Raw genomic sequence first — 106,477 nt, 5'->3', positions numbered from 1 at the left:
TGGGTCCAACCGCTTCCACAGGAACAGCAGCAGCCGCTGTGTCCCTATCTATCTAAATGGTACTAACGTGACAGGAACCCTAACCTAGGGCCTGTCCCTGTAGTACAGCAACCTGTAGTGGCTTGGGGAACTCCTATGGGCCTGCAGGGGTTATGGCCTGTCCCACTCCCCTAACTACCCAAGTCCCTTCAGCCTCACTACTTTCTAACTAGTCCCAGCGCCTACAGCAGCAAGCTGTAGCTCACTGGAGGCTGCAGCCAACGTGCTGCGCAACAAGGTGCCTGCCTGTCAGACCTCACAGCACTGCCCGCTGTGACTCTGACAAGGCAGCACTCTATGCTAAGGGCAGCGTCCCTATCTTGGGCCTCCCTCAGCACTTACCTACTAAACTAGTGGGGAGTTGGGGCCTACCTGGGGTGTACTGCTGCGACACACTTTATTCGAGCAAATACCCGGTATGTACCTGGCAGATACCTGGAATGCGCCGCTCCTCACCTCTGACAAGCCCCGTTGCATTTGCCTTCCCAGCCTGGGTTCATGCCTGGCTGATGGGCGGCTGATCTGTTAAATGATAATAATTAGGATTTAATAGGCTGCAATGCTTCGCGTGTCTACCAGATGGCATAAATTCATGAATTGTAATGCAGTATATATATATGTACTGTGCAGTATTGCAGCCAGCAGGAATAAAATGCTTCAATCCCTGCCTGGAAAATAACTCAATGCACTCGGGCAGAAAACAGTCACAAACCTCAATACACCCGGGTATACCCGAATTCGTGGGACTAGCCGAGCTCGAATAAAGTGTGTCGCCAGTGTAGGTACCTATATGGGGCAGGAGCTGCACTCGCTCCCCGCACCCTTCCTTCCCTACAGCTCCCTGACTCCAACTCTCGGTAACCTTCCTTTCCCAGCTCCCACTAATGTAAGTGGCAGGGTCCCTAACCTGAGGGCTGCCCCTGGCAACACTCATCTTACTGGGGAGCTGAGCTATCTCGGGCCCTGGGGGTGCTGGCCTAGTACAGGGAGTCCCTCTCTCCTGTACCCTACCTCCTTCCCTGGGCTGCTCCGGTCTCTGACTGACTAGTGTGCTCTTTTGCCCGCGAAATGTATCCACTTGCTCTCCTGGCAGTCCTGCAGCCCTATTGGCTCCTATGAAGCACCTGATGTGCTTGGCCCTAAGCCTCATGGGAATTGTAGTCCCGTGGAGGCTGTACTTACATTGGGGCCGCGTGCGCGCCCTCCCTCTGCCTATACTAACCCCTAATGGCCGCCACAACCTCTCACTAACTATCCCTACTCTCACGCGACTATCCTGCGCCTTCCCTGCCCTCACGCAACTGCTCCCTGGCGCTAGGGTTCTCCTTGCGCATGCACGAGCTATCGGGGCCGCCTGGGACCTACTGCGCATGCGCGAACCGGCGCAACATGGCGGCGCGCTCTCCACCCGGCTCAGAGAGCGCCGGGATCTCCGTGACGCAGCGTGCGGCCTTGGCAACCAGCCGCACGCATCCCCGGCAACCCCCGAGCCGGGGCCTGACCGCCTTCACCTTGGCGATCGCCGCGCGGGGCCGACAGTGTACTTGGCGGCGCCCGCGATCGGATACCAGGTGAGGGGGGAGACCTGGCTACACATATATATATATATATACACACACAGTGGCGTAACTACTTGTCACGGGGACGCGCTTAATAACACATTTATATTTCGTGGGTCCTGATTGAGCAGAACAGGTTGAGCAAAATAAACTGAGATTTATTCCCTTGATAGGCAAACACACGACAACTGCAGAATACACTTAATAATTACACTCACGGGTAGAGAAACAGAGGATAATGTCCAGAAAGGTGCCAAAGCACCAGAAGATTGTCCTTTAAAATTTAGTCCATTTGCAAATTGCCAAATACATAGCCCCAGTCCAATCCTTCTGTGAATGTGCAAAGTCCTTTCTGGTTCTCTGGGATTTGCTGGATACCCCGGGCTAACGAAATCCTGAAGCAGGGCAAGTTTCCTTGTTGCGATGTTTTTAACCCCTTGCGTTCTGGAATCGTAGCCGCTGTACTTAGGTCTTATCCACTTGAAGAAATCAGGTTACAGCAACAACACAGGAATGAGGGGTACAGGCCTTTTTAAGGATAAGGGCCTGTGGGGTTTACATTAGCCTCATCCCATTGGCAACGAATTATCTTGATCCTATCAGAACCTGCCATGTCACAGGGGCAAATCCTACAGCCAGCTCAGGTAACTCTGAGCATGCTCAGTGAGCAGCTTGGTAGCACTGCTAAGTAAAAAGGGCCCACTCATTTCTGGGACGCAATGTCTGAAGTTTGGGTCCCGAGGTGTGAAATATCCAGGAGGAGTAACAGGATCTGCTACTCAGAAACATCCTGATTAAGTGACACTTTACGAATCTGGGGTCTTTCATCCCAACAGGGGGCTCCTGTATGCATAACATTTGTTCCTACTGCTTCACAAAGGCAGGCAGACAAAAAAATAGCATCTGGCCGGTACATTTTAAAACAGTAACAGAAAGGCACTTCACTGCAGGTAGAGATTAGCCTGCAAAATGGGGACAGCCATGCATATAGAATTAACCCCTTCATCCCCAACGCGAAATAGGGGTAACCAGCTGAGCCCACTGCCTTTATTAATGCGCTGATTACCCCCATTTTCGCCACACTACTGTGCCGCTAAACCACGCAATGTGGTGGCGGGGAACGGGAGCACAGGGGTCGCTAATGGCTGGCGCTGGAAGTTGTACCCAAGATCGGGCTCAAGTGCTGTGCCGGCTACTGCTTCTCTGTGCTCTCTGCTTGCTGCAGGGGTGGGACCTTCCCCCCTTCTAACTCGCCTTGCAGGTGAAATAGTGTGCGACTTTTATGTGTTTGTGTGTGTGTGTTGTGATTGTGTGTGTTGTGATTAGAGTTGCCAGTTGGCTTCTCCGAAAATACTGGACTCAATGGTGAAAGGTGCGTCAGGTCGCTATGTCCAGGGAGGAAAATACCGGACACGTACATGTCCAGTATTACAGTAACTCTCATTTTTTACTGGACAGAGTATCCAAATACTGGACAGTCCGGTTCAATACCGGACACCTGGCAACCCTAGTTGTGATTGGGTGTTGTGATTGAGTGTGTGTGTGGGGGGAGGGGAAGGAAGTGTGTGTGTATGTGGGGGGGGGGGGGGAGAGTGTGTATGTGGGGGGGGAGTGTGTGTGGGGGGGGTGGAGTGTGTGTGTGTGTGTGTGTGTGTGTGTGTGTATGTGGGGGGGGAGTGTGTATATGGGGGGAGAGAGTGTTTGTGGGGGGGGGGTGGAGTGTGTGTGTGGGGAGGGTTGGAGTGTGTGTGGTGGAGGGGAAGAATTGAATGAGTGTGTGTGTGGGGGGGGGGGAGGAATGAGTGTGTGTGGGGGAGGGACTGAGAGTATGTGTCTGGTGGGGAATTGAGGGGGAGAGGAGAGGGAGAGTGAATGAGTGGGGGAGAGAGGGAGGAAGAATAAAATAGGGAGTGAGACATATTGGGGGGGTGAGAGGGTGACAATCAAGGGAGTGCATGCGAGAATGAGAGGGATGAGTATGAGAGGGGGGACAGTGAGGATCAGAGGGGGGCTGTGAGTTGCTGAGTTGAAGGTGAGTGAGAGTGGGGTTGCTCACAAAGCCGCTCACATGGGGACCTACATTTATTATGTGCAGTTTGATTGAGTCCCTTTCAAGATTTTTGTAGGGGGCCCAAATACATATTACAAAACAGGGAACACACGTTACAATATTCAAACCAGTTAATGCTGAAAAGACAAACTTACATTTATACACTATGAAGCTCTTCGTACAAATCTTACATCCATAAATGTTCACACACAAAAACAACTTCACAAACTGGGTCTAAAATAACATTTCTGTCAGTTTTGCTGTTTGTAACATTATTTGATATATTTGCATATCCTTCTGTCAAATTGACATTAACCCTTTCGTGCCAGAGCAAGGCATTGCAGACACCCCTCTGGCACTGAGTTATTAAAATCCTGGCACCTGGCTTTCTTTTCTTGGCTTAGCTTTGGGATATGAGAGGTTTATCACCTGCTTAATAAGGTGAATGAGACGCTTGTGCAGCGTCCCTGGCAAACACAGTCAGCTGGGTGGAGTAGGAGGAAGAAGTGGAAAAGAAGAACACACCGAGCCAGCCAGACACAGGTCTCAGGCACCTACGTAGCCGACCAGGCACCCTGTGTACTGAGCTCCTCATCCAGCCCCTGCTTGGAATAACATCCAGCTATGGTGTTCACTGACAACTGTGAGTATCTCTGCTGATTTCTATACAGAGGGAGGGGTTCACAGGGGTCAGAAAAATGTACTGCCAAGGGAAGGACGAAGAATGGACGTGGAGAAGGAGCGGCTCAGTGAGTAAAGACACTGACTGGCACTGAGATTGCTGCAGGGGAGCCTGGTTCAACTCCCAGTGTCAGGTCCTTGTGACCTTGCGCAAGTCACTTGATCTCCCTGTGCCTCTGGCACCAAAAACATCGATTGTAAGCTCTACGGGGCAGGGATCTGTGCCTGCAAAATGTCTCTGTAAAGCGCTACGTACAATTAGCAGCGCTATACAAGAACATATTATTATTATTATTATTATTAAGAGGAGGCAGGTCTGCAGAATTTAGGGAAAGACAATTACACACACATATATATATATAATTGTTCCTCATATATATATATATATATATTACAAATAGAAATTATGGGGATTTAGAAGGAAATATTTGTTGAACTTCAGATCAGTTAAATGTTTTTTGTAAGGACAAAAACGAATTGAATTAAACACAAAAGAGGTTCAGCAAGGAAAGGCACCAGATACATAGATCTATAATAAATAAACGTGTGTGTTTATATATGAGTGGTGGGTGGGTTGGTAGAAGGACTGATAGTCAAATATTTCAACTTATTTCTTGACATTTACAAGGAAAGAGAAAAACACAAAACAACACAAAACAAAAAAAACAACTCAAACAGGGAAAAGAAAGCTGTGTTTTTTTGCCCTACCTCATCAAATTCTACTGGGCATGTTTTTCTGTCTCCTGGTAAATATTACTAATTTGTATGCTATATATTATATGTTGTATTTGTAAAATATATATTACTTATTTCTAAGCAGCTGTCTCCCCAAGCAGCAATGTTGAGAGAGCATACGTTAAATATTAAGCCATCATACAGATATCCACTTATATTTACCATGATCAATATATATTGTATCAGCATTTACTGTAAAGTGTATTGATTTTTGGGACTTTTAACCACCACACTGCCAGAGAGATGAAAGTGTTAAATACAGCGCTGTGTACATATGTGTGTGTTTGTATGTACAGCTCAGCCCCGTTATAGCGCGGTCCTCGGGAGCCACCCGATCCGACCACGCTACAAATGGGGTCACGCTAATTAAATTAAATAAATACATTTTAAAAATTAAAAAATGGCCGCCGCGCCCGGGGTTCCGTGTCTACAGAGGGGGGAGAGTTGGGATCGCACTGTGCTGCACTGCTCCTCCCTCTCCCTCCTCCCTCCTCCCTCTCCCTCTCCCTCCTCCCTCTCCCTCCTTCCTCTCCCTCCTCCCTCTCCCTCTCCCTCCTCCCTCTCCCCCCTCCCCAGCAGGCAGTGCTTGGAGAGTGTGAGACTCAGGGCTGCAGCCTCCTCTCCATGCCAATTTTACTCACATGTCCACTGATCACCCGCACAGCAGCTTCTCCTGCTCTCACTGGCAAACTTTTCAGGGACGCCGGGGGAGCCTGCCCTGTCTAGGGAGAGAGGTGTGTGTGTGTGTGTGTGTGTGTGTGTCTCTGTCTGTCTGTGTGTGTGTTCTCTTGTTCCTGATAGCTTCTCCTGCTCTACACCACAGACATTCTATCCTACTGTGTGAAAGAGTGATTTAGGAGATAGCAGCTGACACCAGAGATGGGGGGGGGGGGAGTGTGTGAGTGTGTGCAGTGTCCTGTGTGTGTGCAGTGTCCTGTGAGTGTTTGCAGGGTGTGTGCAGTGAGTGTGTGCAGTGTCCTGTAAGTGTATGCAGTGTGCAGTGAGTGTGTGTAGTGTGCAGTGAGTGTGTGTAGTGTGCAGTGAGTGTGTGCTGTGTGTGCAGTGTCCTGTGAGTGTGTGCAGTGTCGTGTGTGCAGTGTGTGTGTGTTGTGAGTGTGCAGTGTCCTGTGAGTGTGTGCAATGTGCAGTGAGTGTGTGCAGTGTCCTGTGAGTGTGTGCAGTGAGTGTATGCAGTGTGCAGTGAGTGTATGCAGTGTGCTGTGTGTGTGCAGTGTATGCAGTGTGCAGTGTGCAGTGTGCAGTGTGCAATGTGCAATGTGCAATGTGCAATGTGCAATGTGCAAAAAATATGTAAAAAAAAATAGATTTTTTTTTAAAATTCGGAGTCCATGCTCAAACCGCGTTATAAGCAGATTTGCGTTATAGCGGATTGCGCTATAATGGGGTTGAGCTATATATATATATATATATATATATATATATATATATATATATATATATAATCAGTTCACAAGTAAGTAAAATAAATCCTCATATCTATATCCACAGATATGAAACATGAACGTTATTTCAACCACTATAAACTCTGGGAATAAGTCCCAATCTATGAAAAACAATGCGTTGAGCTGGACTAAACGTAGGTTTTACGAAAAAACGAACAAGCCGGATACCCTTCTTGCCAACAAATTTAGGAATAAGACACCAAATTACCATATCCAATCTATTCGCATGCAGGGGTGGGATCTTATCTCGAATCCTAGGTGAATTGTGGAGGAATTCAAATCCTACTATGAATCGCTCTACGATGGAGGTAAGGTCGTACACAATCAAAAAACGAGGGACAATCTAAGAGAATTTTTAAAAGAGGCACAACTGCCAGCATTGAGCAGGGAGGAGAGGGAGGCGTTACAAAAAGACTTCTCTTTAGAAGAACTAGCGGAGGTTATAAAGTCACTCAAACCAGCCAAGGCACCAGGTCCAGATGGCTTCTCAAACTTATACTATAAAAAATATCTGAAAATTCTAGCCCCATATCTGTTAAAACTATTCAATTTGATCCTGTTAGGGGCCTCATTGCCCGCACAAATGCTTCAGGCATCTATCTCCCTGATTCATAAACCTGGAAAGGACCCGGCAGACTGTAAGAGCTACCGGCCCATTTCTCTGATCAATACCTACATAAACATTTTCTCCAAACTCATAGCTAACAGAGTGGGTAACGTCCTCCCCAGGTTGATTCATCCAGATCAGGTAGGGTTCATCGGAGGAAGGCAAGCAGCGGGCAATACCAGACGAATAATAGATTGATTGATTTGGCCCAAAAAATAAATATTCCGTTGATGGTATTAAGTCTGGATGCGGAAAAAGCCTTTGATAGGATTGACTGGCCCTATTTGAAAGAGACGCTGAAAGTATTTGGCTTTGAAGGACGCCTCATGGGAGCCATCCTGGCACTGTACGAAGGGCCGACGGCAAGGGTGAGACATCAGGGCTTCCCATCAGAGCAATTTCAAATCCGTAGTGGCACGAGGCAGGGCACTCTCTTGATGAAACAGAGGTCATAATAATCATTTAAATCATTGACTCCAAAAAACAACAATATGTGGATTTGTCCAAAAGAGATATTTAACAGTAATACATTCCATACACCATAAATGATACAATAAGAGCATTTAGTTGACATTCCCATCATTAACTGTTACAAAAAATAAACCATAAACTCAGATACCATATAAAGTGTGTTATTTATACATATACCATATTTAATAGCTCAAGTACAGTAAAAGGATCAAACTCATTTGAGAAATCCAATTTATAAAGATTTTTATCCTTTAACTTATACAATCTCAAGTAATGACAATAATGCATGTCTCATATTGAATTAATAATGAGATTAATAAGTCCCTACAGGTGTCAAAGTCAAGTTATTCACAGGACCATTTACAGCCCACTGAGAGAGGAGATTCATGTCAAAAAATGATTGATATTCCACTCTATATTGATCCCATCTGGAAATCTAGTTTTTAACATGAAAATCCAATAGGATTCTCTACAATCCAAGATTTTAACCATATCGCCTCCTCTCTCCTTTTTGAAGATTTTTTCTACACCAATAAAAGAAAAATTATTGATGCCCCCCTCTCTACACTCTGTAAAGTGCTTAGATACAGGATGCTCCAAATCCTTTTTCCAAATGAGTCTGCAGTGCTCCTGCATCCGGATTTTCAGCGCCCTCATTGTCCTACCAACATATCTTTTCCCACAGCCACAATTAATGAGATAAATAACAAAAGAAGTATTGCAATTAATAAATCTATAGATGTTATAACGTTTATGTGGACTATGGGAAAAGACATGATTGGATGGTTTCATAAATTTACACATATTGCAATGATTACATCTAAAGGATCCCCTGGTTAAAAAGCGATCAGGATCACCAACAGGAGTGGAAATAACACTTGGAGAAATGAATGTGGCTAATGTTTTCGCTCTTCTTCTTCACGGAGTATGGGATCCATCCGCAATAATTCCCAATGCCTGTTGATGATCCTATTCACCTGACCACTTGACTTATTGTATTGAGAAATGAACAAGGGGCAAATTTTACCACTCTTGGTCCCCATATTAGAGTTCAAAAAGTTTTTCCCTTGACCGCCATCCCTCACCCTGGATTTTTTCAAGGGGAGCAAAGTTTTTCTGTCAATTTCCATTACCTCTTGTAATGTGGATTGGAGGGTCTCCCGATCATAGCCTCTTTCTACAAATCTATTTGTCAGTTCCTCAGACTGAGTGACGAAATCGCTAATAGTAGAGCAATTTCTCCTCAGCCTGAGGTACTGACCCTTTGGAATACCTGTAATCACTGATCTGGGGTGACAACTGTCCGCTCTCAAAAAAGAGTTCCTAGAATTTAATTTTTTAGAAACATCAGATTGTATTTTAAGAGTCAAGAGGAGGGGTTTCCGACTATGACGATTCCTGATGAAACTCCTTTGGAAGATCCCAGTGAACCCATGCCTGATATAGCTAATCCTCCCCCCCCCTTTTTGAGTCTCTGGAATCTTTTCGTGATCACTGTACGGATTTGGAAGATCTTCTTGAACAGGGTAACACTATGGATGATTTGCAAACCCATACATTTGGGGACTGGGGGTCTAAACTTAAGGAGAAATCAGTTTTTTATCCTACTTTTGTCAAAGGCCCTTATCTCACTATGTTTGAGAATTTGGTTGTTCTCGACCTTAGATTACGAGCTCAGGGCTTTTCCTTTTCTCACTTGGGTTATGACAATCTTAGTAAGGAGGAGCGTGTGGCCATCAAAACGCTGCAGGATAATCCCATGTTAGTCATTAAGAATGCCGACAAAGGGGGTGCTGTGGTGGTTCAGAGTAGGACTGATTACTTTAAGGAAGCCTTCCGCCAACTTGGGAATGTATCCTCCTACTCTGAGCTACCACGGGACCCTACAGATGATTTTTTGAAGGAGCTTCTTGAGCTGGTTGATCTGGGGTCAGCAACACACGTATTGAATAAGGATGAAATGGGCTTCATAGTCAATCCCCATCCGGTGATCCCCATATATCACCATCTCCCAAAGATCCATAAGACTTTGGTCGACCCTCCTGGTTGGCCAATAGTCTCTAGTATTGGATCTTTGGGAGATGGTTTGTCCCGTTATGTCAATTCTTATTTACAGCCTTTCGTTAGGGCCTTTCCGTCCTTCATTCTGGATTCAGGGGACTTACTAACACAACTACAGGATATTACATGGGATCAAGATTTTTTGTGGGTAACTATGGATGTGGTCTCCCTGTATTCGATCATACAACACGATCTGGGCGTGACGGCTGTCCGTCATTTTATAGAATGTCCAGGTAGCTCCATTCTTATGACTACATTTATTACGGAATCTATACTTTTTCTTCTCACGCACAATTATTTTCTTTTTGAGCACCAATTTTATTTACAACTTCGGGGGACGGCAATGGGGACGAGTTTCGCCCCCTCCTATGCCAATCTTTTTATGGGGTGGTGGGAGAATAACTTTATCTATAGTAGCACGAATATTTATAGACACAATATTATTTTTTATAAACGATTTATAGATGATCTGATTATTATTTGGCACGGGAGCACGGACACGTTACAAGCATTTTTTGATTATGTAAATGATAATACTTTAGATATTCACTTCACTACCAATCACAATGCACATCATATTAGCTACCTGGACATCCTATTTTATATAGACATGAATCTTAAAATACAATCTGATGTTTATAAAAAATTAAATTCTAGGAACTCTTTTTTGAGAGCGGACAGCTGTCACCCCAGATCAGTGATTACAGGTATTCCAAAGGGTCAGTACCTCAGGCTGAGGAGAAATTGCTCTACTATTAGCGATTTCGTCACTCAGTCTGAGGAACTGACAAATAGATTTGTAGAAAGAGGCTATGATCGGGAGACCCTCCAATCCACATTACAAGAGGTAATGGAAATTGACAGAAAAACTTTGCTCCCCTTGAAAAAATCCAGGGTGAGGGATGGCGGTCAAGGGAAGAACTTTTTGAACTCTAATATGGGGACCAAGAGTGGTAAAATTTGCCCCTTGTTCATTTCTCAATACAATAAGTCAAGTGGTCGGGTGAATAGGATCATCAACAGGCATTGGGAATTATTGCGGATGGATCCCATACTCCGTGAATACACCGAGAGAGGATCAAAATGTGTATACAGAAGAGCGAAAACATTAGCCACATTCATTTCTCCAAGTGTTATTTCCACTCCTGTTGGTGATCCTGATCGCTTTTTAACCAGGGGATCCTTTAGATGTAATCATTGCAATATGTGTAAATTTATGAAACCATCCAATCATGTCCTTTCCCATAGTCCACATAAACGTTATAACATCTATAGTTTTATTAATTGCAATACTTCTTTTGTTATTTATCTCATTAATTGTGGCTGTGGGAAAAGATATGTTGGTAGGACAATGAGGGCACTTAAAATCCGGATGCAGGAGCACTGCAGACTCATTTGGAAAAAGGATTTGGAGCATCCTGTATCTAAGCACTTTACAGAGTGTGGAGAGGGGGGCATCAATAATTTTTCTTTTATTGGTGTAGAAAGAATCTTCAGAAAGGAGAGAGGAGGCGATATGGTTAAAATCTTGGATTGTAGAGAATACTATTGGATTTTCATGTTAAAAACTAGATTTCCAGATGGGATCAATATAGAGTGGAATATCAATCATTTTTTGACATGAATCTCCTCTCTCAGTGGGCTGTAAATGGCCCTGTGAATAACTTGACTTTGACACCTGTAGGGACTTATTAATCTCATTATTAATTCAATATGAGACATGCATTATTGTCATTACTTGAGATTGTATAAGTTAAAGGATAAAAATCTTTATAAATTGGATTTCTCAAATGAGTTTGATCCTTTTACTCTACTTGAGCTATTAAATATGGTATATGTATAAATAACACACTTTATATGGTATCTGAGTTTATTGTTTATTTTTTGTAACAGTTAATGATGGGAATGTCAACTAAATGCTCTTATTGAATCATTTATGGTGTATGGAATGTATTACTGTTAAATATCTCTTTTGGACAAATCCACATATTGTTGTTTTTTGGAGTCAATGATTTAAATGATTATTATGACCTCTGTTTCATCAAGAGAGTGCACATATGTTTTTATACTGGTATAGGAATATACTTTTTAAATTGCTTTTTTAGCTAGATAACTGTTTAAATATCTGTATCTTTATACATTTTGTTACTGACTGCCTAATACTAGCTCTCCATCTGTTTTTGCATTATTAAATTATGTTTTTTTCTGGGCACAAGTATTTGACTCTGTGATTGTTGCCTCCACAGTTTGCCTAAGGCGTCATGCGGATGTGCGCGTGCATAGTGACAACACTGGAGCTTATGCTGCTGTTTATATCATCCACGCATTTGTGTATAGTAAGGACGGGGTGAATGGAATTTCATCTCTAACGTTGCTCGTCTGCGCATGCGCGGACCGACAGGACGGAGGAGTGTCTCTTATCGCAGGGCTGGGCTTGTCATAGTGTCCAGATGGGCGCAACCCCCTGGGTCTGTGGATTAGCTTGTGTATGTGGTAGTGGCTCCTCTTGGACCTAGTCGTGTGGCGCATGCGCTAGACGAGCAATGTGTATTGGTTAACTTGGATTCCTGTCGTCATTGGTTTGGCGCCAAAAACGGCAGTCAGCTGTATTTAAATGTCTTGTATATCGTGTATGGCACTTCTTGATAAAGTGCCCTAGCACGAAACGCGTAGAAGGGTTGCAGCCCTCTATTTTATGGCTTCTCATTAAAGGATTTCATTTTGCCAGACCTGCTATCCTCACTTATTGCTGTGCGCTGCACACACTTTGCACTATGGTTAGGATACCGCTGCAGGCCATCTCAAGCTCCTTGAAGGTATGGGAGGTGACCAAATGTACCTGTTCTCTCACAACAATAAACTCATTGATGACACCTCTAATGGGTAACTTTGCTCCAGGCTTGAATAGTTCTAATTTCTCAAGGTGGATTCAGTTAGGTTATTTGCGACTGAAAGATCTGGAGGGTAGAAAACATATCAAAACATTCGATCACATCAAAGAGGAAAAAGAAATGCCAAATGCAGAATTCTTTAGATACCTCCAGATCAGGGCATTTTATAATAAAGCCCCAATTCGGCCTGCCAGAACAAACTTTGAGCAGCTGTGTTCTAGAGGAACGGACACAAGTGGACTAACTTCTAGAATGTACAGGGAAGTGATCTGCCCTGAGACAGGGGACAAACCCAGACTTAGCTATATGAGACAGTGGGAAGCAGACCTGGGGGAGACATTAGAGGACGAAGATTGGGACAGGATCCTGCAGGCAGCAGCTAAAAGCTCTATCTGTACCACGTTAAAGGAGAACACATACAAAGTCCTGATGCATTGGTACCATACCCCAAATAATTGTCTAAATTTGTCAGAGGATACTCCCGCTCTGTCCCAAGCAGTGCGGGGAAAGAGCTGACTTGCATCACATGCTGTGGTCTTGCACGAGGGTGGACCCCGATTTGGGCAGAAATCAGAGCTTGGCTTCAACGGATGCTCGGCGTGGAGATCTCCCTGGACCCGTGGCTGTTCTTGTTGGGCAGACGGGTTCGGGGACTGTCGAACGCAACTCATAAATTGATAGCACATTTGTTAACCGCCACCAGGTGCGAGATCGCAGCATTGTGGAAGCTAACGGATTTACCAATTATACCCAAAATCAGGAACAGGATTTGGCATGTGTGCCGGATGGAGCAGTTAACGAGTATGGTTAACGATTCCGGCCCTAATTTTCTAAAAGTTTGATCGCCTTGGTTGGCCCAGACAGACATCCCAATTTTGCAATGATAGTCAGAAATGCGTTCTCCGGTAACCAACTGGGTCCACGACCACATAGAGACTGTACGGTCAGGGAGACAGGGGAGACGGGGAGAGAATAACTCCACGCGGAGCAGAGCCATGCACTTACAGATTTACAAACAGTAGGAGGCTGTTTGCAGATGAAGAAAAGAGAAATGCATCCGCCCACCTGCCCGGTCAACTCCAGGTACCACGTAGTTTCGTCCCCCCGTCAGTCCTGTCTGTCATGTTTGTCACGTTCGTCGTATTGGTATTTGACCATATTCATCATAAGGTGCATACGCTGTAGCCCATGGATTGTGTTACTATGTTTGTAATGTATCACCCAATAAAATCAAAGTTATAAAAAAAAAAATGTGTGCCGTTTATATATATAAAAAAAATCAGTTCTGTAGTATTGGGTAATACTAATTACTATTACTAATATTTTTGGGTTTTAATTCAAACTCTTAATGTCATTTTAATGAGCTTTAAAACATCCTTTTTATTTCTACAGCAAGATTTAAAGTGGCAGTCCAAGCTGCTGTTTTTTTATTCTTCTCTTTAATAAGCGCATAAATACAATCCACACAATGATAAGTAATTAGCTAAATTGCCGATCAATCCGTTCTCCTGTGATCGATTTGGTAAAGATTTGGCTCGGGCGTTCAGTAAATGGCTGTCAGTGCAGCAGAAGAGGATCAAAGATACAATGATCTGTGGGGAAGATCATGTGACCAGGCAGTCACTAGATACAATTGGTGCACTGCTAGAGAGAGGGGGCAGGGCTCAAAAAGGGGTGTGTCTGGGCATGTTTCAGAAGAGATGGGGTGTGACTATAAATGGTTGCTATAAAAACAAAAAATGCTTGTTACATTATAATACATTAAAAATGTAATTCAGGGTTGTTAAAAAAAATGCTACAAGTATTTTCTCATAGTACAGAACTGATTTATTAAAAAAACAAACACATGTAGGATATTGTTTGGTCTGCAGATTTAACACACTTCCTAGAAGTGCAAGATATTTGCAACACTTTCCTCTTTGTGATATTTTTTGCCAATGTTCCTAGTAGTTTGAGCTGCAAACTGTAACAATAGATGTTGTTAACTTAGTATGTATGTCTTTATATAGTGCCATTAATGTACATAGCGCTTCACAGCAGTAATACAGGTGACAATCAGATAAATAACAAATAATAAAAATAACACATAATGGGAATAAGTGCTTCAAACATAAAAGTAACATTTAGGAAAAGGAGTCCCTGCTGCGCAGAGCTTACAATCTAATTGGTAGGTAGAACATACAGAGACAGTAGAAGGGCGTTCTGGTAAGTGCGTCTGCAATGGGCCAAGCTTTTTGTATGCGGTCTATAGTATCAGCCACGGAGTTACTCACATGCTTCTTTAAGCAGATGTGTTAGAATGTGGGTCTTAAAGGTGGAGAGAGAGGGTGCTAGTCGGGTATTGAGGGGAAGGCATTCCAGAGGTGAGGGGCAGTCAGTGAGGAAGATTTAGAGTGTAAGGCTGCGGCCAGGGTGGCCGTGCATGCACTCATTCGTGGCGGCGCAAGCAAGCGGCAAATTCAAATGTGCTTGCTTGGCAAGCAGCTAAGCGCCGCACTTGCTCACGTTGGCCACACACATTGCCGCAATGAGTTTCATCGCAGCCAGCGTGAGCTCGCCCGTCCGCTCAGTGGCACCCTGGCCGCAGCCTAATCTATATATATACATTTGAAAAGTGTTTGATTGTTAGTAGATGTGGGGATTCTAATTGGTCCCTCGGTCCGCCCGCCCTCCCATGGCTCTCATTGGCCGGTGTGTCTGCCTCCCCCCCCCAACACGGCTATCATTGCCCAGTCATACTAACCCCCAGTGAGCCACCGCCGAGACACCCTCCCGCACGGACCCGGCGCACAGTTACCCGCCCGCCACAGGCCCTGGCTAGCAGCAGTTTTGGATGTCCCTCTCCTCTCCTGTACATTTAAGGTAAGGCCCCAAAGGGGGTCAATTCCTGGTGACTCCCCCCTCCCGTATTGCCGCGCTGTTTCTGTTGGCGGCAAAGGGGGAGGCTGGATTCAGGGAGGAGAGGGACTCCGTGGTGTGGTCCGGCCGCCCTCATCTGCTGCCAGAGTGCAGCATGGACTGATCGTCAGACGGCCAGGAGGGGTGCTGGGACTCCTGTTCCCGCGCTCCCTCCCGCGCGGCGCCGCTTCACGCCCACACCGCTGGCGGAGCAAGCGGCGGGGGTAGGGCTCCAGGGGAAGAGTGTACACGGGAGGAGCGGGGGTTCCAGCACGGGAGGCGGCCGCGCGGGTCTCCAGCGTCGCGCTGCCTCCCGCGTCACGCTGCCTCCCGCCCCCCCCACCGAGGGCTGCAAGCGGCGACGCCAGGAGGAGAGTGCGCTCAGTAGGAGCTTGGGGGGTAACAGCACAGGAGGCGGCTCCGCCTCCTCGGGATCAGGGTGCCAGGAGGAGAGTGTTATGCTGCCCCCTCCCTCCTCCCCCACCCACTGCCTCCCCTCCACCCACTGCCTCCCTCACCCCTCCCCACCCACTGCCTCCCTCACCCCCCACCCACTCCCTCCTTCACCCCCCACCCACTGCCTCCCTCACCCCCCCACCCACTGCCTCCCTCACCCCTTCCCACCCACTGCCTCCCTTACACCCCCCCACCCACTGCCTCCCTCACCCCCCCACCCACTGCCTCCCTCACCCCCCCAACTCACTGCCTCCCTCACCCACCCCCCCACTGCCTCCCTCACCCCACCCCCCCACTGCCTCCCTCACCCCACCCACTGCCTCCCTTACCCCCCCCCCCCCCCATCCACTGCCTCTTCTTTGTAATATTGCAGAGGGGAAAACGACAGGTTTTAGCTACCTTTTCAATGTGAGAGAATGTGAAAGAGGAGTCGAGTGTGACCCCTAAGCAGCGTGCTTGGGCTACTGGGTGTATGATTGTACTTCCAACAGTAATGTGGAAGGAGATAGTAGGGACATGTTTGGGAAGGAAATATGAGGAGCTCCGTTTTTGACATGTTAAGTTTAAGTCGGCGCAGGGCCATCCAGGATGATATAGCCGGGAGACATTTAGAAACGTTGGTCTGTACAGCAGGTGAAAGGTCAGGGGTTGAAAAGTAAATGTGTGTGTCCTCAGCATAGAAATGATATTTGAACCCACGAGATGTGATTAGGTCACCTAGAGAGTGTGTGAAGAGAGAAGAGGTCTCAGGACAGAACCTTGGGGTACCCCCAAAGAGAGATCGATGGAGGAGGAGTAGGTGTTGGCAAAAGAGCCACTGAAAGTACGATGGGAGGGGTAAGAGGAGATCCAAGGATAGAGCTTTGTTATGAATACCAAGAGTATGGAGAATGTGAAGTAATTAGTAGTATAATACATTGTAGTCGCTGAGTTACACTGACTGAAGGATTGATTGAAACCGAAAGGCAGCTATTTAGTGAAAAGAAAAAACAGTCTCCAGGGCACTCCTAAGCCAAACAGGATCCCAACTGAATGAATAATAAACGCTGGTCACAAGGATCACAATTTAACACATTCATATAAGTATAATATATATCCAGTCTTACATTTTATTGCATCCATTTTGTTGACCAATTATACAATATAAAATGTATGTAAGTGTATATGTATACATGCACACGTACAAATGTAATATAAAGAAAATAATTCATAACAAATCTAAAGTATAAACTTATTTGTCTATGCAGCATATTTAAACTCAACAAATATTAACTGTATGCAAAAAACACATACACACACACACACACACACACACATGACATTCCACATGAGACGTTAGAATGATATTTCTCACAAAATTGAAAAACATTAATTTGGAAACAGCGTTATGTAAAACAAAATTATAGAATAGTTGCAACATCCAATTCTTCTTTGAAACCTTCCACGGATAAATCATCTTGACTGCTGAATTACTCAATACACCTTAAAAGAATCCTCACCCAACCCCATAAGAACCAGTCAGACAAGTCTGTGTTATTGGTTGTAAACGGCAACCGCATTTTATTATTACCTACATTTTAACATATGCGAGCCACTGGCTTCAAGGCAAGAGGGCATGTATCAACATAACCTAAAGACTAGCGAAACCCGAGCTGCAAATCTAAAGGCGTTGTGCTACCTTCCCAAGGCCATATATGAGACAGTAGGGGAACCCCTGCTGCAGCCTAAGTGAGATGATACTGTGAACGGTGCTTAGGGTATAAACTGTAGTGAATATCGGAGAAAAAGGACCCAATGTAGCACTCGAGTTCACATTCTGGGGATAAGTGATTGACTTAAAAACATAATCTTTATTAAACAACATATATAAAATATTGGTCCAACGACATACTGAGGGTGAGTTGATCCTAAATATAGGAAGCCATATTGGCTCAGGATCAAAATAATAAATATGTGCCAGACGGTTTTAATAAACCACTGGTACTGTTGCAACACAGTACTCCTAATGCGAACCTGTGTTGTAGGTGATTGTAACAGGGGTGTCCGGGTAAGTACTGGGATTGCAGGTCACAGTGTCATAATGAATCTGTATTAGATGTAACCCAACTGATAAACATAAAAACAAATATACTATGTGTATCAGTGTTGGTATTGCTGAATCAGCTGCGCTTCTCTATGGTAGTATGCGTGCCCCTATCAGTGACACATGACCTGAGGTAACCCTCTGGATACTATACTCCTGGGGTGTATAGAGCTATGTAAACCAGCGTGGCTATAGTCAGGGAATAATGTCCTGACTAAGGTTGTGGCAGTGGGTCAGTATCCCAGTGTTGGAGACACTGATAGTAGGGGCAGGTAAATATCTTTAAAAACAGAGAGCTGCGTTATAGTAGAAGCTGAGGTATACCTCAGAGATGTACAGCAGCACACTAGCACGTCAGAGCAGCTGTGGTGTACTGCAGGAGAGGTAACTCAGTACTTTAATACCGGAACATTATCCCTTAAATCACCTTAAAGAGGCTAACAGTGACCGTCGGGGCACTTATAGCCTATGTGAAACTGCACTCGCAGACTACCGCATTAACTCGCGGTCACAAGGATACATGCGGAGGCAGTCCTGATCTGCGCGTGCATGTGTGTATAGAGAGCCGACGCGCGCGTTTCGCGAGGGGCACTCACACACACCCCTTTCTCTCTCCCTCCCCCCATATCCCTATATTCTCGTTCTCCCCACCCCTACATTCTCATTCCACCCTTCCCGGTCTCACTCTCCCCCATTCTCTCTCTCCCCCAATTCTCTCTCTCTCTCCCCCATTCGCTCTCTCTCCCATTCTCTCTCTCCCCCCATTCTCTCTCTCTCCCATTCTCTCTCCCTCCCCTCATTCTCATTCTCTCTCCCATTCTCTCCCCCCACATTCTCTCTCTCTCTCCCCCATTCGCTCTCTCTCCCATTCTCTCTCCCTCCTCTCATTCTCATTCTCTCTCCCATTCTCTCCCCCTACATTCTCTCGCTCTCTCCCAATTCTCTCTCCCCCATTCGCTCTCCCTCTCCCCTCCCTCTCTCCCTCTCATTCTGTGTCTCTCCTCCATTTCCTCTGTCTCTCTCCCTCCCCCATTCTCTGTCTCTCTCCCCATTATTTGTCTCTCTCTCCCCATTATTTGTCTCTCTCCTCATTCTTTGTCTCTCTCTCTCCCCCATTCTTTGTCTATCTCTCCCCCCCCCATTCTCTGTGTCTCTCCTCCATTTTCTGTTTCTCTCCCCCCCATTCTCTGTCTGTCTCTCTCTCACCTCCATTCTCTGTCTCTCTCACCCATTCTCTGTGTCTTCACCCATTTTCTCTCTCTCCCCCCCATTCTCTCTCCCCACATTCTCTCGCTCTCTCCCCACATTCTCTCGCTCTCTCTTCTCCCATTCTCTCCCTCCCTCTCCTTTCCCCCATTCTCTGTCTCTCCTCCATTTTCTGTCTCTCCCCCCCCCATTCTGTGTCTCTCTCTATCCCCCATTCTTTGTCTCTCTCTCTCACCCCGCCCCCATTCTCTCTCTCCCCCATTCTCTGTCTCTCTCTCTCCCCTCCCCATTCTCTCTCTCCTCCCTCATTCTCTCTATCTCCCGTCCATGCTCTCTCTTCCCCATTCTCTCTCTCTCCCCCCCCCATTCTGTCTCCCCTCCCTTCCCCCCATTCTCTCTCTCTCTCCCATTCTCTCTCCCCCCCATTCTCTTTCTCTGCCATTCTCTCTCTCCCCCCATTCTTGGCTCTCTCACCCCCTCCCCCCCATTCTCGGCTCTCTCACCCCCTACCCCCCATTCTCTCTCTCTACCCTCCATGCTCTCACCCCCATTCTCTGTCTCTCTCCCCCCACCCCCTATTCTCGTCTCTCTCTCCATTCTCTGTCTGTCTCTTTCTCCCCCACCCCTTTCTGTGTGTCTCTCTCTCCCCTATTTTCTGTCTGTCTCTCTCTCTCTCTCCCCCACCCAATTCTGTGTCTCTCTCTATCCACCATTCTTTGTCTCTCTCCCCCCCCCCATTCTGTCTCTCTCTCCCCTCCATTCTCTGTCTCTCTCTTCCCTCCATTCTGTCTCCTCTCCCCTCCATTCTGTCTCTCTCCCCCCCTTCTCTGTCTCTCCCCTCCATTCTCTGTCTCTCTCCGCCATTCTCTGTGTCTCCCCCCCATTCTGTCTCTCCCCCCATTCTTTGTCTCCCTCCCCCCTACTCTGTGCCCCTCTTCCCATGCTGTGCCTCTCTCCCCACACTGTCTCTCCCCACGCTGGGCCTGTGCCTCTCTCTGTGTCTCTCCCCATGCTGTGCCTGTGCCTCTCTCTGTGTCTCTCCCCATGCGGTGCCTGTGCCTTTCTGTGTCTCTCCCCATGCTGTGCCTGTGCCTCTCTCTGTCTCTCCCCATGCTGTGCCTGTGCCTCTCTCTGTGTCTCTCCCCATGCTGTGTCTCAACCCCATGCTGTGCCTGTGTTCTCTCTGGTTCTCTCCCCATGCTGTGCCTGTGTGTGTCTCTCTCTCTGTGTCTCTCCCCATGCTGTGCCTGTGCCTCTCTCTGTTTCTCCCCATGCTGTGTCTCTCCCCATGCTGTGCCTGTGTCTCTCTCTGTGTCTCTCTCCATGCTGTGCCTCTGTCTCTATCTGTGTCTCTCTCCATGCTGTGCCTGTGCCTCTCTCTGTGTCTCTCCCCATGCTGTGCCTGTGCCTCTCTCTGTGTCTCTCCCCATGCTGTGCCTGTGTCTCTCCCCATGCTGTGCCTGTGCCTCTCTCTCTGTCTCTCCCCATGCTGTGCCGGTGTTATCTCTGTGTCTCTCGCCATGCTGTGCCTGTGCCTCTCTCTGTGTCTCTCCCCATGCTGTGCCTGTGCCTCTCTCTGTGTCTCTCCCCATGCTGTGCCTGTATCTCTCTCTGTGTCTCTCCCCATGCTGTGCCTGTGCCTCTCTTTGTGTCTCTCCCCATGCTGTGCCTGTGCCTCTCTGTGTCTCTCCCCATGCTGTGCCTGTGCCTCTCTGTGTGCCTCTCTGTGTCTCTCCCCATGCTGTGCCTGTGTTCTCTCTGTGTCTCTCTCCATGCTGTGCCTGTGCCTCTCTCTCTGTCTCTCCCCATGCTGTGCCTGTGCCTCTCTCTGTGCCTCTCCCCATGCTGTGCCTGTGCCTCTCTCTGTGCCTCTCCCCATGCTGTGCCTGTGCCTCTCTGTGTCTCTCCCCATGCTGTGCCTCTCTGTGTGTCTCTCTCCATGCTGTGCCTGTATCTCTCTCTGTATCTCTCCCCATGCTGTGCCTGTGTCTCTCCCCATGCTGTGCCTGTGTTCTCTCTCTGTGTCTCTCCCCATGCTGTGCCTGTGTCTCTCCCCATGCTGTGCCTGTGTTCTCTCTGTGTCTCTCCCCATGCTGTGCCTGTGCCTCTCTGTGTCTCTCCCCATGCTGTGCCTCTCTGTGTGTCTCTCTCCATGCTGTGCCTGTATCTCTCTCTGTATCTCTCCCCATGCTGTGCCTGTGTCTCTCCCCATGCTGTGCCTGTGCCTCTCTCTGTGTCTCTCCCCATGCTGTGCCCGTGTCTCTCTTTGTGTCTCTCCCCATGCTGTGCCTGTGTGTGCCTCTCTCTCTGTGTCTCTCCCCATGCTGTGCCTGTGCCCCTCTGTGTCTCTCCCCATGCTGTGCCTGTGCCTCTCTCTGTGTCTCTCCCCATGCTGTGCCTGTGTGTCTCTCTCTGTCTCTCCCCATGCTGTGCCTGTGCCTCTCTCTGTGTCTCTCCCCATGCTGTGCCTGTGCCTCTCTCTGTGTCTCTCCCCATGCTGTGCCTGTGTCTCTCTCTGTGTCTCTCCCCATGCGGTGCCTGTGTCTCTCTGTGTCTCTCCCCATGCTGTGCCTGTGTTCTCTCTGTGTCTCTCCCCATGCTGTGTCTGTGCCTCTCTCTGTGTCTCTCCCCATGCTGTGCCTGTGCCTCTCTCTGTGTCTCTCCCCATGCTGTGCCTGTGCCTCTCTCTGTGTCTCTCCCCATGCTGTGCCTGTGCCTCTCTCTGTGTCTCTCCCCATGCTGTGCCTGTGTCTCTCTCTGTGTCTCTCCCCATGCTGTGCCTGTGCCTCTCTCTGTGTCTCTCCCCATGCTGTGCCTGTGCCTCTCTCTGTGTCTCTCCCCATGCTGTGCCTGTGCCTCTCTCTGTGTCTCTCCCCATGCTGTGCCTGTGTCTCTCTCTGTGTCTCTCCCCATGCTGTGCCTGTGTCTCTCTCTGTGTCTCTCCCCATGCTGTGCCTGTGTCTCTCCCCATGCTGTGCCTGTGCCTCTCTCTGTGTCTCTCCCCATGCTGTGCCTGTGTTCTCTCTGTGTCTCTCCCCATGCTGTGCCTGTGTCTCTCTCTGTGTCTCTCCCCATGCTGTGCCTGTGTCTCTCTCTGTGTCTCTCCCCATGCTGTGCCTCTCTCTGTGTCTCTCCCCACGCTGGGCCTGTGCCTCTCTGTGTCTCTCCCCATGCTGTGCCTGTGTCTCTCTCTGTGTCTCTCCCCATGCTGTGCCTGTGCCTCTCTCTGTGTCTCTCCCCATGCTGTGCCTGTGCCTCTCTCTGTGTCTCTCCCCATGCTGTGCCTGTGCCTCTCTGTGTCTCTCCCCATGCTGTGCCTGTGCCTCTCTCTGTATCTCTCCCCATGCTGTGCCTGTGCCTCTCTGTGTGTCTCTCCCATGCTGTGCCTGTGTCTCTCCCCATGCTGTGCCTGTGTTCTCTCTCTGTGTCTCTCCCCATGCTGTGCCTGTGCCTCTCTCTGTGTCTCTCCCCATGCTGTGCCCGTGTCTCTCTCTGTGTCTCTCCCCATGCTGTGCCTGTGTGTCTCTGTGTGTCTCTCCCCATGCTGTGCCTGTGTTCTCTCTCTGTCTCTCCCCATGCTGTGCCTGTGTTCTCTCTCTGTCTCTCCCCATGCTGTGCCTGTGTGTCTCTCCCCATGCTGTGCCTGTGTGTCTCTGTGTGTCTCTCTCCATGCTGTGCCTGTGCCTCTCTCTATGTCTCTCCCCATGCTGTGCCTGTGCCTCTCTCTGTGTCTCTCCCCATGCTGTGCCTGTGTCTCTCTCTGTGTCTCTCCCCATGCTGTGCCTGTGTTCTCTCTGTGTCTCTCCCCATGCTGTGCCTGTGTGTCTCTGTGTGTCTCTCTCCATGCTGTGCCTGTGCCTCTCTCTGTGTCTCTCCCCATACTGTGCCTGTGTTCTCTCTGTGTCTCTCCCCATGCTGTGCCTGTGCCTCTCTGTGTCTCTCCCCATGCTGTGCCTGTGTCTCTCTCTGTGTCTCTCCCCATGCTGTGCCTGTGCCTCTCTCTGTGTCTCTCCCCATGCTGTGCCCGTGTCTCTCTCTGTGTCTCTCCCCATGCTGTGCCTGTGTTCTCTCTCTGTATCTCTCCCCATGCTGTGCCTGTGCCTCTCTCTGTATCTCTCCCCATGCTGTGCCTGTGCCTCTCTGTGTGTCTCTCCCCATGCTGTGCCTGTGTCTCTCCCCATGCTGTGCCTGTGTTCTCTCTCTGTGTCTCTCCCCATGCTGTGCCTGTGCCTCTCTCTGTGTCTCTCCCCATGCTGTGCCCGTGTCTCTCTCTGTGTCTCTCCCCATGCTGTGCCTGTGTGTCTCTGTGTGTCTCTCCCCATGCTGTGCCTGTGTTCTCTCTCTGTCTCTCCCCATGCTGTGCCTGTGTGTCTCTCCCCATGCTGTGCCTGTGTGTCTCTGTGTGTCTCTCTCCATGCTGTGCCTGTGCCTCTCTCTGTGTCTCTCCCCATGCTGTGCCTGTGTTCTCTCTGTGTCTCTCCCCATGCTGTGCCTGTGTCTCTCTCTGTGTCTCTCCCCATGCTGTGCCTGTGTTCTCTCTGTGTCTCTCCCCATGCTGTGCCTGTGTTCTCTCTCTGTCTCTCCCCATGCTGTGCCTGTGTGTCTCTCCCCATGCTGTGCCTGTGTGTCTCTGTGTGTCTCTCTCCATGCTGTGCCTGTGCCTCTCTCTGTGTCTCTCCCCATACTGTGCCTGTGTTCTCTCTGTGTCTCTCCCCATGCTGTGCCTGTGTGTCTCTCCCCATGCTGTGCCTGTGTTCTCTCTGTGTCTCTCCCCATGCTGTGCCTGTGCCTCTCTCTGTGTCTCTCCCCATGCTGTGCCTGTGCCTCTCTCTGTGTCTCTCCCCATGCTTTGCCTGTGCCTCTCTCTGTGTCTCTCCCCATGCTGTGCCTGTGCCTCTCCCCATGCTGTGCCTGTGCCTCTCTCTGTGTCTCTCCCCATGCTGTGCCTGTTCCTCTCTCTGTGTCTCTCCCCATGCGGTGCCTGTGTCTCTCTCTGTGTCTCTCCCCATGCTGTGCCGGTGTCTCTCTCTGTGTCTCTCCCCTTGCGGTGCCTGTGCCTCTCTCTGTGTCTCTCCCCATGCTGTGCCTGTGTGTCTCTCCCCATGCTGTGTCTGTGTCTCTCTCTCCCTCACCCCATGCAGTGCCTGTGCCTCTCTCTGTGTCTCTCCCCATGCTGTGCCAGTGCCTCTCCCCATGCTGTGCCTGTGCCTCTCTGTGTCTCTCCCCATGCTGTGCCTGTGTCTCTCTCTGTGTCTCTCCCCATGCTGTGCCTGTGCCTCTCTCTGTGTCTCTCCCCATGCTGTGCCTGTGTCTCTCTCTGTGTCTCTCCCCATGCTGTGCCTGTGTCTCTCCCCATGCTGTGACTGTCTCTCCCCATGCTGTGCCTGTGCCTCTCTCTGTGTCTCTCCCCATGCTGTGCCTGTGTTCTCTCTGTGTCTCTCCCCATGCTGTGCCTGTGTCTCTCTCTGTGTATCTCCCCATGCTGTGCCTGTGCCTCTCTCTGTGTCTCTCCCCATGCTGTGCCCGTGTCTCTCTTTGTGTCTCTCCCTATGCTGTGCCTGTGTTCTCTCTCTGTATCTCTCCCCATGCTGTGCCTGTGCCTCTCTGTGTGTCTCTCCCCATGCTGTGCCTGTGTCTCTCCTCGTGCTGTGCCTGTGCCTCTCTCTGTCTCTCCCCATGCTGTGCCTGTGTTCTCTCTCTGTCTCTCCCCATGCTGTGCCTGTGTATCTCTGTGTGTCTCTCTCCATGCTGTGCCTGTGCCTCTCTCTGTGTCTCTCCCCATGCTGTGCCTGTGTTCTCTCTGTGTCTCTCCCCATGCTGTGCCTGTGTGTCTCTCCCCATGCTGTGCCTGTGTTCTCTCTGTGTCTCTCCCCATGTGTGCCTGTGCCTCTCTCTGTGTCTCTCCCCATGCTGTGCCTGTGCCTCTCTCTGTGTCTCTCCCCATGCTGTGCCTGTGCCTCTCTGTCTCTCCCCATGCTGTGCCTGTGTCTCTCTCTGTGTCTCTCCCCATGCTGTGCCTGTGCCTCTCTCTGTGTCTCTCCCCATGCTGTGCCTGTGCCTCTCTGTGTCTCTCCCCATGCTGTGCCTGTGTCTCTCTGTGTCTCTCCCCATGCTGTGCCTGTGTCTCTCTCTGTGTCTCTCCCCATGCTGTGCCTGTGCCTCTCTCAGTGTCTCTCCCCATACTGTGCCTCTCTGTGTCTCTCCCCATGCTGTGCCTGTGTCTCTCTCTGTGTCTCTCCCCATGCTGTGCCTGTGCCTCTCTCTGTGTCTCTCCCCATGCTGTGCCTGTGCCTCTCTCTGTGTCTCTCCCCATGCTGTGCCCGTGTCTCTCTCTGTGTCTCTCCCCATGCTGTGCCTGTGCCTCTCTCTGTGTCTCTCCCCATGCTGTGCCTGTGTTCTCTCTGTGTCTCTCCCCATGCTGTGCCTGTGCCTCTCTCTGTGTCTCTCCCCATGCTGTGCCTGTGCCTCTCTCTGTGTCTCTCCCCATGCTGTGCCAGTGTTCTCTCTGTGTCTCTCCCCATGCTGTGCCTGTGCCTCTCTCTGTGTCTCTCCCCATGCTGTGCCTGTGTTCTCTCTGTGTCTCTCCCCATGCTGTGCCTGTGCCTCTCTCTGTGTCTCTCCCCATGCTGTGCCTGTGCCTCTCTCTGTGTCTCTCCCCATGCTGTGCCTGTGTTCTCTCTGTGTCTCTCCCCATGCTGTGCCTGTGCCTCTCTCTGTGTCTCTCCCCATGCTGTGCCTGTGCCTCTCTCTGTGTCTCTCCCCATGCTGTGCCTGTGTCTCTCTCTGTGTCTCTCCCCATGCGGTGCCTGTGTCTCTCTCTGTGTCTCTCCCCATGCTGTGCCAGTGTTCTCTCTGTGTCTCTCCCCATGCTGTGCCTGTGTCTCTCTCTGTGTCTCTCCCCATGCGGTGCCTGTGTCTCTCTGTGTCTCTCCCCATGCTGTGCCTGTGTTCTCTCTGTGTCTCTCCCTATGCTGTGCCTGTGCCTCTCTCTGTGTCTCTCCCCATGCTGTGCCTGTGCCTCTCTCTGTGTCTCTCCCCATGCTGTGCCTGTGTTCTCTCTGTGTCTCTCCCCATGCTGTGCCTGTGCCTCTCTCTGTGTCTCTCCCCATGCTGTGCCTGTGCCTCTCTCTGTGTCTCTCCCCATACTGTGCCTGTGTCTCTCTCTGTGTCTCTCCCCATGCGGTGCCTGTGTCTCTCTGTGTCTCTCCCCATGCTGTGCCTGTGTTCTCTCTGTGTCTCTCCCCATGCTGTGTCTGTGCCTCTCTCTGTGTCTCTCCCCATGCTGTGCCTGTGCCTCTCTCTGTGTCTCTCCCCATGCTGTGCCTGTGCCTCTCTCTGTGTCTCTCCCCATGCGGTGCCTGTGTCTCTCTGTGTCTCTCCCCATGCTGTGCCTGTGTTCTCTCTGTGTCTCTCCCCATGCTGTGTCTGTGCCTCTCTCTGTGTCTCTCCCCATGCTGTGCCTGTGCCTCTCTCTGTGTCTCTCCCCATGCTGTGCCTGTGCCTCTCTCTGTGTCTCTCCCCATGCTGTGCCTGTGTTCTCTCTGTGTCTCTCCCCATGCTGTGCCTGTGTCTCTCTCTGTGTCTCTCCCCATGCTGTGCCTGTGTCTCTCTCTGTGTCTCTCCCCATGCTGTGCCTGTGTCTCTCTCTGTGTCTCTCCCGATGCAGTGCCTCTCTCTGTGTCTCTCCCCACGCTGGGCTTGTGCCTCTCTGTGTCTCTCCCCATGCTGTGCCTGTGTCTCTCTCTGTGTCTCTCCCCATGCTGTGCCTGTGCCTCTCTCTGTGTCTCTCCCCATGCTGTGCCCGTGTCTCTCTCTGTGTCTCTCCCCATGCTGTGCCTGTGTTCTCTCTCTGTATCTCTCCCCATGCTGTGCCTGTGTCTCTCTCTGTATCTCTCCCCATGCTGTGCTTGTGCCTCTCTGTGTGTCTCTCCCCATGCTGTGCCTGTGTCTCTCCCCATGCTGTGCCTGTGTTCTCTCTCTGTGTCTCTCCCCATGCTGTGCCTGTGCCTCTCTCTGTGTCTCTCCCCATGCTGTGCCCGTGTCTCTCTCTGTGTCTCTCCCCATGCTGTGCCTGTGTGTCTCTGTGTGTCTCTCCCCATGCTGTGCCTGTGTTCTCTCTCTGTCTCTCCCCATGCTGTGCCTGTGTGTCTCTCCCCATGCTGTGCCTGTGTGTCTCTGTGTGTCTCTCTCCATGCTGTGCCTGTGCCTCTCTCTGTCTCTCCCCATGCTGTGCCTGTGCCTCTCTCTGTGTCTCTCCCCATGCTGTGCCTGTGTCTCTCTCTGTGTCTCTCCCCATGCTGTGCCTGTGTTCTCTCTGTGTCTCTCCCCATGCTGTGCCTGTGTGTCTCTGTGTGTCTCTCTCCATGCTGTGCCTGTGCCTCTCTCTGTGTCTCTCCCCATGCTGTGCTTGTGTTCTCTCTGTGTCTCTCCCCATGCTGTGCCTGTGCCTCTCTCTGTGTCTCTCCCCATGCTGTGCCTGTGCCTCTCTCTGTGTCTCTCCCCATACTGTGCCTGTGTCTCTCTCTGTGTCTCTCCCCATGCGGTGCCTGTGTCTCTCTGTGTCTCTCCCCATGCTGTGCCTGTGTTCTCTCTGTGTCTCTCCCCATGCTGTGTCTGTGCCTCTCTCTGTGTCTCTCCCCATGCTGTGCCTGTGCCTCTCTCTGTGTCTCTCCCCATGCTGTGCCTGTGCCTCTCTCTGTGTCTCTCCCCATGCTGTGCCTATGCCTCTCTCTGTGTCTCTCCCCATGCTGTGCCTGTGTCTCTCTCTGTGTCTCTCCCCATGCTGTGCCTGTGTCTCTCTCTGTGTCTCTCCCCATGCTGTGCCTGTGCCTCTCTCTGTGTCTCTCCCCATGCTGTGCCTGTGCCTCTCTCTGTGTCTCTCCCCATGCTGTGCCTGTGTCTCTCTCTGTGTCTCTCCCCATGCTGTGCCTGTGTCTCTCTCTGTGTCTCTCCCCATGCAGTGCCTCTCTCTGTGTCTCTCCCCACGCTGGGCCTGTGCCTCTCTGTGTCTCTCCCCATGCTGTGCCTGTGTCTCTCTCTGTGTCTCTCCCCATGCTGTGCCTGTGCCTCTCTCTGTGTCTCTCCCCATGCTGTGCCTGTGTCTCTCCCCATGCTGTGCCTGTGCCTCTCTCTGTGTCTCTCCCCATGCTGTGCCTGTGCCTCTCTGTGTCTCTCCCCATGCTGTGCCTGTGTCTCTCTCTGTGTCTCTCCCCATGCTGTGCCTGTGCCTCTCTCTGTGTCTCTCCCCATGCTGTGCCCGTGTCTCTCTCTGTGTCTCTCCCCATGCTGTGCCTGTGTTCTCTCTCTGTATCTCTCCCCATGCTGTGCCTGTGTCTCTCTCTGTATCTCTCCCCATGCTGTGCCTGTGCCTCTCTGTGTGTCTCTCCCCATGCTGTGCCTGTGTCTCTCCCCATGCTGTGCTTGTGTTCTCTCTCTGTGTCTCTCCCCATGCTGTGCCTGTGCCTCTCTCTGTGTCTCTCCCCATGCTGTGCCCGTGTCTCTCTCTGTGTCTCTCCCCGTGCTGTGCCTGTGTGTCTCTGTGTGTCTCTCCCCATGCTGTGCCTGTGTTCTCTCTCTGTCTCTCCCCATGCTGTGCCTGTGTGTCTCTCCCCATGCTGTGCCTGTGTGTCTCTGTGTGTCTCTCTCCATGCTGTGCCTGTGCCTCTCTCTGTGTCTCTCCCCATGCTGTGCCTGTGCCTCTCTCTGTGTCTCTCCCCATGCTGTGCCTGTGTCTCTCTCTGTGTCTCTCCCCATGCTGTGCCTGTGTTCTCTCTGTGTCTCTCCCCATGCTGTGCCTGTGTGTCTCTCTCCATGCTGTGCCTGTGCCTCTCTCTGTGTCTCTCCCCATACTGTGCCTGTGTTCTCTCTGTGTCTCTCCCCATGCTGTGCCTGTGCCTCTCTGTGTCTCTCCCCATGCTGTGCCTGTGTCTCTCTCTGTCTCTCCCCATGCTGTGCCTGTGCCTCTCTCTGTGTCTCTCCCCATGCTGTGCCCGTGTCTCTCTCTGTGTCTCTCCCCATGCTGTGCCTGTGTTCTCTCTCTGTATCTCTCCCCATGCTGTGCCTGTGCCTCTCTCTGTATCTCTCCCCATGCTGTGCCTGTGCCTCTCTGTGTGTCTCTCCCCATGCTGTGCCTGTGTCTCTCCCCATGCTGTGCCTGTGTTCTCTCTCTGTGTCTCTCCCCATGCTGTGCCTGTGTTCTCTCTCTGTATCTCTCCCCATGCTGTGCCTGTGCCTCTCTCTGTATCTCTCCCCATGCTGTGCCTGTGCCTCTCTGTGTGTCTCTCCCCATGCTGTGCCTGTGTCTCTCCCCATGCTGTGCCTGTGTTCTCTCTCTGTGTCTCTCCCCATGCTGTGCCTGTGCCTCTCTCTGTGTCTCTCCCCATGCTGTGCCCGTGTCTCTCTCTGTGTCTCTCCCCATGCTGTGCCTGTGTGTCTCTGTGTGTCTCTCCCCATGCTGTGCCTGTGTTCTCTCTCTGTCTCTCCCCATGCTGTGCCTGTGTGTCTCTCCCCATGCTGTGCCTGTGTGTCTCTGTGTGTCTCTCTCCATGCTGTGCCTGTGCCTCTCTCTGTGTCTCTCCCCATGCTGTGCCTGTGTTCTCTCTGTGTCTCTCCCCATGCTGTGCCTGTGTCTCTCTCTGTGTCTCTCCCCATGCTGTGCCTGTGTTCTCTCTGTGTCTCTCCCCATGCTGTGCCTGTGTTCTCTCTCTGTCTCTCCCCATGCTGTGCCTGTGTGTCTCTCCCCATGCTGTGCCTGTGTGTCTCTGTGTGTCTCTCTCCATGCTGTGCCTGTGCCTCTCTCTGTGTCTCTCCCCATACTGTGCCTGTGTTCTCTCTGTGTCTCTCCCCATGCTGTGCCTGTGTGTCTCTCCCCATGCTGTGCCTGTGTTCTCTCTGTGTCTCTCCCCATGCTGTGCCTGTGCCTCTCTCTGTGTCTCTCCCCATGCTGTGCCTGTGCCTCTCTCTGTGTCTCTCCCCATGCTTTGCCTGTGCCTCTCTCTGTGCCTCTCCCCATGCTGTGCCTGTGCCTCTCCCCATGCTGTGCCTGTGCCTCTCTCTGTGTCTCTCCCCATGCTGTGCCTGTTCCTCTCTCTGTGTCTCTCCCCATGCGGTGCCTGTGTCTCTCTCTGTGTCTCTCCCCATGCTGTGCCGGTGTCTCTCTCTGTGTCTCTCCCCTTGCGGTGCCTGTGCCTCTCTCTGTGTCTCTCCCCATGCTGTGCCTGTGTGTCTCTCCCCATGCTGTGTCTGTGTCTCTCTCTCCCTCACCCCATGCAGTGCCTGTGCCTCTCTCTGTGTCTCTCCCCATGCTGTGCCAGTGCCTCTCCCCATGCTGTGCCTGTGCCTCTCTGTGTCTCTCCCCATGCTGTGCCTGTGTCTCTCTCTGTGTCTCTCCCCATGCTGTGCCTGTGCCTCTCTCTGTGTCTCTCCCCATGCTGTGCCTGTGCCTCTCTCTGTGTCTCTCCCCATGCCGTGCCTGTGTCTCTCTCTGTGTCTCTCCCCATGCTGTGCCTGTGTCTCTCCCCATGCTGTGCCTGTCTCTCCCCATGCTGTGCCTGTGCCTCTCTCTGTGTCTCTCCCCATGCTGTGCCTGTGTTCTCTCTGTGTCTCTCCCCATGCTGTGCCTGTGTCTCTCTCTGTGTATCTCCCCATGCTGTGCCTGTGCCTCTCTCTGTGTCTCTCCCCTTGCTGTGCCCGTGTCTCTCTTTGTGTCTCTCCCTATGCTGTGCCTGTGTTCTCTCTCTGTATCTCTCCCCATGCTGTGCCTGTGCCTCTCTGTGTGTCTCTCCCCATGCTGTGCCTGTGTCTCTCCTCGTGCTGTGCCTGTGCCTCTCTCTGTCTCTCCCCATGCTGTGCCTGTGTTCTCTCTCTGTCTCTCCCCATGCTGTGCCTGTGTATCTCTGTGTGTCTCTCTCCATGCTGTGCCTGTGCCTCTCTCTGTGTCTCTCCCCATGCGGTGCCTGTGTTCTCTCTCTCCCTCACCCCATGCAGTGCCTGTGCCTCTCTCTGTGTCTCTCCCCATGCTGTGCCAGTGCCTCTCCCCATGCTGTGCCTGTGCCTCTCTGTGTCTCTCCCCATGCTGTGCCTGTGTCTCTCTCCCCATGCTGTGTCTGTGTCTCTCTCTCCCTCACCCCATGCAGTGCCTGTGCCTCTCTCTGTGTCTCTCCCCATGCTGTGCCAGTGCCTCTCCCCATGCTGTGCCTGTGCCTCTCTGTGTCTCTCCCCATGCTGTGCCTGTGTCTCTCTCTGTGTCTCTCCCCATGCTGTGCCTGTGCCTCTCTCTGTGTCTCTCCCCATGCTGTGCCTGTGCCTCTCTCTGTGTCTCTCCCCATGCTGTGCCTGTGTCTCTCTCTGTGTCTCTCCCCATGCTGTGCCTGTGTCTCTCCCCATGCTGTGCCTGTCTCTCCCCATGCTGTGCCTGTGCCTCTCTCTGTGTCTCTCCCCATGCTGTGCCTGTGTTCTCTCTGTGTCTCTCCCCATGCTGTGCCTGTGTCTCTCTCTGTGTATCTCCCCATGCTGTGCCTGTGCCTCTCTCTGTGTCTCTCCCCATGCTGTGCCCGTGTCTCTCTTTGTGTCTCTCCCTATGCTGTGCCTGTGTTCTCTCTCTGTATCTCTCCCCATGCTGTGCCTGTGCCTCTCTGTGTGTCTCTCCCCATGCTGTGCCTGTGTCTCTCCTCGTGCTGTGCCTGTGCCTCTCTCTGTCTCTCCCCATGCTGTGCCTGTGTTCTCTCTCTGTCTCTCCCCATGCTGTGCCTGTGTATCTCTGTGTGTCTCTCTCCATGCTGTGCCTGTGCCTCTCTCTGTGTCTCTCCCCATGCTGTGCCTGTGTTCTCTCTGTGTCTCTCCCCATGCTGTGCCTGTGTGTCTCTCCCCATGCTGTGCCTGTGTTCTCTCTGTGTCTCTCCCCATGTGTGCCTGTGCCTCTCTCTGTGTCTCTCCCCATGCTGTGCCTGTGCCTCTCTCTGTGTCTCTCCCCATGCTGTGCCTGTGCCTCTCTGTCTCTCCCCATGCTGTGCCTGTGTCTCTCTCTGTGTCTCTCCCCATGCTGTGCCTGTGCCTCTCTCTGTGTCTCTCCCCATGCTGTGCCTGTGCCTCTCTGTGTCTCTCCCCATGCTGTGCCTGTGTCTCTCTGTATCTCTCCCCATGCTGTGCCTGTGTCTCTCTCTGTGTCTCTCCCCATGCTGTGCCTGTGCCTCTCTCAGTGTCTCTCCCCATACTGTGCCTCTCTGTGTCTCTCCCCATGCTGTGCCTGTGTCTCTCTCTGTGTCTCTCCCCATGCTGTGCCTGTGCCTCTCTCTGTGTCTCTCCCCATGCTGTGCCTGTGCCTCTCTCTGTGTCTCTCCCCATGCTGTGCCTCTCTCTGTGTCTCTCCCCATGCTGTGCCCGTGTCTCTCTCTGTGTCTCTCCCCATGCTGTGCCTGTGCCTCTCTCTGTGTCTCTCCCCATGCTGTGCCTGTGTTCTCTCTGTGTCTCTCCCCATGCTGTGCCTGTGCCTCTCTCTGTGTCTCTCCCCATGCTGTGCCAGTGTTCTCTCTGTGTCTCTCCCCATGCTGTGCCTGTGCCTCTCTCTGTGTCTCTCCCCATGCTGTGCCTGTGTTCTCTCTGTGTCTCTCCCCATGCTGTGCCTGTGCCTCTCTCTGTGTCTCTCCCCATGCTGTGCCTGTGCCTCTCTCTGTGTCTCTCCCCATGCTGTGCCTGTGTTCTCTCTGTGTCTCTCCCCATGCTGTGCCTGTGCCTCTCTCTGTGTCTCTCCCCATGCTGTGCCTGTGCCTCTCTCTGTGTCTCTCCCCATGCTGTGCCTGTGTCTCTCTCTGTGTCTCTCCCCATGCGGTGCCTGTGTCTCTCTCTGTGTCTCTCCCCATGCTGTGCCAGTGTTCTCTCTGTGTCTCTCCCCATGCTGTGCCTGTGTCTCTCTCTGTGTCTCTCCCCATGCGGTGCCTGTGTCTCTCTGTGTCTCTCCCCATGCTGTGCCTGTGTTCTCTCTGTGTCTCTCCCCATGCTGTGCCTGTGCCTCTCTCTGTGTCTCTCCCCATGCTGTGCCTGTGCCTCTCTCTGTGTCTCTCCCCATGCTGTGCCTGTGTTCTCTCTGTGTCTCTCCCCATGCTGTGCCTGTGCCTCTCTCTGTGTCTCTCCCCATGCTGTGCCTGTGCCTCTCTCTGTGTCTCTCCCCATACTGTGCCTGTGTCTCTCTCTGTGTCTCTCCCCATGCGGTGCCTGTGTCTCTCTGTGTCTCTCCCCATGCTGTGCCTGTGTTCTCTCTGTGTCTCTCCCCATGCTGTGTCTGTGCCTCTCTCTGTGTCTCTCCCCATGCTGTGCCTGTGCCTCTCTCTGTGTCTCTCCCCATGCTGTGCCTGTGCCTCTCTCTGTGTCTCTCCCCATGCGGTGCCTGTGTCTCTCTGTGTCTCTCCCCATGCTGTGCCTGTGTTCTCTCTGTGTCTCTCCCCATGCTGTGTCTGTGCCTCTCTCTGTGTCTCTCCCCATGCTGTGCCTGTGCCTCTCTCTGTGTCTCTCCCCATGCTGTGCCTGTGCCTCTCTCTGTGTCTCTCCCCATGCTGTGCCTGTGTTCTCTCTGTGTCTCTCCCCATGCTGTGCCTGTGTCTCTCTCTGTGTCTCTCCCCATGCTGTGCCTGTGTCTCTCTCTGTGTCTCTCCCCATGCTGTGCCTGTGTCTCTCTCTGTGTCTCTCCCCATGCAGTGCCTCTCTCTGTGTCTCTCCCCACGCTGGGCCTGTGCCTCTCTGTGTCTCTCCCCATGCTGTGCCTGTGTCTCTCTCTGTGTCTCTCCCCATGCTGTGCCTGTGCCTCTCTCTGTGTCTCTCCCCATGCTGTGCCCGTGTCTCTCTCTGTGTCTCTCCCCATGCTGTGCCTGTGTTCTCTCTCTGTATCTCTCCCCATGCTGTGCCTGTGTCTCTCTCTGTATCTCTCCCCATGCTGTGCCTGTGCCTCTCTGTGTGTCTCTCCCCATGCTGTGCCTGTGTCTCTCCCCATGCTGTGCCTGTGTTCTCTCTCTGTGTCTCTCCCCATGCTGTGCCTGTGCCTCTCTCTGTGTCTCTCCCCATGCTGTGCCCGTGTCTCTCTCTGTGTCTCTCCCCATGCTGTGCCTGTGTGTCTCTGTGTGTCTCTCCCCATGCTGTGCCTGTGTTCTCTCTCTGTCTCTCCCCATGCTGTGCCTGTGTGTCTCTCCCCATGCTGTGCCTGTGTGTCTCTGTGTGTCTCTCTCCATGCTGTGCCTGTGCCTCTCTCTGTCTCTCCCCATGCTGTGCCTGTGCCTCTCTCTGTGTCTCTCCCCATGCTGTGCCTGTGTCTCTCTCTGTGTCTCTCCCCATGCTGTGCCTGTGTTCTCTCTGTGTCTCTCCCCATGCTGTGCCTGTGTGTCTCTGTGTGTCTCTCTCCATGCTGTGCCTGTGCCTCTCTCTGTGTCTCTCCCCATGCTGTGCTTGTGTTCTCTCTGTGTCTCTCCCCATGCTGTGCCTGTGCCTCTCTCTGTGTCTCTCCCCATGCTGTGCCTGTGCCTCTCTCTGTGTCTCTCCCCATACTGTGCCTGTGTCTCTCTCTGTGTCTCTCCCCATGCGGTGCCTGTGTCTCTCTGTGTCTCTCCCCATGCTGTGCCTGTGTTCTCTCTGTGTCTCTCCCCATGCTGTGTCTGTGCCTCTCTCTGTGTCTCTCCCCATGCTGTGCCTGTGCCTCTCTCTGTGTCTCTCCCCATGCTGTGCCTGTGCCTCTCTCTCTGTCTCTCCCCATGCTGTGCCGGTGTTATCTCTGTGTCTCTCGCCATGCTGTGCCTGTGCCTCTCTCTGTGTCTCTCCCCATGCTGTGCCTGTGCCTCTCTCTGTGTCTCTCCCCATGCTGTGCCTGTATCTCTCTCTGTGTCTCTCCCCATGCTGTGCCTGTGCCTCTCTTTGTGTCTCTCCCCATGCTGTGCCTGTGCCTCTCTGTGTCTCTCCCCATGCTGTGCCTGTGCCTCTCTGTGTGCCTCTCTGTGTCTCTCCCCATGCTGTGCCTGTGTTCTCTCTGTGTCTCTCTCCATGCTGTGCCTGTGCCTCTCTCTCTGTCTCTCCCCATGCTGTGCCTGTGCCTCTCTCTGTGCCTCTCCCCATGCTGTGCCTGTGCCTCTCTCTGTGCCTCTCCCCATGCTGTGCCTGTGCCTCTCTGTGTCTCTCCCCATGCTGTGCCTCTCTGTGTGTCTCTCTCCATGCTGTGCCTGTATCTCTCTCTGTATCTCTCCCCATGCTGTGCCTGTGTCTCTCCCCATGCTGTGCCTGTGTTCTCTCTCTGTGTCTCTCCCCATGCTGTGCCTGTGTCTCTCCCCATGCTGTGCCTGTGTTCTCTCTGTTTTTCTCCCCATGCTGTGCCTGTGCCTCTCTGTGTCTCTCCCCATGCTGTGCCTCTCTGTGTGTCTCTCTCCATGCTGTGCCTGTATCTCTCTCTGTATCTCTCCCCATGCTGTGCCTGTGTCTCTCCCCATGCTGTGCCTGTGCCTCTCTCTGTGTCTCTCCCCATGCTGTGCCCGTGTCTCTCTTTGTGTCTCTCCCCATGCTGTGCCTGTGTGTGCCTCTCTCTCTGTGTCTCTCCCCATGCTGTGCCTGTGCCCCTCTGTGTCTCTCCCCATGCTGTGCCTGTGCCTCTCTCTGTGTCTCTCCCCATGCTGTGCCTGTGTGTCTCTCTCTGTCTCTCCCCATGCTGTGCCTGTGCCTCTCTCTGTGTCTCTCCCCATGCTGTGCCTGTGCCTCTCTCTGTGTCTCTCCCCATGCTGTGCCTGTGTCTCTCTCTGTGTCTCTCCCCATGCGGTGCCTGTGTCTCTCTGTGTCTCTCCCCATGCTGTGCCTGTGTTCTCTCTGTGTCTCTCCCCATGCTGTGTCTGTGCCTCTCTCTGTGTCTCTCCCCATGCTGTGCCTGTGCCTCTCTCTGTGTCTCTCCCCATGCTGTGCCTGTGCCTCTCTCTGTGTCTCTCCCCATGCTGTGCCTGTGTCTCTCTCTGTGTCTCTCCCCATGCTGTGCCTGTGCCTCTCTCTGTGTCTCTCCCCATGCTGTGCCTGTGCCTCTCTCTGTGTCTCTCCCCATGCTGTGCCTGTGCCTCTCTCTGTGTCTCTCCCCATGCTGTGCCTGTGTCTCTCTCTGTGTCTCTCCCCATGCTGTGCCTGTGTCTCTCTCTGTGTCTCTCCCCATGCTGTGCCTGTGTCTCTCCCCATGCTGTGCCTGTGCCTCTCTCTGTGTCTCTCCCCATGCTGTGCCTGTGTTCTCTCTGTGTCTCTCCCCATGCTGTGCCTGTGTCTCTCTCTGTGTCTCTCCCCATGCTGTGCCTGTGTCTCTCTCTGTGTCTCTCCCCATGCTGTGCCTCTCTCTGTGTCTCTCCCCACGCAGGGCCTGTGCCTCTCTGTGTCTCTCCCCATGCTGTGCCTGTGTCTCTCTCTGTGTCTCTCCCCATGCTGTGCCTGTGCCTCTCTCTGTGTCTCTCCCCATGCTGTGCCTGTGCCTCTCTCTGTGTCTCTCCCCATGCTGTGCCTGTGCCTCTCTGTGTCTCTCCCCATGCTGTGCCTGTGCCTCTCTCTGTATCTCTCCCCATGCTGTGCCTGTGCCTCTCTGTGTGTCTCTCCCATGCTGTGCCTGTGTCTCTCCCCATGCTGTGCCTGTGTTCTCTCTCTGTGTCTCTCCCCATGCTGTGCCTGTGCCTCTCTCTGTGTCTCTCCCCATGCTGTGCCCGTGTCTCTCTCTGTGTCTCTCCCCATGCTGTGCCTGTGTGTCTCTGTGTGTCTCTCCCCATGCTGTGCCTGTGTTCTCTCTCTGTCTCTCCCCATGCTGTGCCTGTGTTCTCTCTCTGTCTCTCCCCATGCTGTGCCTGTGTGTCTCTCCCCATGCTGTGCCTGTGTGTCTCTGTGTGTCTCTCTCCATGCTGTGCCTGTGCCTCTCTCTATGTCTCTCCCCATGCTGTGCCTGTGCCTCTCTCTGTGTCTCTCCCCATGCTGTGCCTGTGTCTCTCTCTGTGTCTCTCCCCATGCTGTGCCTGTGTGTCTCTGTGTGTCTCTCTCCATGCTGTGCCTGTGCCTCTCTCTGTGTCTCTCCCCATACTGTGCCTGTGTTCTCTCTGTGTCTCTCCCCATGCTGTGCCTGTGCCTCTCTGTGTCTCTCCCCATGCTGTGCCTGTGTCTCTCTCTGTGTCTCTCCCCATGCTGTGCCTGTGCCTCTCTCTGTGTCTCTCCCCATGCTGTGCCCGTGTCTCTCTCTGTGTCTCTCCCCATGCTGTGCCTGTGTTCTCTCTCTGTATCTCTCCCCATGCTGTGCCTGTGCCTCTCTCTGTATCTCTCCCCATGCTGTGCCTGTGCCTCTCTGTGTGTCTCTCCCCATGCTGTGCCTGTGTCTCTCCCCATGCTGTGCCTGTGTTCTCTCTCTGTGTCTCTCCCCATGCTGTGCCTGTGCCTCTCTCTGTGTCTCTCCCCATGCTGTGCCCGTGTTTCTCTCTGTGTCTCTCCCCATGCTGTGCCTGTGTGTCTCTGTGTGTCTCTCCCCATGCTGTGCCTGTGTTCTCTCTCTGTCTCTCCCCATGCTGTGCCTGTGTGTCTCTCCCCATGCTGTGCCTGTGTGTCTCTGTGTGTCTCTCTCCATGCTGTGCCTGTGCCTCTCTCTGTGTCTCTCCCCATGCTGTGCCTGTGTTCTCTCTGTGTCTCTCCCCATGCTGTGCCTGTGTCTCTCTCTGTGTCTCTCCCCATGCTGTGCCTGTGTTCTCTCTGTGTCTCTCCCCATGCTGTGCCTGTGTTCTCTCTCTGTCTCTCCCCATGCTGTGCCTGTGTGTCTCTCCCCATGCTGTGCCTGTGTGTCTCTGTGTGTCTCTCTCCATGCTGTGCCTGTGCCTCTCTCTGTGTCTCTCCCCATACTGTGCCTGTGTTCTCTCTGTGTCTCTCCCCATGCTGTGCCTGTGTGTCTCTCCCCATGCTGTGCCTGTGTTCTCTCTGTGTCTCTCCCCATGCTGTGCCTGTGCCTCTCTCTGTGTCTCTCCCCATGCTGTGCCTGTGCCTCTCTCTGTGTCTCTCCCCATGCTTTGCCTGTGCCTCTCTCTGTGTCTCTCCCCATGCTGTGCCTGTGCCTCTCCCCATGCTGTGCCTGTGCCTCTCTCTGTGTCTCTCCCCATGCTGTGCCTGTTCCTCTCTCTGTGTCTCTCCCCATGCGGTGCCTGTGTCTCTCTCTGTGTCTCTCCCCATGCTGTGCCGGTGTCTCTCTCTGTGTCTCTCCCCTTGCGGTGCCTGTGCCTCTCTCTGTGTCTCTCCCCATGCTGTGCCTGTGTGTCTCTCCCCATGCTGTGTCTGTGTCTCTCTCTCCCTCACCCCATGCAGTGCCTGTGCCTCTCTCTGTGTCTCTCCCCATGCTGTGCCAGTGCCTCTCCCCATGCTGTGCCTGTGCCTCTCTGTGTCTCTCCCCATGCTGTGCCTGTGTCTCTCTCTGTGTCTCTCCCCATGCTGTGCCTGTGCCTCTCTCTGTGTCTCTCCCCATGCTGTGCCTGTGTCTCTCTCTGTGTCTCTCCCCATGCTGTGCCTGTGTCTCTCCCCATGCTGTGACTGTCTCTCCCCATGCTGTGCCTGTGCCTCTCTCTGTGTCTCTCCCCATGCTGTGCCTGTGTTCTCTCTGTGTCTCTCCCCATGCTGTGCCTGTGTCTCTCTCTGTGTATCTCCCCATGCTGTGCCTGTGCCTCTCTCTGTGTCTCTCCCCATGCTGTGCCCGTGTCTCTCTTTGTGTCTCTCCCTATGCTGTGCCTGTGTTCTCTCTCTGTATCTCTCCCCATGCTGTGCCTGTGCCTCTCTGTGTGTCTCTCCCCATGCTGTGCCTGTGTCTCTCCTCGTGCTGTGCCTGTGCCTCTCTCTGTCTCTCCCCATGCTGTGCCTGTGTTCTCTCTCTGTCTCTCCCCATGCTGTGCCTGTGTATCTCTGTGTGTCTCTCTCCATGCTGTGCCTGTGCCTCTCTCTGTGTCTCTCCCCATGCTGTGCCTGTGTTCTCTCTGTGTCTCTCCCCATGCTGTGCCTGTGTGTCTCTCCCCATGCTGTGCCTGTGTTCTCTCTGTGTCTCTCCCCATGTGTGCCTGTGCCTCTCTCTGTGTCTCTCCCCATGCTGTGCCTGTGCCTCTCTCTGTGTCTCTCCCCATGCTGTGCCTGTGCCTCTCTGTCTCTCCCCATGCTGTGCCTGTGTCTCTCTCTGTGTCTCTCCCCATGCTGTGCCTGTGCCTCTCTCTGTGTCTCTCCCCATGCTGTGCCTGTGCCTCTCTGTGTCTCTCCCCATGCTGTGCCTGTGTCTCTCTGTGTCTCTCCCCATGCTGTGCCTGTGTCTCTCTCTGTGTCTCTCCCCATGCTGTGCCTGTGCCTCTCTCAGTGTCTCTCCCCATACTGTGCCTCTCTGTGTCTCTCCCCATGCTGTGCCTGTGTCTCTCTCTGTGTCTCTCCCCATGCTGTGCCTGTGCCTCTCTCTGTGTCTCTCCCCATGCTGTGCCTGTGCCTCTCTCTGTGTCTCTCCCCATGCTGTGCCTCTCTCTGTGTCTCTCCCCATGCTGTGCCCGTGTCTCTCTCTGTGTCTCTCCCCATGCTGTGCCTGTGCCTCTCTCTGTGTCTCTCCCCATGCTGTGCCTGTGTTCTCTCTGTGTCTCTCCCCATGCTGTGCCTGTGCCTCTCTCTGTGTCTCTCCCCATGCTGTGCCTGTGCCTCTCTCTGTGTCTCTCCCCATGCTGTGCCAGTGTTCTCTCTGTGTCTCTCCCCATGCTGTGCCTGTGCCTCTCTCTGTGTCTCTCCCCATGCTGTGCCTGTGTTCTCTCTGTGTCTCTCCCCATGCTGTGCCTGTGCCTCTCTCTGTGTCTCTCCCCATGCTGTGCCTGTGCCTCTCTCTGTGTCTCTCCCCATGCTGTGCCTGTGTTCTCTCTGTGTCTCTCCCCATGCTGTGCCTGTGCCTCTCTCTGTGTCTCTCCCCATGCTGTGCCTGTGCCTCTCTCTGTGTCTCTCCCCATGCTGTGCCTGTGTCTCTCTCTGTGTCTCTCCCCATGCGGTGCCTGTGTCTCTCTCTGTGTCTCTCCCCATGCTGTGCCAGTGTTCTCTCTGTGTCTCTCCCCATGCTGTGCCTGTGTCTCTCTCTGTGTCTCTCCCCATGCGGTGCCTGTGTCTCTCTGTGTCTCTCCCCATGCTGTGCCTGTGTTCTCTCTGTGTCTCTCCCCATGCTGTGCCTGTGCCTCTCTCTGTGTCTCTCCCCATGCTGTGCCTGTGCCTCTCTCTGTGTCTCTCCCCATGCTGTGCCTGTGTTCTCTCTGTGTCTCTCCCCATGCTGTGCCTGTGCCTCTCTCTGTGTCTCTCCCCATGCTGTGCCTGTGCCTCTCTCTGTGTCTCTCCCCATACTGTGCCTGTGTCTCTCTCTGTGTCTCTCCCCATGCGGTGCCTGTGCCTCTCTGTGTCTCTCCCCATGCTGTGCCTGTGTCTCTCTCTGTGTCTCTCCCCATGCTGTGCCTGTGCCTCTCTCTGTGTCTCTCCCCATGCTGTGCCTGTGTCTCTCTCTGTGTCTCTCCCCATGCTGTGCCTGTGTCTCTCCCCATGCTGTGACTGTCTCTCCCCATGCTGTGCCTGTGCCTCTCTCTGTGTCTCTCCCCATGCTGTGCCTGTGTTCTCTCTGTGTCTCTCCCCATGCTGTGCCTGTGTCTCTCTCTGTGTATCTCCCCATGCTGTGCCTGTGCCTCTCTCTGTGTCTCTCCCCATGCTGTGCCCGTGTCTCTCTTTGTGTCTCTCCCTATGCTGTGCCTGTGTTCTCTCTCTGTATCTCTCCCCATGCTGTGCCTGTGCCTCTCTGTGTGTCTCTCCCCATGCTGTGCCTGTGTCTCTCCTCGTGCTGTGCCTGTGCCTCTCTCTGTCTCTCCCCATGCTGTGCCTGTGTTCTCTCTCTGTCTCTCCCCATGCTGTGCCTGTGTATCTCTGTGTGTCTCTCTCCATGCTGTGCCTGTGCCTCTCTCTGTGTCTCTCCCCATGCTGTGCCTGTGTTCTCTCTGTGTCTCTCCCCATGCTGTGCCTGTGTGTCTCTCCCCATGCTGTGCCTGTGTTCTCTCTGTGTCTCTCCCCATGTGTGCCTGTGCCTCTCTCTGTGTCTCTCCCCATGCTGTGCCTGTGCCTCTCTCTGTGTCTCTCCCCATGCTGTGCCTGTGCCTCTCTGTCTCTCCCCATGCTGTGCCTGTGTCTCTCTCTGTGTCTCTCCCCATGCTGTGCCTGTGCCTCTCTCTGTGTCTCTCCCCATGCTGTGCCTGTGCCTCTCTGTGTCTCTCCCCATGCTGTGCCTGTGTCTCTCTGTGTCTCTCCCCATGCTGTGCCTGTGTCTCTCTCTGTGTCTCTCCCCATGCTGTGCCTGTGCCTCTCTCAGTGTCTCTCCCCATACTGTGCCTCTCTGTGTCTCTCCCCATGCTGTGCCTGTGTCTCTCTCTGTGTCTCTCCCCATGCTGTGCCTGTGCCTCTCTCTGTGTCTCTCCCCATGCTGTGCCTGTGCCTCTCTCTGTGTCTCTCCCCATGCTGTGCCTCTCTCTGTGTCTCTCCCCATGCTGTGCCCGTGTCTCTCTCTGTGTCTCTCCCCATGCTGTGCCTGTGCCTCTCTCTGTGTCTCTCCCCATGCTGTGCCTGTGTTCTCTCTGTGTCTCTCCCCATGCTGTGCCTGTGCCTCTCTCTGTGTCTCTCCCCATGCTGTGCCTGTGCCTCTCTCTGTGTCTCTCCCCATGCTGTGCCAGTGTTCTCTCTGTGTCTCTCCCCATGCTGTGCCTGTGCCTCTCTCTGTGTCTCTCCCCATGCTGTGCCTGTGTTCTCTCTGTGTCTCTCCCCATGCTGTGCCTGTGCCTCTCTCTGTGTCTCTCCCCATGCTGTGCCTGTGCCTCTCTCTGTGTCTCTCCCCATGCTGTGCCTGTGTTCTCTCTGTGTCTCTCCCCATGCTGTGCCTGTGCCTCTCTCTGTGTCTCTCCCCATGCTGTGCCTGTGCCTCTCTCTGTGTCTCTCCCCATGCTGTGCCTGTGTCTCTCTCTGTGTCTCTCCCCATGCGGTGCCTGTGTCTCTCTCTGTGTCTCTCCCCATGCTGTGCCAGTGTTCTCTCTGTGTCTCTCCCCATGCTGTGCCTGTGTCTCTCTCTGTGTCTCTCCCCATGCGGTGCCTGTGTCTCTCTGTGTCTCTCCCCATGCTGTGCCTGTGTTCTCTCTGTGTCTCTCCCCATGCTGTGCCTGTGCCTCTCTCTGTGTCTCTCCCCATGCTGTGCCTGTGCCTCTCTCTGTGTCTCTCCCCATGCTGTGCCTGTGTTCTCTCTGTGTCTCTCCCCATGCTGTGCCTGTGCCTCTCTCTGTGTCTCTCCCCATGCTGTGCCTGTGCCTCTCTCTGTGTCTCTCCCCATACTGTGCCTGTGTCTCTCTCTGTGTCTCTCCCCATGCGGTGCCTGTGTCTCTCTGTGTCTCTCCCCATGCTGTGCCTGTGTTCTCTCTGTGTCTCTCCCCATGCTGTGTCTGTGCCTCTCTCTGTGTCTCTCCCCATGCTGTGCCTGTGCCTCTCTCTGTGTCTCTCCCCATGCTGTGCCTGTGCCTCTCTCTGTGTCTCTCCCCATGCGGTGCCTGTGTCTCTCTGTGTCTCTCCCCATGCTGTGCCTGTGTTCTCTCTGTGTCTCTCCCCATGCTGTGTCTGTGCCTCTCTCTGTGTCTCTCCCCATGCTGTGCCTGTGCCTCTCTCTGTGTCTCTCCCCATGCTGTGCCTGTGCCTCTCTCTGTGTCTCTCCCCATGCTGTGCCTGTGTTCTCTCTGTGTCTCTCCCCATGCTGTGCCTGTGTCTCTCTCTGTGTCTCTCCCCATGCTGTGCCTGTGTCTCTCTCTGTGTCTCTCCCCATGCTGTGCCTGTGTCTCTCTCTGTGTCTCTCCCCATGCAGTGCCTCTCTCTGTGTCTCTCCCCACGCTGGGCTTGTGCCTCTCTGTGTCTCTCCCCATGCTGTGCCTGTGTCTCTCTCTGTGTCTCTCCCCATGCTGTGCCTGTGCCTCTCTCTGTGTCTCTCCCCATGCTGTGCCCGTGTCTCTCTCTGTGTCTCTCCCCATGCTGTGCCTGTGTTCTCTCTCTGTATCTCTCCCCATGCTGTGCCTGTGTCTCTCTCTGTATCTCTCCCCATGCTGTGCTTGTGCCTCTCTGTGTGTCTCTCCCCATGCTGTGCCTGTGTCTCTCCCCATGCTGTGCCTGTGTTCTCTCTCTGTGTCTCTCCCCATGCTGTGCCTGTGCCTCTCTCTGTGTCTCTCCCCATGCTGTGCCCGTGTCTCTCTCTGTGTCTCTCCCCATGCTGTGCCTGTGTGTCTCTGTGTGTCTCTCCCCATGCTGTGCCTGTGTTCTCTCTCTGTCTCTCCCCATGCTGTGCCTGTGTGTCTCTCCCCATGCTGTGCCTGTGTGTCTCTGTGTGTCTCGCTCCATGCTGTGCCTGTGCCTCTCTCTGTCTCTCCCCATGCTGTGCCTGTGCCTCTCTCTGTGTCTCTCCCCATGCTGTGCCTGTGTCTCTCTCTGTGTCTCTCCCCATGCTGTGCCTGTGTTCTCTCTGTGTCTCTCCCCATGCTGTGCCTGTGTGTCTCTGTGTGTCTCTCTCCATGCTGTGCCTGTGCCTCTCTCTGTGTCTCTCCCCATGCTGTGCTTGTGTTCTCTCTGTGTCTCTCCCCATGCTGTGCCTGTGCCTCTCTCTGTGTCTCTCCCCATGCTGTGCCTGTGCCTCTCTCTGTGTCTCTCCCCATACTGTGCCTGTGTCTCTCTCTGTGTCTCTCCCCATGCGGTGCCTGTGTCTCTCTGTGTCTCTCCCCATGCTGTGCCTGTGTTCTCTCTGTGTCTCTCCCCATGCTGTGTCTGTGCCTCTCTCTGTGTCTCTCCCCATGCTGTGCCTGTGCCTCTCTCTGTGTCTCTCCCCATGCTGTGCCTGTGCCTCTCTCTGTGTCTCTCCCCATGCTGTGCCTATGCCTCTCTCTGTGTCTCTCCCCATGCTGTGCCTGTGTCTCTCTCTGTGTCTCTCCCCATGCTGTGCCTGTGTCTCTCTCTGTGTCTCTCCCCATGCTGTGCCTGTGCCTCTCTCTGTGTCTCTCCCCATGCTGTGCCTGTGCCTCTCTCTGTGTCTCTCCCCATGCTGTGCCTGTGTCTCTCTCTGTGTCTCTCCCCATGCTGTGCCTGTGTCTCTCTCTGTGTCTCTCCCCATGCAGTGCCTCTCTCTGTGTCTCTCCCCACGCTGGGCCTGTGCCTCTCTGTGTCTCTCCCCATGCTGTGCCTGTGTCTCTCTCTGTGTCTCTCCCCATGCTGTGCCTGTGCCTCTCTCTGTGTCTCTCCCCATGCTGTGCCTGTGTCTCTCCCCATGCTGTGCCTGTGCCTCTCTCTGTGTCTCTCCCCATGCTGTGCCTGTGCCTCTCTGTGTCTCTCCCCATGCTGTGCCTGTGTCTCTCTCTGTGTCTCTCCCCATGCTGTGCCTGTGCCTCTCTCTGTGTCTCTCCCCATGCTGTGCCCGTGTCTCTCTCTGTGTCTCTCCCCATGCTGTGCCTGTGTTCTCTCTCTGTATCTCTCCCCATGCTGTGCCTGTGTCTCTCTCTGTATCTCTCCCCATGCTGTGCCTGTGCCTCTCTGTGTGTCTCTCCCCATGCTGTGCCTGTGTCTCTCCCCATGCTGTGCCTGTGTTCTCTCTCTGTGTCTCTCCCCATGCTGTGCCTGTGCCTCTCTCTGTGTCTCTCCCCATGCTGTGCCCGTGTCTCTCTCTGTGTCTCTCCCCGTGCTGTGCCTGTGTGTCTCTGTGTGTCTCTCCCCATGCTGTGCCTGTGTTCTCTCTCTGTCTCTCCCCATGCTGTGCCTGTGTGTCTCTCCCCATGCTGTGCCTGTGTGTCTCTGTGTGTCTCTCTCCATGCTGTGCCTGTGCCTCTCTCTGTGTCTCTCCCCATGCTGTGCCTGTGCCTCTCTCTGTGTCTCTCCCCATGCTGTGCCTGTGTCTCTCTCTGTGTCTCTCCCCATGCTGTGCCTGTGTTCTCTCTGTGTCTCTCCCCATGCTGTGCCTGTGTGTCTCTCTCCATGCTGTGCCTGTGCCTCTCTCTGTGTCTCTCCCCATACTGTGCCTGTGTTCTCTCTGTGTCTCTCCCCATGCTGTGCCTGTGCCTCTCTGTGTCTCTCCCCATGCTGTGCCTGTGTCTCTCTCTGTCTCTCCCCATGCTGTGCCTGTGCCTCTCTCTGTGTCTCTCCCCATGCTGTGCCCGTGTCTCTCTCTGTGTCTCTCCCCATGCTGTGCCTGTGTTCTCTCTCTGTATCTCTCCCCATGCTGTGCCTGTGCCTCTCTCTGTATCTCTCCCCATGCTGTGCCTGTGCCTCTCTGTGTGTCTCTCCCCATGCTGTGCCTGTGTCTCTCCCCATGCTGTGCCTGTGTTCTCTCTCTGTGTCTCTCCCCATGCTGTGCCTGTGTTCTCTCTCTGTATCTCTCCCCATGCTGTGCCTGTGCCTCTCTCTGTATCTCTCCCCATGCTGTGCCTGTGCCTCTCTGTGTGTCTCTCCCCATGCTGTGCCTGTGTCTCTCCCCATGCTGTGCCTGTGTTCTCTCTCTGTGTCTCTCCCCATGCTGTGCCTGTGCCTCTCTCTGTGTCTCTCCCCATGCTGTGCCCGTGTCTCTCTCTGTGTCTCTCCCCATGCTGTGCCTGTGTGTCTCTGTGTGTCTCTCCCCATGCTGTGCCTGTGTTCTCTCTCTGTCTCTCCCCATGCTGTGCCTGTGTGTCTCTCCCCATGCTGTGCCTGTGTGTCTCTGTGTGTCTCTCTCCATGCTGTGCCTGTGCCTCTCTCTGTGTCTCTCCCCATGCTGTGCCTGTGTTCTCTCTGTGTCTCTCCCCATGCTGTGCCTGTGTCTCTCTCTGTGTCTCTCCCCATGCTGTGCCTGTGTTCTCTCTGTGTCTCTCCCCATGCTGTGCCTGTGTTCTCTCTCTGTCTCTCCCCATGCTGTGCCTGTGTGTCTCTCCCCATGCTGTGCCTGTGTGTCTCTGTGTGTCTCTCTCCATGCTGTGCCTGTGCCTCTCTCTGTGTCTCTCCCCATACTGTGCCTGTGTTCTCTCTGTGTCTCTCCCCATGCTGTGCCTGTGTGTCTCTCCCCATGCTGTGCCTGTGTTATCTCTGTGTCTCTCCCCATGCTGTGCCTGTGCCTCTCTCTGTGTCTCTCCCCATGCTGTGCCTGTGCCTCTCTCTGTGTCTCTCCCCATGCTTTGCCTGTGCCTCTCTCTGTGTCTCTCCCCATGCTGTGCCTGTGCCTCTCCCCATGCTGTGCCTGTGCCTCTCTCTGTGTCTCTCCCCATGCTGTGCCTGTTCCTCTCTCTGTGTCTCTCCCCATGCGGTGCCTGTGTCTCTCTCTGTGTCTCTCCCCATGCTGTGCCGGTGTCTCTCTCTGTGTCTCTCCCCTTGCGGTGCCTGTGCCTCTCTCTGTGTCTCTCCCCATGCTGTGCCTGTGTGTCTCTCCCCATGCTGTGTCTGTGTCTCTCTCTCCCTCACCCCATGCAGTGCCTGTGCCTCTCTCTGTGTCTCTCCCCATGCTGTGCCAGTGCCTCTCCCCATGCTGTGCCTGTGCCTCTCTGTGTCTCTCCCCATGCTGTGCCTGTGTCTCTCTCTGTGTCTCTCCCCATGCTGTGCCTGTGCCTCTCTCTGTGTCTCTCCCCATGCTGTGCCTGTGCCTCTCTCTGTGTCTCTCCCCATGCTGTGCCTGTGTCTCTCTCTGTGTCTCTCCCCATGCTGTGCCTGTGTCTCTCCCCATGCTGTGCCTGTCTCTCCCCATGCTGTGCCTGTGCCTCTCTCTGTGTCTCTCCCCATGCTGTGCCTGTGTTCTCTCTGTGTCTCTCCCCATGCTGTGCCTGTGTCTCTCTCTGTGTATCTCCCCATGCTGTGCCTGTGCCTCTCTCTGTGTCTCTCCCCATGCTGTGCCCGTGTCTCTCTTTGTGTCTCTCCCTATGCTGTGCCTGTGTTCTCTCTCTGTATCTCTCCCCATGCTGTGCCTGTGCCTCTCTGTGTGTCTCTCCCCATGCTGTGCCTGTGTCTCTCCTCGTGCTGTGCCTGTGCCTCTCTCTGTCTCTCCCCATGCTGTGCCTGTGTTCTCTCTCTGTCTCTCCCCATGCTGTGCCTGTGTATCTCTGTGTGTCTCTCTCCATGCTGTGCCTGTGCCTCTCTCTGTGTCTCTCCCCATGCTGTGCCTGTGTTCTCTCTGTGTCTCTCCCCATGCTGTGCCTGTGTGTCTCTCCCCATGCTGTGCCTGTGTTCTCTCTGTGTCTCTCCCCATGTGTGCCTGTGCCTCTCTCTGTGTCTCTCCCCATGCTGTGCCTGTGCCTCTCTCTGTGTCTCTCCCCATGCTGTGCCTGTGCCTCTCTGTCTCTCCCCATGCTGTGCCTGTGTCTCTCTCTGTGTCTCTCCCCATGCTGTGCCTGTGCCTCTCTCTGTGTCTCTCCCCATGCTGTGCCTGTGCCTCTCTGTGTCTCTCCCCATGCTGTGTCTGTGCCTCTCTCTGTGTCTCTCCCCATGCTGTGCCTGTGCCTCTCTCTGTGTCTCTCCCCATGCTGTGCCTGTGCCTCTCTCTGTGTCTCTCCCCATGCGGTGCCTGTGTCTCTCCCCATGCTGTGCCTGTGTTCTCTCTGTGTCTCTCCCCATGCTGTGTCTGTGCCTCTCTCTGTGTCTCTCCCCATGCTGTGCCTGTGCCTCTCTCTGTGTCTCTCCCCATGCTGTGCCTGTGCCTCTCTCTGTGTCTCTCCCCATGCTGTGCCTGTGTTCTCTCTGTGTCTCTCCCCATGCTGTGCCTGTGTCTCTCTCTGTGTCTCTCCCCATGCTGTGCCTGTGTCTCTCTCTGTGTCTCTCCCCATGCTGTGCCTGTGTCTCTCTCTGTGTCTCTCCCCATGCAGTGCCTCTCTCTGTGTCTCTCCCCACGCTGGGCCTGTGCCTCTCTGTGTCTCTCCCCATGCTGTGCCTGTGTCTCTCTCTGTGTCTCTCCCCATGCTGTGCCTGTGCCTCTCTCTGTGTCTCTCCCCATGCTGTGCCCGTGTCTCTCTCTGTGTCTCTCCCCATGCTGTGCCTGTGTTCTCTCTCTGTATCTCTCCCCATGCTGTGCCTGTGTCTCTCTCTGTATCTCTCCCCATGCTGTGCCTGTGCCTCTCTGTGTGTCTCTCCCCATGCTGTGCCTGTGTCTCTCCCCATGCTGTGCCTGTGTTCTCTCTCTGTGTCTCTCCCCATGCTGTGCCTGTGCCTCTCTCTGTGTCTCTCCCCATGCTGTGCCCGTGTCTCTCTCTGTGTCTCTCCCCATGCTGTGCCTGTGTGTCTCTGTGTGTCTCTCCCCATGCAGTGCCTGTGTTCTCTCTCTGTCTCTCCCCATGCTGTGCCTGTGTGTCTCTCCCCATGCTGTGCCTGTGTGTCTCTGTGTGTCTCTCTCCATGCTGTGCCTGTGCCTCTCTCTGTCTCTCCCCATGCTGTGCCTGTGCCTCTCTCTGTCTCTCCCCATGCTGTGCCTGTGTCTCTCTCTGTGTCTCTCCCCATGCTGTGCCTGTGTTCTCTCTGTGTCTCTCCCCATGCTGTGCCTGTGTGTCTCTGTGTGTCTCTCTCCATGCTGTGCCTGTGCCTCTCTCTGTGTCTCTCCCCATGCTGTGCTTGTGTTCTCTCTGTGTCTCTCCCCATGCTGTGCCTGTGCCTCTCTCTGTGTCTCTCCCCATGCTGTGCCTGTGCCTCTCTCTGTGTCTCTCCCCATACTGTGCCTGTGTCTCTCTCTGTGTCTCTCCCCATGCGGTGCCTGTGTCTCTCTGTGTCTCTCCCCATGCTGTGCCTGTGTTCTCTCTGTGTCTCTCCCCATGCTGTGTCTGTGCCTCTCTCTGTGTCTCTCCCCATGCTGTGCCTGTGCCTCTCTCTGTGTCTCTCCCCATGCTGTGCCTGTGCCTCTCTCTGTGTCTCTCCCCATGCTGTGCCTGTGCCTCTCTCTGTGTCTCTCCCCATGCTGTGCCTGTGTCTCTCTCTGTGTCTCTCCCCATGCTGTGCCTGTGCCTCTCTCTGTGTCTCTCCCCATGCTGTGCCTGTGCCTCTCTCTGTGTCTCTCCCCATGCTGTGCCTGTGCCTCTCTCTGTGTCTCTCCCCATGCTGTGCCTGTGTCTCTCTCTGTGTCTCTCCCCATGCTGTGCCTGTGTCTCTCTCTGTGTCTCTCCCCATGCTGTGCCTGTGCCTCTCTCTGTGTCTCTCCCCATGCTGTGCCTGTGCCTCTCTCTGTGTCTCTCCCCATGCTGTGCCTGTGTCTCTCTCTGTGTCTCTCCCCATGCTGTGCCTGTGTCTCTCTCTGTGTCTCTCCCCATGCAGTGCCTCTCTCTGTGTCTCTCCCCACGCTGGGCCTGTGCCTCTCTCTGTGTCTCTCCCCATGCTGTGCCCGTGTCTCTCTCTGTGTCTCTCCCCGTGCTGTGCCTGTGTGTCTCTGTGTGTCTCTCCCCATGCTGTGCCTGTGTTCTCTCTCTGTCTCTCCCCATGCTGTGCCTGTGTGTCTCTCCCCATGCTGTGCCTGTGTGTCTCTGTGTGTCTCTCTCCATGCTGTGCCTGTGCCTCTCTCTGTGTCTCTCCCCATGCTGTGCCTGTGCCTCTCTCTGTGTCTCTCCCCATGCTGTGCCTGTGTCTCTCTCTGTGTCTCTCCCCATGCTGTGCCTGTGTTCTCTATGTGTCTCTCCCCATGCTGTGCCTGTGTGTCTCTCTCCATGCTGTGCCTGTGCCTCTCTCTGTGTCTCTCCCCATACTGTGCCTGTGTTCTCTCTGTGTCTCTCCCCATGCTGTGCCTGTGCCTCTCTGTGTCTCTCCCCATGCTGTGCCTGTGTCTCTCTCTGTCTCTCCCCATGCTGTGCCTGTGCCTCTCTCTGTGTCTCTCCCCATGCTGTGCCCGTGTCTCTCTCTGTGTCTCTCCCCATGCTGTGCCTGTGTTCTCTCTCTGTATCTCTCCCCATGCTGTGCCTGTGCCTCTCTCTGTATCTCTCCCCATGCTGTGCCTGTGCCTCTCTGTGTGTCTCTCCCCATGCTGTGCCTGTGTCTCTCCCCATGCTGTGCCTGTGTTCTCTCTCTGTGTCTCTCCCCATGCTGTGCCTGTGCCTCTCTCTGTGTCTCTCCCCATGCTGTGCCCGTGTCTCTCTCTGTGTCTCTCCCCATGCTGTGCCTGTGTGTCTCTGTGTGTCTCTCCCCATGCTGTGCCTGTGTGTCTCTGTGTGTCTCTCTCCATGCTGTGCCTGTGCCTCTCTCTGTGTCTCTCCCCATGCTGTGCCTGTGTTCTCTCTGTGTCTCTCCCCATGCTGTGCCTGTGTCTCTCTCTGTGTCTCTCCCCATGCTGTGCCTGTGTTCTCTCTGTGTCTCTCCCCATGCTGTGCCTGTGTGTCTCTGTGTGTCTCTCTCCATGCTGTGCCTGTGCCTCTCTCTGTGTCTCTCCCCATACTGTGCCTGTGTTCTCTCTGTGTCTCTCCCCATGCTGTGCCTGTGTGTCTCTCCCCATGCTGTGCCTGTGTTCCTCTGTGTCTCTCCCCATGCTGTGCCTGTGCCTCTCTCTGTGTCTCTCCCCATGCTGTGCCTGTGCCTTTCTCTGTGTCTCTCCCCATGCTTTGCCTGTGCCTCTCTCTGTGTCTCTCCCCATGCTGTGCCTGTGCCTCTCCCCATGCTGTGCCTGTGCCTCTCTCTGTGTCTCTCCCCATGCTGTGCCTGTTCCTCTCTCTGTGTCTCTCCCCATGCGGTGCCTGTGTCTCTCTCTGTGTCTCTCCCCATGCTGTGCCGGTGTCTCTCTCTGTGTCTCTCCCCTTGCGGTGCCTGTGCCTCTCTCTGTGTCTCTCCCCATGCTGTGCCTGTGTGTCTCTCCCCATGCTGTGTCTGTGTCTCTCTCTCCCTCTCCCCATGCAGTGCCTGTGCCTCTCTCTGTGTCTCTCCCCATGCTGTGCCAGTGCCTCTCCCCATGCTGTGCCTGTGCCTCTCTGTGTCTCTCCCCATGCTGTGCCTGTGTCTCTCTCTGTGTCTCTCCCCATGCTGTGCCTGTGCCTCTCTCTGTGTCTCTCCCCATGCTGTGCCTGTGCCTCTCTCTGTGTCTCTCCCCATGCTGTGCCTGTGTCTCTCTCTGTGTCTCTCCCCATGCTGTGCCTGTGTCTCTCCCCATGCTGTGCCTGTCTCTCCCCATGCTGTTCCTGTGCCTCTCTCTGTGTCTTTCCCCATGCTGTGCCTGTGTTCTCTCTGTGTCTCTCCCCATGCTGTGCCTGTGTCTCTCTCTGTGTCTCTCCCCATGCTGTGCCTGTGCCTCTCTCTGTGTCTCTCCCCACGCTGTGCCTGTGCCTCTCTGTGTCTCTCCCCATGCTGTGCCCGTGTCTCTCTCTGTGTCTCTCCCCATGCTGTGCCTGTGTTCTCTCTCTGTATCTCTCCCCATGCTGTGCCTGTGCCTCTGTGTGTCTCTCCCCATGCTGTGCCTGTGTCTCTCCTCATGCTGTGCCTGTGCCTCTCTCTGTGTCTCTCCCCATGCTGTGCCCGTGTCTCTCTCTGTGTCTCTCCCCATGCTGTGCCTGTGTGTCTCTGTGTGTCTCTCCCCATGCTGTGCCTGTGTTCTCTCTCTGTCTTTCCCCATGCTGTGCCTGTGTTCTCTCTCTGTCTCTCCCCATGCTGTGCCTGTGCCTCTCTGTGTCTCTCCCCTTGCGGTGCCTGTGCCTCTCTCTGTGTCTCTCCCCATGCTGTGCCTGTGTCTCTCCCCATGCTGTGTCTGTGTCTCTCTCTCCCTCTCCCCATGCTGTGCCCGTGTCTCTCTCTGTGTCTCTCCCCATGCTGTGCCTGTGTGTCTCTGTGTGTCTCTCCCCATGCTGTGCCTGTGTTCTCTCTCTGTCTCTCCCCATGCTGTGCCTGTGTGTCTCTCCCCATGCTGTGCCTGTGTGTCTCTGTGTGTCTCTCTCCATGCTGTGCCTGTGCGTCTCTCTGTGTCTCTCCCCATGCTGTGCCTGTGTTCTCTCTGTGTCTCTCCCCATGCTGTGCCTGTGTGTCTTTCCCCATGCTGTGCCTGTGTTCTCTCTGTGTCTCTCCCCATGCTGTGCCTGTGCCTCTCTCTGTGTCTCTCCCCATGCTGTGCCTGTGCCTCTCTCTGTGTCTCTCCCCATGCTGTGCCTGTGCCTCTCTCTGTGTCTCTCCCCATGCTGTGCCTGTGCCTCTCCCCATGCTGTGCCTGTGTCTCTCTCTGTGTCTCTCCCCATGCTGTGCCTGTGCCTCTCTCTGTGTCTCTCCCCATGCTGTGCCTGTGCCTCTCTTTGTCTCTCCCCATGCTGTGCCTGTGTCTCTCTCTGTGTCTCTCCCCATGCTGTGCCTGTGCCTCTCTCTGTGTCTCTCCCCATACTGTGCCTGTGTCTCTCTCTGTGTCTCTCCCCATGCTGTGCCGGTGTCTCTCTCTGTGTCTCTCCCCATGCTGTGTCTGTGTCTCTCTCTCTCCCTCTCCCCATGCAGTGCCTGTGCCTCTCTCTGTGTCTCTCCCCATGCTGTGCCTCTCTGTGTCTCTCCCCATGCTGTGCCTGTGTCTCTCTCTGTGTCTCTCCCCATGCTGTGCCTGTGCCTCTCTCTGTGTCTCTCCCCATGCTGTGCCTGTGCCTCTCTCTGTGTCTCTCCCCATGCTGTGCCTCTCTCTGTGTCTCTCCCCATGCTGTGCCCGTGTCTCTCTCTGTGTCTCTCCCCATGCTGTGCCTGTGCCTCTCTCTGTGTCTCTCCCCATGCTGTGCCTGTGTTCTCTCTGTGTCTCTCCCCATGCTGTGCCTGTGCCTCTCTCTGTGTCTCTCCCCATGCTGTGCCAGTGTTCTCTCTGTGTCTCTCCCCATGCTGTGCCTGTGCCTCTCTCTGTGTCTCTCCCCCATGCTGTGCCTGTGTTCTCTCTGTGTCTCTCCCCATGCTGTGCCTGTGCCTCTCTCTGTGTCTCTCCCCATGCTGTGCCTGTGCCTCTCTCTGTGTCTCTCCCCATTCTGTGCCTGTGTTCTCTCTGTGTCTCTCCCCATGCTGTGCCTGTGCCTCTCTCTGTGTCTCTCCCCATGCTGTGCCTGTGCCTCTCTCTGTGTCTCTCCCCATGCTGTGCCTGTGTCTCTCTCTGTGTCTCTCCCCATGCGGTGCCTGTGTCTCTCTCTGTGTCTCTCCCCATGCTGTGCCTGTGCCTCTCTCTGTTTCTCTCCTCATGCTGTGCCCGTGTCTCTCTCTGTGTCTCTCCCCATGCTGTGCCTGTGTGTCTCTGTGTGTCTCTCCCCATGCTGTGCCTGTGTTCTCTCTCTGTCTCTCCCCATGCTGTGCCTGTGTGTCTCTCCCCATGCTGTGCCTGTGTGTCTCTGTGTGTCTCTCTCCATGCTGTGCCTGTGCCTCTCTCTGTGTCTCTCCCCATGCTGTGCCTGTGCCTCTCTCTGTGTCTCTCCCCATGCTGTGCCTGTCTCTCTCTGTGTCTCTCCCCATGCTGTGCCTGTGTTCTCTCTGTGTCTCTCCCCATGCTGTGCCTGTGTCTCTCTCTGTGTCTCTCCCCATGCTGTGCCTGTGTTCTCTCTGTGTCTCTCCCCATGCTGTGCCTGTGTCTCTCTCTGTGTCTCTCCCCATGCTGTGCCTGTGTTCTCTCTGTGTCTCTCCCCATGCTGTGCCTGTGTGTCTCTGTGTGTCTCTCTCCATGCTGTGCCTGTGCCTCTCTCTGTGTCTCTCCCCATACTGTGCCTGTGTTCTCTCTGTGTCTCTCCCCATGCTGTGCCTGTGTGTCTCTCCCCATGCTGTGCCTGTGTTCCTCTGTGTCTCTCTCCATGCTGTGCCTGTGCCTCTCTCTGTGTCTCTCCCCATGCTGTGCCTGTGCCTTTCTCTGTGTCTCTCCCCATGCTTTGCCTGTGCCTCTCTCTGTGTCTCTCCCCATGCTGTGCCTGTGCCTCTCCCCATGCTGTGCCTGTGCCTCTCTCTGTGTCTCTCCCCATGCTGTGCCTGTTCCTCTCTCTGTGTCTCTCCCCATGCGGTGCCTGTGTCTCTCTCTGTGTCTCTCCCCATGCTGTGCCGGTGTCTCTCTCTGTGTCTCTCCCCTTGCGGTGCCTGTGCCTCTCTCTGTGTCTCTCCCCATGCTGTGCCTGTGTGTCTCTCCCCATGCTGTGTCTGTGTCTCTCTCTCCCTCTCCCCATGCAGTGCCTGTGCCTCTCTCTGTGTCTCTCCCCATGCTGTGCCAGTGCCTCTCCCCATGCTGTGCCTGTGCCTCTCTGTGTCTCTCCCCATGCTGTGCCTGTGTCTCTCTCTGTGTCTCTCCCCATGCTGTGCCTGTGCCTCTCTCTGTGTCTCTCCCCATGCTGTGCCTGTGCCTCTCTCTGTGTCTCTCCCCATGCTGTGCCTGTGTCTCTCTCTGTGTCTCTCCCCATGCTGTGCCTGTGTCTCTCCCCATGCTGTGCCTGTCTCTCCCCATGCTGTGCCTGTGCCTCTCTCTGTGTCTTTCCCCATGCTGTGCCTGTGTTCTCTCTGTGTCTCTCCCCATGCTGTGCCTGTGTCTCTCCCCATGCTGTGCCTGTGCCTCTCTCTGTGTCTCTCCCCACGCTGTGCCTGTGCCTCTCTGTGTCTCTCCCCATGCTGTGCCCGTGTCTCTCTCTGTGTCTCTCCCCATGCTGTGCCTGTGTTCTCTCTCTGTATCTCTCCCCATGCTGTGCCTGTGCCTCTGTGTGTCTCTCCCCATGCTGTGCCTGTGTCTCTCCTCATGCTGTGCCTGTGCCTCTCTCTGTGTCTCTCCCCATGCTGTGCCCGTGTCTCTCTCTGTGTCTCTCCCCATGCTGTGCCTGTGTGTCTCTGTGTGTCTCTCCCCATGCTGTGCCTGTGTTCTCTCTCTGTCTCTCCCCATGCTGTGCCTGTGTTCTCTCTCTGTCTCTCCCCATGCTGTGCCTGTGCCTCTCTGTGTCTCTCCCCTTGCGGTGCCTGTGCCTCTCTCTGTGTCTCTCCCCATGCTGTGCCTGTGTCTCTCCCCATGCTGTGTCTGTGTCTCTCTCTCCCTCTCCCCATGCTGTGCCCGTGTCTCTCTCTGTGTCTCTCCCCATGCTGTGCCTGTGTGTCTCTGTGTGTCTCTCCCAATGCTGTGCCTGTGTTCTCTCTCTGTCTCTCCCCATGCTGTGCCTGTGTGTCTCTCCCCATGCTGTGCCTGTGTGTCTCTGTGTGTCTCTCTCCATGCTGTGCCTGTGCGTCTCTCTGTGTCTCTCCCCATGCTGTGCCTGTGTTCTCTCTGTGTCTCTCCCCATGCTGTGCCTGTGTGTCTCTCCCCATGCTGTGCCTGTGTTCTCTCTGTCTCTCCCCATGCTGTGCCTGTGCCTCTCTCTGTGTCTCTCCCCATGCTGTGCCTGTGCCTCTCTCTGTGTCTCTCCCCATGCTGTGCCTGTGCCTCTCTCTGTGTCTCTCCCCATGCTGTGCCTGTGCCTCTCCCCATGCTGTGCCTGTGTCTCTCTCTGTGTCTCTCCCCATGCTGTGCCTGTGCCTCTCTCTGTGTCTCTCCCCATGCTGTGCCTGTGCCTCTCTTTGTCTCTCCCCATGCTGTGCCTGTGTCTCTCTCTGTGTCTCTCCCCATGCTGTGCCTGTGCCTCTCTCTGTGTCTCTCCCCATACTGTGCCTGTGTCTCTCTCTGTGTCTCTCCCCATGCTGTGCCGGTGTCTCTCTCTGTGTCTCTCCCCATGCTGTGTCTGTGTCTCTCTCTCTCCCTCTCCCCATGCAGTGCCTGTGCCTCTCTCTGTGTCTCTCCCCATGCTGTGCCTCTCTGTGTCTCTCCCCATGCTGTGCCTGTGTCTCTCTCTGTGTCTCTCCCCATGCTGTGCCTGTGCCTCTCTCTGTGTCTCTCCCCATGCTGTGCCTGTGCCTCTCTCTGTGTCTCTCCCCATGCTGTGCCTCTCTCTGTGTCTCTCCCCATGCTGTGCCCGTGTCTCTCTCTGTGTCTCTCCCCATGCTGTGCCTGTGCCTCTCTCTGTGTCTCTCCCCATGCTGTGCCTGTGTTCTCTCTGTGTCTCTCCCCATGCTGTGCCTGTGCCTCTCTCTGTGTCTCTCCCCATGCTGTGCCAGTGTTCTCTCTGTGTCTCTCCCCATGCTGTGCCTGTGCCTCTCTCTGTGTCTCTCCCCCATGCTGTGCCTGTGTTCTCTCTGTGTCTCTCCCCATGCTGTGCCTGTGCCTCTCTCTGTGTCTCTCCCCATGCTGTGCCTGTGCCTCTCTCTGTGTCTCTCCCCATGCTGTGCCTGTGTTCTCTCTGTGTCTCTCCCCATGCTGTGCCTGTGCCTCTCTCTGTGTCTCTCCCCATGCTGTGCCTGTGCCTCTCTCTGTGTCTCTCCCCATGCTGTGCCTGTGTCTCTCTCTGTGTCTCTCCCCATGCGGTGCCTGTGTCTCTCTCTGTGTCTCTCCCCATGCTGTGCCTGTGCCTCTCTCTGTGTCTCTCCTCATGCTGTGCCCGTGTCTCTCTCTGTGTCTCTCCCCATGCTGTGCCTGTGTGTCTCTGTGTGTCTCTCCCCATGCTGTGCCTGTGTTCTCTCTCTGTCTCTCCCCATGCTGTGCCTGTGTGTCTCTCCCCATGCTGTGCCTGTGTGTCTCTGTGTGTCTCTCTCCATGCTGTGCCTGTGCCTCTCTCTGTGTCTCTCCCCATGCTGTGCCTGTGCCTCTCTCTGTGTCTCTCCCCATGCTGTGCCTGTCTCTCTCTGTGTCTCTCCCCATGCTGTGCCTGTGTTCTCTCTGTGTCTCTCCCCATGCTGTGCCTGTGTGTCTCTGTGTGTCTCTCTCCATGCTGTGCCTGTGCCTCTCTCTGTGTCTCTCCCCATACTGTGCCTGTGTTCTCTCTGTGTCTCTCCACATGCTGTGCCTGTGCCTCTCTGTGTCTCTCCCCATGCTGTGCCTGTGTCTCTCTCTGTGTCTCTCCCCATGCTGTGCCTGTGCCTCTCTCTGTGTCTCTCCCCATGCTGTGCCCGTGTCTCTCTCTGTGTCTCTCCCCATGCTGTGCCTGTGTTCTCTCTCTGTATCTCTCCCCATGCTGTGCCTGTGCCTCTCTCTGTATCTCTCCCCATGCTGTGCCTGTGCCTCTCTGTGTGTCTCTCCTCATGCTGTGCCTGTGTCTCTCCCCATGCTGTGCCTGTGTTCTCTCTCTGTGTCTCTCCCCATGCTGTGCCTGTGCCTCTCTCTGTGTCTCTCCCCATGCTGTGCCCGTGTCTCTCTCTGTGTCTCTCCCCATGCTGTGCCTGTGTGTCTCTGTGTGTCTCTCCCCATGCTGTGCCTGTGTTCTCTCTCTCTTTCCCCATGCTGTGCCTGTGTGTCTCTCCCCATGCTGTGCCTGTGTGTCTCTGTGTGTCTCTCTCCATGCTGTGCCTGTGCCTCTCTCTGTCTCTCCCCCTGCTGTGCCTGTGTTCTCTCTGTGTCTCTCCCCATGCTGTGCCTGTGTCTCTCTCTGTGTCTCTCCCCATGCTGTGCCTGTGTTCTCTCTGTGTCTCTCCCCATGCTGTGCCTGTGTGTCTCTGTGTGTCTCTCTCCATGCTGTGCCTGTGCCTCTCTCTGTGTCTCTCCCCATACTGTGCCTGTGTTCTCTCTGTGTCTCTCCCCATGCTGTGCCTGTGTGTCTCTCCCCATTCTGTGCCTGTGTTCTCTCTGTGTCTCTCCCCATGCTGTGCCTGTGCCTCTCTCTGTGTCTCTCCCCATGCTGTGCCTGTGCCTCTCTCTGTCTCTCCCCATGCTTTGCATGTGCCTCTCTCTGTGTCTCTCCCCATGCTGTGCCTGTGCCTCTCCCCATGCTGTGCCTGTGCCTCTCTCTGTGTCTCTCCCCATGCTGTGCCTGTTCCTCTCTCTGTGTCTCTCCCCATGCGGTGCCTGTGTCTCTCTCTGTGTCTCTCCCCATGCTGTGCCGGTGTCTCTCTCTGTGTCTCTCCCCTTGCGGTGCCTGTGCCTCTCTCTGTGTCTCTCCCCATGCTGTGCCTGTGTGTCTCTCCCCATGCTGTGTCTGTGTGTCTCTCTCCCTCTCCCCATGCAGTGCCTGTGCCTCTCTCTGTGTCTCTCCCCATGCTGTGCCAGTGCCTCTCCCCATGCTGTGCCTGTGCCTCTCTGTGTCTCTCCCCATGCTGTACCTGTGTCTCTCTCTGTGTCTCTCCCCATGCTGTGCCTGTGCCTCTCTCTGTGTCTCTCCCCATGCTGTGCCTGTGCCTCTCTCTGTGTCTTTCCCCATGCTGTGACTGTGTCTCTCTCTGTGTCTCTCCCCATGCTGTGCCTGTGTCTCTCCCCATGCTGTGCCTGTGCCTCTCTCTGTGTCTCTCCCCATGCTGTGCCTGTGCCTCTCTCTGTGTCTCTCCCCATGCTGTGCCTGTGTTCTCTCTGTGTCTCTCCCCATGCTGTGCCTGTGTCTCTCTCTGTGTCTCTCCCCATGCTGTGCCTGTGCCTCTCTCTGTGTCTCTCCCCACGCTGTGCCTGTGCCTCTCTGTGTCTCTCCCCATGCTGTGCCCGTGTCTCTCTCTGTGTCTCTCCCCATGCTGTGCCTGTGTTCTCTCTCTGTATCTCTCCCCATGCTGTGCCTGTGCCTCTCTGTGTGTCTCTCCCCATGCTGTGCCTGTGTCTCTCCTCATGCTGTGCCTGTGCCTCTCTCTGTGTCTCTCCCCATGCTGTGCCCGTGTCTCTCTCTGTGTCTCTCCCCATGCTGTGCCTGTGTGTCTCTGTGTGTCTCTCCCCATGCTGTGCCTGTGTTCTCTCTCTGTCTCTCCCCATGCTGTGCCTGTGTCTCTCCCCATGCTGTGCCTGTGTGTCTCTGTGTGTCTCTCTCCATGCTGTGCCTGTGCCTCTCTCTGTGTCTCTCCCCATGCTGTGCCTGTGTTCTCTCTGTGTCTCTCCCCATGCTGTGCCTGTGTGTCTCTCCCCATGCTGTGCCTGTGTTCTCTCTGTGTCTCTCCCCATGCTGTGCCTGTGCCTCTCTCTGTCTCTCCCCATGCTGTGCCTGTGCCTCTCTCTGTGTCTCTCCCCATGCTGTGCCTGTGCCTCTCTGTCTCTCCCCATGCTGTGCCTGTGTCTCTCTCTGTGTCTCTCCCCATGCTGTGCCTGTGCCTCTCTCTGTGTTTCTCCCCATGCTGTGCCTGTGCCTCTCTGTGTCTCTCCCCATGCTGTGCCTGTGTCTCTCTGTGTCTCTCCCCATGCTGTGCCTGTGTCTCTCTCTGTGTCTCTCCCCATGCTGTGCCTGTGCCTCTCTCTGTGTCTCTCCCCATACTGTGCCTGTGTCTCTCTCTGTGTCTCTCCCCATGCTGTGCCGGTGTCTCTCTCTGTGTCTCTCCCCATGCTGTGTCTGTGTCTCTCTCTCCCTCTCCCCATGCAGTGCCTGTGCCTCTCTCTGTGTCTCTCCCCATGCTGTGCCTGTGCCTCTCTGTGTCTCTCCCCATGCTGTGCCTGTGTCTCTCTCTGTGTCTCTCCCCATGCTGTGCCTGTGCCTCTCTCTGTGTCTCTCCCCATGCTGTGCCTGTGCCTCTCTCTGTGTCTCTCCCCATGCTGTGCCTGTGCCTCTCTCTGTGTCTCTCCCCATGCTGTGCCTGTGTTCTCTCTGTGTCTCTCCCCATGCTGTGCCTGTGCCTCTCTCTGTGTCTCTCCCCATGCTGTGCCTGTGCCTCTCTCTGTGTCTCTCCCCATGCTGTGCCTGTGTCTCTCTCTGTGTCTCTCCCCATGCGGTGCCTGTGTCTCTCTCTGTGTCTCTCCCCATGCTGTGCCTGTGCCTCTCTCTGTGTCTCTCCTCATGCTGTGCCCGTGTCTCTCTCTGTGTCTCTCCCCATGCTGTGCCTGTGTGTCTCTGTGTGTCTCTCCCCATGCTGTGCCTGTGTTCTCTCTCTGTCTCTCCCCATGCTGTGCCTGTGTGTCTCTCCCCATGCTGTGCCTGTGTGTCTCTGTGTGTCTCTCTCCATGCTGTGCCTGTGCCTCTCTCTGTGTCTCTCCCCATGCTGTGCCTGTGCCTCTCTCTGTCTCTCCCCATGCTGTGCCTGTCTCTCTCTGTGTCTCTCCCCATGCTGTGCCTGTGTTCTCTCTGTGTCTCTCCCCATGCTGTGCCTGTGTGTCTCTGTGTGTCTCTCTCCATGCTGTGCCTGTGCCTCTCTCTGTGTCTCTCCCCATACTGTGCCTGTGTTCTCTCTGTGTCTCTCCCCATGCTGTGCCTGTGCCTCTCTGTGTCTCTCCCCATGCTGTGCCTGTGTCTCTCTCTGTGTCTCTCCCCATGCTGTGCCTGTGCCTCTCTCTGTGTCTCTCCCCATGCTGTGCCCGTGTCTCTCTCTGTGTCTCTCCCCATGCTGTGCCTGTGTTCTCTCTCTGTATCTCTCCCCATGCTGTGCCTGTGCCTCTCTCTGTATCTCTCCCCATGCTGTGCCTGTGCCTCTCTGTGTGTCTCTCCTCATGCTGTGCCTGTGTCTCTCCCCATGCTGTGCCTGTGTTCTCTCTCTGTGTCTCTCCCCATGCTGTGCCTGTGCCTCTCTCTGTGTCTCTCCCCATGCTGTGCCCGTGTCTCTCTCTGTGTCTCTCCCCATGCTGTGCCTGTGTGTCTCTGTGTGTCTCTCCCCATGCTGTGCCTGTGTTCTCTCTCTCTTTCCCCATGCTGTGCCTGTGTGTCTCTCCCCATGCTGTGCCTGTGTGTCTCTGTGTGTCTCTCTCCATGCTGTGCCTGTGCCTCTCTCTGTCTCTCCCCCTGCTGTGCCTGTGTTCTCTCTGTGTCTCTCCCCATGCTGTGCCTGTGTCTCTCTCTGTGTCTCTCCCCATGCTGTGCCTGTGTTCTCTCTGTGTCTCTCCCCATGCTGTGCCTGTGTGTCTCTGTGTGTCTCTCTCCATGCTGTGCCTGTGCCTCTCTCTGTGTCTCTCCCCATACTGTGCCTGTGTTCTCTCTGTGTCTCTCCCCATGCTGTGCCTGTGTGTCTCTCCCCATTCTGTGCCTGTGTTCTCTCTGTGTCTCTCCCCATGCTGTGCCTGTGCCTCTCTCTGTGTCTCTCCCCATGCTGTGCCTGTGCCTCTCTCTGTCTCTCCCCATGCTTTGCATGTGCCTCTCTCTGTGTCTCTCCCCATGCTGTGCCTGTGCCTCTCCCCATGCTGTGCCTGTGCCTCTCTCTGTGTCTCTCCCCATGCTGTGCCTGTTCCTCTCTCTGTGTCTCTCCCCATGCGGTGCCTGTGTCTCTCTCTGTGTCTCTCCCCATGCTGTGCCGGTGTCTCTCTCTGTGTCTCTCCCCTTGCGGTGCCTGTGCCTCTCTCTGTGTCTCTCCCCATGCTGTGCCTGTGTGTCTCTCCCCATGCTGTGTCTGTGTGTCTCTCTCCCTCTCCCCATGCAGTGCCTGTGCCTCTCTCTGTGTCTCTCCCCATGCTGTGCCAGTGCCTCTCCCCATGCTGTGCCTGTGCCTCTCTGTGTCTCTCCCCATGCTGTACCTGTGTCTCTCTCTGTGTCTCTCCCCATGCTGTGCCTGTGCCTCTCTCTGTGTCTCTCCCCATGCTGTGCCTGTGCCTCTCTCTGTGTCTTTCCCCATGCTGTGACTGTGTCTCTCTCTGTGTCTCTCCCCATGCTGTGCCTGTGTCTCTCCCCATGCTGTGCCTGTGCCTCTCTCTGTGTCTCTCCCCATGCTGTGCCTGTGCCTCTCTCTGTGTCTCTCCCCATGCTGTGCCTGTGTTCTCTCTGTGTCTCTCCCCATGCTGTGCCTGTGTCTCTCTCTGTGTCTCTCCCCATGCTGTGCCTGTGCCTCTCTCTGTGTCTCTCCCCACGCTGTGCCTGTGCCTCTCTGTGTCTCTCCCCATGCTGTGCCCGTGTCTCTCTCTGTGTCTCTCCCCATGCTGTGCCTGTGTTCTCTCTCTGTATCTCTCCCCATGCTGTGCCTGTGCCTCTCTGTGTGTCTCTCCCCATGCTGTGCCTGTGTCTCTCCTCATGCTGTGCCTGTGCCTCTCTCTGTGTCTCTCCCCATGCTGTGCCCGTGTCTCTCTCTGTGTCTCTCCCCATGCTGTGCCTGTGTGTCTCTGTGTGTCTCTCCCCATGCTGTGCCTGTGTTCTCTCTCTGTCTCTCCCCATGCTGTGCCTGTGTCTCTCCCCATGCTGTGCCTGTGTGTCTCTGTGTGTCTCTCTCCATGCTGTGCCTGTGCCTCTCTCTGTGTCTCTCCCCATGCTGTGCCTGTGTTCTCTCTGTGTCTCTCCCCATGCTGTGCCTGTGTGTCTCTCCCCATGCTGTGCCTGTGTTCTCTCTGTGTCTCTCCCCATGCTGTGCCTGTGCCTCTCTCTGTCTCTCCCCATGCTGTGCCTGTGCCTCTCTCTGTGTCTCTCCCCATGCTGTGCCTGTGCCTCTCTGTCTCTCCCCATGCTGTGCCTGTGTCTCTCTCTGTGTCTCTCCCCATGCTGTGCCTGTGCCTCTCTCTGTGTTTCTCCCCATGCTGTGCCTGTGCCTCTCTGTGTCTCTCCCCATGCTGTGCCTGTGTCTCTCTGTGTCTCTCCCCATGCTGTGCCTGTGTCTCTCCCCATGCTGTGCCTGTGCCTCTCTCTGTGTCTCTCCCCATACTGTGCCTGTGTCTCTCTCTGTGTCTCTCCCCATGCTGTGCCGGTGTCTCTCTCTGTGTCTCTCCCCATGCTGTGTCTGTGTCTCTCTCTCCCTCTCCCCATGCAGTGCCTGTGCCTCTCTCTGTGTCTCTCCCCATGCTGTGCCTCTCTGTGTCTCTCCCCATGCTGTGCCTGTGTCTCTCTCTGTGTCTCTCCCCATGCTGTGCCTGTGCCTCTCTCTGTGTCTCTCCCCATGCTGTGCCTGTGCCTCTCTCTGTGTCTCTCCCCATGCTGTGCCTCTCTCTGTGTCTCTCCCCATGCTGTGCCCGTGTCTCTCTCTGTGTCTCTCCCCATGCTGTGCCTGTGCCTCTCTCTGTGTCTCTCCCCATGCTGTGCCTGTGCCTCTCTCTGTGTCTCTCCCCATGCTGTGCCTGTGCCTCTCTCTGTGTCTCTCCCCATGCTGTGCCTGTGTTCTCTCTGTGTCTCTCCCCATGCTGTGCCTGTGCCTCTCTCTGTGTCTCTCCCCATGCTGTGCCTGTGCCTCTCTCTGTGTCTCTCCCCATGCTGTGCCTGTGTTCTCTCTGTGTCTCTCCCCATGCTGTGCCTATGCCTCTCTCTGTGTCTCTCCCCATGCTGTGCCTGTGCCTCTCTCTGTGTCTCTCCCCATGCTGTGCCTGTGTCTCTCTCTGTGTCTCTCCCCATGCGGTGCCTGTGTCTCTCTCTGTGTCTCTCCCCATGCTGTGCCTGTGCCTCTCTCTGTGTCTCTCCCCATGCTGTGCCTGTGCCTCTCTCTGTGTCTCTCCCAATGCTGTGCCTGTGCCTCTCTGTGTCTCTCCCCATGCTGTGCCTGTGCCTCTCTCTGTGTCTCTCCCCATGCTGTGCCTGTGTCTCTCCCCATGCTGTGCCTGTGTTCTCTCTTTCTCCACTCCCCATGCTGTGTCTATCCCCATGCTGTGTCTCTCCCCACGCTGTGCCTGTGCCTCTCTCTATGTCTCTCCCCATGCTGTGCCTGTGTTCTCTCTGTGTCTCTCCCCATGCTGTGCCTGTGTCTCTCCCCATGCTGTGCCTGTGCCTCTCTCTGTGTCTCTCCCCATGCTGTGCCTGTGCCTCTCTCTGTGTCTCTCCCCACGCTGTGCCTGTGTTCTCTCTCTGTCTCTCCCCATGCTGTGCCTGTGTCTCTCTCTCTCTCTCTCTCTGTCTCTCCCTATGCTGTGCCTGTGTGTGCCTCTCTCTCTCTCTGCCTCTCCCTATGCTGTGCCTGTGTGTGTGTGTCTCTCTCTCTCTCTCTGCCTCTCCCCATGCTGTGCCTGTGTGTGTCTCTCTCTCTCTGCCTCTCCCCATGCTGTGCCTGTGTTCTCTCTGTGTCTCTTCCCCCCCCCCCCCCATTGTGTGAGTGTGTGTCCCTCATTCTGGACCATACTGTACCTGGGTGGGGGAAGCCATCTTGAGCCCTGACAGCAGACACCGACACTTCTGGGTTTCACTGCTGGGGCTCCGCAGCTCAGACCCGGCCCCTGCTCCATGCATTGTCTGCTCTCTGCTGCCTCCCTGCTCTGATGGTCAAAAGCGGAACAGCCACAAAAAACGGAACATTTTACAGCATACAGGGCAGCCGGGACTGAGGTTAAAAAACCGGGACTGAGGTTAAAAAACCTCGACTGAAGCCCTCAACATAAATTTACCTAAACCAGTAGAAAAGCTAATTGGACTAAACTTTAACTTTAAATGCCAACCCTCCATGATCAAATACCTAGGGGTGTATATAACAAAGGATTTCAAAGCATTATACAAGGCAAATTATCCCAGGTTGTTTAAGACTCTGAGAGAGGATCTCAGGAGATGGGCGGAGTATGGCATCTCTTGGTTTGGAAGAATTCACAGTGTGAAAATGAATCTCCTTCCGAAGGTGCTATACCTTTTCCAGGCCCTCCCGATCCCCCTGCTGAAAGATGATATCCTCTCGCTGCAGTCTAGGATAACGAAGTTTATCTGGAATAAAAAAGGCCCAAGGATAAAAAAAGACATCTTGAGGAGGCCGACCTCGAGAGGAGGGTTGGGGGTGCCTTGCTTGTACGCCTATTACAAAGCAGCCCAATTGAGCCAAATTATACAGTGGCACGCAGATCCGGACCTTCGGAGATGGGTGGCATTGGAAAAAGAATGTTGTGCACCCATAGAGATGCAGAATCTAATTTGGTTACCCAAAAAAAGCTAGTCCAGGATTCGGACAACGCTGCAGACCATTTCAAACTCCTTGAAGATATGGGAGGCTACCAAATTCAGATGTTCTCTCACAACACTAAACTCCTTAATGACACCCATTTGGGGTAACCCCGACTTTGCTCCAGGCCTGGATAGTTCTAATTTCTCAAAGTGGATTCAGTCAGGGTATTTTCGACTAAAAGATCTGGAGGGTAGAAAATATGTCAAAACATTCGATCACATCAAAGAGGAAAAAAATATACCTAACGCAGAATTCTTTAGATACCTCCAGATCAGGGCATTTTATAACAAAGCCCCAATTCGGCCCCGCAGAACAAATTTCTAGCAGCTGTGTTCAAGAGGAACGGACACAAGGGGACTAACTTCTAGAATGTACAGGGAAGTGATCTGCCCCGAGACAGGAGACGAACCCAGACTTAGCTATATGGGACAGTGGGAAGCAGACCTGGGGGAGACATTAGAGGACGAAGATTGGGACAGGATCCTGCAGGCAGCAGCCAAAAGCTCTATCTGTACCACGTTAAAGGAGAACACATACAAAGTCCTGATGCGCTGGTACCATACCCCAACAAAATTGTCTAAATTTGTCAGAGGCTATTCACCGATCTGTCCCAAGCAGTGCGGGGAAAGAGCTGACTTGCGCCACATGCTGTGGTCTTGCACGAAGGTGGCTCCGATTTGGGCGGAAATTAGAGAGTGGTTGCAAAGGTTGATAGGTGTGGAGATCTCCCTGGACCCGTGGCTGTTCTTGCTGGGCAGGCGGATCCGGGGGCTATCGAACGCAACTCATAAATTGATAACACATTTTGCAACCGCCACCAGATGCGAAATCGCAGCATCGTGGAAGCAACCGGATATACCAATTTTACCCAAAATCAGGAATAGAATTTGGTTTGTTTGCCGGATGGAACAGTTGACAAGTTTGGTTAACGACTCCGGCTCAAATTTTCTAAAAGTCTAGTCGCCTTGGCTGGCCCAGACAGACATCCCGGGGGTAGACGTTACCAGAATTTTGCAATGATAGTTGGAAATGCGTTCTCCGGTAACCAAACGGATCCATGACCACATAGCGACAGTAGGAACGAGAGGCACGTGGGAGCCCAGAGATTCGGGGACACCCCTAGTGGTGGTGACAAGGATTCACAAATCTCCAGAAACTAAAAGGCCGTCAGGAAGGCGGGAAAAGAGTGCTGCTTTCCCCCATCCGTCGACGGGTCGCCCGCCCCCCACATCCCCCGCCCCCCTGTCCCTCCCCCTCATCCTGATACCTTGAAGTCACGTCCTCCTGTTTGTCCTGTCTGTCATGTTTGTTAGATTCATTGTATTTGTAATAAGGAATTGGTGTTTATGCGAGAGCCAATGGATTGTGTTACTATGTATGTACTGTATCACCTAATAAAATCAAAGTTATATAAAACTTAAAATGGCTGAGCAGAAAATAGGGTACACACACCCCTATGATGCTACCCAAGGTAATGTCCATGTAAATGAAAGTGCAATGTGTAGCACATGAATCTATGATCATTCTAGTTGAATAGCTTGATAAGCCCATGGGAATCCATATTCCATATCATCAGTATTGAGTATTGAGTACAAATGACTGAGCATAAAGTCTTAAGTTGATCCACTATTACACACACCCAATAGCCTAATACATCAGGTAAATCTGTATGGATGTGGTGGGAAACTTGTAACTTGCTTGCAGTCAGAATGTCACATATAACCGAATGGTAACAAATAAATTGGTTACTCACTCATAGTGGAACTTCACCTGGATGGATTTCGCATTCCTATACACTTAATGGAAAGGTAATGGGCAGTAGCCCTCATTTATCGTTACCTTGGTCCCTATTTAGGGAAGTGTATATGTTAAGGGGGGTAAGCAGGGTAAACCATATCTGCGGTAGTCATGCTGACTGACCGCTAGGTCCCATGTATATGTCCCCCCTTAACTCTGTATTATACAATGGTGGAATGATTTATTGAAGTTCCCATCTATCTATATGTTGATATACAGCTTGTGAGTCCATACACGTGTATGAGCGTCAATCTCTACGTATACACATGTTACTCACTCATAACCTGTGGAAATCCGGGCGTTGTCGGCATGCTCCTACCGGTTGCGTTCAATGAGAAGAGAAAATGTGAATGGCGGTGCAACTGCCTTGAAGGAAAGATACCGACCGGACTGCAAGCTCCTCGGTACAAAAAGAGATTATTGGCAAAACATTAAAAACAGTAAGAGAGCAACTCTTAAAATGGCCGACACTGTCAGGTAAACCAACTGTCCTTTTAGCTCCGCCCACTTATCCCAACAGCCTTCCAGGACATTCTATGTGCCAAGCTTTCCCGCTCAATTTATTAACCCCTTAATAACTCAGGTTATTCCTCATCAGCAATCATGATCCCCATTCCCTATTGGTACATGGGGCTCTGCTACATTGAAAATAAAAAGTTTCACGTCTGCATAAAGTGCAATATCTATATCTAATATCCTCCTAAAATATTGGGAGGAATATCATCTAAAACCATCATTTTCAAATGATGAGGGTTTTTTTTTCCCCGTGTAGTGATTGGAACCTCCATTTTAACTTTGCATTAAATGTTTATTACCGGTAGAAACACGTGAATCGTACACTTACATATATTTTATATTTGATTTTAAAAAAATCATTCGATAAAATATAAGATTGGATATATATTATACGCATATGAATGTGTTAAAATTGCGGATATATATATATATTTATATTTAATTTTTGTAATGTCGCTCTAAATAATGTAAATATAGCTGACACCATTGAGGGTAACTTTTTTTCCCCTCCATGAGTTGCTATGACAACCCCTTCACAAAATATACTCAGACCTCTGGTGGTAACAGCGCTCAGGAGCAGGGCCCTCGTTACCTTTTGTATCTGTGCTTGCTTGTCCTTATTTGGTAGGTCATTCTGTTTATGTAATATACATAACTCTGTGTCCCCATTGTGATGCGCAGAGGAATAAGTTGGTGCTTTACAAATAAATAATGATGATAATTAACCGATATAAATAGTGAGTTCATTGTTTCCATTTTATACTCGGAAGGAACGGCAGAGATAAGGCAGATCCTAGGTGAGGTTCTCTTTATCATAGTGGATTGGACACTGTGCCCAACCGGCTTTCATTTCCACTCAGGATCAGCGGAATATTTTGGCTACAGCCAATAGGGAGCTGAGCTGTTATCATGAAGATTAGTGGCTAATGGATGTGATAATACTGGCCGCAGAATTTCAATGTTACACACCTTTTATGCCACAAAGAACTGTTCAGCACTGCTGTTTTCAGCTCTGATGTAGAGATACTGTTCACACAGCCTACATCAACAATAGTGCAAACTGATCTGCCCATGCACAGGCTTACTCTTGAACAAAACTGTTCCATTCTGAAAACTGTCTAGTTGGCATGTTTTGGTCATCAGGAAAGTGCTAGATGGCAAACCCAATAAATCACAAATGCTCAATCCGACTGACAATAAATGAATCCAATAAGATTAGATTGTGAGCTCTTGGGAGCAGAGACTCCTCTTCCTGCACTTTTATGTCTTTATTATCACAAAAAAAGAAAATGTAAAATCAGATGTCAATTTCCAAAAACATACAATAAGTCAGGAAATCTTTCTATTCCCAGTCACTATCTAAACCCAAAGGAATTCAACATTTTTATTGAGATATCCATTTAATTCCTTTCTCTCAAAAAGAGATTCGACAGGTGCAACTGCTGGTTTTCAACCGCTTGCCTTGCGAATTTGCACTTCTTTGCCACCCGTGCCGCGAGACTCCAACGGCCAGATGAATGGCCCATCGGGATTAACACGCTGTGAGAATCCTACCTGGCTTCACCTGTCTGTAATAGACGCATTGTAAGCGAGAGACTGAATCAGTCACTCTACCTGTGCGCCTCTAACAGGCGATCATGGTGTTTTTATTTTATTTTAATAATACTGTATTGCAGCAGGGAGTCTCTGGAGCTGAACCACACTGATTTCAGGTCCGGGGACCCCCTGATTTCTGAGTTACAGACCCCGTTATGGGGTGCCGGTATCCCAGTGGCCATGTTGAAATTCTCCCACGTCACGGCCCACGTGATTGGAAGATTTAACCAAAGCAAGTGGATACCGGCACCCCATAACGGGAACTTTAACTTGGGAAGCTGGGAGGGCCTCGGACCTGAAATCAATGCAATACAGCTCTGGAGTCCCCCTGCTACAATACTATGTTATCAAAATAAAATAAAAGCAGCTTCATTAGCAGCAATAAAGGGGTTAAGCCAGACTACCTGGTTTATTAAGGGTAGAGGGGGTGAGTGAAGGGTGTAGTTGGCCCAGGGTGGGTGATTAGGCCTACCGGGAAGGTTGCGGGATTTGGTTAATCCCTTCATTACCTTAGCAGTAGTAACCGCTATGGTAATGAGCGGATTAACCCCTCCCACTACTCACCTGAGAGGCCTAACCACCCACCCTCGGGCAACTACCCCCTTCACCCAACTCATCTGCCCCCAATTAACATTACAATACATTGAACAACCCCCCCCCCACACCACCACTATGGTAATTAAGTGGTTAACTCCCCTCCCGCTAGCCACCCGGGAGGCCTAACCACTCTCCCCCCCTCCCCCCCTCCCCCCCTTCCTCTACCCATTGATTGCCACAATGGAATACCTATGGCCTATGGCAAGGTTTGCCACTATGGCAGTCAATAGGCAACCTACAAATAAAAAAAACAAGCAGCAAATAAAATACATTACATTTCCATAACAAAAAAAATGCCCATAAACCAATTGATTGGCACAGTGGCACACACATGCCCTGTGGGCATGGGTTGCCACTATGGCAGTCAATGTGCACGCTGCAAATAAAAAAAAACCCCAGCATCAAATAAAAGACTTTAAAATTCAGTAAAATAAAAAAAGGCCAATAAAGCAATTGATTGGCACAGTGGCACACCAATGACCTATGCGCTTGAGTTGCCACTATGGAAGTTAATGTGCAAGTTGCAAAAAAAAGAAAACAGGGCCAAATAAAGACATTCACATTCAATTTTAAAACAATGCCCATAAACCCACGGGCAGCTGCAGATGTGTGGCTTGTTTTCCGGGGGTCGGGCCCAACATCAAAGCTGACAGCTGTGGAGATGGTTGTGGTGGAAGCCAAGCTGCAGTAGCAACTGGGTATTAAAATGTGTCATCTGTTCCGGTATTGAAATGGCTGCTCCAAGAGGTTTTACTCACCTCTTCAGGACAACTGCTCAACCGCTCAACCACATGGTCACCTTCAATATTAACCACAACAAAAAGATAACAATTTACTCCGTTTGGCACAACATTAGTATTACCACACAGAGCATACCAATGTTTAATTTGTTAAATCACTGCTTGCATAAACTAATCATATTAATTAGATTAATAAAGAAAGCAATTACTATTTAATTCCTCATTTAACCTTTTTGGTGGAAATACACACTTGAAAACGAGAGGTAACTCAATGTATTATTTGCTGGTAAAATATTTAATAAATAAATAGTTTCAAGAGTATCAATCTAATAGGTTTCTCATTTATGAAGTGAATGAACCCTACCCCCACCTCTTGCTCGTATATCCACTCGTTCCAAAGTGCCATTTAACTTGAAAGATTGAGTTTTTGTTTTATTTAAATATTCCTCCCATTTCTGTCCTGTAGACTTAAAACTAACATAAGTCTCTGAAACTTGGCTGCTTAGTGACAATTTTTTCTCTATCTTTTTTCCTTTTAGAAATTGTATATGCCATAATTTCCCCTCATAATACCTCATTTACTGTCGCGGCCCCTCCTATCCTCTGACTTACCCGGAAAAATGCAGGGATGTTATCCGACTATCACGGGCCTTCTCCGCGCGGCCCGAAATCCGCTGATAGCGCTAATAGCGCTAGACAATGAAAGCGCTTAGCGCTAAATAGAAATGCCCGCCGGCGCCCAAAACGTCAGAAAACGGCCCGCATCAGCCCGCGATTTTTAAAATCGCGGGGAAAAGGTCACAGGAGAATAAAGGCGGCCGCCACTGTAGCTGATTCCCAGAAAAATTCTGGCTAAGATCCTTTTGTCCATTTTTTCTAATATACTGCAACCATCATTCTGGGAGATAGAACGTCAGATTATTCAACATTTTAGATGGGGAAGTTCAACTTCCCAGAGAAGAATGATTTCCTATGCATTTTGAGGTAAACCAAATGGGAGCGAGGTCTGATATGCGTATGTTTTCCACCTTAGCCGTAATAATCTTAGGTAAAAGAGATGAATTTATCGGAAAATAATCCAATCTGGTCATGGTTTTTATGTGCTATAAACATGTAAAATCTCTTTCCAAAGGAAATAGTGATCTCCATGGGTCAATAAGTCCAAACTCATTTCTCAAATAGCTAATGTGGAATGGCTGCTAAACAAGTTTACACCGTTTCCTGGAAGAAGGTGGGCTGAGGATGTTATCCAAGAGTCATCAACTGAGTTAAGATCTCCACCCAGGATTAGATGTCTACAATCCACAAAGGCTATATTGCCAATCAATGTGGAAAAAAACTAGTTACAATATACATTGGGAGCATATACTTTGATTTAAAGTTACTGATTCATTAAAAATGTTCCCTTCCACAATTAGCCATCTATCAACTGGGCACCCCATAGGTTTGGTAAATGTAAATGGTGTTCCTATTTTAATCAGAGTGTGCTGTTATATGAGGCAAAATAACAGGACAGTACCCACTCTCTGTTTAGATCATTATCCGCCAGTTGCGTCTCATGCAAAAAGGCAAAATCTGTTCCAATTCTCTTCAGATGGTTGAGAATTTTCCTCCTGTTTGCTTGGGAATTAATTCCTCCCACATTCCAGGAGGTGACCCCCATAAAGAATGTTGAATTATTCATAGTAATAGACATTAAGTGTAGGTGTGATAAAAGTTAGACAACAACAGAATGCATAACTGTTTGAAAACTCTTAACAGGAGGCCGACCTCGAGAGGAGGGTTGGGGGTGCCTTGCTTGTACGCCTATTACAAAGCAGCCCAATTGAGCCAAGTTATACAGTGGCACGCAGATCCGGACCTTCGGAGATGGGTGGCATTGGAAAAAGAATGTTGTGCACCCATAGAGATGCAGAATCTAATTTGGTTACCCAAAAAAAGCTAGTCCAGGATTCGGACAACGCTGCAGACCATTTCAAACTCCTTGAAGATATGGGAGGCTACCAAATTCAGATGTTCTCTCACAACACTAAACTCCTTAATGACACCCATTTGGGGTAACCCCGACTTTGCTCCAGGCCTGGATAGTTCTAATTTCTCAAAGTGGATTCAGTCAGGGTATTTTCGACTAAAAGATCTGGAGGGTAGAAAATATGTCAAAACATTCGATCACATCAAAGAGGAAAAAAATATACCTAACGCAGAATTCTTTAGATACCTCCAGATCAGGGCATTTTATAACAAAGCCCCAATTCGGCCCCGCAGAACAAATTTCTAGCAGCTGTGTTCAAGAGGAACGGACACAAGGGGACTAACTTCTAGAATGTACAGGGAAGTGATCTGCCCCGAGACAGGAGACGAACCCAGACTTAGCTATATGGGACAGTGGGAAGCAGACCTGGGGGAGACATTAGAGGACGAAGATTGGGACAGGATCCTGCAGGCAGCAGCCAAAAGCTCTATCTGTACCACGTTAAAGGAGAACACATACAAAGTCCTGATGCGCTGGTACCATACCCCAACAAAATTGTCTAAATTTGTCAGAGGCTATTCACCGATCTGTCCCAAGCAGTGCGGGGAAAGAGCTGACTTGCGCCACATGCTGTGGTCTTGCACGAAGGTGGCTCCGATTTGGGCGGAAATTAGAGAGTGGTTGCAAAGGTTGATAGGTGTGGAGATCTCCCTGGACCCGTGGCTGTTCTTGCTGGGCAGGCGGATCCGGGGGCTATCGAACGCAACTCATAAATTGATAACACATTTTGCAACCGCCACCAGATGCGAAATCGCAGCATCGTGGAAGCAACCGGATATACCAATTTTACCCAAAATCAGGAATAGAATTTGGTTTGTTTGCCGGATGGAACAGTTGACAAGTTTGGTTAACGACTCCGGCTCAAATTTTCTAAAAGTCTAGTCGCCTTGGCTGGCCCAGACAGACATCCCGGGGGTAGACGTTACCAGAATTTTGCAATGATAGTTGGAAATGCGTTCTCCGGTAACCAAACGGATCCATGACCACATAGCGACAGTAGGAACGAGAGGCACGTGGGAGCCCAGAGATTCGGGGACACCCCTAGTGGTGGTGACAAGGATTCACAAATCTCCAGAAACTAAAAGGCCGTCAGGAAGGCGGGAAAAGAGTGCTGCTTTCCCCCATCCGTCGACGGGTCGCCCGCCCCCCACATCCCCCGCCCCCCTGTCCCTCCCCCTCATCCTGATACCTTGAAGTCACGTCCTCCTGTTTGTCCTGTCTGTCATGTTTGTTAGATTCATTGTATTTGTAATAAGGAATTGGTGTTTATGCGAGAGCCAATGGATTGTGTTACTATGTATGTACTGTATCACCTAATAAAATCAAAGTTATATAAAACTTAAAATGGCTGAGCAGAAAATAGGGTACACACACCCCTATGATGCTACCCAAGGTAATGTCCATGTAAATGAAAGTGCAATGTGTAGCACATGAATCTATGATCATTCTAGTTGAATAGCTTGATAAGCCCATGGGAATCCATATTCCATATAATCAGTATTGAGTATTGAGTACAAATGACTGAGCATAAAGTCTTAAGTTGATCCACTATTACACACACCCAATAGCCTAATACATCAGGTAAATCTGTATGGATGTGGTGGGAAACTTGTAACTTGCTTGCAGTCAGAATGTCACATATAACCGAATGGTAACAAATAAATTGGTTACTCACTCATAGTGGAACTTCACCTGGATGGATTTCGCATTCCTATACACTTAATGGAAAGGTAATGGGCAGTAGCCCTCATTTATCGTTACCTTGGTCCCTATTTAGGGAAGTGTATATGTTAAGGGGGGTAAGCAGGGTAAACCATATCTGCGGTAGTCATGCTGACTGACCGCTAGGTCCCATGTATATGTCCCCCCTTAACTCTGTATTATACAATGGTGGAATGATTTATTGAAGTTCCCATCTATCTATATGTTGATATACAGCTTGTGAGTCCATACACGTGTATGAGCGTCAATCTCTACGTATACACATGTTACTCACTCATAACCTGTGGAAATCCGGGCGTTGTCGGCATGCTCCTACCGGTTGCGTTCAATGAGAAGAGAAAATGTGAATGGCGGTGCAACTGCCTTGAAGGAAAGATACCGACCGGACTGCAAGCTCCTCGGTACAAAAAGAGATTATTGGCAAAACATTAAAAACAGTAAGAGAGCAACTCTTAAAATGGCCGACACTGTCAGGTAAACCAACTGTCCTTTTAGCTCCGCCCACTTATCCCAACAGCCTTCCAGGACATTCTATGTGCCAAGCTTTCCCGCTCAATTTATTAACCCCTTAATAACTCAGGTTATTCCTCATCAGCAATCATGATCCCCATTCCCTATTGGTACATGGGGCTCTGCTACATTGAAAATAAAAAGTTTCACGTCTGCATAAAGTGCAATATCTATATCTAATATCCTCCTAAAATATTGGGAGGAATATCATCTAAAACCATCATTTTCAAATGATGAGGGTTTTTTTTTCCCCGTGTAGTGATTGGAACCTCCATTTTAACTTTGCATTAAATGTTTATTACCGGTAGAAACACGTGAATCGTACACTTACATATATTTTATATTTGATTTTAAAAAAATCATTCGATAAAATATAAGATTGGATATATATTATACGCATATGAATGTGTTAAAATTGCGGATATATATATATATTTATATTTAATTTTTGTAATGTCGCTCTAAATAATGTAAATATAGCTGACACCATTGAGGGTAACTTTTTTTCCCCTCCATGAGTTGCTATGACAACCCCTTCACAAAATATACTCAGACCTCTGGTGGTAACAGCGCTCAGGAGCAGGGCCCTCGTTACCTTTTGTATCTGTGCTTGCTTGTCCTTATTTGGTAGGTCATTCTGTTTATGTAATATACATAACTCTGTGTCCCCATTGTGATGCGCAGAGGAATAAGTTGGTGCTTTACAAATAAATAATGATGATAATTAACCGATATAAATAGTGAGTTCATTGTTTCCATTTTATACTCGGAAGGAACGGCAGAGATAAGGCAGATCCTAGGTGAGGTTCTCTTTATCATAGTGGATTGGACACTGTGCCCAACCGGCTTTCATTTCCACTCAGGATCAGCGGAATATTTTGGCTACAGCCAATAGGGAGCTGAGCTGTTATCATGAAGATTAGTGGCTAATGGATGTGATAATACTGGCCGCAGAATTTCAATGTTACACACCTTTTATGCCACAAAGAACTGTTCAGCACTGCTGTTTTCAGCTCTGATGTAGAGATACTGTTCACACAGCCTACATCAACAATAGTGCAAACTGATCTGCCCATGCACAGGCTTACTCTTGAACAAAACTGTTCCATTCTGAAAACTGTCTAGTTGGCATGTTTTGGTCATCAGGAAAGTGCTAGATGGCAAACCCAATAAATCACAAATGCTCAATCCGACTGACAATAAATGAATCCAATAAGATTAGATTGTGAGCTCTTGGGAGCAGAGACTCCTCTTCCTGCACTTTTATGTCTTTATTATCACAAAAAAAGAAAATGTAAAATCAGATGTCAATTTCCAAAAACATACAATAAGTCAGGAAATCTTTCTATTCCCAGTCACTATCTAAACCCAAAGGAATTCAACATTTTTATTGAGATATCCATTTAATTCCTTTCTCTCAAAAAGAGATTCGACAGGTGCAACTGCTGGTTTTCAACCGCTTGCCTTGCGAATTTGCACTTCTTTGCCACCCGTGCCGCGAGACTCCAACGGCCAGATGAATGGCCCATCGGGATTAACACGCTGTGAGAATCCTACCTGGCTTCACCTGTCTGTAATAGACGCATTGTAAGCGAGAGACTGAATCAGTCACTCTACCTGTGCGCCTCTAACAGGCGATCATGGTGTTTTTATTTTATTTTAATAATACTGTATTGCAGCAGGGAGTCTCTGGAGCTGAACCACACTGATTTCAGGTCCGGGGACCCCCTGATTTCTGAGTTACAGACCCCGTTATGGGGTGCCGGTATCCCAGTGGCCATGTTGAAATTCTCCCACGTCACGGCCCACGTGATTGGAAGATTTAACCAAAGCAAGTGGATACCGGCACCCCATAACGGGAACTTTAACTTGGGAAGCTGGGAGGGCCTCGGACCTGAAATCAATGCAATACAGCTCTGGAGTCCCCCTGCTACAATACTATGTTATCAAAATAAAATAAAAGCAGCTTCATTAGCAGCAATAAAGGGGTTAAGCCAGACTACCTGGTTTATTAAGGGTAGAGGGGGTGAGTGAAGGGTGTAGTTGGCCCAGGGTGGGTGATTAGGCCTACCGGGAAGGTTGCGGGATTTGGTTAATCCCTTCATTACCTTAGCAGTAGTAACCGCTATGGTAATGAGCGGATTAACCCCTCCCACTACTCACCTGAGAGGCCTAACCACCCACCCTCGGGCAACTACCCCCTTCACCCAACTCATCTGCCCCCAATTAACATTACAATACATTGAACAACCCCCCCCCCACACCACCACTATGGTAATTAAGTGGTTAACTCCCCTCCCGCTAGCCACCCGGGAGGCCTAACCACTCTCCCCCCCTCCCCCCCTCCCCCCCTTCCTCTACCCATTGATTGCCACAATGGAATACCTATGGCCTATGGCAAGGTTTGCCACTATGGCAGTCAATAGGCAACCTACAAATAAAAAAAACAAGCAGCAAATAAAATACATTACATTTCCAATTCAAAAAAAATGCCCATAAACCAATTGATTGGCACAGTGGCACACACATGCCCTGTGGGCATGGGTTGCCACTATGGCAGTCAATGTGCACGCTGCAAATAAAAAAAAACCCCAGCATCAAATAAAAGACTTTAAAATTCAGTAAAATAAAAAAAGGCCAATAAAGCAATTGATTGGCACAGTGGCACACCAATGACCTATGCGCTTGAGTTGCCACTATGGAAGTTAATGTGCAAGTTGCAAAAAAAAGAAAACAGGGCCAAATAAAGACATTCACATTCAATTTTAAAACAATGCCCATAAACCCACGGGCAGCTGCAGATGTGTGGCTTGTTTTCCGGGGGTCGGGCCCAACATCAAAGCTGACAGCTGTGGAGATGGTTGTGGTGGAAGCCAAGCTGCAGTAGCAACTGGGTATTAAAATGTGTCATCTGTTCCGGTATTGAAATGGCTGCTCCAAGAGGTTTTACTCACCTCTTCAGGACAACTGCTCAACCGCTCAACCACATGGTCACCTTCAATATTAACCACAACAAAAAGATAACAATTTACTCCGTTTGGCACAACATTAGTATTACCACACAGAGCATACCAATGTTTAATTTGTTAAATCACTGCTTGCATAAACTAATCATATTAATTAGATTAATAAAGAAAGCAATTACTATTTAATTCCTCATTTAACCTTTTTGGTGGAAATACACACTTGAAAACGAGAGGTAACTCAATGTATTATTTGCTGGTAAAATATTTAATAAATAAATAGTTTCAAGAGTATCAATCTAATAGGTTTCTCATTTATGAAGTGAATGAACCCTACCCCCACCTCTTGCTCGTATATCCACTCGTTCCAAAGTGCCATTTAACTTGAAAGATTGAGTTTTTGTTTTATTTAAATATTCCTCCCATTTCTGTCCTGTAGACTTAAAACTAACATAAGTCTCTGAAACTTGGCTGCTTAGTGACAATTTTTTCTCTATCTTTTTTCCTTTTAGAAATTGTATATGCCATAATTTCCCCTCATAATACCTCATTTACTGTCGCGGCCCCTCCTATCCTCTGACTTACCCGGAAAAATGCAGGGATGTTATCCGACTATCACGGGCCTTCTCCGCGCGGCCCGAAATCCGCTGATAGCGCTAATAGCGCTAGACAATGAAAGCGCTTAGCGCTAAATAGAAATGCCCGCCGGCGCCCAAAACGTCAGAAAACGGCCCGCATCAGCCCGCGATTTTTAAAATCGCGGGGAAAAGGTCACAGGAGAATAAAGGCGGCCGCCACTGTAGCTGATTCCCAGAAAAATTCTGGCTAAGATCCTTTTGTCCATTTTTTCTAATATACTGCAACCATCATTCTGGGAGATAGAACGTCAGATTATTCAACATTTTAGATGGGGAAGTTCAACTTCCCAGAGAAGAATGATTTCCTATGCATTTTGAGGTAAACCAAATGGGAGCGAGGTCTGATATGCGTATGTTTTCCACCTTAGCCGTAATAATCTTAGGTAAAAGAGATGAATTTATCGGAAAATAATCCAATCTGGTCATGGTTTTTATGTGCTATAAACATGTAAAATCTCTTTCCAAAGGAAATAGTGATCTCCATGGGTCAATAAATCCAAACTCATTTCTCAAATAGCTAATGTGGAATGGCTGCTAAACAAGTTTACACCGTTTCCTGGAAGAAGGTGGGCTGAGGATGTTATCCAAGAGTCATCAACTGAGTTAAGATCTCCACCCAGGATTAGATGTCTACAATCCACAAAGGCTATATTGCCAATCAATGTGGAAAAAAAACTATTTACAATATACATTGGGAGCATATACTTTGATTTAAAGTTACTGATTCATTAAAAATGTTCCCTTCCACAATTAGCCATCTATCAACTGGGCACCCCATAGGTTTGGTAAATGTAAATGGTGTTCCTATTTTAATCAGAGTGTGCTGTTATATGAGGCAAAATAACAGGACAGTACCCACTCTCTGTTTAGATCATTATCCGCCAGTTGCGTCTCATGCAAAAAGGCAAAATCTGTTCCAATTCTCTTCAGATGGTTGAGAATTTTCCTCCTGTTTGCTTGGGAATTAATTCGTCCCAGATTCCAGGAGGTGAACCCCATAAAGAATGTTGAATTATTCATAGTAATATACATTAGGTGTAGGTGTGATCAAAGTTAGACAACAACAGAATGCATAACTGTTTGAAAACTCTTAACAAAGACAAACATCTTCCAGATATTAAAGCCTGAAAGGAAGGTTATGCCCGTCTTGTACCAATATAGACCTTGAAAATTCGAGTTTTTCTTCCTTTTGGAGTCAGAGGAAGACCATTTTAAAATATAATTTAGTGCCAGTAGAGACATTGGTCCCCTCCTGTGAAACTTTTAATCCGTCACCAAAGCCTATGAGAAAATCTTGTACTATTTTAAGTGTATGAAAACTCTCAGTTTTCATTAAGTGCTTTTTAATTAAAACGTTTCCATGTCAACTCAAGTCCTGATGAAGGTGTGAGTTACCACCTAAACGTCTACAGTCACATTAAGAAAAGTATTTTATTTATGATTGATTGATGCCGTATCATACGGTCACGTCACCCGCCGTATCGCCGTCGCCGTCGCCGGCACTATAGGCACCGCCTAATAAGGAGAAACAACTGTAATTATAGCATTTGTACAGCTAACACTTCGATGCTTTTATTTCCCTCTGACTTTGTCACTATTACAGGGCGAAAGTTCGGTCGAATGAAGTGTTGGCTTTTCACCATTTGTTTGGCTCTACTGTTCATCTTTTTATTTAGCTGGTGAGTTTATACTGTACATCAATGATATTATTTCGACCTAGATCCTGCACAGTAGGGCTCTTCAACTAGTTTCCTACTGGCCACACTTGATTTGATCTTTAGACTCTCTGCTATTTTCATCCTTGTTTCTTAGGCCTCGGGCATGGTGGGTAGCACCATTTTGAGCAGGGGAGGCAGAGCAGGAGCGCGGCTCAGCGTGGCCCGAGGCACCATGCCCGAGGCCTTAGGCAGCTGAGTGCAGTTTTTCAGACTGAAACTCACTTGTAAGTTACTACAATGTCAATATATATAGTAAAGATGATATGCATGCTTGCAAAATGTTGAAACACGTCATTTTTAAGTCTTTGAATGTATCTAAAATCACATTACAATAAGCTTGTGGCCCTTATACTCTAAAATGTTTTCTGACCTGACCCGTGTGTAAATGTATGTATGTAGAGAGAGAGAGATAGATAGAGAGAGAGAGAGAGAGAGAGATAATCCACTCCAGCAGGAGCAGACACAAGACAGAACTCAAAGGTAAGAAAGAAAACTTGCATTCAAAAATAAACATAGCACAAACATGACCAACGTTGCGGTCCTCGTGGGACCTTCCTCTGGGTGGTGCGAGGACCGAAACGTTGGTCATGTTTGTGCTATGTTTATTTTTGAATACAAGTTTTCTTACTTACCTTTGAGTGCTGTCTTGTGTCTGCTCCTGCTGGAGTGGATTATTTTTCTCTTACTATTGGTATAGGACATGCACCGCAAACTGTTTATGGTATTGGAAGTGCCGGCTGCCCCATTTGTTATATATATATATATTCAGATTATAAGAAAAGTACATATTAAACACATTCTTGTGGGATATATGGATTCCCTATTTATTAATAAAATATATAATAGTAATCACACTGTTACCATAGACACAGATTTAGCAATAAGATTAGAAAAAGGTATGTGTTCAGCTTCCAACAAATACTTCAAGAAAGTACTCATTTTCCATTATAAGCCAGGATTCACTAAACTCCGATTAGGAGTATCAGAGCTAATACTTGCAGTAACAGCTACTGATTTGAATGGCAGTATCGAGCTCCAATACCCCATATCAGATCTTAGTGCATCTCCACACCAGCAGAAGCTGTTTGACGAGAAAATGTAAACTCTAGCTTAGAAAAACGCCCAAGACACAGAGATGGCTCTACTCTTCTATCTCTTGTAATAGTTACCTTATTAATATTTCTACTTAATGAGCTCCTGTCCTATCATGATATCACAAATATTCCAAAAGTACCAGTTTCAATGTTATATGTAAGGGCCTGATATTAACCCTATTAATATCAGATATGACATAAAATGCCCTTTATCAGTAAGCTTGAGAATGCTAATAGTTCTCAAATAAATTACTGTATACTGAAAGTAACAGCAAGATTATCGAATGTTACTCCTGTCACTCCTCACTTTTCCTACTGACGATGGCTGCATACAATTGTAATCTCTTAAACTTTCCACCAAGTGTCTTATTAGCAGGGTTATTAAACTCCAATGAAATTAATTATGCAATGAGTGAGACTGCAGAGCAGGTCTTAAAATCCTATTTTGATCATTGGCGCCCAGGGCAATAAATCGGCATATGCAAGGTGCCAAGATATAGGCACTAGAATGAAAGCTGGGATTTCCCATTCCCACATTAAAAGCTGCTGCCATTACCACTGGGCATCCTGAGCTGAACCGCATCATTTTTTTGCTGTGGCTCCCCATTATCCCTCCCTGGTTCCCTAAGATACACTGGCGACACACTTTATTCGAGCTCGGCTAGTCCCACGAATTCGGGTATACCCGGGTGTATTGAGGTTTGTGACTGTTTTCTGCCCGAGTGCATTGAGGTATTTTCCAAGCAGGGATTGAAGCATTTTATTCCCGCTGGCTGCAATACTGCACAGTATATATATATATACTGCATTACAATTCATGAATTTATGCCATCTGGTAGACACGCGAAGCATTGCAGCCTATTAAATCCTAATCATTATTATTTAACAGATCAGCCGCCCGTCAGCCAGGCATGAACCCAGGCTGGGAAGGCAAACGCAACGGGGCTTGTCAGAGGTGAGGAGCGGCGCATTCCAGGTATCTGCCAGGTACATACTGGGTATTTGCTCGAATAAAGTGTGTCGGTGCAGTACACACAGGTTTTATTGTCAGTGTTCTTCCGGGACATTTAAAGATGGTCGCTGTAGCCATCCAATACGAAGCTGCCATTCAATCCTTCTCATGACATTATGGCTTTCTACTGGCTTGCAGCACAAGCAAGATTTGGCGGCCATTTTGATTTCCCTAAAGGGGAAGAAAACCCCGGCAACTAAACAAAAATAAAAAAGTGGGGGAATGCTGCTTGGATTAGCTATTTTTTTAGCTATTTTTTAAAATAATTAAGATGTCCTGGCTCTCTATGAATAGTTGCAGCAAAGTGGGTATAATTAAAATGAAGAACGACCAATGTTTACGTCTAGCCAAACAGTGGCTGAATTGTGAGTTTCCCCCAAGGAAAGAAGTAACACCATGTTTTTTTATTTTAAGTACCATTACTCTTTTTTATTTACAAATGTAGTTTTACTATTTTGTAAGGTACAGTAGTTTTATTTCAGAGAGACTTTCCCCCATACTATTTGCACAGACTAAATATTGCTTGCATTGTTTTAAAATACAGTCCAAAGACCTTCGTCCCAATGTTTAATAAATGTATATCTATTCACTGTACTACCACTTTTATTAAACCACTTCAACCACTGCAGAGAGGCCTTTATCAGTGCTGGACAATAGTGCACCTCTCATTTCTCATGGATATCATCTCATTCTAGGCATGCCTTGAGAAACAGTGAATGTCATTCCAGGGCCATGTTTTCGTGCAAAGCATTGAGGTGAGTAGTTCTAGCTTTAACTTTCAGGTGTACTGCAAATAGGGCCCCAGACAGATTTCCCGGGGCCCAGGACTACAGTTAAGAATTATTAATATAATATATATAACAGCCTGACTGGTTTGATGCCACTTATAATTAAAGAAGGCGACATGGACAGTGTAAATCAACATAGGCTTAGGTCAACTAGAAATGTAGCCAACGTTATTGTAACAGCCAGCCATTGTTTTGAAACAGGCAAGTGTGTGAAGGGGGCGGGGCTCTAGCACTATTACGGGAGAGAGCCTGTGAGTGGAATAACGTTGGCTACATCTCTATCACGATTTAAAAGCTTGACCTGGATGGAAATCTGAGTATCCAGGAGCCAAGTAGCAACCCTTGTGTCTAAAGAACACAACAATGTGTACTGTTGTGTACTAATTGTGTACTAATTCTATGCCATGACATGAGTGAACCCTAAAGCTGCCCTGTTGATCCCACTGGGGAGAGTAGTGAGATGCACTGTACCGTTTACTGTCTCTTCTCATCCACAGCACCAACAATACCGAATACTTGGACCAATGCAAAGAAGTGAAGCTTCAGAGGTAAAGTCTTTTCCTAAAGAATGAATGAGTGGAATTATTATCCGTGCTACTGCTGATAAGCGGTACTCCTGAGCATCTTATCACACTTCCTTGATTGCTTATCTCCCATATAAATGGAGGTCATGTAAAATTGTAAATATTGACACTGGAGAAAATATTCTACCGGTATGTAAGGGTTTTATTTTTATATATTATATTTTTTAAATGTAGAAAAAAATTAAATTCTGAATGAGTCATTTGATTTCTTTCATTTTTTAGTACTGTGAATATGCAGGAAGTTGAAGTAAGAAATCCCCATTAGTATCAGGAGTACTGGGATATCCATGGGGGGGAGTCCGATTTAGTCAGATAAAGTACTTGGAATCGGGGTGGGAGCTGGAATGTCACCCAGGGATCCGGATAGGCAGAGGAGTATGCAGACAAAGCAGGGGCCAGGGCTGGCGGCAGGCAGAGACTACTCAGACAACGCCGGGATCATAACCAGGTTTAAGATATAGCAGGAATCTGAGTCAGGAGGAATCAGTAGCAGGGGAGCGACATAACCTGCATCCATGGGAGTAAATTTGTTGTACAGCACAGGTAGTAGGGAAAGGTGCCTTCTTATAGGTCAGGGTGGTCATGTGTGTAGTTACAGCTGAGTGCTGATGAGCTGCTAGAAGGAAACAGTCCATATACATGGGTTCTGACCGTACCACCCGCCCTCTACGTGGCAAGTCGATAGTAGGCTTCAAGAGATAACAGGTATGAAATTGTCTGAGCAAGCACGGAGCATGAACTTGAGTGGCCCTGTAGCCACAAGCGCTCCTTCGGTCCATAGACCTTCCAATCTGTAATATAAAATAGAAGTCTGCAAACCTTGTAAGCATCACAGATCACCTGGATCTCAAACTGTGGATGTTTTCATGAGGGCCGGGGATCTACGGACTCTGTTAGGTAAAGTGTTGGAAGTAGTGGGTTTCAACAGCGGTACATGAAATACCAGGTGTATCTTCCAGGAAGCAGGTAACTGGAGACAAGAGGCCACATGGTTAAACTTTTGATTGTTGAAAATGGCCCTACAGACTTAGGAGAAAACTTGTTTTTGTTTTTAAGAGGTAAGTCCCAACTGGATATCCATACTCGCCCACCCAATTGATACACAGGAGCGGGCGTTAGATGGCGATCCGCAAATTTATTGGATCTGATCTTTGCTCGGTGCAATTGACTTGCTAAACTCTTATGGACCTTTTGAAGTGAAGATACCGAGGAGGAGAGGGCTGGTACTGGAGACAATTCCTGTTCAGAGGGTATCATCTTCGGGTGATATGCGAGTGTGGCAAAGAAAGGGCTGTGATTTTTAGGTGCATGCAGGGAATTGTTATAAGAGAACTCTGTAGTTGCTCGAAAGGTAGTCCAGTCTGACTGGTTGGTGTTAGTAAAACACCTAAGATACTTTTCCAAGGTTTGGTTCAGACATTCAGTTTGTCCATTAGACTGTGTGTGATTGCTCGACGTTAGTGCCTTTTGAATATGCAGTAATCAACACATTTCAGACCAGAAACAGGAAATTAATTGGGAGCCATTGTCTGAAATGATCTTACTAGGAAGGCCATGTATAGTATATAATTCGTTGAAGAAATCATGACAGTCCTTGAGCTGTGGGAAACCGAGGAAGGGGTACGAAGTGAGCAAGTTTAAAAAAGGAATCGATGATTGTGAGAATTACTGTGGTACCCACAGAGGGGAGTAATTTTACGATGAAGTCCATTGAGATACAGATCCAAAATTGACTAGAACAGTCAATTGGTTGTAGTACTGGTTTGTCACGGCCTTTGTCACGTCTGTTTCATACGTGCACAAGTTTAACAGGAACTAATGAATTGAGCAGTATCGTGGGGAAGTCAGGGCCACCAGAAACATCTTGGGAGCAACTCTGTGGTCTTTGTGACCGCCTTGTGCCTGGCAGCCAGTAGATCGTGGTACCATTGAAGAACTTGTAGACATAATGCTTTGGTGGGAACATAAAGTCTAATACAGTGAAGAACGAGGCGTTCTTTAATTGTTCTAGCAATTCTGGAACTAACTGTAGTGGGTATCTATTCTTGACCTCATTCAGAGCACGATAGTCTATACATGGTCTCAAAGTTCCCTCTTATTTAGGGACAAAAAATAGTGGAGCTCCGGTGGAAGACTTAAGACAGAGTAATAAACCCCCTTTCAGGTTTTCCTTTATGTATTGTCGTAATACATCGGTTTCTGGACCGTACAGCCAAAGACACAACCAAAGGGAATAGAAGCGTCAAGTATCAGGCCAATAGGACAGTCATATTATCGATGCTGCAGTGGAACCTCGGCATCCTTTTGGTCAATTACACCCCAAAAATCAGAATACTTAGCAAGAAGCAAAGTGACTAACACTTTATCTTGAACTGGACAAAAAATGTTCAATACCGGGGCAGGGGATGTTGGAATAGATCTGCAGAGAAAGCAATTCTGTACACAATAGGTAGAAGAAAATGTGATGGTTTTCGTAGTCCAGTCAATAATAGGATTATGCAAAGCAAGCAACAGTAAACTGAGAATAACAGAAAAATTAGGGGTCGAGATTACGTTTCAAGAAATGTATTCCTGAAGATCATGAGAGGCCAGGACGAGTAGAATTGTTTGCATAGAAATGGGTCCAGATCTAAATGAGGATACATCGATCGACTCCCCGCCTACACTCGGTTCTTCTTTAATAACAGAATTGTGTGTTCCTGTACATAAAGTTCATCGATTCAATTTCCCGATGCATCTGAATCGATTTAAAGCATCAACAGGACAAGGAGTTTGATCAGGTTGATGAAGCATCATAGATACAGACAAAAGTGAATATCTGGCAATTTTATCCTGGGAGGTTTGACTAAGAATAACTACATCTGGAGAAGAATCTTGTAGAAGGAACATTGAGGCACACGATCCCCTCAATTAACTAGTGCTACAGGGCATATAGTTCCACATTGATAATTAGTTGCTGCATCCGGATGACAGAATAAGTAGTGGAGCTTTTTGTAGATTAACCCCTAGTTGGGAAGTGGTCTGGCGACGACTGAGAAGGGTTGTCTGGGGGAGGTTCTAAAATCACCAGTTCACCTGGGGAAGCTCCTACATTACAAATGGAAATAAATTACTCACAGATGTCTTGGATTCGTCTGGTCTTGCGTGCTCCAGGCTGTATGGAAGTGCAGGAGAAATCACCCCCGCCGGAGGGGAGAGTGAGACAGCGGGCACGGCCGCGCACAAAAATGGCAAAGGCTGGACTATGCTACAAAAAAGGCTTTATTTCAACATGGATTTTTTTAAAAAGAGAAGGGATAACACCCCCCGCAGCTCTAACGCATTTCACCCACTCAGGGTTTTGACAAAGTTCAGACGGAGAGTGGCTAGCTAAGGAATCTTAGGTAGAAATTTCAGAGTGTATAGCTGAGCGTAGAATTGCAGGGTGACGCCTTTCGGTCCTGTGTTCTCCAAGTTGGAGATTGATCTGACACACTAGGTCTATCATTGCGGAACAACTCTGTGGCTGGGCAACACAAGTGTTTGTCTTCGAGTTCATTTCTTAATCTGCATCAAAAAAAGGTAGCTTATGTCAGTCTAATCAGTCTCCGCCATCAAAGTCTTGAATATGTACGATGGTAAATCACTTGAGCCTTGTCGAAGTTCAAGAAAAGCATATTCTGCTGTCTGGCTAGAAACACTGCGGTCAAAAACTTTCTTAAATTCAGCTTTAAAGCCAGTATAAGTCACCAGCCAGGGTGTTGTTCCGAGAGAGCAGTGGTGTAGCCAACATAAGGGCATCCCGACAGATTACTGAGGACGAATCCAATTTTAGCTTTATCATCTAAAAACAAGGTCTGACGAAAATGAAAATGTATTTCACATTGGTTAAAGAAAACCTGACATTTGTCCGGGTTTCCATCAACGCGTTCAGGCATAGGTAAAGTCAGGGCTGGAACAGCAAGGTAATTATTCGCCACGTGAGCCATCTGTCTTTTTAAGATGATCACGGTATCCTGTAGCACAGCTTTCTCCGCCTGGAACATGGTGACTTCACCCTGCAGGAAGGAGACTTGACCCGGCAGGTTGGGGACTAAATCCAGTAGGTACTGCAGTGCATTGCGCAATACTTGTATCTCTGACATAGCTCTCCAGGTAGATCATTTTTTTTTTAAATTTGGCTTCTCAAACTACAGGGATATCCACGGGGAGAGTCAGATTAAGTCAGATAAAGAGCCTAGAATCGGGTGAGAGCTGGAATGGCACCCATGGATCCAGGTAGGCAGAGGGTTGTGCAGACGAAGCAGGGGTCAGGGCTGGCGGCAGGAAGTTTGTAGTCAGATGAAGCGGTGGTCAGAGCTGGCGACAGGCGGAAAGTAGTCAGACCAAGAAGGAATAGCAACCAGGTTTTAGATATAGCAAGAAACTGAGTCAGGAGGATTCAGTAGCTGGAGAGCAACACAACCTGCATCCACAGTAGTACATTCATTGTAAAGACAGGTAGTAGAAAAAGGTGCCTTCTTATAGGTCAGCGCGGTCATGTGTGTAATCACAGCTGAGTTCTGATGAGCTGCTAGAAGGAAACTGTCCCTATACTGTACATGTGTCCTGACAATTAGAAGTCAATAGTTGGAGTAACCATTAATAATTGCAGCTCTCCAACCTCATGACTGGGTGCCTTTGAATCCCCCATTAGCACACTATTCTCCTTCGTTCTAATTATCTCTCCACATAAAGTATATTTGCTGTTATTGTATGTGGGGAAGTAAAAAAAATCAATATAATGCCAGAGTTATTATATTTATTCAAGTTGTAATTGTCCATCGAGGTAAAAGACAAAACAATATTCTAACCTCTTCTTTAATCTGTTTTCAGAAAGTTGTATAACAAACCTGAGACCCTCAAACCACCGTGAGTTTTTTTTTTTTTAAAGTTGAGTTATCTTTGCGTGTGTCAGTATAATCAGTGCACAGTTTAATATATCATTTACAATCTTAAGGAGATTGCAAATGACAGTGAGTTGCTGAGGGAAGCATTTTTAGATATTGAAATTGTGAGATAAATATCATAGATAAGAAGTCTAAGTGATGTGATATAAGGAAAGTCAGGGCAGGATTGCCCTACTGGGCGATTAGCGTTGCCCCAGTGTATCGGTGGTGTCTGTGGGACGGTGCTGCAGCTCTCCTGCAGTGGTCGGCAGCTCCTCATGCAGCAGTCACTGCAATTCTCTTCCTCCTCCTGTCGGTGCCGGAAGTTGGGTCCAACTTCTGCACGGCCGGAGGAGAGAGCTGTGGAGTCCCCAGACAGGCACAGGACCGGGCCCAGACCTCCTCACCCCAAGCAAGTAAGAGTGTGTGAGTGTTAAGGGAAAAGAGTAAGGGGGCTTGATTACAGAGGCCCTATGTTCTTCTCCACAACAATTAAACTGATTGCGGGGGGAAGAGTGCGGGCCTCAGTAAGTGCCTTACCTGCTCCGGAGCAGCATCTCTTCATGCAGCGTCGCGTTGGCAGGGCAACCAGATGCCACATGGTGACGTGACATGGCAATGTGTCGCCATGACAATGCAACATAATGACGCCACATTATGGGAAGAGGGCAGGTAAGACAGATATCGCCCGGGCCGATATCGGTCTCCAATCTGCCACTGAATAGAGTGATAAACTAATAAAGGAGCACTCACCATTTTAATAGGATCCTGCCACGGGTGCATAGACGCCAGCAGTGTCCAGATGTGCAGAAGAACTAGCACTCATGTAGATCTTTTTAGTGTTTTTATTCAGGTGAATCGAAATGAGAAAAGTTTCATTGTTTGGACCGAAACATCGATTCACCTGAACAAACACACTAAAATATCCATGTGATGCTAGTGCTGGTTCTTCTGCTATTTTGCACAGGGTAGAGAGTGAGACAATGTTACTGATGTGACTATATCCTATTCCTCATTATAGGAGAACCGACGTGCTGATGATGACTCCCTGGCTTGCTCCAATTGTTTGGGATGGCACCTTTAACATTGATATACTGAATGACCAGTTCCACCAGAGAGGTGTCCGCATTGGTCTTACAGTGTTTGCTATTAAAAAGTAAGTTACAAGAACTGTGACCTTTAATAAGGGTGTTGTAAGGGATGCCCGTAGAGGTAATGGCTGGAGACTTGCGTTTGGAAACATAAACGTAGGCTTTTATGTAGCTGAAGTTTCAGAAACAAAAAAAACATGGCTTTTCTTCATCCAAAGTTCAGCAGTACAATATGCAGCTTTCTCTCAGCCAAAGTTCAGCAGTACAATATGCAGCTTTCTCTCAGCCAAAGTTCAGCAGTACAATATGCAGCTTTCTCTCAGCCAAAGTTCACAATGAAACAGAGCAATAACAGGAGTTATGAGTTGCCACACACTTCTGCTAAATCATTACACTAATTGTATCATACTATAAAACCCCATCTGTGCAGGATACATCCAGCACATGGAATAACATACTGTATGTGTGGTTCTAATGAAGATCACAATTATAGGCCAAATGCCAATTTGTCTTATAATGCAATACACTTAATAATCTTGTTTATCTTAATGGACCTGCTGCATGTAACGGATGCAGCATTATATTTCAGTGTCCACTAGAAAATATTTCACAGCAAGAAGAGAGCTCCACTGTATAAGTCCTCGTTCAGGGTGCCGGCTTCGGAGGGAGGGCGTGCTTACGTGCGAGCTGCCGTCGGAAACAATGTATTCAAATTGAATTGTGGTTGTCAGGGTAGCAGCTGCCCTGTCTCCGAAGTACGGAGTTGACGCTGGCTACAGTTTCAATAAACAACCCAAGTCCTTTTTTTGGAGCTGCAGCAGCGTCACTGGGGCCTCCGCAGTCAATGAAATCATTCTTGAGAATGATTTCAAGACAGCAACACCGATCCCTAAGCTGCTGTCTGTAGCCCCGCCTCCTCAACTCTTGAAAAAGTCTGCTGGGGAGGATGTGCACACATCGCCCAGCAGACTGCCGCTCGCACACGCCAACGCCCGCCCTCCAACTCCTGCCTCCGGCACCCTGAACGAGGCCTAAGCGTTAGGTTAGATGATCATTTATAATTTCACCAGATTTTCTAAAGAGTATTCCCCCAAAGTTATGGTATTTGTTTCTCTCACTATTCTGTTGCTGTTTAGAAATCTTCTTTTGTTAACAACCCTATTTTTTTATCCAAGAGAAAGTAAAATATGCCTTATTGTTTGTTTGTATTTTAGGTACACTGTCTTTATCAAAACTTTTCTTGAAACTGCGGAAAAGTTCTTCATGGTCGGGCACAAAGTAAACTACTATGTGTTCACTGATCGGGCCAGTGAAATTCCCAACATCACCCTCAGTGAGGGGAGACGCTTGGTTGTTCTAGACGTCCCTGGCTGCAAAAGGTGGCAGGATGTCACCATGAGGCGCATGGAGATGATTCATAACTACTCTCGTGAACTGTTCATCAACGAAGTAGACTATTTAGTCTGTGTGGATGTAGACATGAGGTTCAATGATCATGTTGGCGTGGAGATTTTAAGCGATGTATTTGGTGCTCTACATCCTGGCTTTTTTGGTGCATCACGCCAAGAGTTTACTTATGAGCGCAGGAGTCGGTCTCAAGCCTGCATTCCTACTGATGAGGGGGACTTTTATTATGCTGGTGGTTATTTTGGTGGCATAGTAGAAGAGGTCTACAAATTGACTTGCCACTGTCATCAAGCCATTATGATAGACAAAGAAAACAATATAGAAGCTATTTGGCACGATGAGAGCCATTTAAACAAATATTTTCTTTATCACAAGCCAACAAGAATCCTGTCTCCTGAGTATATATGGATGGATGATTATGGATCACCAGCTGCTGTAAAGAGAAAGAGGTTTATTGGTGTTCCAAAGGACAATGCACAAATCAGGTTCAAATGAGGAGTCAAACAGGTTAATAGATCTTAGGATTGTTATTACTCAAATGACCAAGCTTCATCTTTTTCAGGATCTAACCACTGTCTATCAAAATCAGGGAAAGGAATATTTAACATATTAAACATCATGGGACAAGGCACGGGCACAGTGGACCTTATGGTTATATTTTAAAACATTGGGGAATACTGGTAAACATAATAATTGAGATCCCTAGCTACCAGAGACTCTCACATCCACCACCAGTCTAAGTTCTTTCAAATCTAAGGCTGTCTCACATTTTAATCTGGTCTGTAACTGTTTCATATGCCCATAATATATATTATCTTTAACTGTGCACGCAATGTCTTGTATATAATGTATACCCTGCTCATTATGTAACTGTACTTGTAAACATGTATTATTTGTCTTAACTCTATGCCCAGGACATACTTGAAAACGAGAGGTAACTCTCAATGTATTACTTTCTGGTAAAATATTTTACAAATAAATACAATAATTTTTTATTTTTGACTATTTAATGGACATTTGTATTAGCTCCAGCATTACTGCACACCATTACGTACGGTAAATGTATGGTGAGGCGGGACTTTGCTGGAAGCACAGAAAGGAATAACAGTGGTTGGAATATTTTTTATGACCTCACCCACATACAGTACATGACAATAAAGGATAATAAATAGGAATGAGTCTGTTTCTGATATTTCTTTTAAACCTTGTGAAATTGGTCATCTACAAACCTCACTAGTAATGCTAAAGAGGTCAGAGTATACCATAAGTATGAAAATATCCACATGCCCGCCTTACCAATTTTGTATATTATTTTTTCAATTAGTGATACAGGTTCATTGACTATACCAGTTTTAAAAATAAATAAATAAAATGTTTTTTAAAAAGTGGTGCTATCTTAAATTATGAGGTAGTAATTAGTCATCATGTCTGATGAGAGGCTCTAGAAAAATGCTCTTCCGAGCTTCATATTCCCGTAGGCTGATCAGTTGGAGAGCAGGTACAGAATGAACACCAAGAATACTTTATATAAAGCGTTGCTATAAGTGATTTTGGTGCAGAAGAAACACACGCAGGAATCGAACATTAGTGTGTCTCCGTGTGCCAATGTATAAAACCAATTTTTACGTTTTGCCGGTTTGTACAGTATATCAACTTAACACAGAAAAAAATGACACATGGGGGTTTAGATACAGGTGGCGTTTGTACGTTGTTTGTGGCGCACACGTGTAAATATTATGCAATGTTCAAGTACGCGCCACTTTTTGGCTTCATCAATGCATCAAAATTGTCCATGTTTTTACAAGGAACTGGGGGGGGGGGTCTAATTCCATCCTGCAAGGTCCATCCTGCGGGAGGATTAATCTTATGCACTGTATATTAAGCACTTGCAGTGTGAGTGCAGGGGATTACATGTTTTAACTTCCATCATTAAATGTGTTGCACCAAAGTGGAGTTAATTGGGCTGGTACTTCAAGAAGATGGGAATTCAAATTGAGGCGGAAGCACAACTCACAATAGTGCCCACCTACACTTTGATGCATTTCTATGTTTGATTTTATTACTGTACATACACCCAATTTCTACACAATTGTAAGCTCCAGTGGACACAGAGGGATTTAACCCTATTTAGTCAATATCTTAGCAGTCTCACACATGACTGCATTAGCATGCTGCGTTTTAGTGGACACAAAGGGATTTAACACTATTCATGCAAAATCAGCATCAAACTGCTATTAGCACCAAGTGTGATGTTACCATTTTTGAGTTAAGCAGACTGCTTGCTATCTGCTCCCCAAGGCTTGTTCTATAGTAGGTGCGGGCGCGCCTGTGCGAACGCGCGTGCACGTGACGCACAATTTTTGTGTGTACGGTCCGTGCTGCCGGGAGCGACAGGCTGGGAAGGTACTGTGTGTCACTGGGTAACACTGTGTGTGTGTATATGTGTGTGTATAGATTGTGTGAGTTAATAATTTATTAAATAATTTTATTTTTTTTAAAAGACGTATGAATAAAAATTATGTTTATTGTGCCATGGCGACGCGTCTGCAGATGCCGGCTGAATCAAAGTGAGTATTGTTTACAGAGGCCCTGCAGCTCCTCCAGCACTTAATTTAAGTGCCTTCGGAAACGCACGGAACCCCGCACCACCCGCTGATAATCTCGCGCCCCCCCTGGGTGTCACGCCCCCCAGAGCTAGAGGAAGCTTTTAAACTCTTAGGTGACACACATGAAGTGTCACAGGTAAAAACCACTAACAATCTTATCTAGGGATTGAAGTTTTTATTAATCAATGCCAAAGAACAGGGTACGAAAATTCTGGCTTATCCCTGTATTATCACCTACCTTATACACACAAAAAACAAAAGGAAAACCACCAGCGAGATCAACTGTATCCGGGATTGGATATTTCCAGACACATTTACCTCAATATATAGACCAGTTTATACAACCTTTGGCCCAGTCATTGCCATCACATCTTAAAGACACCGCCCATTTGTGGCAGATGAGAGATATTAAATGGGAGAATGATGTACTCACGTCTAGCCCCCCCTCCCTTCGTATGTTTACGTTTGCCTACAAACTCGGACTTGTAATGTTGTGATGTTTTGATTTTTCCCCTGTCATTCTTTGTTCTGTGCCCCAAAAAGAAAATTTCAATAAAAAAATCTGTGTAAAAAAGCAAAAGACTTGACCCGCCAGGTTGGGGACTAAATCCAGTAGGTACTGCAGTGCATTGCGCAATTCTTGTATCTCTGACATAGCTCTCCAGGTAGATCATTTTTTTTAAATTTGGCTTCTCAAACTACAGGGATATCCACGGGGAGAGTCAGATTAAATCAGATAAAGAGCCTAGGATCGGGGTGAGAGCTGGAATGGCACCCATGGATCCAGGTAGGCAGAGGAGTGTGCAGACGAAGCAGGGGTCAGGGCTGGCGGCAGGCGGTTTGTAGTCAGATGAAGCGGTGGTCAGAGCTGGCGACAGGCGGAAAGTAGTCAGACCAAGAAGGAATAGCAACCAGGTTTTAGATATAGCAAGAAACTGAGTCAGGAGGAATCAGTAGCTGGGGAGCAACACAACCTGCATCCACAGTAGTACATTCATTTTAAAGACAGGTAGTAGAAAAAGGTGCCTTCTTATAGGTCAGCGCGGTCATGTGTGTAATCACAGCTGAGTTCTGATGAGCTGCTAGAAGGAAACTGTCCCTATACTGTACATGTGTCCTGACAATTAGAAGTCAATAGTTGGAGTAACCGTTAATAATTTCAGCTCTCCAACCTCATGACTGGGTGCCTTTGAATCCCCCATTAGCACACTATTATCCTTCGTTCTAATTATCTCTCCACATACTGTAAAGTATATTTGCTGTTATTGTATGTGGGGAAGTAAAAAAATCAATATAATGCCAGAGTTATTATATTTATTCAAGTTCTAATTGTCCATCGAGGTAAAAGACAAAACAATATTCTAACCTCTTCTTTAATCTGTTTTCAGAAAGTTGTATAACAAACCTGAGACCCTCAAACCACCGTGAGTTTTTTATTTTTTAAAGTTGAGTTATCTTTGCGTGTGTCAGTATAATCAGTGCACACTTTAATATATCATTTACAATCGTAAGGAGATTGCAAATGACAGTGAGTTGCTGAGGGAAGCATTTTTAGATATTGAAATTGTGAGATAAATATCATAGATAAGAAGTCTAAGTCAGCGGTGCGCAAACTGTGGGGCGCGACCCCCAGGGGGGGCGCGACACTGCCGACGGGGGGCGCGGGGTTTACAGAGGCCCCGCGCGCTTCCCGAAGGCACTTAAATTAAGTGCCGGGGGAGCTGCAGGGCCTCTGTAAACCTAACTTACCGTGGCTCCGGCGGCTTCCTCCCTGCGGCGCCATGGCAACGCGGCGTCAAAATGACGCTGCGAGGTCATGTGACGTCACGTTGCTATGGCAACGTGACGTCATTACGCCGGAGCGCGGGTAAGTTGGGGTTGGGGGGGGCGCGGGAGCGAGGGGACAGCCGTCAGGGGGGCGCAGGGAAAAAAGTTTGCGCCCCCCTGGTCTAAGTGATGTGATATAAGGAAAGTCAGGGCAGGATTGCCCTACTGGGCGATTAGGGTTGCCCCAGTGTATCGGTGGTGTCTGTGGGACGGTGCTGCAGCTCTCCTGCAGTGGTCGGCAGCTCCTCAGCTCCCCATGCAGCAGTCACTGCAATTCTCTTCCTCCTCCTGTCGGTGCCGGAAGTTGGGTCCAACTTCTGCACGGCCGGAGGAGAGAGCTGTGGAGTCCCCAGACAGGCACAGGACCGGGCCCAGACCTCCTCACCCCAAGCAAGTAAGAGTGTGCGAGTGTTAAGGGAAAAGAGTAAGGGGGCTTGATTACAGAGGCCCTATGTTCTTCTCCACAACAATTAAACTGATTGCGGGGGGAAGAGTGCGGGCCTCAGTAAGTGCCTTACCTGCTCCGGAGCAGCATCTCTTCATGCAGCGTCGCGTTGGCAGGGCAACCAGATGCCACATGGCGACGTGACATGGCAATGTGTCGCCATGACAATGCAACATAATGACGCCACATTATGGGAAGAGGGCAGGTAAGACAGATATCGCCCGGACCGATATCGGTCTCCAATCTGCCACTGAATAGAGTGATAAACTAATAAAGGAGCACTCACCATTTTAATAGGATCCTGTCACGGGTGCATAGACGCCAGCAGTGTCCAGATGTGCAGAAGAACTAGCACTCATGTAGATCTTTTTAGTGTTTTTATTCAGGTGAATCGAAATGAGAAAAGTTCCATTGTTTGGACCGAAACATCGATTCACCTGAACAAACACACTAAAATATCCATGTGATGCGAGTGCTGGTTCTTCTGCTATTTTGCACAGGGTAGAGAGTGAGACAATGTTACTGATGTGACTATATCCTATTCCTCATTATAGGAGAACCGACGTGCTGATGATGACTCCCTGGCTTGCTCCAATTGTTTGGGATGGCACCTTTAACATTGATATACTGAATGACCAGTTCCACCAGAGAGGTGTCCGCATTGGTCTTACAGTGTTTGCTATTAAAAAGTAAGTTACAAGAACTGTGACCTTTAATAAGGGTGTTGTAAGGGATGCCCGTAGAGGTAATGGCTGGAGAATTGCGTTTGGAAACATAAACGTAGGCTTTTATGTAGCTGAAGTTTCAGAAACAAAAAAAACATGGCTTTTCTTCATCCAAAGTTCAGCAGTACAATATGCAGCTTTCTCTCAGCCAAAGTTCAGCAGTACAATATGCAGCTTTCTCTCAGCCAAAGTTCACAATGAAACAGAGCAATAACAGGAGTTATGAGTTGCCACACACTTCTGCTAAATCATTACACTAATTGTATCATACTATAAAACCCCATCTGTGCAGGATACATCCAGCACATGGAATAACATACTGTATGTGTAGTTCTAATGAAGATCACAATTATGGGCCAAATGCCAATTTGTCTTATAATGCAATACACTTAATAATCTTGTTTATCTTAATGGACCTGCTGCATGTAACGGATCCAGCATTATATTTCAGTGTCCACTAGAAAATATTTCACAGCAAGAAGAGAGCTCCACTGTATAAGGCCTCGTTCAGGGTGCTGGCTTCGGAGGGAGGGCGTGCTGCCGTGCGAGCTGCCGTCGGAAACAATGTATTCAAATTGAATTGTGGTTGTCAGGGTAGCAGCTGCCCTGTCTCCGAAGTACGGAGTTGACGCTGGCTACAGTTTCAATAAACAACCCAAGTCCTTTTTTTGGAGCTGCAGCAGCGTCACTGGGACCTCCGCAGTCAATGAAATCATTCTTGAGAATGATTTCAAGACAGCAACACCGATCCCTAAGCTGCTGTCTGTAGCCCCCTCCCCGCCTCCTCAACTCTTGAAAAAGTCTGCTGGGGAGGATGTGCACACATCGCCCAGCAGACTGCCGCTCACACACGCGAACGCCCGCCCTCCAACTCCTGCCTCTGGCACCCTGAACGAGGCCTAAGCGTTAGGTTAGATGATCATTTATAATTTCACCAGATTTTCTAAAGAGTATTCCCCCAAAGTTATGGTATTTGTTTCTCTCACTATTCTGTTGCTGTTTAGAAATCTTCTTTTGTTAACAACCCTATTTTTTTATCCAAGAGAAAGTAAAATATGCCTTATTGTTTGTTTGTATTTTAGGTACACTGTCTTTATCAAAACTTTTCTTGAAACTGCGGAACAGTTCTTCATGGTCGGGCACAAAGTAAACTACTATGTGTTCACTGATCGGGCCAGTGAAATTCCCAACATCACCCTCAGTGAGGGGAGACGCTTGGTTGTTCTAGACGTCCCTGGCTGCAAAAGGTGGCAGGATGTCACCATGAGGCGCATGGAGATGATTCATAACTACTCTCGTGAACTGTTCATCAACGAAGTAGACTATTTAGTCTGTGTGGATGTAGACATGAGGTTCAATGATCATGTTGGCGTGGAGATTTTAAGCGATGTATTTGGTGCTCTACATCCTGGCTTTTTTGGTGCATCACGCCAAGAGTTTACTTATGAGCGCAGGAGTCGGTCTCAAGCCTGCATTCCTACTGATGAGGGGGACTTTTATTATGCTGGTGGTTATTTTGGTGGCATAGTAGAAGAGGTCTACAAATTGACTTGCCACTGTCATCAAGCCATTATGATAGACAAAGAAAACAATATAGAAGCTATTTGGCACGATGAGAGCCATTTAAACAAATATTTTCTTTATCACAAGCCAACAAGAATCCTGTCTCCTGAGTACAGTATATATGGATGGATGATTATGGATCACCAGCTGCTGTAAAGAGAAAGAGGTTTATTGGTGTTCCAAAGGACAATGCACAAATCAGGTTCAAATGAGGAGTCAAACAGGTTAATAGATCTTAGGATTGTTATTACTCAAATGACCAAGCTTCATCTTTTTCAGGATCTAACCACTGTCTATCAAAATCAGGGAAAGGAATATTTAACATATTAAACTTCATGGGACAAGGCACGGGCACAGTGGACCTTATGGTTATATTTTAAAACATTGGGGAATACTGGTAAACATAATAATTGAGATCCCTAGCTACCAGAGACTCTCACATCCACCACCAGTCTAAGTTCTTTCAAATATAAGGCTGTCACACATTTTAATCTGGTCTGTAACTGTTTCATACGCCTATAATATATATTATCTTTAACTGTGCACGCAATGTCTTGTATATAATGTATACCCTGCTCATTTATGTAACTGTATTTGTAAACATGTATTATTTGTCTTAACTCTATGCCCAGGACATATTTGAAAACGAGACGTAACTCTCAATGTATTACTTCCTGGTAAAATATTTTATAAATAAATACAATAATTTTTTATTTTTGACTATTTAATGGACATTTGTATTAGCTCCAGCATTACTGCACACCATTACGCACGGTAAATGTATGGTGAGGAGGGACTTTGCTGGAAGCACAGAAAGGAATAACAGTGGTTGGAATATTTTTTATGACCTCACCCACATACAGTACATGACAATAAAGGATAATAAATAGGAATGAGCCTGTTTCTGATATTTCTTTTAAACCTTGTGAAATTGGTCATCTACAAACCTCACTAGTAATGCTAAAGAGGTCAGAGTATACCATAAGTATGAAAATATCCACATGCCCGCCTTACCAATTTTGTATATCATTTTTTCAATTAGTGATACAGGTTCATTGACTATACCAGTTTTAAAAATAAATAAATAAAATGTTTTTTAAAAAGTGGTGTTATCTTAAATTATGAGGTAGTAATTAGTCATCATGCCTGATGAGAGGCTCTAGAAAACTGCTCTTCCGAGCTTCATATTCCAGTAGGCTGATCAGTTGGAGAGCAGGTACAGAATGAACACCAAGAATACTTTATATAAAGCGTTGCTATAAGTGATTTTGTTGCAGAAGAAACACTCGCAGGAATTGAACATTAGTGTGTCTCCGTGTGCCAATGTATAAAACCAATTTTTACGTTTTGCCGGTTTGTACATCAACTTAACACAGAAAAAAATGACACATGGGGGTGTAGATACAGGTGGAGTTTGTACGTTGTTTGTGGCGCACACATGTAAATATTATGCAATGTTCAAGTACGCGCCACTTTTTGGCTTCATCAATGCATCAAAATTGTCCATGTTTTTACAAGGAACTGGGGGAGGTATAATTCCATCCTGCAAGGTCCATCCAGTGGGAGGATTAATCTTATGCACTGTATTTTAAGCACTTACATTGTGAGTGCAGGGGATTACATGTTTTAACTTCCATCATTAAATGTGTTGCACCAAAGTGGAGTTAATTGGGCTGGTACTTCAAGAAGATGGGAATTCAAATTGAGGCGGAAGCACAACTCACAATAGTGCCCACCTTCACTTTGATGCATTTGTATGTTTGATTTTATTACTGTACATACACCCCATTTCTACACAATTGTAAGCGCCAGTGGACACAGAGGGATTTAACCCTATTTAGTCAATATCTTAGCAGTCTCACACATGACGTGACATTAGCATGCTGCGTTTTAGTGGACACAAAGGGATTTACAGTAACACTATTGATGCAAAATCAGCATCAAACTGCTATTAGCACCAAGTGTGATGTTACCATTTTTGAGTTAAGCAGACTGCTTGCTATCTGCTCCCCAAGGCTTGTTCTATAGTAGGTGCGGGCGCGCCTGTGCGAACGCGCGTGCACGTGACGCACAATTTTTGTGTGTACGGTCCGTGCTGCCGGGAGCGACAGGCTGGGAAGGTACTGTGTGTCACTGGGTAACACTGTGTGTTTGTATATGTGTGTGTGTATAGATTGTGTGAGTTAATAATTTATTAAATAATATTTTTTTTTTTAAAAGACGTATGAATAAAAATTATTTTTATTGTGCCATGGCGACGCGTCTGCAGATGCCGGCTGAATCAAGGTAAGTATTGTTTACAGAGGCGCTGCAGCTCCCCCCGCACTTCATTTAAGTGCCTTCGGGAAACGCGCGGAGCCTCTGTAAACCCTGCACCACCCGCTGATAATCTCGCGCCCCCCCTGGGTGTCGCGCCCCCCAGAGCTAGAGGAAGCTTTTAAACCCTTAGGTGACACACATGAAGTGTCACAGGTAAAAACCACTAACAATCTTATCTAGGGATTGAAGTTTTTATTAATCAATGCCAAAGAACAGGGTACGAAAATTCTGGCTTATCCCTGTATTATCACCTACCTTATACACACAAAAAAACAAAAGGAAAACCACCAGCGAGATCAACTGTATCCGGGATTGGATATTTCCAGACACATTTACCTCAATATATAGACCAGTTTATACAACCTTTGGCCCAGTCATTGCCATCACATCTTAAAGACACCGCCCATTTGTGGCAGATGAGAGATATTAAATGGGAGAATGATGTACTCACGTCTAGCCCCCCCTCCCTTCGTATGTTTACGTTTGCCTACAAATTCGGACTTCTAATGTCGTGATGTTTTGATTTTTCCCCTGTCATTCTTTGTTCTGTGCCCCAAAAAAAAAATTTCAATAAAAAAATCTGTGTAAAAAAGCAAAAAAAACTAAAATGTAGCTTGCTTTAAATGTGGGCAAAGTTGCTATACCACTTCCGACTCGAGAGGCTGCGATTATACAGCCGGACTGCAGGGCGTGCGCGCGCAGCTGTGACTTCACAATAGCCACGTTGCATGTTGCTGTTATTGCTCAATTAAACTTTACAGAAGAAAGGGAGGACTTGGTGTGAATAAAAGGGGAACGAGTTAAGCTACCTGGCTCTACCACTAGACAGTGTGCAGGTGACAAAAGAACAAGTATTATTATACTACTATATTAAGTCTAGAGGGAGAATTAACCTTACGTGCTGTATTTAAATTGTGAGTGCATAGGGTTACGGTACATTCTTTGTTTTAACTAACTATTAAAGGTGTTTAACCAGAAAAGTGGTGTTGTGCTCCTTTGTTTTTCAGTAATTGGTAATGTACACTTTCAATTCATTTTATTCCTTTAAACTATTCTTTACGCATGTCTTAAAAAAATAGTACTACTTTAAACCCTTTTTCTAGGAGTCGGTAATGTTTCATTAATCTATCCTCATCACTTGTATTAGCGCTGTCTGTGAGACTGTGCAGATCGCTAAACTCCTCTTCAACTTCTTGCATAAAGAAAAGTTGTTCTGAATCCCAATACATTTATTACAACACTAGCTGGTATACCCGGCGCTGCCCGGCATTGAATTTTCCCGCTACCCCTCTGTATACGCTCACCCCTCTCTCCCCCCATTGCCATCTCTCTCTCTCCATTGCCATCTCTCTCTCTCCATTGCCATCTCTCTCTCTCCATTGCCATCTCTCTCCCCCCATTGCCATCTCTCTCTCTCCATTGCCATCTCTCTCTCTCCATTGCCATCTCTCTCTCTCCATTGCCATCTCTCTCCCCCCATTGCCATCTCTCTCTCTCCATTGCCATCTCTCTCTCTCCATTGCCATCTCTCTCCCCCCATTGCCATCTCTCTCTCTCCATTGCCATCTCTCTCCCCCCATTGCCATCTCTCTTTCCATTGCCATCTGTCTCTCTACATTGCCCTCTGTCTCTCTCCATTGCCCTCTGTCTCTCTCCATTGCCCTCTGTCTCTCTCCATTGCCCTCTCTCCCCCCTTCCCCTTTCTACCCCATTAACAGCAATCGTGGCCCCGTTGCACATGAATGTGCCCCCCGCCATGTTAACAGCTGGGTCCCCCCCCCATTCACAGCTCCGGCCCCCTCCACCCCCCCTCACATGTCCAATCTCCCCTCCCCTTCAGAGCTCGGTGGGTGAGTGACTGGGTGGGTGGGTGGTTGACTGGGTGGGTGACTGGGTGGGTGAGTGACTGGGTGAGTGAGTGACTGGGTGGGTGAGTGACTGAGTGGGTGAGTGACTTTGACTGGATGAGTGAGTGACTGGGTGAGTGGGTGGGTGACTGAGTGGGTGAGTGACTGAGTGGATGTGTTATCTCTCCCCCCCCCCCCCGCATCTCTTCTTCCCCCCCCCCTGCTGTCCCCATACCTGAAGCAGCGGCGGAGGCTGCAGGTAGGAGCCGGGGAAGGGCGGTGAGGTGCGGGTGCTGTGAGGCGGCCGTGACAGCCGCAGCTGTAGAGGGTGAGGAGGACGTCGGCGTGGGGGCTTTGAGACAGGCTCCCCCGTCCGTCCGTTCCCCCACTGTCTTGGCCGGTCGTTCATTCACCCCTCCCCCCCCCCGGAATCTTCCGTCTGCTGTTCATCAGACGGAGGCGCGTGCACGCGGCGTGTGCTCCCCCGTGGATCTGAGGCGGGAGGCAGGAAGCTGACAGGAACGAACAGGGTGGGGAGGCTGGAGAGCCGAGTCTTGGCGCTTCCCCCCTTACTCCACTGTGTGTTGGGGGCTTCTCCCTCCCCCTTCCCTCCCACGAACGCGACCAACAGCCACAGGAAGTCTTCACGGGGGCCTGATAGGTGCTTCAATCCGGGGCAGGTCCGGAGCAAGATGGCCGACACTGCCCCGTGAGGGAGGGTGAGGTGGCGCCTGTGTTCCTGCCGACAGATCCTCCGGAGCTGACACCGGCTCAGGAGAGGCATCAGCCGAAGAGATCTGCTGGGTGAGTGATAAGTCATCAGCACACCAACATTTAAAGTGTGTGTGTGTGTGTGTGTGTGTGTGTCCACACCGGCCAATGAGATGTGTGAGGAGAAGAGAGTGGCAGTTGGGTGACGTCATAGAGGACAGCGATACGGACCAATCTGATTGGCCAGAGGCTGGGACCAATCAGATTCACCACATCTACAACCCCACAAATTTCAAATTTATATATTAAGTTAGATGAACAGTACATGCAATCTTGATATTCAATAGTCAAAGAAGGTTGAGAAGACAGTACTTTCCGAGGGCAAACATGAACAGATACGATCAGATGACAAACACTCCTGGTGCAGCTCCAGTAACGGAGGATGCACAGGAAAACCCATGACCTCTGAGCTCAACTCACAAGACTTGTAAATGCTAGACCTAAGTAGCAGTAACTAGATTATAAAGATTGGTTGCTAAGAGCAGACATAAGAATATTCTAAACTGTTCTGTCCCCTGTATGAGTTATCTTTGCCTATGGCTGCAGTTGCCCTAGTTGTTACTATGTAACTCCTACTGGTCTTAGCTTGTTCCCTAGCAATCCCTTCCACAGGCCTCTGATTTGGTATGATTCGAGACCCCTGGCTCTTGGTTTCACCCTGCCCTATTTCCTACATGTCAGGTCATTGCCCCTTCCTTTTCAAGCCAGCAGCCATTGTGAGATAATGTATCCCTCACTGATAGGGTCGGCTATATCGTGGCTCTTCTCATCGACGAGGCGCTGGCATGGGCTTCTCCCATCTGGGAACAACAAGGTCCTCTCACACAGGACATCGATCTCTTCGTCGAGGAATTCCGAAGAGTCTTCGATACCCCTGCACGGCAATTAACGGCAGCATCTTCTCTTCATCACATAACCCAGGGAGATCGACCCGTTGCCCGGTATGCTGTGGAGTTCCGCACACTTGCTGCTGTGACGGGATGGAATAATGGAGCACTATCTTCAGCGTTTTGGCAAGGTCTGTCTGAATCCCTAAAGGATGAGCTCGCAGCGCGGGAACGTCCCATTGACCTAGAGGATTTGATCAGTCTGTGTGTTCGAGTGGACCAGCGTCTACAGGAGCGGAGAAATGAACGTTCTCGTTACCGTCAACGGGTTTCAAGGCATCTTGCTCCATCGTTCATGGCTCCTACACCCCCTTCCGTGGACGTCCCGGAACCTATGCAGTTGGGAGGTAACAAGCTGTCTGCTGCTGAAAAACAACGTCGGCGCAATGCCGGTCTCTGCATGTACTGTGGCAATTCCGGTCACATATTACCCCAGTGTCCCCACAAGCCGGGAAACGCCAACTCCCAATGAAATCCCGGAGAGTTTCATTGGGAATACTGACACTTTCTCCCATTGTCAAAGACGTACTTCCCACCAGGATAATGTTGCCTATAACACTGACTGGAGAGGGATTTCACACTCAAGCACGGGCGTTCATTGATCCCGGTTCCGCAGGCAATTTCATCGTTGAGACTTTTGCTAGACGGAACAATATTCCATTTATCAGTAAGAAGACGCCAGTAGATCTGGAGGCTATTGACGGTCGACCTCTACAGCCGGCATTCATCACGCTACAGACGGTGCCTCTCCTACTGCAGTTCGTCGACGTTCATACGGAGATCATTACTCTCGATGTTATCCACACTCCCTCTGTTGAGCTGATTTTGGGTCTTCCTTGGCTTCAACTCCATAATCCTCGCATCGACTGGACGGATCGGGAACCTATCCAGTGGAGTGCTCCTTGTGCCAAGACATGTACCAGGATTTTCCAGAAGATTGGTGGGTTGACTACCCTGCCAGAGAAGGTCGATTCCCTACCTTCTGTGTACTGGGAATTCCGTGATGTGTTCGACAAAGCACGTTCCGAGGTTCTACCTTCGCACCGTTCGTTCGACTGTCCTATTGACCTACTACCCGGGGCACCTCTTCCCAGAGGACGATCCTATCCTCTCTCTCTCCCAGAGACTAAAGCCATGAACATTTACATTGCAGAGAATTTAGAGAGGGGTTTCATCCGAAAGTCTACCTCTCCAGTCGGTGGCTTTTTTGGGATACGTTATCTCTGACTCCGGATTCAATATGGATCCAGAGAAACTTAAGGCTATCTTGGACTGGCCCCGTCCGACCACTCTCAAAGCCGTGCAACGCTTTCTAGGTTTTGCAAATTATTATCGACGCTTCATTCACAATTTTTCTTCTACGGTATCTCCCATAACTGATCTCACTAAGAAGGGAGCGGATCCTTCATCATGGTCTGAGACCGCCATACGGGCATTTAATCTGCTGAAAAAGGCTTTTGAGTCTGCCCCTATACTCACCCACCCAGATCCTAAACTTCCATTTACCTTGGAGGTAGATGCCTCGGACATCGGGGCTGGGGCTGTATTATCCCAAAGGACCTCTCCTTTAGCCAGACTACACCCATGCGCCTTCTTCTCGAAGAAATTTTCGTCCGCAGAACGGAATTACGATGTTGGGAACCGGAAGCTTTTGGCGATCAAGTTGGCATTAGAAGAGTGGAGACATTTCTTAGAGGGTATGGAGACACCTATAACCATACTCACAGACCATAAGAACCTTCTCTACTTAGAAGGGGCACGTCATTTGAGCTCTCGACAAGCCCGCTGGGCACTATTTTTTTCACGATTCAATTTTCTTATCTCCTTTATTCCTGGCTCCAAAAATCTAAAGGCGGACGCCCTGTCTCGACAGTTCCTGGCAGAGGACAAGTCTGAAGAACAGCTAGAGATGATTATTCCCTCTAGATGTATCCTGTCTGCCAACTCCTTTGATATTTTGGACAAAATTCGATCCGAACAATCACAAGTTCCGAGGGGGCTCAAGGTTCCGGAGGGAAGACTCTACACGGCACACCAACACCGCAAAAGGGTTCTCGAATGGTGCCATTCCTCTAAATCAGCAGGGCATCCAGGGATACGGAAAACCAACTACCTTGTTCAACGTACCTTCTGGTGGCCAGAGAGGGCTAAGGATGTGGAGGAGTTTGTTAAAGCATGTGGCACGTGCGCCCGCAACAAAGTACCTCGGGTCAAACCAGCAGGCCTTCTTCTTCCCTTACCCATTCCAGATCGCCCCTGGAACCATATTTCTATGGACTTCATTGTAGAGCTCCCAGACTCCAAAGGAAAGAATACGATTCTTGTGGTCATTGATCGTTTTTCCAAACAGACTCACCTTGTTCCCTTGAGGGGCCTTCCAAATTCCTCCAGGCTTGCGGATGTTTTCATCCAGGAGATTTTTCGTCTTCACGGAGTGCCTTCAACCATCGTCTCTGATCGTGGGTCCCAATTTGTGTCAAGATTTTGGCAAGCCTTTTCCCGTAAAATGGGTATTTCACTTCAATTCTCCTCGGGATACCACCCACAGACCAATGGGCAGACGGAGAGGGCCAACCAAAAGCTGGAACAATACCTTCGGTGTTTCATAACCGATACACAGGATGATTGGGTGGATCTGCTTCCTTGGGCTGAGTTTGCTCTTAACTCCTGACGAAGTACTTGGTACGAAACGCGTAGAGGTCACGACAGGTCATCCTGCGCGTGTATGCTGGTAAGCTGAGACGGAGCCTGCAGGAGACAGCAGCGTTTTTTTCCATCTCCGCGGTGCTGAGATCCGGATCCTGTGCAGCCACCGCGAGTCTGCTGACTGTCTCAGTGTGAGTGTCCGTTTCCCCTTGCCAGTGCCCAACCCTATGGCGGTTTCTATACAAATCTGTTGATAGGTTGTTTTCATG

General features: G+C 50.1%; 2 protein-coding genes across 2 annotated transcripts; both read left to right on the top strand.

Moving 5' to 3' along the window:
* Nucleotides 1–4,021: 4,021 nt before the first annotated feature.
* Nucleotides 4,022–92,071, top strand: LOC142486310 (histo-blood group ABO system transferase-like). The gene is made up of 7 exons (XM_075584934.1): nucleotides 4,022–4,291; nucleotides 79,575–79,650; nucleotides 82,491–82,550; nucleotides 83,081–83,131; nucleotides 88,022–88,057; nucleotides 89,096–89,230; nucleotides 90,380–92,071. The coding sequence occupies exons 1-7, from the start codon at nucleotides 4,273–4,275 to the stop codon at nucleotides 91,065–91,067; spliced, it is 1,065 nt and encodes a 354-aa protein (XP_075441049.1). The 5' UTR covers nucleotides 4,022–4,272; the 3' UTR covers nucleotides 91,068–92,071.
* A 2,379-nt stretch (nucleotides 92,072–94,450) lies between these two features.
* LOC142486311 (histo-blood group ABO system transferase-like) lies at nucleotides 94,451–98,451 on the top strand. The gene is made up of 3 exons (XM_075584936.1): nucleotides 94,451–94,602; nucleotides 96,005–96,139; nucleotides 97,258–98,451. Exons 2-3 carry the CDS (start codon nucleotides 96,021–96,023, stop codon nucleotides 97,892–97,894), a joined length of 756 nt encoding a protein of 251 aa, XP_075441051.1. The 5' UTR covers nucleotides 94,451–94,602; nucleotides 96,005–96,020; the 3' UTR covers nucleotides 97,895–98,451.
* Nucleotides 98,452–106,477: the final 8,026 nt, after the last annotated feature.

Source organism: Ascaphus truei, unplaced genomic scaffold (genome assembly GCF_040206685.1).
Source record: "Ascaphus truei isolate aAscTru1 unplaced genomic scaffold, aAscTru1.hap1 HAP1_SCAFFOLD_812, whole genome shotgun sequence".
NCBI classification, from domain to species: Eukaryota; Metazoa; Chordata; class Amphibia; order Anura; family Ascaphidae; genus Ascaphus; species Ascaphus truei.
Note: the sequence above shows the minus strand (reverse complement) of the source record. Positions and strands in the feature narration are given on the sequence as shown.

What these genes read in the sequence shown, in the direction of transcription:
- LOC142486310 (XM_075584934.1), top strand. An exon ending in TTCATCTTTTTATTTAGCTG is followed by an intron (nt 79,651 to 82,490) that starts GTGAGTTTATAC and finishes ATCTCATTCTAG; the next exon opens with GCATGCCTTGAGAAACAGTG. An exon ending in AAAGAAGTGAAGCTTCAGAG is followed by an intron (nt 83,132 to 88,021) that starts GTAAAGTCTTTT and finishes ATCTGTTTTCAG; the next exon opens with AAAGTTGTATAACAAACCTG.
- LOC142486311 (XM_075584936.1), top strand. Translation starts at nt 96,021, where the DNA reads ATGATGACTCCCTGGCTTGCTCCAATTGTTTGGGATGGCACCTTTAAC. An exon ending in ACAGTGTTTGCTATTAAAAA is followed by an intron (nt 96,140 to 97,257) that starts GTAAGTTACAAG and finishes TTTGTATTTTAG; the next exon opens with GTACACTGTCTTTATCAAAA.